Source organism: Anarhichas minor, unplaced genomic scaffold, assembly GCF_050575085.1.
Source record: "Anarhichas minor isolate MPS153535 unplaced genomic scaffold, ASM5057508v1 ptg000030l, whole genome shotgun sequence".
Classification (NCBI taxonomy): Eukaryota; Metazoa; Chordata; class Actinopteri; order Perciformes; family Anarhichadidae; genus Anarhichas; species Anarhichas minor.
The window spans coordinates 4,357,394-4,499,175 of NW_027466476.1; the positions used below are offsets into that span (position 1 = coordinate 4,357,394).

General features: G+C 42.1%; 9 protein-coding genes across 12 annotated transcripts; 3 read left to right on the forward strand and 6 right to left on the reverse strand.

The window, feature by feature from the left end:
* Positions 1-5,459: 5,459 nt before the first annotated feature.
* Positions 5,460-6,578, reverse strand: npy8br (neuropeptide Y receptor Y8b). Its single transcript, XM_076104853.1, has one exon. It carries the CDS (start codon positions 6,561-6,563, stop codon positions 5,460-5,462), a length of 1,104 nt encoding a protein of 367 aa, XP_075960968.1. The 5' UTR covers positions 6,564-6,578.
* Positions 6,579-18,768: 12,190 nt separating this feature from the next.
* Positions 18,769-24,413, forward strand: klhl22 (kelch-like family member 22). Of its 2 annotated transcripts, none has more exons than XM_076104403.1 (7): positions 18,769-19,565; positions 20,012-20,177; positions 20,266-20,589; positions 20,823-21,229; positions 21,552-21,744; positions 21,910-22,143; positions 22,476-24,413. In XM_076104403.1, exons 1-7 carry the CDS (start codon positions 19,318-19,320, stop codon positions 22,809-22,811), a joined length of 1,908 nt encoding a protein of 635 aa, XP_075960518.1. In that variant the 5' UTR covers positions 18,769-19,317; the 3' UTR covers positions 22,812-24,413. The 2 variants fall into 2 exon arrangements, with proteins under 2 accessions (XP_075960518.1, XP_075960519.1); XM_076104404.1 differs by having other exon boundaries at positions 20,266-20,577.
* A 4,155-nt stretch (positions 24,414-28,568) lies between these two features.
* On the reverse strand, positions 28,569-31,459 carry tbx16 (T-box transcription factor 16). The gene is made up of 8 exons (XM_076104632.1): positions 31,311-31,459; positions 31,097-31,199; positions 30,517-30,681; positions 30,148-30,294; positions 29,996-30,066; positions 29,749-29,837; positions 29,445-29,658; positions 28,569-29,362 (listed from the first exon to the last, which is right to left on the reverse strand). The coding sequence occupies exons 1-8, from the start codon at positions 31,427-31,429 to the stop codon at positions 28,933-28,935; spliced, it is 1,338 nt and encodes a 445-aa protein (XP_075960747.1). The 5' UTR covers positions 31,430-31,459; the 3' UTR covers positions 28,569-28,932.
* Positions 31,460-36,513: 5,054 nt separating this feature from the next.
* cabin1 (calcineurin binding protein 1) lies at positions 36,514-71,191 on the reverse strand. 2 transcript variants are annotated; one of them, XM_076104393.1, is made up of 40 exons: positions 71,003-71,191; positions 70,296-70,354; positions 70,104-70,196; positions 69,874-69,987; positions 69,422-69,556; positions 69,124-69,304; positions 68,888-69,017; positions 68,631-68,780; positions 68,000-68,307; positions 67,720-67,897; positions 67,500-67,627; positions 66,993-67,210; positions 66,708-66,780; positions 66,206-66,396; positions 65,952-66,089; positions 65,617-65,805; positions 65,252-65,494; positions 64,985-65,138; positions 64,774-64,889; positions 64,450-64,611; positions 62,784-62,990; positions 62,491-62,636; positions 62,062-62,323; positions 61,556-61,726; positions 60,398-60,487; positions 60,107-60,267; positions 59,798-60,009; positions 57,723-57,776; positions 57,544-57,609; positions 56,644-56,823; positions 56,057-56,433; positions 54,585-54,698; positions 46,519-46,682; positions 46,329-46,425; positions 45,527-46,210; positions 43,545-43,619; positions 40,477-40,726; positions 38,546-38,704; positions 38,200-38,402; positions 36,514-37,892 (listed from the first exon to the last, which is right to left on the reverse strand). In XM_076104393.1, the coding sequence occupies exons 2-40, from the start codon at positions 70,296-70,298 to the stop codon at positions 37,749-37,751; spliced, it is 6,720 nt and encodes a 2,239-aa protein (XP_075960508.1). In that variant the 5' UTR covers positions 70,299-70,354; positions 71,003-71,191; the 3' UTR covers positions 36,514-37,748. The 2 variants fall into 2 exon arrangements, with proteins under 2 accessions (XP_075960508.1, XP_075960509.1); XM_076104394.1 differs by lacking the exon at positions 57,723-57,776.
* Positions 71,192-71,196: 5 nt separating this feature from the next.
* On the forward strand, positions 71,197-75,025 carry neflb (neurofilament light chain b). Of its 2 annotated transcripts, XM_076104395.1 has the most exons (5): positions 71,197-71,380; positions 71,959-73,473; positions 73,667-73,791; positions 73,905-74,338; positions 74,426-75,025. In XM_076104395.1, exons 2-5 carry the CDS (start codon positions 72,337-72,339, stop codon positions 74,623-74,625), a joined length of 1,896 nt encoding a protein of 631 aa, XP_075960510.1. In that variant the 5' UTR covers positions 71,197-71,380; positions 71,959-72,336; the 3' UTR covers positions 74,626-75,025. The 2 variants fall into 2 exon arrangements, with proteins under 2 accessions (XP_075960510.1, XP_075960511.1); XM_076104396.1 differs by lacking the exon at positions 71,197-71,380 and having other exon boundaries at positions 71,491-73,473.
* A 6,013-nt stretch (positions 75,026-81,038) lies between these two features.
* Positions 81,039-107,283, forward strand: dock5 (dedicator of cytokinesis 5). Its single transcript, XM_076104580.1, has 51 exons — positions 81,039-81,191; positions 86,947-87,030; positions 87,269-87,309; positions 87,392-87,447; positions 87,730-87,826; positions 87,974-88,122; positions 88,243-88,378; positions 88,482-88,639; positions 89,012-89,093; positions 89,669-89,798; positions 90,451-90,523; positions 91,772-91,914; positions 92,078-92,203; positions 92,321-92,445; positions 92,930-93,028; positions 93,232-93,304; positions 93,427-93,530; positions 93,757-93,937; positions 94,276-94,373; positions 94,480-94,569; positions 94,826-94,926; positions 95,067-95,201; positions 95,295-95,406; positions 95,768-95,838; positions 96,077-96,183; positions 96,349-96,485; positions 96,925-97,020; positions 97,190-97,288; positions 97,580-97,750; positions 97,874-97,974; positions 98,059-98,117; positions 98,371-98,525; positions 98,903-98,988; positions 99,709-99,865; positions 100,004-100,044; positions 100,126-100,216; positions 100,355-100,474; positions 100,731-100,820; positions 101,313-101,417; positions 101,661-101,802; positions 102,368-102,449; positions 102,535-102,619; positions 102,798-102,884; positions 102,980-103,156; positions 103,615-103,698; positions 103,786-103,923; positions 104,157-104,329; positions 104,512-104,656; positions 104,858-105,017; positions 105,265-105,383; positions 105,512-107,283. The coding sequence occupies exons 1-51, from the start codon at positions 81,149-81,151 to the stop codon at positions 105,611-105,613; spliced, it is 5,616 nt and encodes a 1,871-aa protein (XP_075960695.1). The 5' UTR covers positions 81,039-81,148; the 3' UTR covers positions 105,614-107,283.
* A 2,520-nt stretch (positions 107,284-109,803) lies between these two features.
* tas2r202 (taste receptor, type 2, member 202) lies at positions 109,804-111,759 on the reverse strand. Its single transcript, XM_076104863.1, has 2 exons — positions 111,593-111,759; positions 109,804-111,388 (listed from the first exon to the last, which is right to left on the reverse strand). Exon 2 carries the CDS (start codon positions 111,195-111,197, stop codon positions 110,220-110,222), a length of 978 nt encoding a protein of 325 aa, XP_075960978.1. The 5' UTR covers positions 111,198-111,388; positions 111,593-111,759; the 3' UTR covers positions 109,804-110,219.
* A 2,963-nt stretch (positions 111,760-114,722) lies between these two features.
* Positions 114,723-118,076, reverse strand: vsig8b (V-set and immunoglobulin domain containing 8b). The gene is made up of 7 exons (XM_076104239.1): positions 118,004-118,076; positions 116,427-116,596; positions 116,040-116,241; positions 115,644-115,796; positions 115,419-115,541; positions 115,081-115,219; positions 114,723-114,978 (listed from the first exon to the last, which is right to left on the reverse strand). The coding sequence occupies exons 1-7, from the start codon at positions 118,074-118,076 to the stop codon at positions 114,723-114,725; spliced, it is 1,116 nt and encodes a 371-aa protein (XP_075960354.1).
* A 13,013-nt stretch (positions 118,077-131,089) lies between these two features.
* Positions 131,090-133,151, reverse strand: lrrtm4l2 (leucine rich repeat transmembrane neuronal 4 like 2). The gene is made up of 3 exons (XM_076104989.1): positions 133,148-133,151; positions 131,632-132,699; positions 131,090-131,568 (listed from the first exon to the last, which is right to left on the reverse strand). The coding sequence occupies exons 1-3, from the start codon at positions 133,149-133,151 to the stop codon at positions 131,090-131,092; spliced, it is 1,551 nt and encodes a 516-aa protein (XP_075961104.1).
* Between the last annotated feature and the right edge of the window lie 8,631 nt (positions 133,152-141,782).

Genomic DNA, 141,782 nt, shown 5'->3' on the forward strand with positions numbered 1-141,782 from the left:
AAGTGAAAGTCAATAGCACAGCAGGACACACAATATTTAATTAAGATCAACTGATCTCGATGGTCTTGATGATTGGTACTTGTACCATTGTGGACAATAACTCTCAGTGCTCAGCTACCCTCCATGTTTAAATCAAACACATCATATCAGAAGCATTACTTGCAGGGAAAGTTATTTACCGGTACATCTTTTTTAAAGTGGAACATCAAAGTAGCCCTAACTTGGGTTATTAAAAATGATATTCAGACAGGAGCAGTGGGGCATTTGATTTTTTCAAACTAAATTAAGAAAACACCTGTTGGAGACATGCACGCCTACAGACCCTGCTGAGCTTCTAGGCTACTTTCACAGCTGTGAGGTCCACCAGGTTACTTCTAATTAGTCCTACTGAGACCAGTCTGCAACAGATTGAACTAATAGAAGAGAACATCGGCCATAATCTCAGGGCTGAAGCAGGTCAGCAGTGGAGTCTAAATAAATGTTATGTGTTTAATTCTTGCAGAGCCTCTGGTCCCTAAACTTGTGGATGAAACAACAATAAGGATTTTTAACAGCAGATATTTTGACTTGTCATAGCAGGAAACGCTAATCACGACAAAGGAATAGCTCAGCGTTTTGGGAAATATGCTTATTTGCTTTTTTATGTTAAGCTAAGAGCGAGAGTGTTATAGGCCTATCGATCCTATCTTCCCTTTACTCCCTTGTCTGCATGTTAATTATGAGAAAACAAAATCGTCCACGGCCTAGCACCTCTAAAGCTCACACTTTTACACCTACGTTTTTTGTATCTTAAACAAATGAGAAAGAGGCCGCTGTGCTTGTTAATAAGTGAGCTTTCGAGGTGCTGGTAGGGGGATTTGTTTTAACCTCCACACAGCTGTTTCCTACTGTTTCCAGTGTTTATGATTACCATTGAATCAGCATGCAAAGTAAAAATGCCCTGTCACACCTAAATGGAATACAGTCAGGTCATAAATTACACCTACAGCAGGTAGCAACTCATAGTAACTGTGCATAATGTAAGAATTTTAATGTAATAAAAGCTCAGAATGTAATAATCAGCACATAATGTGAGAAAACCACGAGTGCATAACGTAATAACAGTTTTGTGCATTATGCTAAAAGTTATAACATTATGATAAAATCATTACATTTTAAATCATGTAAAAAAGTTGAATAATGTAATACATTTTTCACTTAATTAGCCCTATGTCCTAAAAGTTTTAAAATGCACTTATTGCCAAATCTAGACTTATTTTTCTTTCTTCCTTTATGTGAATGAGCTGGAGACCAAGCGTCTGGGAGACAGGGTTCAAATAATTGCTAGTGCGCTAGCTCTATTGCCCAGTTCTATGCTCTATTTAATAAATGGCATATATGAATAAATAGGACCCCACCACCAACGTGCACACTTCTCTTTATAAAGCCACGGCTGCAGTTATTCCACTATTCAACAATTGTTTTGGTCAGTTCATAATGTAATGATTTTCTCATAATGCATTAACTTATTATACTATGCGCAAAACCATTATTACGTTTTGCGCTCGTGGTTTTTATACATTATACACTAATTATTACAATATGAGCTTTTATTACATTTAAGTTATTACATGAGTTGTTACATGGCAAGTCATAATGTCTGCTGTATAGTAAAACACTGTTACTTTACAGTGACTGCTCACAATTCTACCACCTTGATGAACCACTGCAAGTCAAAAAGACAGGTACTGTATGTGCATTACCCTGCAAAACATGTTATGTCTCACTTTCTTTATCATCCTTCTTTTCAAGTGAGAGAAATATCAAACTGAGGTGGTTCCGCAAGAACCGCCTCAGCCTGGCGTAGCCCTCTGTAGGTGTTTAATAAAATGCCCTTAATAGCTTAGTGCTGTGTGTCAGCTTGAAGGAAACCCATCGAAACCCCTTAGGAAGCTGTAACCAGGCAACTAAAGCAGGCTGTGGTCTACCTCTTTTCTTCTGGTCAAAGAAAATGGAAGGTCAGACGCAGAGGCCAGATCCTAAATTGTCACGGCAAGATTATAGACATGAAAGAATGTATTTGTTTGTCTATTGTAAAAATCTACCTATCTATCTACATATCTATCTATCTGCTTATTTTTGAGTCCTATTTTCGTTATGTGACTACAGATGCATGCAACCCCAAAACCGATTCTCAGGAAAAACTGGCTGACACCAATTAGGGGGTTTCTATTCCTGGCTGTCAAGTCGGCTTGTGTTATGCAAGACAAAATTGTGTGTGTTGGTGTGTGTGTTACTAATACTACAGAAGAAAGAGACTAAATTGAGCCCTAGAAATGCCTTCCAGTATACAATCAAGATTTCTAGATTTATTCCAAAAACGCAGACCCGCAGGACCGTGTTACCTTGAATTAATCTCGGAGTATTACGTGTGTTTACCTCAGGTCTGACATTACAGTAATGTTGTTATAACAGAACATACAGTAATAAAAAGGTAAAAACAGGAAAGGCTCCCTGATATAAACCCTCCCATATCTGATGAATGAGGAAGTCCCGGATCCAAGCCTTGAGGGCAATTAAATATAAGAGAACAAGGAAGTATCGACTGAGCTGATCTAAAGGTTTGACCCTTAGATGAGCTACCTGTCAGTTTCACTGCGCCCTACAGATGTTAGCATGAATACCATGATTATGATTCCCGAGGCAGCAGCCCAACTTCCTGTGACCTTTTCATCTGCCAGAACAAAAAGATTAGTTCCTTCTCACAAGGTGATTGAAGGTGCACAAAGCCAGGGATTTTGTCTGACATCATCGCTTACAAGATTTTCAACGGGAAAAAAAACATTTTGTAGTGTATCTGTGACGCATTATACACCTTATATCAGAATTTCTTAGCTCAGCATGGAGCCTGCAGATTCACACTACACTGTAGATCATGTGAACACTCTCTACATCTAGAACATTTTGATCTTCGCCAGAGCGAGACAGACACACACATCAGGGAAGGGCTTTCTTTTCGATGAAGCAACAGAAGAAATTGCAAGAAATTATTATAACTATTAATATGGGAACGAGGCAGAACAGGAATAATTATGCCCTCTTATTACGGTATCAAGGCCGGCAAAAAAAAATTTGACAGAGGAAATTGAAATGCTCAAAACAACAGCTTGAGGAAATCTCTCGCCAGCTATGTAGTTCATGTTGTTCCTGTGATCTAGAGAGATTTCTTATGAGAATCTCTCTAAATGAAAACGCAGAGAGCCAAGATTCTAATCTTTCTGGAACTGCTCCACTGACAAGGAGAATCTGGCCCCGTGGACTCATTAAGAGTCTGTCTCCAACTGAGCTTCATTTCATAGCGCCGCAACGGGCCCATAGCCCTCTGGAAGTTACTGAGGTAACAATGTAAAAAGGCACCTTTTAAGTTCCACTCATTGTCAAGTGTCGCTGGAGTACATCCGCACCTCCGGCATCTTGGGTCCTTTCATCCAAACAAAATGAACACTGCTACTTCAGTCTGTGGTGTTTTCAAAGGAAAGACAGGTGAGAGGAAGAAAATATAGGGAAGGAGAGAGGATTGACAGTCTTTAAAGGTCAGCACTAGCAAAGGCAGTTGAGGAAGCACACTGTCCAATGATGCCGACAAGGACCTCTGAGAGCTCTCTCATGGGCTACATTGCCCTTGTATAACAGTTTAGAACGTTGTGTGAAACGCTGTCAAGAGTCAAAAACAGGTTCGGCTTTCTGTAAGGTGAAAGAACATGCTACACTTGACCTCCTGACGTTATTATGAAACAGTCTTACCCTCTCCTTTCCTCTCAGTGGATATTCTTCTTCTTTGAGAAAGATTAAAGTAGCTATTAACATGCGTTCCCCACCGCATGAATATTTAGCACAATCCCCACTGATCTCTCCTAGTTTTTTACCCTCACTGTATAAAATCGAAGGCACCAAACACAACACTGATTTATTCAACACTACAAGCACATCTAAAATGTGTTGTGATCTCAGACGTCTCCCTGAATAATGCACACAGAGGCAGCACACTGAATTTGACCTCGGAGAGAAACAAACATTTTGCTAAATTGACTGTATATATCTTTCCCTGTACACCACATATCACAGCATTGACACAAGTTGATCGACTCACTTGTATGCACATGGTCTCTGGGACATTAGGATCCCACCCTCCACACTGTTTCCTACAGTGGAAACGCCTGGTCTCAGTGAACCATTGGACTGATCAATAATCTGGTAAAAGCTGAGAATGGGAAAAATCGATTCTGTGTTTAACAAGAACATGCCGTTCAAACAGTCAAAATTGTGACTCATCAAAACAAAATATTACAAAATAGACATTATCATTAAAGACGATAGTAAATGTTTTAATTCAGTTCAATACCACAAACTTACAACAGGTTTCCAAGGAGATATCTGCTATGCTACACAGTGCTCTTTATTCCCCACCACACTATAAACTATAACTGTCACATCGTTTACAGGCCATACATGTATTTAGCAATGTTATATACAGCGGAAGAACCCAGCGGAAGTAAAGTCCTTTACTGCCTCTTTTATTTTGTTTTATGGCACTTGATATATGGTTGTTGAGTGGCACATTTTATGAGAGAAAAACATCCCAGGCTCACAATACACTAGAGCGCAGACTTTGGCGGACAGCATGGAATGTTTATGGCTCTAGCCAAGGTTCTCTGTAAAAGATCATTTCATCGTTTGTGGTGATTTTAGGTAATAATAAATGCGTTAAGATGATGCTAGTAAATCGTCTCAGTGAACGCCTTGAGACACACATTTAATGCGCTAATGTTCTCTCTTTCAGTTATGTCATAAGCTACTCAGGCGATAATCATTAACACGTCACAGTTTACTAAATATTTTCATCAATACTGATAATATAAAACAGCAAAATTGAAAAGAATGTTTTGCAACCCTATTGTCCTTATAATTCTCAGAATTGTCCTTCCATTGCTCACATTTAAAGCAGGTAAAAGTGTGAAAAGCGAAGCCGAAACAGCTGATATTCATTGAAACGTGACAATCTGAGTAGATATCAGTGCTTAAGAAATAAAAACATGACAGATGTATACCAAATAAAATGCTGTCTCTTCATTCGCATGTGCCCACAGCATGAACTATACAGACTACAGTTGCAACGGTGCTCATCTAAAGTGCTTTCAGTCGCCCTACAATACTTAAACTTGTCCAACCTTTGCACCATTACATTGTTGTTATCTATTTCCTCTTACATGTGGGCTCATACTGATTCGAGGGCATCGTGCCATGCTGGTTAAGTGTCTTCAGTCATCTCTCTATGGACTGCCGTTGTCAGGTTTATAACTTCATAAATGTCAACCTTGCTTTTGGATGCAGCGAAGCAAGAAAAGCTCCAAAGGATGACACAATGAGGGCTGAAGAGGCCCAAGTAGTCTCTTTGTGTTTCACCGAAAAAAAGCTTGGATTTAGGTATTGTTGCTGATAGATCCATTGCTCAAGATAGACCCCTTGGTGACCTCTGTGCTGACAGTGGAGAGCGGGACGCTCTCGTACCGCTCGGTCACCCCCCAGCAGCGACAGCGCAACAGGGTGGACTTGAGCTGTTTCTGGAAGTTGCTGTTGAGGAAACCATAGATGATGGGGTTGACGCAGGTGGAGGCCATGGCCGTGAGGTGGCAGAATGAGAAGATGACGTCGTGGCCACAGGTAGGGATGGCCTCGTGGTTCCAGTCAAACACTGTGTTGAAGACATTGAGAGGGAGCCAGGAGAGGGCGAATGCCACCACTATGGAGATTAACATGGCGTTGATCCTCGTGGCGCCTTTGTTTTTCTTCTGAGTGGTGTTCCTGCCGCGCTCCACCATGTCCTTCCTCCTCCTGAGGCGCAGGTAGATGTGCAGGTAGCAGAGCATGATGAGGGCGAGAGGAAGGAAGTACTGGAAGACGAGCAGGAAGGTGGTGTAAGCTCGTCGTTCTTGAACCGATGGCCACCGCTCCATACAAAAGAGGTGGTCATTGAGTGGGAAGGGCATGCTGAGGTTCTGGAAGGGCAAGGTGAGCACGCTGTACGAGAGGAAAGGCACCGAGATTAGGCAGGCCACGATCCAGGTGACAACCACGGCCAAGTAAGCCTGGCCCACCATGGGCTTCCATCCAGTCGGGTGGACAATGAGCTGGTAGCGCTCCATGGCGATGAGGACGAGGGAGAAGATGGAGACAGTGACTGATATACACTGGATGAAGGGCGTGAGCTTACAGAGGACTTCTCCTAGGATCCAGCGGTCCATCAGTGTGTAGATAATAGTGACCGGCAGGCATACGATGCACATGAGGATGTCAGAACAGGACAGGTTGGCGATGAAGATGTTGGTGACGTTGCGCATCTCCTTGTGCCGTGTGATGACAAACACCAGGCAAGAGTTCCCGATGAGACCCACTGCCATAACTGTACTGTACGCAATGATGAGAAAGGTGGTGCCACTTACAGAGAGCGAGCAGTCCTCGGTGAAATCCCACGGTATCTCTTTCCACAAGGCGTGGTTGTGATTGGTGTTGTGCTGCTGCTCCATGATGGTTTTCCTGGGCTCGCTTCAAAGGCCAGGGACTAATTATACTAATTTGATGTGTTACACCTGGTGTAATTACTTCATGAATAACATTTGCATTCTCTTACAGCTTTGCCTCACTCTTAATCTTTGGCGTTCTTAACAACAGTCTTCATTTGCTGCCTGAAAAAAAAGAGAGAAGATTAAATGATTAACCAAAGTTAATTATATGAACTCTTGATACATTAAGAGGTTTTTTTTATCACTGAAATATAATGTAGTTCCAATAGAAATGCAGCATGAAAAGAAATGAACCCTAACTTGGTTCTTTTAAAATAATACATGTGGCAGAAACAGGACAGGTTTTATAATCAGTGCACAAAAGAGTCTTTTTGGTGTGTTTAGTGGTGCAGTTGAACCTTTATAGCAGATTCAGTATAACAAAAATAGAGATATATGAAGGAAATAATTAACATTGGTATGGAGATATCATGAGGCTGATTTACTATCTCCTCAAGGACTGGCTACAAGAAGAAATGATGCGCTAATGGCAGAAAACAGCACAGATCGAGACTCCGTGGCATCGCTATAATAGCTTTGCTGATTTAAATTTCCTTCACAATAACGTGATGATGACTGCTCCTTCAGAGACAATCACTCCCTCTCACTGTTTTCTCCCCTTTTGTCAGCGGGAATTTATTCTGTTTCTATCCATAAAGGAACAGACACCTCTCATTGTCACTGAGCATTCACACAATAGCTTCTCAGATTCTAAAGCACATGCGGCCCTTAAGATCGTCTCCAAACTAATGTACTGGAAACAGAAAAGAAATGCAATCTTGTTACACCAAGACTAAGAACATCTGACTAGTGCGTCTGGATGTGTACGTACATGCATATTTATGTGCACGCAGCACAGTGAAAAACTGTACTGATTACCCAAGATGTTTTGCCCGTGGCTTTATTCCTCAAAAATTCGTTTTGCAACACAGCTATGCAAACAGAATGAAATCTACAGGATTTAAAGGATTTATCATTTTTAATTGAGCACTCCTTAATGATGACAAATGTTGACAGGTAGGACATTAATTGTCTGTGGCTGTCTCTATGATAAGCAGAAATGTCCTATTGTAATGTGCTGCTGCATCTGTGGTGGTTACAAACAAAGCCAGAGTATTTTTAACAAAAGTACGGCAATACCACTGTAATTCATTTGCACATATCATATCCATGCTGCAGCCTTGATGCTGGTTATTTACGGCAGAATTTGGACACTTACAGTGATGCATCGCTTTATGTTGTGTCTGCTGGTAAAGGATAGTCCAAAGTAAGGACATTTACTAAAGGCATTAATAATATTTGACATGAAACTCACTGTGAATTATACAGAATATTTTCAGGTTACGCACCAAAAAAATGGACTGCAGAAAAACCAAAACAGACATTTGAGGTCATGGGATTTGTCTCAAAATAGAGATGTTTGTAGATTATACATAAAATCAATCCGTCATTCACATCATTCAGTCACTTCACTAAAGTCTGGATTGTTCATGCAAAAATGATCACATCATCATCACCCACCGGCGGATGACAAACGCATGAAGGGATGAAAAGTGTGAGAGAGGTTTACTGTATGTGCACCCTACCCTCTGTCTCTGCAGCTCTCCTGGATCCAGCTCTGTCTGCAGCTGCGTGTCTGCAGTGTGGCGGACGCTCTCGGCTCCGGACAGGTGTCCTCCAGTGTACCACCTAGCGCGCTCCCTGCTGTCCTGTCCAGGGGGGGGGGGGACGTATCACTAATTTCCACCTGAATGTCCACTAAACAGCGTTGATTTTAACCTTTTGTCCAGTAAGTAAGGAGAAAACTAAAGATCCCATCAGAATTGGTACTATAGCACCGACAGCACAGGGAATTCAAAACAGCAGCGCGTGCGATAAGGTTAATACAACTCACAATACCACACCTTTAAGAAGCTATAAAGAAACAGACTGAAACACTAGAGCCATTAGAGCTTTGTCGTAGCATATCATGAAAAAAACGAGCCTATAGTGAAATGTAATTTGTACTTTTAGGTATAATCTTACACCCTAATAGAGTTGTAGGCTAGCACGGAATTCCAATTAGCCATTGTTTCTTACCGAGGTGTTTCTTTCTTCTTGGACTTGCAGCGTCGCTTTGCATCAGGTGAGACACAACAAGAGTTTTTGGTCGAGGAAAAGGTAGGAGGTGTCCTGGCAGGATCCCTGATAGGAGCCGAGATATCTCTTAAAGCGACCTTATGCCTCCGACTCTCAGGCAGGGAGAGATGTGATTGGGAACATGTTACATAATAAAATCTCCGTGGCTCGCACGCGCGTACGCACGCATGTACACGCGCGATCAGGCACGCGCCCTCACAGGGGCCAATGGGGAAATTGAGTTATTTGAAATTTGTACTCATGGTGTGCTTCATCCAAATGTATTAGTGAGCGACATTAGATGAATCATTTAGTCTGCTGTGAAGGAGCATCGTGCCGTGCCCTCTCACATTGAGGCAAGTTTCATATATCCCAAATGAGAAATAGTCTGTAATATGTCCGTGATGTTGAAATGTGATATTATCTTTGTGCAATGTTTAAAATCCCTATAGGGCTTAACTGTCATTGCTATACAATGTCTATATACAGTATCATGCCTGTGAAATATATTATATTGTATTCTTCTTTCCACATCAGGAACGTTTTCAAATCAAGACTGTACAGAGTTTAATGTGGACGTAGTTAGCTGTGGATAAACAGAAGGCTGTTTAGAGACATTTTTAAAAACACATTTTATTATGTTTTTAAACCCTGAGAAGGTCTGTGGGTAAAACGATCTTATGAATAGTGTTTTTGTTGAAGAAGATAAATGTAAATTATAGAGGACACATCACAATGTGTTTCCATTTCAAGTAAGTTTATTTTGTCACCCAAAACACTATGATGCATACCCTACGTCTAAAAATAATTCTAAGCCAGAATTTAAAGCTACTACAAGAAACGTTTTGTGTTGATTTTGGCAGTCCCTGTGGACGAAAGTGGTTGTGTTTCCGAGCACCAGAGTCCCTTTAGAAAACCACTCATTGTACTGCGGCAGGTTCTGACAGTCTTCCCCGTTCAGTCTTGGTTCTGGTTCTCCCGTGTCTCCCTTCCGATTAGTGGGCCCAGCAATACGGCTTGGGTCTCCAGCAGTGTCCAATAGAGGCAACAGTGATAAATTGAGACTGTTTCATAACCAGTTAAAAGTTCCTCACAGTAACTTTAAACTGATGCACATCAATTGATATGTGCATGTATTCTAGCAAAGCCATGAACTGACCTCTCTGTGTGTGATAAAGATCATTAACCATGCCGATGTGTAATCTACTGCAGGCATACTCAAAACTAACCACACAGGTTCTGTGCATCTGCTGTGTGCACCTGTTCATGATTATTTTGACATCCATACAAACTAAAACATCATCACGATTAGTATCTCTGTCCTGATCCCTCCGCAGATAACACCTAGAGCTATTTTAAACTCATTCTTTGCACCTCTTTTGCTTGTGCAACAGATTGTTAACGGCTTCTTCACACTTGTCCCCACACACTCCTGTTTCAAGTGGAGGCTGTATATGAGAGAACAGTAATAGCTGTTTGTCTGAGACGCAGAACGGTGAAATGACTTGCCACCAACAACAACGGCTCTGTGGGTGTTTACTTGACACAGAGACATGGGTGTGAAGTCACTCAAGACGATTAATCTATGCACATCTTTTTCAGAGAAAAGCAGGAATGCTGAAAAAGAACTGGATGAACATTACTGCAGGACTGGATGTTTTGCCTCAAATGAATAACTATTCAATATATTGAGCGAGGAATGGCTGTTGTACCTCTTCCCTTGTGCAATCTCTCCTACTGTCAGTCACATCGCTGATTTTCTTTCAGCTGGTGTTGTTTTGACGGAAGGAAAGAGGAAAACATTTCTTAGAATAAGTCTCAAATGTCTATAGACAATCGAGCACTACGGTGACATGAAATTGGTTGTTTTTTTTGAAAGTGTGTCCACCAGTTCTATCTGTGATTGATAAGTGACAAGTTGCTGGGCTCGAGAGTGTTCAGCACAACCAAGTGTGACCCTTGTGCCATCTGGGGAGGAAAGAAAATCTCTAATAGAAAAAGGGAACATAGTTTCTAAAATGAACACTTCTTTCACAGAGCACCTGTCTATAGACAAACAGAAAGCAGATGAATTGTGTTCCGTCTTTGCTGATAAGGTAGAACAGGAAGAGATAACATGTTCCAAACATTTTTGAAACATTATCTCGCTGTCACTTGAAATATTTGATTGCTCTTTGATCATTTATTTTATTCGGTACACTCTATCAACTGTTTAGACTCCCATCCTGTGTCCATTTACACAATTCATAATGTAACTCGATTCAAGTACGTGTCCATATTTGGATTCAGAGAGAGACCAATCTTACAAAAGACATTTGTGAGTGGTTCTTGTGGGAACATTTTGAATAGTTTTTCGTGTCACTGCCAGTGTCAATTAATATATGCCCTATTGTGAAGGATGGTCCCCCTCCCAAGTTTAATAGTATTTGGGGAACAGTTGTTCCGCTGTATTTTTAAGCCCATTGCAATTTTATGGGTAATTTATTTTGTGTTGACAAAAAACTTTCACTTTAACAGACCTTTAATATCCTCTGCTGTGTGCAGTGAGGCTTGAAAATAGATTTCAACAGCAGCCAGCCAAAACAAAGAAATAGATGGTGGCTCTCTATGACTTCATTTTGCTCAGTCGTGAAAGGAGGTACAGAAAGAAAGAAAGAGCGAGGAAACTGTTAAAATAAACACTATGACACCTTTGTGAAATGTTTTGTGATTGCAAGAGGTCCCTTAATACTGTAAAACTAATGTATATTATTAAACCTGGTTCAAGAAACACTTCATACTGCTGTGAGAGGGGCCTTTATGCTTATTAAGTTTAGTCATAGGTCCTTGTTCGAGCTCAGGTTGTACCAGGAGGTTATTGTTCATGGCGTATGGAAAGAGTCATGACGTAAATAAAAGTTATCTAAAATGTATCAGTTATGGCAGAAGCATTGGTATAATGTGTTTAATTGTGTGCATATAAGGGTTTATTGTTCATTAATGGGATCATATTGTTAAATATAAAATATAAAAGAATATCACATGTAAATTAAAACTTGTGACGCTCTTCTTGACACTTGTTGTAGTTCTGAACAAATTGTAAAGCCCCCTGAGGCTAATCTGTTGACTTTGGGCTATACAAATAAATTTAACTGAATTAAATTGCAGTTGGTATTCTATATGAGCTGAGGGCTGAAAGTTCCTGTTATAAAAGATAAAAGATGTCTTTCCGTAATAGCATTGATAAATATCAGCATGTAAGGCCATTAGAGTTGTAACAATGTTAACAACAAGGATAAAAAATGACTACTTCCTGAGTTCTTACAGTGAGTAATACGCTCAAACATTTTCCTGATTAAGTCATGGATAATAGAGATACAGTATACATAATGGTAGTCAATTGATAGTGACAATGTTTTAAATATTGACACAGGGTACCACATATAAATTTCATGTTACTGTAGAATTGCGTCACGGTATGTCAGAGATTACTGGATGGTCCTCTTTATATCTCATGGTGTAAGTATAAAGAGACGAGAATGAAAAGATTTACAGTCACTAACACTAACTCCATGGGAATGTTATTCAGGGCCAGCCCTTTATAGTGCCGTGCATACGTTAGATGTATAAACATATGTCAGGCAGTGATGAGGATCATAATGCAAACAATGTGTAACACATTATCAAAAGCTACACGTTATACTAGTTTCTGCAGTATACTATCTATTTGTTCTTTTTGAGAATGAGAGATACTGACAGATTGAGCTTTTGTAATCTCAATATTTTATTAATATATATATTTGATGGTGTGAAAAGCCAACAGCTAACCATACACAATCTGAACATGGCTGAGGTTTAAATTAAATTTTAATTCATCATCCAAAATATAACAATGAAACGCAGAAACTGTATTGATCATGTCGCTTAAATTTCCCCTCAACCCCTCTCTCATTGCAACCCTAAATCCATAGGCATTGTGTACAGGGAGCTACTCATTGAGCGGAGGACAATTTCCCCTGCAGTACTCCTTACAAGAACCAAGTGGAAGTGATCCTTGACACCATCACTGCAACACAGTTCTATAAAACCCCCGAGGCTTTAAATAACTGTAGCCAAGAACAAATGCCACAATGCCACAGGTACTCGAGGACAAACAATCCCCATCGGTTGCACAGATCACTTCTGACACAGGAGCTCACCCTGATGCTCCTCTATGCGACGTTTGAGAGCAGCTGGTAATACTGTTGGGTTTTAAAGAAAATCATAATTGATATACTGTAAAATTTAGGAAGTTGCTCTTTGTGACAACCCCACAGAGAATTATCACCCAACTCTGCAGTTCCCCTCAACTCTACTTCAACCCTACTAGCTATACCATGTTTTTGTATTTCTGGCCAGCAGCTGTTTTTGTTCAGTCTCACCACTCTCGTCAACAATCTGTTTTCTGCCCGCAGTAGACAGTTGTTGTCATCTCGAAACCAAGGTCTTGGGCAGACTACACTACATAATGGAGCATTTAGCAGCTAAACAGCCAGATATTTCCCTCGGGATTAAGTGAAAAACAATCATGTAGCTAAAACAAGGGTTGATATTGGACCTACAGGTGGACATTTTAAATGAATGCTAATGTTGCTCCACATCTGCTGGATGTGTAGCTCAATAGGCACCAGTTTGCTATCACATTCACCATATCAACTAAAAAGCTGATAACATGTCAGGGTTTTGTTCACAGCTTATTTCTGCTGCCCCCAAATAGTCAAACATCAAGAAGACTATCGCAGGTTTAAACATATGAATAATTCGTCATTTGGGGAAATATGCTTTTGTATTAATTCCCTTTAGTTATTAACACTTTCTTGTGGAGTGTTTGAAGAGTGATACCACTCTCAATTCATATTCTTTAAATATACAACAAGAAGACTGTTAGCTAATCTTAACATAAAGACAAGGTCACAAAAGTTTCTATCCAGAACAGTTGTTCTGGTTAAACAAATGAGATACAAAGTGTTAAAGTGCATACAACAAGGTCTGTGGATTATCTTGAGTAACTGGGTCATGGTTTCTGGAAAGAGACATTGTTGTTGAGTTTTTCAAATGTATTTTTTGCGCTTTGTGCACCACAGGCCATATGGTCCTATTATATTGGAGAGAAGGCAGCCGATATCTCCAGGCAACTCAGACCAAAACAGATTTAGATGTGCTTGGTAGGTGGATTTTGTTACTTTTGTCCAGAACCAGTTGTTTTCCCCCCTGTCTTAATACTAAGCTAGCTGCTAGCTTCATATTACCATACAGGCATGAAAGTGGTATAAATCTTTTCATCTATATCTCTGCAAGAAAGCCAATGAGTGTATTTCCCAAACTGTATTAGTACTATAAACACAGTTCTGACACCAAATTTATCCACATTAATATGTTTTCAAGTCACTACCAAAATGTAAACGTATAGTGTTCTAATTTCACACCATAAAGTAAAGACCAAGTATGAAATGAAGCAAAGCTAGATAAAACTGATTTTGATTTTTGGTATGTGCTTCTTCAAAAAACACATTTGGTATGGTGGAATAAATTGATTTGGGGAAAGGAGAAAAGAGCAATCGAGGGAGATAGAGAACTGGAGAGGAGCCTGAGATTGGGGTTCATTAAAACACAACTGCTTTAGCGAACCGAAAGGTAAAAATCAATCCTGTGAGGATTAGACCTGCTGACCCTCCTCCTTTAATTCATATAAATGTTCTGCATGGCTGCCCTGTTTTCTAAAGCCACATAAGTATTCTACTCAGCTCCAGTCACTTGAGTTTTGCAGCACAGACAACTCCTTTTTCCGCCTCGCTTTGCCACTGTTCCTCTGTGTCGGCATATGATTCAGGATTTACACTAACGTTGTCACAGCGAATAGGACGGTGGAAGTCACACCCCAAAATAGCCCTCAATAGCAAGAGGTAAGAACTGCCTTCAGAGGCAGCATAACGGGATAGAGTTATAAAGCAGATTGCTATCGATCCACAGAAGCCTTGTTCAATTCAAGTCCAGATCCATTCCACTGACACATGGTACATATGACCAACTACCCACTCAGGTTATTGGCCACAGTTCAGCTTTATCCCAATTAAAAAAGTCCCATCCTTTTTGGCCTCGTTGCAAGTGTTGGAGAAGATGACAGTTACCAGGGTTACTGTATGGCTATGTTTCTAAAGCGCTTATGAGATTTCGCAGAAAGTGCACACTGATCATGCTTCGATGACCATAATAATAATAATAGTAAAGTAATTGTTTCATGTCAGGGTAAAAGCAGAGACATTTTCCATCGCTTCAGATATTCCATTAGCAGTGGAGGCAAACTGTTCGTGATGCACACCCAACCTCTCCTTTGAGAGCAGCTGTCAAAGCAGTCCAGCCGAGCAAGTCTCTGCTTGCAGTCTTGTATAATACTCTCACTGGGAATGGTTTCCTGCCACATGTGGTCCACGTGAATAAGTGAGGGTCCAGCCCCTGTCTTTCTCTACAAGAAGCCATGGAGTTATTGTCCGAGCACATGGAACAACTGGACAAAACTGCTTTTTATTTTACTCCATGTTTTCTTCTTTATATTAATACGAACTGACATCCTTGCATCCTGTAGAGCAGCACATACTGTTAGGTTGCTTAAATATTTCAGTAACATTGGTTTGTTTTCTCTAAGCCCCCGGTGAGGCAGGGAAATAATCTCCCAGCCTCTTACAAGACCAATGACTCTCTGACCTCAGACAGAAACAAACCCAAGGAAGGAAATTAAATGTCAACATTTTTAGTTACATCATCCAGATTCTTTATTGAATACAGACAAAAAAATTGCTTTTTTTTTTCAAACAATCCCACTGTGCCTTTGCAATTTGTCACAAAATGATTAATCTTTACAACAGAATTTACTGTAGCTCTGTCCAAATCCTGTGGCAGTGTAAATGACCCCCCACTGTTCATCATTTCAGGAGAACGTATGGATCACCCAGTGGCTGCCATACTCAGACGGTTGGCAGGCTTCATCAAACAGCAGTGATGGAAGTTGTTGCGTTACAGAATTTTGGTGCAGAGGAAAATTGATTGCTCGCCTCACAATCACAGAGCAGCCCCAACGAAATTGCACCTGCCAGGCCTGCACCTCAGTCACTTTACAACCCTCCATTCAACGTATGAACCACAGAGCGGGGACTACTGTCACATGTTTTATTTTGACGGGCACTCTTAGTTACTAACTCTACAGTAGAACTTACAAACTAATTGAAGAAACTATTAAATGTAGAAAGGCTTAAGATTTCAGCTCTTACATGCAAAGCAGTCTGGATTCAAGTCAAGTGTGCAACAATAATGGTACAGTTTGTTTGTATTTTGTGGCATACTTTGCCTGCCAAATTTCCTGTGCCACACTAAAGATGGAAGGTAGTTGGCAATCTTAGACGGGATGCAGGCAGAATGAATGGCACCACAGGAACTGTACTGTCCCAAAGTAATTAGTTGTATTGTCCTCGTATTGCTTTTTTACAGCAACCTGCTGCACTGGATGATTCCTTGTTAGAGCCGATTATGCTACTCACTAACTCTCCTCACCATAGGATGGCAAAAAAGGCACAGAAGGATGGTCTCCTTCAGTAAATACTTTAATGCAGGTTAAACGTCAGGACAGTGCAGGATTTGTGTAACGGGGATGCTCAAAACAGCTCAATGTCATGGACTATTTCAAGTCTTGATAACTGCTTTAGCCAATCTGTTCATAGTATAGATTGACAGTTAATTCTGTAAATAGCGCCCACTTTGTTTTCATTTCTTTATCATTTCTTCCTCCAGCCTGCGGAGCGCATGCTGCACAACCTTTTTCCCTGATGAGAGGAGACAATCCACTGCTAATGTACTGGAATGCTCTTCTCAATATGGACAAAACAAGGCTCTCTTTGACCTCCAAGAAGGTCCAACAAAAACTAAAACCATGTTTTTATTCTTTGTCAGTGATTATGTCACCGTAATTAGCAAGTGAAAATGATTCCTAATCCATGTTGGGCTATTGAAAAGTGAAGAGTGCATCTGTGTGTGATATCAACTGCTAAGAAGGGTTGACACCTAATGTTAGAAAATAAAAGCACATAATATAATCATTTGAAAACTTCACAATAATAGTCAGTAATCAAGATTAGTAAACCTGGGCTCCATTGGCAAATTGAAATCAAACAATGGCCAAATGAAAATGTAGCTTCACTCTCAACATTAGCTTTATTTTCTGTGACTGATGACTGATATATTTTTATTCTGTTGCTACTGTGAATCATTTGCAAAAAAGGTTGTGAGGCTACAACTAATCAAATAATTTTTCTCTAATACAAAATTTATCATTTGTTCTATAAAATGTCAGAAAATAGTAAAATCGTATTTCACCTTGTTTTCAAATAATCAAATTGCTCGTTTTATCTAACCAACTTCCTGAAAGCAAAATATATTCTGTTTACTATGGCATGAGAAAAGGAAATGGGAACAGGAAATATCTGGAGTTTTCGATTTAAAAAAGAATTAATTCAACAATTAATTGATCTGCCGGTTGACTAATCAAGAAACTAACTTTGGTGGAGTAGGTATGCAGTGCATCAGTGGTGGGAGAGTTTGCCGTTCAGGGAGCTGCACCAGAGTCCATTACTGGTAGGAACTATGATAGGGCATTTCTTCAGCCACATGACAGATGTGTCAGGGGAAAAAGTTATGATTTGCTATTTGAAATGGGCATTTTTGCACCCTCGACGAAAAAACAGGGAGCTTTCCCCTGTGCACTCTACTGCAATGTATATTAGACTGGAAAATAAATCAAGTGATGGATTATTCCAACAGTGTTATTGCGAGTGGAAAACTCTCTTCTCTTCGTGTCAGGAAATGATATATGCAAATTGAAACCTCGGCAGAAGATGAATGAGATTGTAAAACCTAATCTGGAAGCCTCAATTTTTATAAAAGAGCATCATGACTGGCTGCCTAAGAAAATCTATCTGGCAGCTCATGCAGTTATCAAACAGTGGAAAATCCATCTAGAAAGCGTTTAGAGACCAAATATTGGAGGGGCGAAAATAATAAAATTAACAAAAAGTTGGCAAGAATAATAAAAAATTATTTTAGTCTTGGCACAGTTTAAAAGTTTTTCCTTATCTGATTTTTTTGTGTCACACAAATGTATTATTTAAAGACAAAGATATATTGTATATTTCTTGTTTAAATAAACTTGTGATAGATGTGTTTACACTGCCATTTTGTATTTCAAATGGTGAGCTGTGCCAGCAAATGGAGGAAGAAAGCAATTCCATATTGAACTCCATAAAAGTAAAGTAAAGAAAACTTACATAAGTATTCTCTATCATATAGATTTAAGTATCTGAAATGTACAAATGACAAAGAAAGGCCCCTTCAGGATGTTTAATTATTTATGCAACGATATGTATGCGTTATGTATCTGGTTCAGGTGGTCCTTAGCCTTCAACCGTTGTGTTGTTGAACAGGCTGTGTAATGACAAGTAATTGAAGTCACTAAAAAATGCAAAATTATTTAAATTAAATTCTATAAATAATTTACCCCAGAAAAGGTATGAGGTGTAAAGTTATAGGGAAATGAAAATAGCCTACTACGATCCAGTACTTTAGAACTGTATTTTGACCGTAAAGAGTAAATGTAATTGGTAGTAATTTCGAGCTCTGATGCTGGTGTATTTGTATGACATGCAGTGTGACAGCAGAACCGGTTAGAAATGGCCTTCGATACATTAGAGCAGGAAACAGCATCCTCTTGTGTACAGAAAAAGTCACAGACTCTAAACATTTGTTTAACTAAATTCTTATTCCATCAATATGAACAATCAGACACTAAAACAGAGATTAAACAAATATAATGGATAATTCTACACGCGTTATAACACCTTATCATGTTAAAAGACTAATTGAAAATGTCATATTATTGCCTGCAGTGTGACAGACGTCTGTGATTGGCTCTTTCTTTGAAAGTGGGCGGGACAAAAACAACAGCAACGACCAATAATCTGTGAGCTCACCGTCTGACGCCAAAAAAGTAAACAGACTTGTTTTGATCTGTCAAGAAATCAGACGACAGTGCTAGTCATACCACAACGCAGTAGTTAGTGTCACTGTGACCAAACTGTCCATGTAAATCGGTTGGTTTTGGACGAACACGAAGGTATCTTCGTGCCGTCGTTTTGTTCCATTTAAGTGTCTTATCTTGTTGTTTTATAGTGCGTTACCTGAGCTAGCAGGCTAACCCGCTGATAGCTGACTAGCATGTTCTTCACCGTGTAAACAAACTTAACATTAGCCGACAGCGTAGTGGCAGCTAGCAGTATAGGTCGACGGAAGGGCGTATGCATGTAGCTATTGTACTTCCACGTCTTTTTATGTGCTCCGTAGATTAAGCAATGTCGTAAAACCCGTGTATAACGTGTTAATAGATCAGGAACGTTACACTGACAAGCAGTGACATCTCAAGCAACCGTAACGTCAACCACCCGTCTTAAGCCCTTTCGTTTCTCTACATGCCGACAGAGGTTGTGACTTAAATTCAGCGATGTGGAGGAACACTTAGAATGGCGTTAGCACTGGACAGATAATGAAGCCTGAGCAGCAGTACTCTGGCATGGCTGAGAAAGGAAAGCTGAGTCCAATGGGAGGACGCGCAGGCTCATCGGGCCGCCCGAGCCGACAGACCTACAACAGTTCAGCCCACTTCCGCAGCCTGCTGGACGGCCTGCTGGACCTCAGACAGAGTGGCATCCTGTTCGATGTGGTGCTGCTGGTGGAGGGTCAACCCATCCAAGCCCACCGTATACTTCTGGCAGCCTCTTGTGATTATTTTAGGTAAAGCTCACAGCTGGTTGATTTTCCATTAGTGTCTTTATTTGTGTCCTTGTGTCAGCAAGAAGATGCAACCCTCACTTGTGTTTCCACCCATGCAGATATCATCTCTTTGCAGACATGCTTTTATTGGTGTGCTTTTGTACCAGCTGTTAAAGGGAATTACAACTGAGGCTCAGTATATTCAACAATATTTAGTTGAAAGTTTTGTGATGGGTACAGAAATAATTTTTCAGGTAATTTCTTGGCTTAACATATGCCTTTTCTTTTGTAATCTGTCTTGTGAAAATGACGTGTAAGAGAAAGATCGGTGGATATCATGCAGCAAAAGTAAATGGCAGAATTGAAACAGGTGTTATTGTGGCCATGTGGTATGCATGCCATCTTCACTGGGCCACCAGGTTACCCAACCATAAGCCATTTAACAACATGTCACTGTACTCCACTAGGGGGATGTTTGCTGGAGGCCTTCGCGAGACACAGCAGAAGGAGATCCCGATTCATGGAGTGTCTCACATGGCCATGAAGAAAATACTTGACTACATTTACACGTCAGAGATTGAGTTAGACCTGGAGTGTGTGCAGGAAGTCCTGACCGCTGCCACGCTAGTACAGGTAAACTCGTTTGTTCAGTTGCTAGATCACATTTTTTCATTGTTGTGTTTTCTTCAGCTGATCTGTGTCCTTTTGTGTTTTTAAAAAGCTCGAGATCATCATCAGCTTTTGCTGCGATTTCCTTTTCTCCTGGCTGGACGAGAGCAACATTTTAGAGGTCCATCATCTAGCTGATCTTTACGGACTGCAGCAACTCGATGCCAGGATCCACTCTTACATCCTCGAGAACATCCAGACTTTGTCTCGCACTGATGTGTACCGACAACTCCCCCAGGACGAAGTCTTCAGCGCGCTGAGCAGCGAAGAGCTTCAGGTGAACAGTGAGAACGAGGTGTACGAGGCGGCTCTTCACTACCACTACAGTCCTGAGCAGGTGGAAACTGACCAGGTGTACTTGCAGGTCAGTCCCAAGGTGTGTCTACATTTTGTACTCATCTCTTCATCTCCATCAGATACACACTATATAGCAGGTATATATATATATATATATATATATATATATATATATATATATATATATATATATATATATATATATATATATATAAATGCCTGCTTAGTTTTACTTTAGTTGTATTCTTTAGCAAAGCTTTATCACCCCTGAATTGCAATCAACTCATTTTTAAAAATCTTTTTGACTCAAAGGACAATCTCAAGATGCTTGATGCCGTGCGTTTCTGCCTGATTGAGAAACAAGTGTTGCAGAGGCTGTATGGCAGACTGCACCAGTGTCCACTGAAGGACTCGGTTTCAGCCGCCCTGCGGTACCACGAGCAGGAGATCTGGCAGCCCGTCCTGCAAAGTCCTCTCACCCAGCCACGGTCCACCTTCCACTGCATATTGGGCTTTGGGGGGATGTTTACCTCCTCCCTGACAGACAACAAGCATTTGTTTCAGGTGTTCCACCCGAGCTGGGGGGAGTGGAGGACCCTCGCTGCAGCTAACACCCCCCGCATGTCCAACCAGGGCATCGCTGTGCTCAACAACTTTGTTTATCTAATTGGAGGAGACAAGAACACCAGTGGGTTTCGTGCAGAGACGCGCTGCTGGAGGTGAGATCCCCATCTAGTTTAAAATGTTCTCAGGTTGCTTGCTTTGATTAGCTGTTCAAAATCCAAAGAAAGTCAGTTTACACAGATATAAAAGAGAGAAAAGAAGATTTAATAAACTGTAACCAGTGAATGTGAGGCATTCTAGCTTGATAAATTATTTAATCGATTAGCAAAATAAAAATAACTCAGTTTCTCAGATCCACTAAATGTACTGTTGTTTTGGTGGTGCAAAAACATACTCTTGTTTGTTTATGGTGAATTCCATTTGATCCGTACTGTGAGCACTCACCCATCACTGTTCCCCCCCCCCCCCCCCCCCCAGATACGACCCTCGTCACAACAGCTGGTGCTCCATCCAGCCCCTGCAGCAGCAGCATGCTGACCACTGTGTTTGTGTGATGGGCGGCCATATTTATGCCATTGGTGGACGGGACTACAGCAATGAACTGGAGTCGGTGGAGCGCTACGACCCAAACACCAACAAGTGGGAATTTGTATCACCCCTGAAGAGAGAGGTATGAGAATAGATAAAAGATGAAAACAATGCATGTAATACTGCTACCATCCACATGATGGCGCTACACACCCACCTAAGTAGTGATACTGATGCTTTACTGTGATATACCAGGTGTTCACCTTACCTAGAACTTCCTTTAATGCTGGTCTAACTTTCCTTCCAGGTTTACGCCCACGCTGGAGCAGAGTTGGATGGGAAAATGTATATAACATGCGGACGAAGAGGAATGGCGTACCTCAGAGAGACCTACTGTTTTGACCCTGCGGCCAATCATTGGACAGCTTGTGCTGAGGGGCCGGTGGAGCGAGCGTGGCACGGCATGACTGGCGTTAACGGACGCGTTTATGTTATTGGAGGAAGCAATGATGAGCGTGGGTATCGGCGTGACGTCCTGAAGGTACAATGCTACGAGTTACCAGTGTTTATTGTTGCACAATGAAGACGGTGTTTACACGAGTAAACAATAGTCTCAAAGTCCGTCATTCAGTTTAACATTTTAATTTACATTTTTACACATTGAGATGTTCTTGTATGCAAAATGTAAGCACAAAGTTGTTGTCTCAGAGCGCCCCGTCTCTCACTCCTCTCTGTCTTACAAATTTAAATGAATAAATATTCTATAGTCTATTGAGTCCAACCTGAAGACAGGTGTGAGCCTTCTGACAGGTTAATATTGTTTGGACAGCACTTAAACTGAGAGTAAGTTGTTTCCTGTTTTTCTTTCCTCAGGTGTCATGCTTTAACCCTGAAGCCAACTCTTGGTCCTTACTGACCCCCCTCCCTCTTGGACATGGAGAACCCGGCATCGCTGTGCTGGACAGTCGCATCTACGTCCTGGGAGGACGCTCTCATGACAAAGGCAACAGGATGAAATACATTCACGTGTACAACACCGACGCAGACGAGTGGGAGAGTGAGACGGAGTTTAAGGAGCGTGTCTCTGGCCTGGCAGCCTGCGTGGTGCTCATGTCCCCTGCTGTGATCGCCCAGGCCAGGAGCTGGGAGCAGCGCACAAAGGCTTCATGGGAAGATGTGGACATCTCGGAGGACTCCAGCGAGGACTGAAGCAGCTGTGTTAAACTTAATGTCTGAACTTAATGTCTGTCTGATCACTGGAGACTGTCGTGCACTTTTCTAACACGGCATGATGAAGTACCTGGAGGATATCTTTTGGCAGCATCGTGTCCTCCTTGCACATTGATCACTTTGAGTGCCTCCGAACCAAAGTGTCGTTCAGGACCGTTGCACCCTTTTTTGTTACTTTTCAAATATCTTCTTAGATAATCATATCCCTGCTGAAATGTTACTGTTATTGCTGAAATGATTGCTGATCCATCATTATTACATGTCACTGCAACTGCATTGTTTATCATAGAGATAACCTCTTTATCTTTAAGTGACATAAAGCAGTGAAGACTACTGGCTATGCAATAGCACTCTGAGTGACCAACGTTAGACGGAGGATCTTCTAAAATTGGATTAAGACTTTTGAGGTATACATTACAGTCATTTAGCGCTTGTGTCCAAAGCGACTTACAATTCAGATTCTATCAGATTCATACACGTAGGCACAGCTACGGGAGCAATTTTGGGGTTTAGTGTCTTGCTCAAAGACACATCGACACGCGGAGCCGGGGATCGAACCGCTGATCCTCTGATTGAAGGACGGCCCTGCTCTCCACTGAGCCACAGTTGCTTAGCCACTGTTACCCTTTAGCTTAATTGTTGGAACATGAGTTATTCCCCCCTCAGCCCCTCACAGCTCTTGCACACTTTTGTTGCATTCTTTTTCAAAATGATGAAGTGGGCGGAGTCAGGGTCAGACCTGAAGGGGAAGTCAAACTTTTAATTACATTTTAACATTGTGCCTTGTTTTTGTGGTCACATGCTAAACTTGTGCTGTGAAGTGTGTGTTGTATGTTTCAGTGTGTTCTGCAGATACATACAGTATGAACTTTTAGTATTATACCTCTGACATCATAACTTGTTTTAAAAGCAATTGAAATGATTCGTGTTCGTACCTGAATGATGAGGCGTTGGTGCTGCAGGTTGTAGAGCTCACCAGCTCACGTCTGTATATGATTTATGAATGTCAAGTCTTGATTTTTTTTGTGAGGAAAACCAAATCACCATTGTCATATTTGTTGTGTCCTTTCACTGATCTTCCATACTGTGTAAATGATTGCATCACTGAAGTCAAAGATCACGATGAGGAGTGGGTTTTAAATATTTCTATCCGATAAATGTAGCTTTGCTCCACGCTGCTGCTGGAGGCCTCAGTTCATTGTTACGCTGTTTATTATAAACATTTAAGAAGCTTAATGACACACACACTCCACTGTGAATCCTCTGCTCTTCTGTCATTGAAAAACTCCAGGGAGTCTGTTTTAAAGTGTGATTTTCTTTTTCCTATAATGAGAATTACGTCTATGAAAAAGCTATGTACTAGAACACACAACAGACATGCAAACATAGTATCCTATTCATGACTTACATTTTGCGATCTAATAAAGATAGTAATATATTGTTTTTGTCATGTGTGTGCACGTTAGTTTGGCAGATATTTTAAAACTCTGACTCCTTTTAGTTCAACAAAATAATGAAAAGATTCTGTATATGTCCAGAAGATATTTGTACCTTGAAATTAAAAACACCATTTAGGCCTCATGTTGGGAAGTGAAATGGCAATGCTTCATTTTGCAGACGCATAATTCAGAAAAGACTCAGATTTCAGTTTGTTGTGTTGAATTCATACGTTTCCTTGAAAGACCTTCCATTTAAACGTCTCATCTGGAGAGTTCAGCAGTGTGTAGTTGTACTCACCTGTCTGAACGGCAGGTCCTCCACAATCCCAATATAACCGGTCCACTCGGCCTCTGTGTCCCAATATAACCGGTCCACTCAGCCTCTGTGTCCCAGTATAACCGGTCCACTCGGCCTCTGTGTCCCAATATAGCCGGTCCACTCGGCCTCTGTGTCCCAGTATAACCGGTCCACTCGGCCTCTGTGTCCCAGTATAACCGGTCCACTCGGCCTCTGTGGTCCCGCTGCACATTTGAGCTGAATGATGATCTACCGTAACATCAGAGGTTGACAGTCTTACACACATCACTGAAGGTAAAACGTTCCTCAACGCACAGTTGAAGTTGTCCACATGAGGATGTTAGCATTTAGCATGTTAGCTAGACTCAGCGTGCCCATTCTGTAGCCCTGCAGGTCATGTGGGTGTGTTGCTCAGGTGCAAGCCAGGTGATGCATTAAATCAGTCCATGGACAGATGGACCTCACCAGCAGCTTTGTTTCTGCTGCACCATTGATTTATATTTACTTTGTAACGCGCAACTTGACATGTAGCGAAGTACGATCGGGGAGAACTGGGTTGGTTGGCACACTTTTCCCTCTGCTGTATTTTCTCTGACAGAATTAATGTTAGAATATTACAACCAGCACCAAATGAAATGTTAAGGTCTGAGCTATAAATCATTTTTTAATGTTTACTAAATTTCGGTGATTCGTGATCGAAGTCATGTTGAGCCCTTGTTATGGGGTTTGTTGGCACAACAATCAAAGGTCCTGATAAGCCTGCCACATTTGGTGGGTTTTCGAGTATGATAAAGCCCTCAAAAATGTGATTACACACGTGACATAATAAGCGATTTCAATAGGGCCTTCGCGGCCCGACGTTATCGGTGCTCGGACCCTAATAAGGCAACCTATAGACAATAACCAGAAAATATGAACATTTAACAGTATATCTGCCCTTTTTTAAAAACAAAACGAGATTCTTAAGCAATCCATCAATAGGACTGTCCAATTACTTTTGCCATGGACCATTCAAAAATAGTAATAGTTAATGAACAATATAAATTCTGTTTTTAATCTTACAAAACACCCCCAACAAAATACAAAGCAACAGTCACACTAATGGACAAGTGCCAAAAAATCCCAAAGTTAGTGTGCCAACCAACCTCAAATCTGATCCAACTTTCTGATGATATTATGTTCGCCAGCTACCATCACTCATCCAAGACTTTAAAATCTTGTGTCGAAACGTAGCTGAACCCTATATGTCTAAGTAGTAACACACTTCCAATATCTCTAACACAGTTTTATAATGTGTTTAGCCCACAGACCACTTTTTTAAAATATAAAATGTTAAATGTTATCTATTACTTCCACCCCTGCTATGGCACTAGTTGGGTTTATAACTTGTGTCTTATGAAAGTTCATGTCGCTGTAATAGAAAATCTCCACTGATGACTGCCTTTCTTGTTTGACCGGTCAGTGGTGGTTGCTGCCTCGTGTCCTTTATTCCGCCCAGTCTCTACTAGTTCCTCTCCATTTGGCCCTCCACTCCATCAGCTTTATGAAGGCTGACTTTCCTCTCTGAGGCTGTTTCCTCTACATCTGTTACCCCCCCCCCCCCCCCCCCCCCCCCCCGCCAGCCCTAAGTGAGTGCCCTCCCCCCCTCTCTATTTCACACTGTTGTGCCAGCCCCCACCAAGTTGTCTGGTGGGATGTGCTGACACCAGCACTGGACATCCAGCATCAACAATCTGCTGCGTTTATGCGTCTTTTCTTTCTAAAGCTGCAGTACCACCTGGGGGATACTTTAGACATATGTCATGCACTTAACCACGTCAGCGGCCTTTACTGGCATCTGAGTGCAGGTCGATCTGGTGCTCTTTGCTGGACCATTATCAGAGCAATTAAAAGGCCCAAATTACCCATTGATGTGGAGCTATGCAGATTAAACCCAGTGGAGTTGTTGATGCGTGTGTCAAGGGAATCGTACAAAGTGCTTGCTTTGATTCTTGATTCTCCTGCTGTGTGGGGCAGGAGGTCCTCAGCCAGCTTGTCTGACAAAAACTCAACTGAGAACAAAGAAAGTCACCTGATGGAAATCTGGACTCAAAAAGGCTCCTTTTTCCATTTCTGGACATCTATGAAGCAGACGCACTTTTGTTTTTAACTTGCAACACGTTTTAGACATTTACCAAAGGCCCTGATCAACATGACATGTTCAGTGAATGCAACAAGTTTGACATCAATACATCACGTGATATACAGAATATACCGTTTTACTGCGATGTGAATGATCAAATAGCATCAGCAAAACATGATCTGAAAGTTGCATTTATTCAAAAAGCACAGGATGTCCATTCTAACCTGTTGACCTCCAGAAAAGGTTCAGTTATCCAAGATATACAGTTTTTGTGAAAGATCTCTTAAAATATACTACTGTTATTATAATTCATTACTAACACAACGCACATTATTACAAAGGTTGTGAATAAAAGCATAGTTTGCATTGCGTTACATATTTGGAAAACGTAATCATATCACGATGCTTCTTATAACATTTTTGATGTGAGAGAGAGCGGTCTACTGGTACTACATTTCAATTCATGAAATTAAGAATAATTACGAAATATTCGCTACATGTTATAATAAAGAATATCAAAGAAAACATATTTAAAGGGAAAGCAAAAATTAAGAATCACACTGAGGTAAGACAAAAACAGTCAGTATTGATATCCTTCTTGTGTTTAAGAAACATACAGAATGTATTTAAAGGGCAAGATCCAAACTTTTTGAGGTTTATTTTCAGCTGCCCAACTAGGACATTACATTAGGTAAAGTGACAATAACTTGTCGAAAGATGTCACATTCATGGTTTAAGCTTTAACATCTGAATATCTAAATATTTAATTGTTCATTCACAAATATTCTGTAAACAGATTATATGCATACACGATGTGGGGACCAATCCCTCTGATTTATTATTATGTATGATTCAAAACAATAACTTGTGGCAAACAACTCTTCAAAGCTTTGTCTTTGATGATTTTATTTTCCCAGTTCCTTGAAATACAATTTATAATAATTTAATTATTGGGTTTAATCAAAGAGCTGGCCTCAGGGAGATATGATCTCAGTGACCTCCTCATCCAGCAGTACAGGTTCCTGTATAGATCTCTCTTTTCTTATCCTCATTAAAAACTGGTTCAAGAAGCCTCCAAGATAATGAATTGAGTAAAATCCACACCACACCAGAGATGTTCCTAAAGAATGCACCACCCCCTCCCTCCTCTCCCCCGGAGTTTACAACAGTCATTAGCAGCTCACATCCACTCAGGGTGGAGGCGATGGGCCCAGCTTGTGTTTTTCAGCTGTGAAAAGGAGCCAAACAGCCCCCCAATTTTCATGCTTTCTAAGGCTCATTGAGATGGAGAACAAGAGTCGTGCAATGCTTTATGATGCCGGTGGGTAAACCTCAGCAGGTGAGCCGGAGTCACAGTAATACAATGTCTTTAATGCATGCTGGGCCTGTTGAAACTACAGAGTGGCCGTCGTTAGATCAACAAAGAGGCAATACAAACAAACGCCACCAGAAAATGTGATGCGTATAAGAGCTGGCCAGGTATGCAGATGTGCACCCGCAAACAAAGACACCTTCACAATACACTAATTCATTCCTGCTGCATGCAGAACACGGCTTGGATGAGAACCAGCATTACAGGCAGGACATTTGAAACTTAAAGGCCAGAACAACCGGTGGAAGCTATGAAGGCCTGGGCTCTGGTCACAACCAATCAGAGGGTTCGTAGTGATTACTGAGTATCACAGTTTGTTATACTGTAAGCATAATGAGTAAGGAAGTATTATTCATCAACCTCTGGCATCAAATGTAAACGAGGTGTCCTCTTAAAGGATGTTCTATCTTTGTTTAGACAATAGATGGAAAAGATTAAATATATGTATTTTCACATAAACAAGGCATCAAATCACTTTAACGCTTTTATTTTCAGATCACATCACAGTTTGAAGACAGACATACATTGCACACTTATGTTATTATTTATTTTTTCTTACAAAAATAATATTTAAACTTGGAGATGAGATGAAATACAAAATAAATAGACAATTCAACAATAAACAATAATACAGCATGGCGTAGCACACTTTTGAGTCCTGCCAGCCTGAACAGAAGGCAGCGACAGGCGTCTCCTTCTCCTTCTTCTCATCTTTCAGTTTTTCTAATGTCGTCGCAGGCCTCTGGCCCTCAGCCTCGTCTCGGCATGCAATCTCATAGCTGTGAGCACTGGATCAGCATTCTGGCAGGGATGGCGTAGCAGCAGCATCGGTTAAAGTCACTCTCAGTCCGTTACCGTTGAAGATCTCTTCACCAGCAGGAGTAAGAGAACAGCGGGTACTGGCTCCACTCGGCCACGTTGCCATGGTGATAGCCATGGTGCACAGCTTGCGTGGTGTAGTCAGCGGTCAGGTGATGAGGAGGGGGGTACTGGGCCGGACCGGGGCCGCTCCACTGGCCAAGGGGCTGCTCGGCGCCGTACGGGCTGTAGATGTGGTGGCTGATCTTGCCGGCCTGGGACATGGTCATGTTGAGGACCCCGGTGTAGTCCTGGGGGGCAGGGAGGGGCTGGGGGCCGCAAGGCGACGGGCCAACCTCATGTGTGCGGGGCTTTGAAGGGTCGTGATCGGGGACGGTGGTGACCTCAGGGACTCTTGACTCAAAGCTGCTGCGTCCTGATCCACTGTTGCTGCTGCCGACGCTGGAGGAGGGAGAGGGAGACTTTCCATACTCGTGGAACCTGAAGAGCAAAAAGGAGGGGGGTCATTGTCTGTTCATCATGACAACATTGTGCTCTTATTTGTTGCATAACTTGTATTTACTTGTACGGCTGGTAGGAAGCTGGAGCAGGAACAAGCTGCTCTGTGTTGTACATGTCCCTGGGGTCGGCCCCAGCGGGAGATTCAGTCCTCACACTGTGCTCCCTGTCAGCAGCCCAAGGGGAGTAACGCTCCTCTTTGACGCCATCAGACTCTTTCCTTTTGGGGAGGTCTCCTTCATCGCCGTTGTAACCCTCATACGATGACCGGCAGAAATCTGAGAAGACCCAAATTTGTTAGGTCAGTTTTGGAGTACAGGACAAGGAAGTGCAAACATCAACAGCAGGAAGAGAGTCTTAAACTGTACCTGCTGGACTGTCCTCCTCAGAGTCTCTGTTCAACATGTCTGACATCTTGGATCGTTTCTCCAGGCAGTTTGGATTCTTGTTTGAACGCCTGCAGAGCATTAGGTTTATAAAAACAATGCATTGTACTCGATACAAACTACTGCAAAGGAAATCTGTAGACGAGCGTCCAACTGGAATTGTTGTAGGGCTCCTCCAGCTGTGGAGTCATTATCATCAGTACCTCCATGTGACTAGTGTGACACCCACCTTTTCTTACTAGTGCCTTCATCCCGGAAGCCTTTTGCAAATGGGTTGTGATCGATCTTCAGCTTTGTAATCTGTAGGTGGGGAAATCAAATCAGGAAAAAACCCAATAATGTGTGACGCCCTGCCAGCGGTTTGAAGGGAGAGAAACTGACCTTGGTGTTCTGGTACGCTGTGACCGCCGTGAAGGAAGTCTCGGGGAAGGTGAAGGTCTGGAAAACACTCCAGCGGACACTGAACAGGTCGTCCGCCTGGACGATGTGGAAGCGCGGGTGGTAGCGATGCATGGAGTGCAAAATGATCTGCAGAGAGGAAGAAGGTGATTAATTCAGACCACTTTTTTCTGTGCTTTGAGCTCCATTTTTACAAGTATCAACTTTTCCGCTGCCAAAGCATCCAGACTGTAAGTGTTACAAGTCCACCAAGTACTTCAATTATTATTTTTTCAAGATAGCAGTGTGGATATCATTTGTATGAAATACAGAGTTCCTTTTGAGGCCCTTATTTTAAGTGCTCTTACTTACATGGCCGTGCTGGTCGAGTGTATTGTTGGTGAGCTTGAGCTTGAGGAAGGCGATGGACTGCTTCATCCAGTGGCTCCCCGGGGCTGGAGATTCGGGGTGGAGGTAGGTCCTGCAGGGAGGCTGGGGCTCCGCTTTCCCTGCCACCTCCCATTTCTCTTTATTCCACTGTAAGATGGAGACAGATAGTCAGTCAGTCTGTCACAGAGAAAGGTGATTTACAGAAGGAGCTTCATCTTCTTCCCTTCCCACTGTGAGAGGGGGACGAGAGTGAGTGCAGGGTGACTGCTGGCCGGTACCACCCACAGAGATAGGGGGTAGTACAGTGGGCTCTCAGCAGGCGATAGAAAAACAGGAAGAGATAGCACCCTTTGATGTACAATGTCAGGAGAGGGGGAGGGTTGGGGGTTGATAAACAGGGGAGATGTCTGGAGATACTGGTAACCACTGAGGGATATCTACAACCAAAGCCATGGCTGTGATAAGTCAAGGCTACTTATTATTGTTGGAAAGTAACAGGAATTTTCTCAACTGAAAATGGCTGACTCATTCATAAGTGAGGGGAAAGTAACGACTGTCTTACCTTGTATCTGCAACCATCCTCGGGGACCATGTCAACCAGTAAGATGTATTTGGCACATGGAATAAGGCCCGACAGATTAATCTTACAGTGTGGAAACATCCTCCTGGAAAACATAGAGAGGGACGCATGAGGAAAAGAAACCGAGCAAACGCAGCAACAGAAGACCTTACTTTTCAAACATTTTGCATTGAATGTTATTCTTCTGTCGTCTCACCTGCCCGGTTTAGTGATAATCATCTCTGTTCCTATTTCGCAAAAGGTCTTCCAGAGTTCAGGGTCCTCCAGAGTCAATCTGATGTTGCCCTGGAGATAGGCATCGGGGCCAGCAGCCATGGAGGAGTGAGGAGGGACGCTGAAGTTTGACTTCAAATCTAAAAGTGAATGAGAATCATCATAGCCACACGCTTCAGTAAATGTGATAGACGTCAGGATTCAGAAAAGAATGCCCCAGGTAAGACAAAACCACCGAAGACAACACTGGTTGGGAAATAGGAGTTTACCAATTGAGAGGCTCGGTTTTCGTCCAACGAACATCGGTCAACACTCACCTCTGATGGACTGCATTGTTCAGGTTCAGCAGTAGCGCAGGGATTGCTTGAAAGAGCTTCATGCACTGAGGGCCAATTAGCAATCCAAGTATCTGTGATATCCAAGTGATTCTTCAGCTCTGCTCCCACTCCTTGATCTCCTTCCTCATGTGACAAAGTAAAAAGAGAAATCCAGCAGCTCAGGGTTAGTCAGTCTTGTTGCAGCAGATAATTCAGAGATCACGAGTCCTGCTGGGAGTGGTGACCATGACTTTTAAGGAGAGCCCGGGAGTGGGTTGGGTTAAGAGAGCCATTCCCAGGCTTTGAAGTGGCACAATGATGAGTCAGAGCCCCGCTGTGATTGGAGGGTGCTGGAAATCAAAGAGACTTAACAGAGCCTTGATACCGTCCCCACAGGAAGGGGGACCAAGGAATTGCATCTTTATTAACTGCTAAGAGACTTTAAAACCAATATGGACGGACTTCCCTGCTGCAGATCGGTGGTTCGCAGCGGCATCAGAATCTGTATAAATATCATTCACGCGGACATAACTGCACACCAAAATGGCATTTAGAGTGTTTGTGCAATGTTGTAAATACCCAATTTATTAGATTCACCAAACCTGATGAAACTGCAATCTAATGGAGGGTGCATTTAATTTGGTTTTGTGTCATTATTTTCTTTAAAAAATATTTTTCTCAAAGTATAACCTTTATTCAAACACTAGTTATTATTACACTCATCCTTTGTATTGATCTGAAATTAGATACAAATATAAAAAAAAACAATCACAATTTTCTGACATCAAATATGCGTTTTACTTTAACACAACTTTATTCTCAGCTTTCGCCATAATAGAAAATTACGCAGTGGGTGTAAACCCATAATGGTGTAATGATTACGTGCACTCTTTCGGCAGGTAACTTTTACCTGGGGGGCGTTCTCTGAAGCCTCTGCAGGCAGAGCTGGTGCTGGGTTGTGTATTGGTGTGTCTAGACAGGCCCATGCTCTGATAGATAATCTCATTAGGCTAGTTTCCCTGGCTAGTTTCTGCATGTGGAGAAAGCCTTGTGTATAGGCAGGCAATTAACAACCAGTTAGCACCACAAGCCCAAGTCAGCCTTGAATGGGACAGGAGGGGTCTGAGAATAAAGACTTGCCACAACAACTCCACCATCCTCCCACCATCCACATCCAGGCTAAATCCACACGTGTCATGCATAGGCCTGCCTCGTGCCATGCTACTGCATGCAAAACAAATGCTAAACTGCAGGCATTAGCATAGAGGAACAAAATTAGACCGCAGTCCCCCCCCCCTCGTTTCCACTGACAGGAAAATTTGAATTGAGGGTGACTTTCACATCTCATTCAGCCTCTTTTTCTAGCACAGACACACCACTTCCACTTCCATTTCTTATTGTATTCTCATGCCTGCATGGTGCATACAATGCCTTCTGTAAGCTCAGCTCTCTGACACCCATTCACGAAAGGATTTGTGTAACTGTATGGATAACAGTTTGAATAATAAAACCAAATGTAACGTATGATCTAGAGTTTTAAAAGCAACGTGTGCAGCATGCATTGGTCCCGGAGCTTTGAAGGTAGCACAGCACTCTGTTGAATCAGCAGTTAAGTGAGCACAAAGACAGATATTCACTGCTAGAAAGACTTCCCTGTGAAAATATTGACTCGCCTCTTTAAGGCTTCTGTGCGTGGTCGATGCAGAATAAAAAGGATAACAACGTTCAGCTTGTAATGATGCACTTAAAGATGCAGAGATCTCCGTACGATCATTTACTCATGTTAAATGTCTTGACGCAGGACCCTCCCAGCACCCCCCTTCTTCTTTGGCCTTGAGGAAGTGCGATGTGTTTTTATCCTCTTTATGTGAAACCAACTGTTGTCGAGGAGTTATTAATCACAGGTTCGGTGTTGCTCTCCTCACTTAGCCAGCTCTTCTCTGGGTCCTGCATGGGGACACCCTTCCACTGTTTCACGGGGCAGAGAGGTCACACACATCTGTGAGTGTTTAGGAGGAAGACGCTATATGAGGATTACAGAGATTATGATGAGACGTTCTCCGCACTGCAGCTCTAGCAGCGGAGTGTGTCTGAGCTGAGGTGTACATTTCAGCAGCGGCAGTGTCAATCCCATTACGCACCGGGTCTGGAGGTGACAGGTGTGACTGGTTAATGCCTCGCTGCATGGCCTGGGGACAAAAGTCAGGCACAAAGAGGCATGACAGGGAGCACTGTCTTATGTAACAGCAAGCCTGGGGGGCGATTTGGATTGGATGACACATCAGGGAGGTCACCTGGAGAAGACTAATAAGGACTGCAAACCAAAAACATTGTGGGATTTGTTTAAGGCCCTAAATATACTGTATGGAATGTAGCTACTTCATATCATTTTGGAGTAAATAATGAGGGATGACAGGAGGAAACGTTCAGGACTGATCGTAGATATCTTCTGTTATGATAAACAGCTGATTCCTCCTGTTCAACTGAAGCCCCGTGTCTCGTACATGACTCCACTGTGGCTTTCCTTCCTGAGTCTACTCCTGGTTCACCTTTGGCAGCGATGTTCCACCTCCCAGGTGTCAGTCTTTGGCCATTTGCTTTAACTGCACAGATCCCCTTGTGCTCGACAGTTAACAGCTGCCAATATACAGCCAGGGCCCGGGGATCAGACGGCTCTCCAGCAGCCCAATAAAGAGCCCCCGGAGTGGACCGACGAGAAATCTCACACCTTTCGCTCACATTAGCCATGCAGCATGCCCTTTTGATGCTTAATTGGCCACTTTGAGGGGTTTGTAGAGATAGCAGCCCCATGGCTGGAGACAACATGATGTCACAGGAGACCGAACAATATTACATGGCAGGGGAAATACCTGACAACAGGTCGATTGTGATTTAGCTGTATCTGCTAAGAGATGCTGTGTTGTGATTCGAGAGGATTCATAATATCATGTTGAGTTTACGGCACTGCAGAGAACTTTAATCTATAAGTCTGCATACAAATAGCACCAAAGCTCAACAGGAAAGCAGAACTGATACGTCTGTTGAAGGTAAATTCATCAATTTGCCTGCTTGCAAATAGTACACAAAAAAACAAAGCTGTCAACATGATCTGTTACAATATCATCTCTGGCATCCCTGACTTAACTGCAGAGTGACCGTGGTGTCACATGCACCAACTAGGGGCCGGGCGAGCTCACATTTGGTCCACCAGATAAGAAAACAAACCTCAAATCTAGCTTGTCTGGCAAAGGGGGCAAATGACAACTTCACAGCACTTCATAAGAAACTCCTGGAAGTTGCTAATGAAGACTAATGACTTCCCTCGCGTCGCAGACTTCACACCAGAGTGTACAAGCCCTTTGACCACAAAGTCAGTGTGGTCAGCAGGGTGGTCCGCCAGCAGCTACAAGAGTCAGAGAGCCCACAGCTCCACTGGAAGAGGATGCTTTACAAATCATTTAAAAGCTAGACTTCACAAATGCCTTTCCTTTATTTTTTCCTCTCCGTTTAAGGGTTTATAGGAGAGTTTATCCTCGTCTAAATCAAGGACAGATTACACAGCCCTTCAAGGCAAATTTTGTGAAATTTTGGGCTGAATAAATTGACTTAACTATCCTGCAATAACGCATTAGTCAGGCGGTTTCCTAATTTTATTATGTTAGTTTGTGGGGTTGTATAGTTGGCAGTTTTAAAAGAAAACTAATTATATTTGTTTCATTATCAGCCAGAGGAAATCAGGATCAAGCACTGAGAGTGTTACTGATCAACTTGTAATAACTCTTCAGTCTCGTAGGCCACACACGCAGCCAGAAAATGAATTGATTGTTAAGAAATGAACTGTCACGGTCATTTTAAAAATGTTGTGTGCCCATGTGGTGTTAGTGAGTGAGTGACCATCACCTTCGTCTGTACTGAGAACTGGATGAACGTCTTCTGACTGGTGCCAGTCCCACAACAAGCGTTGTCCCAGCATGTCCGACATTCACCTGATGATTTCATAGAAATTAATAAAATATGAAAAACAAAATGAAAAACAAAATGAAAGTGATAACCAAAGCACATTAGGTGGGTTTTAGCCTAGTCATTAGTCAGTTGACAGGAAGAAAATTCATGCATCTTAACTATTCTATGTTCTTAATACTTAATCCTACTGTCAAAATATAAGTAAAAGTGTATTTTTCAGTCTCATATTATCAACCTAAATCACGCTGTTTGGGTTCTTGTTCCACTACTTAGTTATAAGTTAGTTTATTATAAGTTGTGAATTTTGATAAGAGGTAGACAAACTGGTAGGAACACTTTCATATTCATAATGCATTATAACAATATTAACACGTGAAATAGAACACATGTAACAACTTCCTGTTAGCATCCTGTCATGTTTGATCAGTAACTGGTCATATCTGTCTTAATTATAAACCTGTATTTATATCGGGCACTTTATGCTCCAAACTTACAACAAAGCATCATGAATGCTCAAAGTATATGAAAAACATAATTGAGGTCGCTGCACTATTGCTGTACTCTGTGATATGAAGTGATATGTTGAGTAACAGGAAAAGAAAAATGAAATATTAGAAACTCTTAGGCGTCGTCAACTGTTCCAGTACTCCATGTTGTACGATGCTTTTACTTTTGTTAGTCTTACTGTATATCTTTAGAGAGTTGTTGAGGGGGTTGATTTCAAGCCTCAGTAAGCAACGGGTGCCCACTGGTCTCATATTAAATCATAGTTATTATGGCCGTCACAGTATTAAACTGCCCCCTCAGACACAGAACTGGTTTTCTCAGAAAGCCCAAGAGGGCTGCGCTCATACCGACTAAAACCAGCGTTTTACCTGATGTTTGAAGTAGCACACAGAACAAACATGTGTTTCTCAAATATATTTTTGGTTTGACATCTATAATGCATTCATTCCAGACAGTTCCCCTCCAGCGGCTTGAGCCGGGGGGGGGGGTTACATTGTGGTACACTCCCAGAACAATAGAAAACTATCTTACACAAAAAAATTAACAAAACCAACAATAGAAAATCCCAATTCTTCTTTCTAAGAGCGATAGTTTACAATTATTCATTTGTGTCTTTTTCAAAAATTATTTTTAGACCGCTTTCAAGAAACACAATCAGTAAATATCTCTCTCTCTCTCTCTTTTATAGAAAACAATCTGTAAAAAACATTCTGTTGTCTTCCTCTGAGTTAAGCTAGAATTGTGACAAATTTAGTAAAATGGTTTGAATGGAAAGGCATCTATATTAGAAAGTCCTCCTCCGCAAGTGTTTCAATTCCACTGAAATCAGGAAGGATCGTGTGAAGCGTCCGTTTCAAGGCAAGCCGCTTCCTGAGTTGACTGAAAATAAAGCTCAACGCTCATTAAAGTCAAACACATTAGAGGGTATTTGGATTGTGATATGTACAAAAGCTAATTCATAATAACTCGGTCCACATCATTCAGATCAGTGCTGGTGACAGGATGTCTTCCTGGTAAGAACTGTTCATCTTAGCTACAAATGCACACCGAAGAAAAGAAAAATATATATCAGACAAAATATTACAAGAATACAAAAATAGCACAACGTTAAGTGTCAACTGAAAAACATCCCAAACGTTCAGTGTAAACATTTCTCATCTGCTACAGGTTGTGAGGCTCCACAGGTTGAACCTCGAATGCAGCCGATTGTCCTCATGTAACCCTTGTGTTCATCGAAATATGTTGTGCACCAATGCAACCTCTCACACGGGGGATGTTAGCTGCAGCTTGGAGATGTAGTCGGCGCGCAACGTAAAAAAAATAAACACGGAACTGGTCGGCTGTGCCGGATCCAGTGTACGGTGGAGTGCAGGATACACTGATGTGCGATATGCATAAATGGCACATTGCAGACATGCTGCGAGACGAAAGCCACCGTCATCCGTCTTTATCTGCTGACGAGCAGGGCAGCACGGTGACATGACAGGCGATGAGAATACTGCATTTCTTCTGTAGTGCACATGAGAGAGCAATGGCATCAACACAGACAGCTGCAGTGACATGTACCATTCCTTTTTAAGACGGGGGGGGGGGGTTGTGTTCAGTTCCAGCGTGCACACAAGGCCTTCAGCCGGTCAGATGTCCATGTAATCGTCCTCTTCGTCCGACTCGCTCTCAAGAGACGACTCCTGGCTGGATGTCTCCTGCACCTCCAGCGCCGGCTGGCTCAGAGTGTCCTTTTTGACTGTGGCTGCAGACTGAGACGACAAGATGACGTTCTGGAGAGGAGGAGAAGGCGGGGAACACTGTTGAGTGGTAGACTAGACTACAGTCATATTTTTTTTTTTTTTTTTTTAAATCAAAATTTGACTAAATAGACAAATGCATGAATATTTTCAATGTGAAAGACAGAAGCTGTAGCTTCCTGTTGCAAAAAGAACGACTGCTTTATTTATTTGCTGTTATGGTTTTATTTTGATATTGATTTAAACAGAATCATGTAAACGATAATGGGGTTAAACAGCTGCACGCAACGGTTATGAGCCCTCACACAGAAACACACAGACGTAGAGGCAAACTGCATACCTTCAGTCTTTGTTTGGTTTCCTCGGAGATGCTGCCTTTAGGGGACAGAAGTGTGGGTGTCGGAGGCGTTACTGTGATTTCTGGTGGGAACTTGGTAACGGAGGACGGGATGAAAAGCTTTGGCATGTTGTGCGGGACACGGGAGCGGATTCGGTTGGGGTCTGGAAGTTTAGACTGATCATCGCTGGCATACTGCTGCTGGTCTGAGAGAGACAAATAAGAGGACATGTCTTAACATTTTTTAAGGAATATGAAGGAACTGAGAGTCCCGTTAGGTGGAGTTCATATCAGAATATCATCCATTCAACCCATCTGTGGCTGTTGTCCCTGTCACACAGGTTCTGACCTGGGCATGGCTGTGCACTACTACATGTGGCGGTTTCCTCCTGGAACCAGGCTGCTGCTGACTCATGGCCTTGGGATACAGTGGCGAGTTTCATCTGCTGACAAAGGTGCGACTCCTGCTGTCGGTACGCAAGTCCCTCTGAGGGATCCTCCCGCTCATCTGTGGGCACAAAAGCTGTTAAAGCTATATCATCACAGGTTTACAATATTTATTATTGTTGAGTGAGCCGGAGACTGGACAGGCGATATACAAATGATCGTCCATTTACCATCCCCTGCCAACAAAGACAATAGAAGCAGTCATCAAATACACAGGGACAAAAGACATGATGAAGGATTAACAGCTTCTAGGAGATAGTGAGTAAAAACTACAGTATTTTGATGTAGAAATAGAATAAAATCATTCTGAACATTTGGCATTTCTGTGTGTGTACGTGTATCTGTATGTGTCTGCAAGATCAGCCAACTTTAATAACATGAGGAACTCTAAATGGATCCACACAAAGTGCTCATATGCAGCTACTGGTTACACACACGTTCAGTATACTGATTTATGATGAAAACGGTTCATGCACTAGCTCGTCACATGACCACTGTGTAGATGCAACGGGTGATAACATGGAGTGCCATGAAGTTAGCCGTGAAGCAGCGTTGTGGGTTTCTTAATGAAGGACAGAAACCAGACGACCACGGCCGTGTCGCAGAGCGCTCTGCCCGACAGCTCATTTATAAAAGATTTGCACTTGAGGGGATTTGTTAATCACAAAAACATAAAAATAGAATTTGCTCTAAATGTCATGTTGAAATTGAACAAGAGCCCAAAAACGCTGTTCTAGAGAGCAGCCTTACAGGAACCCATTGTCAGTTCCTCATCAGTAGAGTTTGCCTCCGTATGAGGAGGAAATACACAACACGTTTACTCATTGTAGGATTTATTTTTACTGTAGTTTTTTTACGTGTAATATGTCTTAAACGTATTCTGTCTGTGTTCTTCGTTTTTTAAAATAAGTGGCCAATCATTTTAACACAGCACCAATGTCATGGTTCATGTGTAAAAAAAAACCAATGCTGGTTGTCATCAGGTTAGACGTTTCTGCTCGAGTTAAAGTGGATTTTGAATTAAGTCCATGTCATATATTACTACTTAGGCTCATGCATCTCAAAAGCAACAACTGTGTCAAGTTTGTTGCCTGCAAGATGTCTACAGATATCAAAGAGATAGTAACATTAAGCTTTGGTTTCAGAGGGTGCAGTAAAAAGCCAATCACGGAAAATGGGCCCAAAACAGGAAGAGAGCCAAATGCAGTCGCTCCATTTGCTGAGCACTTATCTGAAAGAACAGAAATGAAAGCTGCTTCAACAACAAGAGGATTGACGTTAGTGTCTCCAAATGCTTTTTACTGCCCTCCAATGACCTCGTACAAAAATCAAATGAGTGTTAAAATATTCTAAATAGTAATCAAGTCTAATGACTACAAAGGGAAACACACTTCCAAATAATACATATTGATGATTCAAGCTCACAGGTTGAGTTGGTATGTTATCAGGGGAAATTAGGCTGAAGACACCGGCAGCAGGAATTGCATCTTTAGATATTAAAAATGTGACAAACAGCAAACCTGACTATTAATTATGAGGATCAGCAAATTATGCCAAAACCGCTCCAGAAGCTCAGAGAGCAACAGTCCGTAGGACACAGATCCCCAAAACTCTAAAATATAAGCAGACCAGAGTCTGCTGTTATGTAACCGATGTGTGGAAGTCCACAGGCGCCCCCTGCTGGTCACATGGACTACAGCACTTAAGGATCTTAAAGTGACTTCTCACTAAAATCCTCAATGCATCAGAGAGGACGATACCTCGTATTAACACTGCGTTGTGGCGAGAGCAAAGAGCCACCACATAGTGGTGCTGGAGAGGCGGCCACCGTACCTGTGTGTGGTAGGAAGGCCATGGCCGCAGCAGGGTGGCCGGCCGCTCTCCTGTGCTGTGGCTGATCGTGGAAGCCCGAGGCGTGAGCTCTGGACAGCTTGCTCAGCGGCTCGTACACCACTTTGGCTTGACCCTCCGGGGTGGACAGCGGGTGGCAGGCGGTGTGGCCGAGCAGGACGGGCGTCGACAGGGAGGCGGGGAAGAAGATGTCCTTGGTGTACTTGGGCGTGGTCGGGGTGTCGCCTGCAGACTGTTGGGAGACAGAAGGAGAGCAGTGGTCGTGAGAAGGTGAGACTGCGTTAAACCCTCCCCTGCTCAGGTAGATTTCTGAGAACTGCACATCCGCTTCCCTGGAGACAGAATGTGGTCAGAGACTCAGTCGATACCACTGCACCTTTTCAAACAACACATCAGCGATATTAGTCTCATCTCTTCCACATAAGCGGTAGTTCAGAGGCTTACTTGTGTGCTGGACTCAGCACACAAGTAACAGGACACACATCCCTGTGTCCTTTTGAGGACCACTTACAAGCAACAAGAGCTGCACAAACAACCTGCGACAACAGCCGCCGCGCTCCCACAGCCGCTGCCATGGCAACACCAAGGAGCAGAGTTAAAAAAAAAAAAAAAAAAGATGAATACACCTTCTCTAGTTTTTAATTTAAAAAGGATGAAAAGTTGGGACGACAACGAGCCTTTATAAACCTTTAATCCCAGCTCTTCACTCTTCTGTATGAACTGTGGCAAAACGTACCAAACTGAAGAAATCCTGTTATTGTGTTGCAATAATTATGCAGACGAGTAAAAAGTAAATACAACGTTTTGTTTTCTGCAACAGAGAATGAGAATGCTTCTATGTCAGAGGTACATGTATCAAGATGTCAAAGCCACGACACACGTCTGTCACGACAAGCCTGCTTTGACAGATACATTATGTTTGCACTAGATGATTTGGCAATAACACACCAAAGCATTATTGTGCTCTGAATATCACAGCTGTGTGTGAGATGGAGCTCCCCCCACGGGAGTCACACAGCGGCGCACAGGCAAATCAAACAAACAAGAGTAGCCTTCCCCAAAGCTTCCACGGATCCTTCAGCTCAACACACGAGCGGCACGCAGCAGCTTCAAGCATGCAGCAGCTCTGATGATTCATACCTCATGAATTAAACACTACGACGAGAACACCAACAAGTCAGCTGGACCCGTGTGCATTAGAAGAACACTGCGCCTGAGAAGATTGCAGCACATTAGCATGCGGGCCTGTCTGTAGGTTCCTCTAGGCGTCTGCTGTGTGCTGAGAGGGAGCTCCCACAACGTGAACTGAAAAGATGGTTCTGTGCAATTATCGAGATCGGGCATTAAATCAGATTAGAACAGCTGCAGGTGTCGTGTTCAGGTTTGGTCAACTTTACAACACAATTGAATGACCGGCCAACCGAACATTTTAATTAAATTGCCTGGCCAACTGTGGGGGGGGGGGGCTGACACTGGAGGTCCTTTGTGAAGCAAATGCCCACATTCTTCTTTGATGAATTAAACCTTCACATTCTTCAAAGCCTGCTGACTTACAGCAGGTGAGACTGGAGCGCTTTAATGAAGTCTCGAGTCTCTAAAAGAGCAAAAAGATCAGTGACAGTAACTAGGCGCTCAGGTCACGCAGCCTCGTCCTTTTTCTCCTACTGATACGGCATCAAACCGAGGGAGTAAACAACACACAGAGCACGACGCAGACAATCTTTCTCGCTCAGCACTATGCTCGTGCACTTGTGGGGGCTGGAAGGAATGTGTGAACCTGTAAGAAGCAGGCAAGAATGTTTCATGCCCTCGAGCGGAGAACTTGGAGGTGCCTACTCACATTTCCCCACTACATACAAGTGTAGTCGAATGCAAACCACGACATGAGCTGGTGGCACAATAGTTACACGTAAACAAACAGCACAAACCACCACATGCAAGGTCACCGTCATAACAACAAGTCAGCATGTATACCTGACACGTTAAATATAATCTAATTTTAAATAAATACGGTACATATTAAAACATGCGGCGCGGACATGAAGTGCATGAATATATTATGGAGATTTCTACAGGTAAAATAACAGCTTGAGACTGGTTTTAAAAGTGCTCATACAGATGTTTCAGTAAAAGAAAAGATTATTTTGAGAAATGAGGCTTCTGAGCTTCGTCTGCATCATCTCTGTGTTGTGTGTTTAGGCGTGAAATTTAGACAAAACTCACACGAACAACAAAAAGATTCATGCAGAAAATAAGATGACGCGATCAGTGAACTAGGAAAACACATTTATTTTGCCCACAGCTACTTCTTGTAAGCCCGAGATTCGGGGAACATCACCGTGACAACAGCACGTGGGCAGAGAGACCCTTGTCGATCGTGTGGGCAGGAAGGAGGGATGTTAGGAAGGAGGAGGGATGTTAGGAAGGAGGAGTCACCGCCACAGGATGGAAGCAGAGCCACTAACAAACCGATGAAGAATACGAGCACTGAAGACAAAGCTGAGCTAATAGTCGTTTTAATACCAACGGAACCAATTAGACACATATTCAATGTCCCCATTGCAACAGGCAACAAGCACACCGATGCTCAGTTGAAACCAATGACATGTGTAGCTTGGTGAGTGAGGCTAAAAAGGGACAACAGGGAGCATTCACACCACGCGTTAAGCTATATTTAGCACTGGCAGGCTGAAGCAGTTACTTATCAGTTTAGCACATTTTACTACAGATGCTGCACTTGCTATTATAACCTAAATAGCAGACAAGTAAAATTAGATTCAGTCGACTTGGGGTGTATAACATGGGGACAACTCAGAGATAGATGGTTGCTGTTGCTCACTAGAATACTGCTAATGCACCATAAACTTGTCTCGAGTGAAGCCTTAAATCATCGCAACCTTATGTGAGACTATTCCCACAACATGGGAGGAAAAACTAGTATTTTGCATCAACTTGGATAACACAGGAATAGATAGAATGTGCATTTAGCTTTTTATATAAATGTAAACTACAGTATGAGCTATGATGCACATTGTAGAGCTGTGTTTTACCTGTCGTTGGGCAGAAGTGGCCAACTGTATCTGGCAGAACTTCACAGCTTGGTCCAGAGCGACATCCTCATCAACCTGAGACGGGAAGAAAAGGCAGAACAAGGACATTAGGCCACAGCAACAAGTCGAAGCAACATATGCTTGTGGTTATATTCCTCAAATCTTGTCCTTGGAGCAGTGCGTGTATTCTGCAAATTCCCCATATATTTCTGTGGTGACCAGTCCCGTGTACACACCATGTTAACTACTTACTGTGTCTCCACACTAATGCCAAACCAACAACATATTATTCTGATTTTATATCAGAGCCAGTAGGATGTCTTCCTTCTCTGATCGTAGCACCAGTAAAAGAAAGGCTCACATTAAGGCCCAGTACAGCAAGTGGGTGTGTGGGAGTCAGTGAGCTTGGCCACAGCCCCACATCGTACACTGAGCAGTAATCTTGTTCACACAGCTGTTATGTTCCTTCCAGCAGCCTGCTGCATGCAGAGGTTCAGGGACCCCCAAAGGGAGGGATTTTTTTTTTTTTAACAGCGGCCTCGTTCTAGTTCTCAAATTATGCCAATTGTTAAATGGACTGAGTCAACCCTCAGTGCATCACAGAGGACAGCCCTCTGCTCTCAAGCCATGTCTCTGCAAACCTTCCTTGTCAAACCGCATACAGTTTGCAGCGATGACTTATCAATATCACATAATACTATGAGAATGGAGCGAACAAACATCCCGAGCACATCAACTTAATGCGACATGATGTGTTCTGATGGCGATTGGTTGAAATGTACCACCTTAAGAGTGAGCTGAAAGAAAGTTTAATATCCGACTGCAATATGCAGAAGTAATAACACACAAACATGGATGCAAACGATGCAAGCTACAGATCAAAACAACTAGAACCACATGCAGCTGTGCAATGCAGCCGACCACAAAACCACTGCAGTTTGTTCAAGTAGGAGCAGAAACAGGAGATGCTTCTGGAAAATGTCCAGGCATATTAATTGGACAACTCACTCTGTGAGGGGAAACATGTCGTGGCTGGTTCTGGCTACTCTCTCTTATGGGTGTGTCTAGGAAAATATTCTCTTTGCCGTCTCTTAAAGAGCACAGGAACCCCCCCCCCCCCCCCCTGTAAACAACAAGAGCTGCTGAAGCTAAGCCATCTCCTCTGATTTCTTCTTTCTCCTCTCCAGCTGTCGCTCCTCTACTACCCTCACACTCCAGATACAGCTCTCTGGCATAACACAGCTAACAACATGGCAACTTCTGTAGGGCAAGCATTGATCTTCAGCTCAATATGCTATATGCTGATGTGGGCGGTTCTGTAACTACAGCATCAATGCCATAGACAGCACTACAAGATGGACTAACTTTCAACAACTGAGGAACATTTGCTCTCGAGATCGAGAGAGAGATCCAAAGAAACTTCTCGCTTCTTTGACACTTCCTACGCAGGAGAAGGTTAACATAATGATTTCATAATAATAATACATAATAAGCATAGTTATACATATAGCAGCCCTCGCCCATTACAAACATGTCTTCGACCGTTATATTATACGACAACTGGTGGACATAGACACTAGAAAATGTATTCAGCACTTTCAAGATGTAGTTGGGAATGCAATGAGATGCTTACATTTCACAACTTTAATTGAAAAAAAACAAGAAAAATCAACCTATCTTAAAAATACCCTGTGGTTACTTTCAGAGTCAGCAACTTGTTTCAGGAGTGAAAGTAAAACTAGAGGTTGAATTTCGATTACTGCAAGTAAAAAAATAGCTGAAAGAGGGAAAGTACCTCACCTACAGTGGGTGTTGTGCTACTAGTTTAGTTAGAAGAGGGGTTTTCCAAAGACAAAAATATTTTAGAAGGGAAAATATCAAGCTTGCATGACTTTGCAAAACAACAAAAAAATGATTGCAGCGCATATACTCAAAACAATAATGCCATCTGTGTATCTTTGTACATGTTGGAGAGGCTTTACCTGTTTCATGAGCATATAAGTCTCCGACATGATCTTTTCAATGCGGGCCAGGTCGTAGGTCATGACTTTCTGGCCCTGCTGCCACACCCGGTAGGCATCAAGCAGCAAAGTTTTTCCGGACTCGGCATCGTCAAGAAGCTTTCTTTTCCTGTTTGGCCGTCGGAGTAGCCCCTGATCGGTCCCGCTGGCTGCCACGGTCACCTTGGTTGCTGAGGCTTGGAGCTGCTGCTGCCTGGAACTGATACTCAGCTCCTCTAGAGACAGCTCTGGTGTCCGGCTGCTGTCGGTCACCTTCTGCTGGGGCTCCACGACACTCAGGGAGGTCTCGGCCTCCGTTTGGTTGCCCTGAGGATCTGTGGTAATAGAGGGCCTCCTCCAGTGGCCAGAGTCAAGCTCCATGGGCTCCTCTGGCCCTGCTTTGTGTCCCTCACTCCCAGCAGTCTCTACCTTCCCCAGGTAGAGTTCCTGAACCTTACTCCCTTTATCCACAGCTAGCGGTAGTGGGGTGAGTTGTGCCTGGGAGGCTTCCTTGGGCCCTGTATCAGTGGCACAGGCTCCCTCTGTGATCCCAGGCTTCTTAGGTGGAGCATGTTTGCCGTCCTCCGAACTGGGCCTGTTGGATGCGTCCGTCGTGGTCATCTCCCCCATTGAAGGCACGGGCGCTTTGTGAAGCTGCTCAGACACCTGAAAGAAAACAGAACCATTTAAAATACGAAGTGGGTGCATGCCAGACGTCTGAAACGCTGAGCGGCCCTCGGCTCTTAGGGAGTGTGTAAGTGAGTAGTGATTTGTGCTCCCTCACCCCTTTGAGACTGTTCAGATTGTCCTCCAAGACTTTTACAGTTAGGAAGAATGCTCTCTTGGCCAAAACCTGGCGATCAACATCCCGTAAATACTTCCTTGGTAGCAGAGAAAGAAGCAAGAGAGATGTCATGGAACAATTACATAATACATAACAGAAATAACAAGTGTCACACAAAGTGGGTCCTTACTTTCCCTGGTCAGGGGTTCTCTGCAGCATAAAAGAGACTTTCACCAGAGTATCGTGATCCTTAAGCTGAGACAACACCTCCAGCAAGAGGACAATGGATCGGTTCATATGAGAAGCAAAGCTTCCCGGGCGATCAATCTCATCCACTGGAATACGCCAGATGCCCTGAAGGAGGAGAAAAGAGAAAGAAGAAGTTAAGTTCGACTGTGCTGCAAACTATAAACACAAATATTATCTTTTCCACAAACGCACAGCTTTTAGTTGAGCAGGAATTTGATTTGAAAACATGGACCAGTTACAAATATTCCAAATTTGGTCATGGAGGCAAAACGGTGTCGAGGAGGAGCTGCCTGCATTTCACTAGTTTCGCATTTGACAACAAGCCAAAAGGCTAATGTGTGACATTCTGGAAGTTATGTTTCTATGACTGCTCTCTGCTGCTACTCCAGGTTTTCAAAAGCCTAAAAAGTGTATGAGACAAGGAAACAATCAACAGGGAGACACGGAAAAACTGAAAGAAAAGTAGAGGAAAACGCAAGAGGAATTAATGGGAGTTAAAAACCGGGCATTCAAAGAAGAAAGTCCAAATGAGGGGCTGGGAAGGCTGCAGGAGAGATCTTGCGGACAGACTGGCCATGTCGGAGGTGGGGAGGAAGGGATGGGGGGGGGGGGGGGGGGCCTTCTCTTTGGGAACACATGATAGGCAGCCTCATTAGTGCTCAGCTCTGTCCAAGCAAAGCAACAGACCAGCAGACTGGCTGCCAACAAACCCAGTTCTCCTTGATGAGGTGTTTTTTTTTTTTTGATGGACAAGTCCACCTTTTTCTGTGAGCACATGTCCTCTCAGCAGGTGAAGCCAGGCGAGGTTCTGCACTCCGCAGCGACTGATGCGAGTGCAGATGGTGGCCTAGGCTGTGTACAGTCATACAGCACATGGCGCTGAATACAGCGTCTGGCCTCAGAAAACATGTGCGAGACAAAACAAAAGAAGACCATATCAGGATAGAACAAAACAAATGAGACGGCTCCATCAGCTGCTGAAGGTGCTGGGGAGCACGGTCCTCCCTCACAGACGGCCCCAGATTGTCAGATGACATTTCCAAAGCCACCGGAGTGGAACAAAGCAGCGGTGAGAGGTAAACAAAAGCATTCCAAAGGACGGATTCAAACAATCGTTTATGTTAAAATTGCACAAAAAGGCGTTCATGCTCAACGCACTGTTCGTTGCACTATTATCCAAAACGCCAGAGGGCCAACAAACAAATTGTACTGAGAAGAAGCAAGAAAACAGTGGATGTTACCAGCAAAACGCCATAAAGTAACCTCCACAAAGCCGAGGAGGAATTGTAATCAACTCTAATCTGATATCTCAGGCCTTTATACAAGCCCCGTCAAGAAGAATGTCAAGAATGAAATGCATTATAATGAAAATGGAAGGTTGAATATCCTGTTGATTTGAAATGTAGGTTTCTTTGTTCTTTGTAAAATCCTCAGACCTTTAATAGCTAAACTATTTGTGACAGTCATGACTGAGAAGCTGAGTGCGCACACAGCGAGCGCCTGATTACAAAAATTCAGACGTGCACGACCAAGCGACACAAGCTGTGAAGTCGTTTTCTGGCGCCGGTTTCAGTGCGCAGAGTAGATACTAAGCTTTGTAGCACATGCTCACGAGATGGATCTCACACTGACAAAGTGTCAGATTGGTCATCTAAAAACGTAATGTATAGAAAGTCATCCCAGAGAGCCAAACCTTCTTGTGTTTACATTTAAGACTTCCTTTGAAAAACCCTGAGTCAAGGATGCATTTTTCACTTTTAGTTCATGAGGGCTACTGACTTTCTGCTTGCAGGCATCTGTTGAAATTACTTTTCAAAATAAATGTCTTCTACTCTGATGATACAGGCGCCAATTCATTCTGATGAAATGCCAACTCAGATCTAGTGGTCAACAAAAAGCTCTGAAGAACAAGCGTATGGCTCCAACGGCTGCATGAAAATGAGAAGATTTGTTAGCATATGATGCAATCTGGAAGGGCTTGGGAAGGTTTTAACCTTTCAATGCACAGATTAGCAAACGCCTCCAACAGGAAAAGTATGACGGGGGGGGGGGCACACTTAGAAAAACATCTCTAATGGAGGAGAGTTGTTCTTCATCAGAGACCCATCCAACTGCAGCAAATCTGTTTAGGGAAAGCAGAGCCATGGCTTTACACAGATTACGCTGGAGCACAACAGCTAAAGCAGATTTGTAAGACTAACTGCAATGATTTTAAGCATCTTTTTTTTTGTGAGAGAAAATATGACCATAGCTTAATATCTGGAGCAGCTTTGGCAGATGTGACCAATACATAACGCAAAAATCAGACAAGAGATTAAGATGCATCGCAAACGAGGGACGGACGAGGAATAAATACACGAGGAGAAAAGCCTTTGGTACAAATGGTTCTAAAGGGTTCCTCTGTTTAGGTTGTAGAGGGCAAGGAGAACAATTAGATAGAAGACACGTCACACCACTAACAAATCCTAATTAGTCACTTATTCATGTATTACAAAGAAGCACGTCAAGCATGACAAAAAAAAAAAGGCAAAAAAAAAAAAAAAGGATGAAGAGCTTATGGTCCTTCCTTGTGTGGAAGCCTGGGCTACAACTAAATGCTGGCTGCCTGCTGAACAAGATTTGGAGGAAATCCTCAACCTGTTGTCTTATCAACTTCACATACTCGTGTCTTAACATGCCGTCAGTGGCAGGAAAGGCACAGGCCCAACATATGACCACGGTACAACTTATTAACTGCAGTCACTAATGCAGCTTACTCAAGCTTACTATCAACCAACTACAACTTTAGACTGGAGGATTCACAAGAACAATCAAAGATGGATGGTTACCTGCATTTGGCAGGTGGGGAGGTGTCAATTTCATCATTCTGCATTTTTATATCTTACATGCAGCAATCTAAACATTTAAGACCCTCTGTAACATTTAACAAGAGCATCACTAAAGTAAGAAGACTTCTCCAAGTATAAACACAAACTCTCAGAAAGCGACACGGGAACTCTGCTCACACAAAAATCAACACAAACTTGTGCTCGATCTTGTAAAAAGTCAAGAGGGATAAAGAGAGGAAGCGACTCACCATCACCAAAGAAAGCTACTCTACTGCGCCCGTGTTAGTATTCTTTTGGACAGTTTCTTGCTGGCGGTAGCAGCACCAGCACCAGCAGCCCTGGCAGCGCCTCCACCCTGAAAGAGGCTCACGCTGAGAGAGCAAAGGGTGGGCTACATTTGGGTGCTAGGGCAGCGAGAAGAAGAGGGAAGCACAGCTGCACACGGCAGAAGAAGAACAGAAGAAGAGGAGGAGAATGGCAGCTGCCTTGGCAGAAGGAGAACCGGCGCTGTAGTTGGGGCCTGTAAGCTCAGTATGCCACCGACTCGTTCCTCTCCTGCCTTCAAACCCTGCCATCTCAAAACAAAAACACCCACGCACTCTATCTCCGCTCTCCCCTGACCCCCAGCCTGCTGGAGTTCTCTCTCTCTCTCTCTCTCTCTCTCTCTCTCTCTCTCTCTCTCTCTCTCTCTCTCTCTCTCTCTCTCTCTCTCTCTCTCTCTCTCTCTCTCTCTCTCTCTCTCTCTCTCTCTCTCTCTCTCTCTCTCTCTCTCTCTCTCTCTCTCTCTCTCTCTCTCTCTCTCTCTCTCTCTCTCTCTCTCTCTCTCTCTCTCCCCCCCCCTCCTCCCTCTGGCACTATACACACACACAGCGTACAGCCAATCCTCGCAGGCCTCTGCCAGCCAATCGGATGCAAGTCGAGAAACTCCCGCCCCATAAGTACACACCCACACAATACACCCACAAACAGAGGAGTGAGTGTGAGAGAGAGAGAGAGTAATGAGGAAGCAGAACGAGTGCAACAGAGAGATGAGATGAGTAGAGAGAATAAGGGGGAGGGGTAGAGCGTGATCAACCTGAAGACGGAGCGAAAAGAACAAGAGAACAGAAAGCCAATGCTACCACGTCCATGTAGTGGGAGGATGGCACACTAATAGCGGAAAAAGAAACAACAAAACTCGAGTGAGAAAGGACAGGTTTGTAGAAGTAAAAACCCTGATTAACCACAGAAACACCGGCTGAAGAACAGTGCTGTCTGAACAGTGTGTTACACACACACACACACACACACACACACACACACACACACACACACACACACACACACACACACACACACACACACACACACACACACACACACACACACACACACACACACACACAGTATTTCCTCTGCCAGCAGTATACTGACAACAGCCCTCACCTTCTTCCTTTCCTCTTTTCTTTTATTTTTTAAACTGGTCGTGTCTCTTCAGCTGGCCACCATAATCATACTTAGCAAACACACCTTGTTTTTCCTGCTTCCTGTGGTGCGAGTGAGGGGGAAAAAAACTGCTGAAAAATGTCAAGCGCAAGTGAACAAAGAGCAGAAGAAGGCGATGGAAAACTCACTGGCAGCCAGATTCAACCCAGTTCAACCACAACATAAACTTCTACAGCATGTATTCATTGGGCCAACACTCCTCCCCTAAGAAAAAAAAAAGAATAACAAGGTTCTCCTAAGTGAAGCTCCACCTACTGCACATTGCACAGCTGAGCACACAAACGTTTGAGTCATACATCCAACCGAAGCAATAACTGTTCCCCAGAAGACTCTCCTAACTGAATAGAACAAGACACCGAGGCCTACCTACAAGCAAAGTGACATTCAAGCAGACAAATCAAACATGAATGCTGGTTCTGAAAAGACAGGATCCGCTCAAAACATGTTCTCACCGCTAAGTTGCAAGACCAGGATGGATTTATGTTTTTCAGAAATGTAGCAAGAAGAACATCTACTCTCTCTGGAGCTTCGTAGAGAGAGAGAACATGCGAGTGGGTGGAAGAATATGTAAGCAAGAGTATGTGTATGTCTGGTCGAGGGGAGGGAGGGAGGAGGGAACATCGTGCCAGAGTGAACACACAGGAGTCCTGAGCAGCCAGAGGGCCTGTTATTACGGCACCATTAAAACCAATATCATTAGATTCAGCCCTGACATTCTGTAACGGGGACAGGGAATAATTGCATTACTATATTCCTTTATAATAACTTACCCACAATGATGACATTGTTACAACACAAGATGATTTTGCAATAGTCTACCAGGGTCTGTGTTACTTAACAGTATCTGTGCAATTCAAGAGGAAGATGTACCCTTAGAATCCAAGCTTCCTCAAAAAGCAGGTTTATTGACTGCATTATAAAGAGCTTTAATACAAGCGGCTGAAATGAAGCAGTAAGTAGAGTAGTGAGTCTGAGCAATAATTAAATATGATAATGAATCGTCTTTCAGTGGAATAATATGGTGATGATACCAAAATACTCACTTTTCCTTTGTCATGCATTTAAGAGAAAAACCATGTGGTTTATTGAATTACCAAAAAACATCACACTATTATGATATATATTGTTATAGAGATATGAAATGACCTATATCGCCATGTAATATTTCGCCCATATTGCACCGCCTTAGTCTGAGCCTTCTGAACTGGTCAATAAAAATACAGGTCAACAAGGAAGTGGCAAAAAAACACGAGACCAAATGCCCCAGTACCACAACGCAAATGTCAATGTATCAATAATGTATCATGGTAGTATACCATGACATATTACGCTATTAATTATACATCTCTGACTCCAGAACTTAATTCAATAACAACTACATACAGAATTATGAGTTTATCATTGGTTTCAAAGTGAGCTGGCCCTCCTAGAGAGCACTCATCCCGACAACCACACCAATAAATTATGCAACACAACCTCGTCTGGATCATTTCTGAACAGCAATATATAGGCTACCAGTTAGTGCAGTCCAGCCAAAGCAAGAGGGAGAAGTAGGGCATCATGACCTACATTAGGGATCTACAACAGGCTCAGTGAGGTACGCACTCAGCAGAGTCAACTTTTCTCGACATCAAGATGTTTGATATGTGATCAACACCCTTTGTCCATTTGTGGCAGCTCTCACGCTGGTCATTACAACACTGGAGAAATAACTCCAACACTTACAATACATCTTTCAAACACGGCAATGAGTGATGAGTCCGGCTGAACGCAGCGGTCAGCTGAGATCGACTTGCCTAAAAGTACACAGTTTAGAAAAGCTGACTTTAAGAGTTCTGCCTCAAAATCCGCTTCTACCTGGTAAAAGGTGTAATGAACAATGATTTTCTCGCAATTAAGCGCCGTCACTCATGAGGCTCACAAGACAACAGGCTGCGTTTCCACAACTTTTTGTTAATTTACTAACAACCCAGAACTCATAGACTCAATGAAAACCAGCATGTTTGATGAACATTTAGAAAGGTCTGTATTGTCCTGTGGTAGTGAAGAGCGAGGGAACAGTTAAGCTCCAACAGTTGGTCTGCCAGGGTGGCAGGTTTGCCTCCAGAAGGGGCTCTGTGAGAACCCAGTGGGAGCCAGAGCGCTGCAGAGCTCTCCTCCAGCTCAGACCTGGCCCACATCGCTTCTACCGTCTGCTACCAGAAGCCTTCATTTGACTCTCGAGCCTACGCAATCAAACGTCCAAAATATTCCCCCGAACACGGACAATGCCGACAGGATGTGACGTTCTGCTTGTGTTATCTGCTCGGTAACAAAGGTGAGTGCATTTGGGCTTTGACAAGGAACAAATGGAAGAAAAAAAAAAAAAAAAAAGAAAAAAAAAAAATAAAGGCAAATTTCTGCACTTGTTAAAAAGACATAATATCTGCTTCAAGTGAAGAGAGTTAAATGAACTGACATGCAGAACAGATGACAGATTCAGTCAGTAATCGCCTTCACTGGAACCCAGCAGAGGCCTTGTAATTCTGAGAGGCAGATAATTCAACAATCCCCCCACTGCGTGTGTGCGACTGTCTTCATAGCGGCGCATGTATCTCGTGATTCATATTTAGAGCTGATCTTTTGTGCATCCAACTGAATTACGTGAATAATGTGTGAAAAGGGTAAACCTAACAGTAGTACGCCAATCATTGGCTCATTCGTCACAAACGTGAGGACACACTCTAGTGCTTCACTGCTTCTTCCTCTGGGAGTCACCATCAGCTGCTACTGTGCAAGTATGTTTTATGATGACGCTTAACTTTAGAGTAAGACAACAACACATTCAGGAGTATTTTAGAGTCCAGCACAATACAGTGTGAGCAGTGCTTCTTCTGCACTTTGTATACGTTTGCAAAATGTATAGGATTTGTTTTGAATGTGTGAAATGATTCTACACGTGTAAATCGATTCTCAGCCAGAGGTGATAGTTGAAAAAAGAGTGAATGATCTTAGTGTTCGTTCACCCAGAAACCTTGGCTTAATTCTGGAATAATACTTTTTCAAGTACCCTGAATGTGCTGTTATACCAATTTTGAGTGAAAATAATGCATAAATGTATTAGATTTTAAGAAGAGATTTCCATGTCCAAGTCAAATCTTTTATGAAACACTTTCCCTGAAACTCACATTAAGAAACCTCGTTTGTGCCACAAGTCAGTCACGTGAAATGTTTTCCGTTACTTCTGCCGCACATTCAAAAAATGTTAATGACATCGTAAATATTTTTGGGGTTACTATAATGGATTCCCAATACATGGAGTGATTACATGCGTCTTCAAAATGTGTGAAGCAATTAAGGATTATGAAGATGTGGTCTGTAGACATGCTGCTGCTTCCACTCCTAAACCTTTAGATTCTGTATATCACTCGCCATTGCACTCTGTGATATGCAACGGCATCTCTAAATAATAGAATAAATTGTTGGCGATCTGCCACCTTTATTATTGGTCTGGACCTATGGACCTTATCAGACTTGCTCCGATGACATTTCACCCCCGTCTGCGGGTGCTTTTTAACCGTTTAATAGATTTACTTTTGTTATTATCTATTATGTGCTGCATACGCTCGACATAGCTCGCTCTCGATGATCTATCGAGATTAAATAAAGTTTGCATAACGATGTGTAGAGGAGGACCCGAGTTGAACAGACTTACATTAAACAGGTTCGTCTTGTTTCTCTCACAGAAGAGTCCTTGTGCTGGCATGTGCTTCAGCTGTTGCCATGGGACACTGCTTCCTAGCAACACATCTCGGGCCCACTGTAGGTTCTGTGGCGGGAAATAAATAAATAAATGAAAAAAACACATCAATTTGAGAACACACACACACACACACACACACACACACACACACACACACACACACACACACACACACACACACACACACACACACACACACACACACACACACACACACACACACACACACACACACACACACACACACACACACACACACACACACACACACACACACACACACACACACACACATTAGATAACCAAGGGGAGACGCCTCCTTCATCAGAAATGATTTATAGAAGTGATGAACAAACTAAGTAATTCATATATTGTAAAAAAAGGACAAAATATGCTCATTCGCAAATCAGGAAATTGCAGACCCCGTATTGCAGAGTGATGACTCACAATTCAGTGTGTACACCAGAGACCTGGTTGAGAAGATAGCAAGCTAACGCCACCTCATGTTATCTTTCACTAACCCAGTGGGCTATAGCAGGAAAGTACAGGCTCCCTCTCCTTCCATCTTTGGAGTGAGGATAAAGCTGGCCAGTGGATGTGAGAGGAGCAGTCGTCCTGAGAACAAAAGGCAGCTCAGACGCTGTTAACACTGGATGTGTCTGGGTGTGAGGGCAGCTAAGCAACCTGTGTCAACAGCACCACATAAAACTGACTGTGACATCGAGTCACTGCCAGTGAAGCAACACCTGTGTAAGCCTCCGTCAAAAGTTATTCTACATTTAACTGAGCCTCGAGGAAATTATCTTTAAATACTTTAAATACTAGGTTAATAAAAAAAAACTAAGGTTTCTTCAGTATTGAAGCAAATTAGGGAGACATAAAACACATGATGCTGCACACTGAGGTCAAATGAGCATATTACAAAACTTAAAATTTAAAAGAGCCATTCCCAATTCAACCTTATAGTGGGGACACAGGCTGTATTAAAAAAAAGTTGGACAAATGGAGCGCTGACAGAAGGATGCCACCAGAGGAAAGCTCAACCTCACTGTGCCAAACTGGCTGAGAGAGCACTGCGCTACCACCCACGCACACCTCTGCCCACAGAGCCTCATAGCCAACACAGGCTGTTTCAGCAACTCATGTAATACTGCAGAGCTGCACAGACCCGAAGGAAAGATCCAAGGAGAAACAAAACCCGACAGCCATACTTGTCATTAAAATAATGAAAGTAAAAGTTCATTTGTATTTTGAGGAAATTGTAGGGATTCTTAGCAAGCCCCATCTTCTGTAAATGTCCCCATTAATGACAGGGGATACTGATTATAGGCGTATCGCTTAGGTTTAATGTATGACTTGGCCTTTGAAATGCGATGACAATGGACTAGTGCCATCAATTAACAGGGGGGGGGGGGGGGACTGACCTGATGGGTCTTGCTGTTGGTGTAGAAGAAGGCCAGGCGGTAGAGACTCTTGTAGTGCTGAGGGAAGCGGCCGAGGCAGAGGAAGAGAGCACGGACACACATATCCACCAGCATTCGTCTCTGGTCTCCGAGCTCTGCGGGCAGGGCCTTGGGCACCTCGATCACCTCGGCGGGAGGCTCTGGCTTCCTTTTCCCCTCACTGGCTGGGGTTTGAGGAGCAGCCTGTTGAGAGTGGGATGGCTTTGGAGGAGTGGCTGGGACAGGTTCCACGGAGACCTTGGGGTCTGAAGCCTCAGGGAGCGTCACCACCACAGCTTCTACTACTTCCTGGATAACTTTTTCTTCCGTCTCGATGCCAGAATGGTCTACATGTGACACTGAAGCAGGATTTAAATGAAAGACTTTAGGACTTGAGTTTTGCACGTTAGATCAGTGTTCTGCTTGCTTAATATGGAGCATGTAAACATCAAGACGCCACATCTGACTATAGGTTTTTCTGCACATTTAAATATGGTACTTTTGTGCAAATTGTTATATAAATTGATTCCATTCAGCTAAGACAATGTAATGGTACAGTCCGAGTGTACCTGTGTCCTCGGATGCGAACTGTCCGTCCTTCACAGGAGTCGTACTTTCTGATGAGGATGAACTGGCTTTTCCAGAAGCAGGTTTGTGGCTGCTGTCTTGTGAGCTGGTGGGATCTGTGAAGGCATCCTGGGTGGAGTTGGAGTCAGAGAGCATCACCACCTCGCTGTCCTGACTGCGCTCTGCCAAAACAGAAAAACACATCATGGGTCACCAGTTGTCTGGACCCAGATCAAGACAAATCATATCATAGATAAATACACAATACACTGTCCGAAAAGTGTGGGGGGGGGGGGGGGTAAAAAAATGACTATACTGTAATTTCAGGAGGGACAATCTTTCATTGGTCAATAAATTAAGATTACAGTATTGCATAAATTTCAACCAATTATCCAAAATGTGTCATGGCATACATTAACCGCATGCCGTGGAGGCCTTTTCAAGCTCTTGTTTTTTAATGCCAAACATTGCCTGTTATAATGTGGGAGAAAAAAATATATATAATTATGAAACAAGAATAGGTCATGAGCCACAAATCCTTATTAGGGCATCCCTAATGACAACTTGTTTTAAAAAGGATAAAAGTGGTCCAAAACCAAAATACCAGCATTTCTCTTAATTGCCATGTTGTGCAGCCTCAGCAAAAATACAGTCCTTGGCAGGGAGCTGTCTGTAGCTAACAGAAACAGAAGGGCAATACACTTTTGCTATTTCAGTGACTAATGCCCACAGGGGACTTTTTAAAAACAGATTCACAGTCATTATTTAACAGCATAGTTATAATGATACTGTAAGCTTTGTGTAAACTGACAGCTGTGTGCTCCCACAAGAACGCACTTCATTGTGGATCTAAAACATCTTAAAGGCCTCTTAAAGAGTTTGGTGGGTTTGAAAAACAGTACCATTCAGGGAAGCCAGCCACATTGGAGACCTGGGCAGGCAGTAATCATGGTCAAACTCTGGTGAGGCTGTTGAAGATATGGGGAGCTGGTTTTAAAATATAATCCAAAAGAAATCTGCATCTCTGAATTTATATTTAAAAATCTGCAATTTCCCCTAAAAAAATAACAAAATAAATTACCTTTCTTGACAACTGAATACAGATTCGATGCCACTCTCCTTGAAAATGTTGAACCTGATTCAGACAAAAATATCTATAAGTGCAGTGCCAGTGTCTCTAAAGATCAATATTTCTCACCTAAACTTAAAAGAATAAGACCTGTGATATGATCAGTGGATACAACCTAGAGCTGCCTCTTTAGCAAAGCTGTAAAGACCCTCATAGCCCTGGAAGACCCTCTGGCTGGCATTTATTGTCATTTTGCCAAAAAAGTCAGAAAGAATACTTAAAAGAGACTATAAAAAGGAGCATTTTTCCAGATAATTATTAGATAAAGGCATGTCTGAATCAGGCCCCACTCTCTCGCCACCTTGCTGTCCTTTAAGCAGGACTACAAGCAAACATGTGCATGGAGGGGTATTTTCACCTGCCAATAATAGGCCAGCCACAATCTTCTTGGCTTGACATTTTCACACTAATTGGAAATTATATCCAATTAGTGGAACACAGCAACATACATGATTCACGTCAGATTTTGAAATATCTTAAGAGAGTTTGACTTTTTGTCAAATTAGCCCCACACCACACTTAAATAAGATGTAACCACATGATACACCAGACAGTTAAGTGAAGTGTGATAAAAGGACTGACTTGGTCCAGTCGTGGAGACATTCACCCCATTAGAACCACATGCATATAAAATGGCAAAGCAGGTGGTAAAAGCAAGCAGGCACAGAGGTAGCAGGCAGGTAGGTAGGTAGGAAGGAATCTGGAAAGGGTGACAAAACCGGCAACATGGGCAATATGGCTGCGTTATTTGCACATTCAAGCTAAACATGACACATGGGGAGGGTGAACAGACATCACGGTTTTTGTCATATGGAAAAAATGGTCAGGACTGCTTTCTCCAAACAGCATTTAGGCTTACGTTTCACAATACTCAGCAAGTAATAGCAAATGTAAATCTAAATCCAGGCCGCTTTAACTGAATGTGTAAATATACAACTATATGTAAATTCTGACATAAAACAACACCACTAAAACTCTCTCAGAGAAACAAAGACAATTCCCATTTCAACACTGCAAGTACAAGAGTACACATGAAAGATGGTCGATGTGCATGACTCAAAAGGTCAGTAATGTTCATCGTACACACACACTGTACTACACGTACATTACTGAAAGCACAACGTACATCTAACACCTTACTCATGCCACTATCAAGTCTGTTTTTCAAAAACAGTCATTTTCAACTTTTTTTACACCCAGCTTCATGAGAAAAGTAAATATTTCTATGAGAGTACACTGAAAACTTCCCTGTTTATCAGAACTACCGTGTAGAGTACCTCAACTGAACACAACATCCAATTGGATGAACTTAAACGGTTAAGTTGGCTTGCTGGTTTGTTGTGCGTCTCATCTCTGTTCTCATTTCTGCTGCTGTACACGAAGGCTTCTTGCAAAACAGATCTTAACCTCAATACATTACCTGATTAAATGAAGGCTATAATAATAAGGCAGGATAGGAAGGCTTGCTGATAAATATATAATCAGTGTAATCAGGCCTTGGTTACTATTAGTAAAGTGCTCTGGATTAGCATCAGGGATCTCCACTCTGTTTAACCAACACACAGTGAAGCAACAATCAGGATCATTAAGAATGTGCTGCGATGTTATCGGCTTAAGGAAGTTATAACAAAGCAACAATTAATACATTAGAGTCAAGATGATTGGTAAGGAAAGAAAATAAGACCAGCCATCAAGCAATTACTAGACATTGATGTTATTTCTCCACACACACACGCGCACACACACACGCGCACACACACACGCGCACACACACACACACACACACACACTTCAAATATATTTGTTTTTGCTTTGTCAGGCATAGCAAATCAGTCAAATAATCAGAAGCCATATTGCCCATTTCACCACATCCCAATCACCCGGTGCATGGGGATCATTGTAACTGAAACCAAAGCCATTAAGCATGGTGATTAGCAATCTGCGCACTCCCCAGTGGGCTTCCTGTCCCAGTGCAGAAAGGGCAAAGAGCCCAACCCCAGAGACAGTGTCTAGGACTGGGACTGTACCATCAGCCTGCTGCTCCTCATTCCGCTGCTGCTGCCACTGCTGCCGTCGGAGAGTTTTGCGTTTGGCGTAATCATGGTCAAACGGCGTGGCCACGTAAGGCGGGGATGTCAGACCTGGGTTGGCAGCCGACAGATGGGAGGAGCCGAGGACGTTTCCTATGCAAACTGACGAGCAATTAAAGTCTTCATCCGTCATGGAGGGGGGTTTCTCCCTGCAATGAATCAAGAACAACGTTGAGGATGAATGTTCAGCCGTGAGATTGAATGCGTTTTTCGTAATTCCTGCTGGATTATATCTCTGTAGCTTACTTTTCAAGGGACCTAGGCATGCTCGGCATGCTCTTCTCTTCCCCCCTGGCAAATGGCCCGATAGCGGCTTCGACCAGCATACCGAACAAGAGCTCGTGTTCCAGATCCGGCACGTTCCCCTCTAATAGTTTTAGAGTGGTGGCGCAGAGACGGAAATGCAACTAGAAGAAAGAAGTCAGAAAACAAATGTCTTGTGCACAATGTGTTTAAATGTGAATGCCTTCAGACAGTTATCCAACGTAACACAATCAATGTGACACAACTAGAAACTACAGGCAACATGTAGTTTACCTCAAGGGCCTCCATGGCCAGGTCAGGAGGATTATGGTAATGGATTTTCCGGGGGTACCTAGCAGCTTCTTCATGCAGATAGTGGGCTGCCTATAAATATAAAGAGGAGAGAGAGTCGCCAACACAATCCTCTGGCTTTACAAATGAACGGGTCAAATGGAGGGAAGGAGCGCAATAAGAAGTAGAGGACCGCCATGTGTGCGGACATCAGGGTTCACGTTGTTCAAACTGCCCCACTCATCCTCTGCTGACCTCCAGGACATTAATATCATACAGGTTCATCTGCCTCCAATGATCTAATAAGAACAACAGAGCGATGACTAACTCCATACATTGTTCTCTCAGAAAAAAAACATCTTGCGAGGGCGGAAGGGCAGCGATCTTTGTTTCTGTAGGCGGGTTATGAAACAACTCCTGGGAGAGCAAGAGAACTGTCTGCAATCAACCGAAGGATTATTCTTTCTTTTATTCCTTTCTAGTACGGTTATTATTTCTGCTGGTTTTTACCATCATGTTCCCTACTTACCTCACTGACTTCTATAAATTATTGTGCATTAAACTGAAGTACTTAGAAATATGTTTCTCATTATGGAAAAAAAGTACAGGTTGTTAAATCAAGACTTCAACCTCAAGGAAAGTCATTCATTTGAAAATCACAGACACTGTATGCTGGTGTATGCAGAGTGTATTTTGGTGTTAGAAGAAGTGTTGGAAATCACCTTTTAAGCTTAAAGAACCCGAGATTTCTTTATTTGCCCAGTGAGAGAGCAGCATCCTACTACAATTCTAAAATCAGTTATCAGGATCCTTTAAAATGTTCTCTATCCGATATGCAGAGCATTCATATACTGTATATAGTATATTAGTGCTTGCAAAGCTGCCCCACTGGCTATCTTATGGCAGCATCTCTGCACTGCGCTCATACGGCAGTCACTGCTGATAAGGTTGCTGTTGGAGTCGTTTGCACTGTTAGCGTTGTTAGCATCGTGGGCTGCAAACTGCCAGCTCAGCCACGGGGGTCTTAAAATACTTAATTTAAATACTTCACTTTATTTTTTTTGACACATTTTATCTCATACCAGAGTAAATAAACATCTCAATAATTAAGTTCATTATTAAACATAAATTAGAGATTCAGGTAAAACTGAAATCGTTTACCTTTTTGTAAAGCTGCAGATATTCCACAGGAGGCTGTTTGCGTTTCTCCGAGATCTTCCCGAGCATGTAGTGAATGAGCCACTCCTCTTCATCACTGTCACCCTCACAACGGGAAGCTCCCTGGAAACACTGGAACGCTGTCTCCAACATGGAGTCTCTCCTTTCTACCATCTGAGAACACACACACACACACACACACACACACACACACACACACACACACACACACACACACACACACACACACACACACACACACACACACACACACACACACACACACACACACACACACACACACACACACACACACAGGAACCTTCATGAGTAATTTAGCTCAAGGCGATCGATCAATTTACAACAACAAGTGGAACAAGCAAAAGTGACAGGATGGATGCGACATCCGTTTAGCTCACACGTGGAAAGTTTGACACAAAGTGGACGTAACATGAACTGACAGGGAATACAGATTAGCACCAAGATAACTTTGTTACCATGGACCTCACCTGTTTCACCACCTCTGGGGGGAGCTCGTTGCGCCACTGCTTGAGCTGCCTTGAAGCAAATGTGTGCAGCGCGTATGAAATGGTACCGTACTCGATCCACAGAGACAGGTTGGAGCTGTCTATTACCAGGGCCCTCTTAAAGCAGTTAAGCACAGCCTGGGAGTGCTTCCAGATAGGAACGTCACTTTTCAGCTCATTGGAGTTGAGCTTTTCCTGAATACGACTGGCCCTCGCTAAAGCCATACCTGCCCAGGAGTCAAACCTGAGGAAAGATTCATGTTCCGAGTAAAGTCACTGCACTTGATGTATCACGGCAAAATGCAACATGACAAACCCTACACATTCACATGTATTTGCTAATATTCATAACATAAATAGACGTTTTGTAATGTGAATAATCATTGACACTAGTGCAGAGCAATGAGCTACCTGTCGGGACACACGCATATGTCATGCATATAGAACTTGATGGCTTTAGACTGCTCCTTGTTCTTGAAATGGTAATCAGCCAGCAGGTAGTAGATCTCATTGATGATCGGAGGTGCAGGAGCACTACCCTCAGGAAGGCATGGGGCCTTAAAGGGATCAAAATGAAATCATTCTTTAATACATCACGATTCTCTGTGACAAACCTGCAAATGAAGTTAAGAGAGTGACAAAAACTATTTAGGAAGTCTGAGTCACTGCTCTTCCTCACATTCAGTGTGGGCCTAACAACTGACCTTTTCTGTCATGCCCTCAATGTAGGCTGCCACTTCATCCATGGTGAGAGTGGGGGTGTCACTTGTGGGGGCGATGCCAGCAAACCTCCTCAGCAGATTGGCCAATTCTGCAGACACTGTGCTCGTCTTGTAGCTGTCAAACTCCGGCAGTGACTTTGGTTTGAAATACTGGAAGATGAAGAGGGCATCACACCACAGCAGCTCAACCTGCAAAACACAATGATTCCACAGGAAACATTGGTGTCACAGTCCACTGTACAGCACACAGCACCAGAGCAAATGAGTGGTATCAAGATCTCCTGGGGACTGTCCTCTTGCACTGTGTTTGCATAATTACAGTCAGTCCTCTACATGCACTGATACTCAACTGTTGAAATGACACCCACCTGGTGGCTGGACACATGCACTACAAAAATACAAGAGACCAGGGGCTCAACCAAGATTCACAGTGTCATGAGTCACTCCAGTGGTTACAATCTCAGGATATCATCAGAGTTATGATATCTTTTAAATTTAGATAGAATTTAGCTATTCACAAGGCTAGATTAGCTAAACATGTTTGTATCTTAAAATCAGCTTGAATAGGTGGAGACAGCAGTGGACACCAGTAGGTGAAGTGCAGCAGATGCGATTGTGCCTGTATGTTGTTTGCGGTTGATCTAAGCGCGTTCACATTCCTTACTCAGTGAATTTATGGCATTACGCCGTTAATGCCATTTCACCGCCTCAATTTTAATTTGATGACACCAGACGTGCGTACCTTACGAGCCCACATAACAGCACTAATGGATGAAGCAGAGCTCTCTGTTGTGTGCGGGTCAATGAGGGCACATGTTTGCGTCATTGGCAGTCAAACACATGTGAGAAATCAGACCAATTAGTCAAAGCCTTGAGCCATTTTCACCACCTCCTCACTATTTCACCGCCTCTTTAACACCCTTTTGGCTATTATCTAAATAGCAGCTCTGCCACACTGGAGTGTTCTTGTTTGTTTCACATTTTAGATTACATAATATATATTGGTTAAAAAAAAAAAATAAAAAAAAAAAGGGGTCACGCAAGCATAGCTGAGATTGACTTTTGCGGTATGTAACTAAATTGATTAACTTCCGAGCAGCAGTCACCTCAAGTTCATGAAACCAATTACTCGGGCTGCACAATTATGGCCAAAAAGATAATCATGATTATTGTTTATCAACATTGAGATCGTGATTATTTATTGATTTTAGGGACAAATTACTTTCATTGCACTTTCACAGTTAAATCAATAGAGCACTGCTTTCACTTCCTTGTTGTGCTACATTCCTGCTAATGGACAAATATTTTAAAATACGGTTAAAAAACAATATACAGTGTATTACTCTTCTACTCTGGACTGCCGGCTCACATTCACGTTAGTTTTTTTAAAGGCTGATGCTGTAAGGTACGTCGCATGACCGCTTCCCAAAAGTGAAGCTGAAACGTCTCGATTGCACCCTGCTGGCTATTAGTTAAGGAAGCGCTTGATTTGATACAGCAGCAGAGATTTCTGTGAGCGTAGCACGCGTTCACAGTCGATCGCGTGCTACGCGATTAATATTTGATTAATTGAGCAGCCATCCTAATTACAATATACAAATTCAAAGACATGAACAGAGAGACGTTTAGAATCATGCGAGTGAGTGACCTGTGGAGACGAGTGGTCCTCAAGGTAGCGGGACTTGCTCTTCTTACTGGGGTAGCCATAGAGGCAGAAAAAGCACTGTTCCAAGGCCATCTCCAACTCCTCTTTGTAGGGATGAGAGTCACTGTTGGAAGAGGCTGCGACCTCCTTTTTCAAAACTTGAACCTGTACCGAACATAAGAATAAAGCTCCGTCAAACTGCTCAAATTGTTAACACAAATGCATTAAGTTACAGTAACACAAATAAAAAAGGCAAATATGCAATCTGCTTATTTATATTCAGTCAGAATAGAGTACAGGCAGAGAAGAATCTACAAACAGACTTACATAGAACTTGAGGAGTGCGCCGTCCGAGTTGCAGCACAAGGAGCGACGGCCGAGATACTCATGGGCTGTGTTCAGAAGCATCAGGGAGGAGGGCAGCATGGGAGTGTCTGAGTCATCTGAAAAAGACTCGAAAGAGTCATTCGGTGTGACAACTGCCATGGCATAAACACCAAGGGAAACCCAGAGGCATGAAAACAAGAAGTCAACAAACCTTCATCATCCCCTATAGATATATGCTGTCGAAGCATACAGTTAAAAGCAGCCTCCTCGTGTTTGATAACGCGATACAGGACGATCCAAGGCAGAACCGAGAAGAAATAAGGCTCCTTGGGATCGTCCGAAATGTTCATGCTCAGATCAATCAGCTGATAATACGAAAAACAGCAACACAATGAATGAATCAGATCAGTTTCTGATCAAAGTGTCACATTAACAAATGTATTAGGAAACTGAATGTTTTCTTCGGCTCCCTTCTTACCTGAATTAGATTGTTTGCTAGTCGAGCCATACTAGAGAAGTGGGGGACATTGCTTAGAAGCTCAGAGTTTTTGATGAAGCAGATCTCGGTGCCATCCAGCAGCTTTCCAATAGTACTGACCCACTCCTCCTTACTAGGAGGAGAGTTGTTTGGAGCAGAGTTGAGCTGCTGCAGGGCTTCATTCAGAGCCAACTCGCTGCACTCAAAACATTGCTGGTAGTCCTGCAGCTTCAACAGCGCGTTCTAGGCCAGAGAGAGAGAGAGAGAGAGAGAGAGAGAGAGACCAAATTCAATGAAGAAGTGTCAGTATTAACACATTTCAAGAGATCCATAGGTTCAGTCAATATTGTTGCAGCACATCCAACCTGCAGTAGCATCAGCTGAGCAGGCCGCTCTGGCGCTGAGCTCACAAACTCCAAAGGTTTACTCCGGTTGCCGTAATTAAGAGTGGGCTGCAGCAGGCGCACAACAGAGTCAAAGTCAGCAGACTCGAAGAGACGCTGGATCTCCTCCAAAGACTGACAACGCTCCAGAGACTTCAGCCTCTTGTCAATCTGTCCATGGGGAGAAAAACAGAGACAAACAAAAGAAACACTCAAAACAATTGGAAGTATCTTAACTACTGACTGGCAAGATTTTCATTTTTTTATAACTCGTTCAATTGACTAACTAAAAACATTTCATCAGCCAGCACACTGACCTCCTCCACAGAGATTGCTGCATCTACACGAAGGTTAGGCAGGCTGATGGTGTAATGTTTGCCTTCAGAGGTCTTTGGTTTGCTCTGCAACAGGCCAACACAGACATCGTAGCTCTCCAGGGCCAACTCCATGTCTCCCTGACAAAAGACAAGAAAAACAGTCTTACAAGTCACATCTGGCTGAGCTGAGGGGGGAAAAGGACTCATGTGATCAAAAGTTAAAGCAAAAATAAACAACAAACAATAGACTTTACCTGCAGGGCCAAGAACCGGGCCTTGAGCCAGTAGACGCGCACCATAACATCCAGCCAGTCATCCTCAAACAGGTCTCTTTGGGATGAACCTAAGGCCAAAAGTAACAAATCACTCTGGAAGTGCTGGCCAGGGAATTCGGAGTCAGCTGCATCACTGCTGGGACAAATGCTGCTGCTTCTTCTTGGAGACACTAGACAAGGAAATATATAGAACAAGCCAAGAGTAAGCATGTTGTTCCCCCCCCATACGACTTTCCAATACTTAGCAAATCATGTTTAAAACTGACATCGCAGTGCCCCCTTTAGGCCAGTCAGTTCATTTTTGTAATGCAAAACGCTGTCATAACATTCATTTTTGTTAAAACTTTAGTCAGTAGTGCTTGAGATATGACATGAAAAAATGACAGACATTGTAGCCCGGCTGAATACGGTTACTTCAACACACTGCAGTCCAGCACCGTAATGCATCAGAGAGGATGAGGGTTAGCTAACTGGTTCTTACCAGTCTTCCCTTTGTTGTGTATCCATTGCTCCAACTGCAACTCCATACACGCCAAGCTCATTGCCAACATTTCCTGTACATGTAGCAGATATAGATTATCAGAAGTTATTGTGGGTGCAAAATATATAGCCAATTTTGACTTAAAAAAAACAAAACTGTAGTTATGTCTCTGGTTCCAATTCAAGAAGATTTAAACCTCTATAATGGTCTCACCCATTTAAAACGATCTTTATTTAACTAATAAAGTTGAAGTTGAAGTATTTAACCGGTTTTCTTGTCATTTACCCGGATATGTTGGTTGCTGCAGTCCCGAAGCAGAGGGTTAGGAAGACCACTGCTGTGCTTCCTCCAGGTCTGATGGACCTCCAGCACCACAGCAGTCAGCCCCCGAGGCCACTCCCCCGTGAACTTCTGACCCACGGCTTTCAGATAGCGCATCATCACGTCCAGTAAACCACCATTGGTCATATTATTGAGCAGGAAGCTGTGGACATCCTGTTGCTCTATAGAAGGGAAAGCACAGCTTGTTAATAGGGCAATAATTCAATAAGATGATTTATTGTTTTTGTCAATGGAAACTTATCGTGATGAAATCATATATCCAGATATATCTTGGTACACAATTATTGTCTAAATTGAGTACAACAAGCACATAAACTATTCATTGAATTACCAGAAAACATGCTATATAGGGATATTGTCACTGAGATATGAAATGACCTATATCATGATAAATACAGTAATATGGCACAACAGTGCATTTTAAATACATATCCAAAATGCACCACATACCAGATTCCATGTATTCAACCGAGTCAGCAGGGAGGCAACTCCCATGTAGAGGCTGCATGTCCTCCTTCCTATCACACGGAGCGTCGAGATTACTCAGACTCTCATCATCAGGATCAAACTTCTTCAGCCTAAGGAAAACAAGCAAAAATTGTTTTTAACCAACAAAACTATAAGGAGTTATGTATTTATGCATATTATATTTGGTTTAGGGTTACGATACCTGGAAGGCAGGTATTTAAAAAGCAGCTCCTGAAAATCAATCTTCTCTTCCTTCTTGCATTTTGTGTTTCGAACACGAGCGGAGCGCCGCTTGGCTGTCTCCCCACTGTCTTCTACAACTCGTTTCCTTTTCGGAGCTTTCTTCACTTTATCCGTCAGTGAAACTTCTATTGCTGTCACTGTGAACATACAGTAGGATAAAAAAACAAAACACATAGAATCTTACAGAATATTAGCTATACAGTGGCTCAAAACGAGATTCCTCTTTATAAACAACTTACCGACAGGTGGAGCAGAAGTGGTGACCTCCACAGTGGTCTGGGCTGGGGCAATCTGAGGCTGAGTGCTGGGTTGGGGCAGCACTACTGGCTCAGGGAGGGCCATTGGTGGCAGGGATGAGCTGGGGCTGCTGCTCAGCACGGTGGTCTGAACCATACTGACGGGGCTGCTGGGTTGGGGGAGGTTCTGGAGAAAGTTTGGGTCACGGTACTCCGACAAATCAATTCTGCGGCCGAGACTCGGGCGAGGTGGCTCACATGTGGTCTGATGTCTGTACATTGCCAGAATGCTCTCACCCATGTGCTTCCATCTGAGATACAACAACAGTTGATTAAAATGAGCTCAACTCGTCTTGGAAAAAGGAGGTCACAGCTTCACAGGAGACAAATATTGGGCAAAACTAGATATTAGGACCCTCAAAACGGTTAACAAAAAGGTTCACAAAATTGCTTACTTTGATGTCAGTGGAGCTCAACCAAGAATTTAAGTTAAGTATACCCTGTTTCTGCATTCTCTAGCTTTATTATTATTATTATTATTATTATTATTATTATTATAAGAAATAATTGGTCTATCCTAGGAAAGACAAATAACATAAGCTCAAATGTGACAAGAACATTTAAAATAACTCACGAGAGGCAGCGGATGGGCTGAACCAGGACAAGGTCAGGTTTGGGCTCAGAGGGAGAGAGAGCCTGTCTGCGCTTCCGTAACTCCAGTGCCTCCTCCACAATGGATTTGCTTTCCTCCATCTCCACTTCCACATAGTGAATAGACACATCACTGCAAATGACCCACACCACAGAAGTTTGTCAGTGATGTGAAAGTATAGCGCTGCAGCTAGAGCATATTAACAAATGGAGGAATAAAAAAAAGTGAGCTGGCTTCACCATTTCATGAACATCTGCATCGTGTCCCTCTTTAGACAGGGCTGCTCCTTAAAGATTTTCTCCTTCAACACCAGGCCTTTAGTGTAACAATGATCCCTCTCTAATGCTTTAGCGATGAAGTACAAACAGCCTGGAAAACATATGCAGATGATAGTTAGTGATCTATTTATACTTGAGCTTCTACGTTGGTAATGAGAGGATATAGAGCGAAGAGCTTATGATGATGGATTACATACAGGTGTAGTCACTGAGTGTGTAGAGAATAGTTATGAGGTTGTCCAGGCAGGGCCAGTGGTCTGGGTTACAGTGCAATCCCTCCTCGAAGGCATGTCGGGCCAGAGGAACGCGCACCAGTCGCACAGCCACCAGACCAATTTTGTACCACATGTTCACATCAGTGGAATCCAACATCACTGCCTGCGAAAAGAACAGAGCAGATATGTGGTGTGAACACACTCACCAGAGTCAAAATGAAGCATTGAGTAGCACAAAGCAGTGAAATGTCAACAATGATTAAACTTAAACTTGTTTTACCTCCAAATAAAACTCCATAGCAGTCTCCAGATCGTCCCGCAATGCAGCCATAGTGGCCAAGTTTTTAAAAGTAGAATATTTCAACATCAGTCCGGGATGCTTGAGACCCACTTTCTGATCGTCCGAGGGCATGGCCTAAATATTAAGAGGATACATTTAAATTTGGCACCAAACACAGTGTTCACCTTAAGACCTCAAGTAATATGAAGGAAAGCTTATCAAGAGCAGAAAACTGATAACAAATGAACATATCCAACAGTGTCACCAAGAACCAAACAAGTTACTCATCAAGCTTTAATTAGTGTCTTTCACATCATAATTCCATGCAATTTCTGGATATCATGCAGAATTCCGTCTACACCAAAACAAGCGGCAGTCCTCGATGACTAAACGGGGTGTGTTAATGCGATTGTGTGAGAGCATTACCAGGACAGTACACTGAGATATTTTACCTCTTTGAGTAGTGGAGTCTTGAGAAGCTCATGATAGGCCTGGGCAGATTCCACAAACTTGTCATGTTTTTGCAGATCTAAAGCTTTGTGATACAAAGCAAACGCCTCAGCTTCCTGCAGACGGAAATAGAAGAAAAATGAGACAACTTATTTACATCTATAGAGACAAAACAACGTCTGCATCAGCAGATAGGCCTAATCTTGCCGATTCATCTGCATACTGTCAGTACCTGAGCCTCTTTTGTCCGACTCTTGCTACTTCTCAAGGGGTCTTGAGACTCATCTGCAGCTGTCGAAGCAGCGTTCAGTGCTGCTATGCGAATCTGTAAAGAACACAGAACAAGAGGCAGATATATAACTTGTGAGGGGGAGTTTGTAACAAAACAGCTACAGAGGATACACTCAATGATTTACAGCCTTACCATTTTAATACTTGGCAAGCAGAGCTTCCACCTTCACGGTTTGTAGCTTTTGATTGGATCTATAGAAATGTATGGAAACCAAACAAAAAGGAGGAAGATAGAAGCAGGCAAGACAACAATTCAGCAAAAAAATAAAGCAACGTTACGTGAATAAAGCATTTAGTTGCATGTCCCGTCACCGGACAATCACCCACAAAGACTTGCTCCACATAGTCTTTTATTTACCAATTCTAGTCGAAGGCCACTATAATATTCATTCATTCATTTTGAGTAGTGTTCAGTGTGTGTGTGACAGCTTCTGACTAAATAAACCCCAACTCGACAAAGACAAGATCAATGCAACCTGCTGTAGTCAACTGATATCGCTCGACACAATTGCTGATCGAGAAGGGCTTGGGACCGACTAACTTAGCTAACCTCACCAAAATGCTCAAAACTTAGCATGGTTAGCTTAGCTCTGCTGTATGGAATTGCTGCAGTTTGTCCCGAGCAAGCGACGTTAACATTGTAAAGCTTCACTGGTGAACACAACGCCACAGACCAGCTGGCAAATATAATCTCCTCTCTGGCTAACGTTAGCGAACTCAACTGCTAACAGCTCACATTAGTCTAGGCTAACCGCTAGAGATGGCTGACATTAGCAGACACATTATGTGAGCTAACGTTATTGTTTTACCCGGGTGTCCATCACTTGCAAAGCGACTTACCGTTCATTCCCGTTTTAACCGCATTTGTATCGTTGCTACTTCTACAACAAGGCAGCGAAATCTAAAAAAAACACTGCTGTCACATGTGGACATGTGTCACAAACGAGCACAAAGCAAGTTTGTAACTTCATTTATTCTTCATCCTTTGTTGTTGTTAACGTTACGAATGTTTGCGTCACAGCATGCGATTTGCTACCCGCCGATTAGTAAGGTCGCCCCTCATTGGTCAATACGCTGTGGGTGTATGCATGTGACCAATCATATGTTATGTTATTGGATGAAACCACAGTCCCAATACTGATAGCACTAAAATGACATTTACCACAAAGGTAAATGCTTTGAAATTGCTAATTGAAATAAAGAAAAAAGAACACCAAGGTAATTATCAAACTTATATAGATCTGTACATTTTGATAATTTTAAAAACATGTTTTCAAACCTGTCAAAATCGTTAAAACGTATCTTAAAGTACATATATTAGCCTGTAGTCATTTGTGGAGATACCAAAAAAGACACCTTGCAGCATAATGTCAAGGCTATTTTGTTTTTTTTAATTTTCAATTATGCAACAACATATTCAATAGCCTGCACTATTGCTACAGCAGGGCACAACCTATAGTCTCTGATATATTGGGTTTATTAAACGTGCAATTCATATGAGCTGAATCAAGGAATAACCAGGTAGCTGGGAATGATTTCCTATACATCAGAAATGATACATTCTGCTTTATACATTTATAGTCAGCATGTGTAATGTGTAACCTGTATGGTAAAATAATAACCACTAGAGGGCAAACCTTTAATTTATAATCCAGTGAAAATATTTCTCTGATTGAGGTGGTATTTATTTAATCACAGGATTTACCAAGTTTGGTATTTAGCTGATTTGCTTGCATTGGCTTGCTGTGACATTTAATCATAGTTATATTGTTATTAATATTCTTTCTAACACACAGCAGACATTTGGTGCAAAACGAAGCAGGCGTTTCCTCCTCTCTTCCATCTGGCAGTATTTCAAGAGTTTGTACAGTGTCATAACAGATACATTATATCTTTGTCAGGATTTATTGTGGCAAATTGTGAGAACTTCTGCAGTTTTTAGGAGTAACAGTGTATACTGTTTTGTCCTCAGTGACCCTGTCTGTTGCAGTCCCTTGTTGCTCCACAGCTTATCCCCGCCTCCGCCATCCCCCACACTCATCCTCAGTCACCCCACCCCATCTCTCTCTTGGCTGAGACTGGCTAGCTGGCACCATTATCAATTCCTTCTGTCAGCATGCTTGCAAAAAATAGCTTACGTCACAGTCATTACTGGATCTATAAAAGCCAGTGTAATGCAGATTCACTGTGCAGTCAACCCAGCTACATTCCTAGGCATAGAGCAGGCCGTTTCTCAAGTCATGACTTCCACCGGCATTGGTCCTTACTTCCCTTCTACTAACAAGAGGAGGGTAGTTGTGCGCAGTGCAGGATATGGAGCTGGAGGAGGAATAGGATCTAGGTCTGCCTACTCCAGCCACGCTGCCCCAATAACTTCCTATGCATCTTTACGCAGAAGTTATCCAACACACAACCGAGCCTTTTCCAGCTACTCCTCTGTGCTTTCTGCTCCAGTGTCTGCAGCTGTCACTGAGCTTCGCCTTGACCAAGCAGCCCAGGTTAGCTCTGAGTTCAAAGTACTTAGGACCCAGGAGAAGGCTGAGCTGCAGGACCTGAATGACCGTTTTGTGAGCTTCATTGAGAGGGTCCATGAACTGGAACAGCAAAACAAGTTGTTGGAGACTCAACTTCTGTTGCTCAGGCAGAGGCACACGGAGCCATCCAACCTTCGGGCCCTGTATGAGCATGAGATCCGCCAGCTCCGTGCTGCTGTAGATGAGGCCCACCATGAGAAGCAAGCAGCCCAGGACCACAGGGATGAGATGGAAGAGGTGTTTAGTAATCTGCAAAAACGCTACGAGGACGAAGTGCTTGGCAGAGAGGAATCAGAGGGCAGGCTCATGGATGCTAGAAAGGGAACAGATGAGGCTACACTGGGCCAGGCTGAGCTAGAGAAAAGAGTTGGGACCCTGCTGGATGAGCTGGCCTTCCGAAAGCGCCTTTGCGAGAGTGAGATTGCAGAGCTGCAGGCCCAAATACAGTACAGCGCAGAGGTGTCAGTGGAGATGGAGGTCGCCAAACCTGACCTATCTGCTGCTCTCCGTGACATCCGTGTTCAGTATGAGAAGGTGGCACATCACAACCTTCAGTCCGCTGAGGAATGGTTCTGCAACAAGGTGAATGTGATGACAGTGGGCACTTCTCGCAACACAGAGAGTGCACGTAATGCCAAAGATGAGGCTGGAGAATACCGCCGGCTTCTCAAAGCTAGGATGATGGAGATCGATGCCGGTCGTGAGATGAATCAAGCTCTTGAAAATCAACTGCAGGATGTGGAGGAGAAACAGAGTGCTGAGATCTCTGCATTGCAGGTGAGTAACAGAAAAAGCCCAGAAGACACTATTTCCATAATGAAATGATTTCAGTGAATTTATTTTTGCAATAGAGATGAGTCTTACTGCCAGTGTGACCACTTATAGAGCACACAGTGATACCCCGAAGATTAAGAGACGCAATATGCTTCCAGCCCATAGTGTTCCACTCACATGTCACTTTTCTGTACAGGATACAATAAGTCAACTGGAGGAAGAGTCGCGAGGAAACAAGAATGACATGGCTCGCTACATGAAAGATTATCAGGACCTCTTGAACGTGAAGATGGCCTTGGATATTGAGATTGCAGCCTACAGGTACAAGTCTTATACACTTTACAGTTTTTTAAAATTGTGTTGTAATTCAAATTAATACCATCAATATTTCTGCCTCTCATTTATATGATGTCATATTTTCCCTATTCTGTTAGGAACCTCCTTGAGGGAGAGGAGAACCGTCTAAATGTGACTGGACCAGGGTCCTTCAATGTTTACTCCCAAGCCATGTACGCTGCTCCATCCTACGGAAGAACAAAGTTCTCCATGCAGTCTCAGCTGAGCTCTGCAGCTCCGTACCTGATGAGCTCCCGCTTCTATACTTCATCACTCTCCACAGAGGAGACAATATCCGCAAGCCAAGCACAGCAGGCTGAGGCCAGCCCTCCTCACGAGGAGGAGGAAGAGGAGGAGGAGGTAGAGCAGGTGGAAGAGGAGGAGAAGGAGGAGGAAGCAGAGGAAGAGCAGAAAGAAGAGAAGGAGGAGGAAGCAGAGGAAGATCAGGGAGAAGAGGGGGATGAAGAGAAAGAGGAGGTGGAAGTAGAGGAGGAGGAAAAACAAGAAGAGGGAGAAGAAGCAGATGGAGAAGGTTAGTGTGTTTAATTTATTTGCGCATATGTGTAGTAGCAAATTCATTTTAACTTTTTTCTCCCCTCACATGGTTTTTTAAATAAAGAAGGTGAGGCAGCGGATGGAGAAGAAGATGAGGAGGAAGGAGGAGAAGAGATCCAACCTCAAGAAGAGGAGGATGCTGAGCAGAAAGAGGAAGAGGGTGATGAAGAGGGTGAGAAGGAGGAGGAGGAAACAAAGAAACAAGAAGACGTGGAGGCCGAAGAGAAAAATGGGAAAACAACAGATGAAAAAGTTAAAATTTAAATGCTTTAAAAATACGTGCTGGAATTGTAGCTGCAGGATGTATTTGCTGGTGCTCTATATGTACAAAGATATCTCTAATTCAAACCAAAAAAAAACATGTTGGTGAACAAATTCTCCGTATGAACAACTTGAATGACCAACAGCATGTGTGCAAACTGCAGCAAATAAATGTAACATTATAAAAACTAATCAGATAGTATGTGAGATGTGAGTGTCTGAGTTAGAAATTCTGCTTTGAGGAGATTTGTTTGCAACCCTAACACCTGTGTGCTTTACAGTCACCAATACATGCCTGCAGACTCTCTGTGCAATACCCAGTTTGAAATGCCTTAAGTCCTCACTTACTGCTTTAAATCCATGATGTGCTGCATTGAACTCTAATAAAGCCTTGAAGCCTTGTCAACCCAGAACAAGCTTTTCATTTGTAATCCTTAACAGAAACCGTTGCAATGAAGTGTCACAAATGAACATATTAGCAGAAAATTATATTTAATGTCCAAGCTCTGTGACTATCTTTCACAAGCATGGATACATAGTTTTACGTGCTAATTTCTTTCAGAATGTTCCTTTCTCACCAGAATCTTAATGGAGGTTAATGGAAAAAGCCCATAGATGGCTGCCAAAGAGCCCTTGGTTCTATCCATATTGATGAATCAGTCCTAAATGCACTGGAAAGGAGTGCTGCTGCAAACCAGTAAAGTCAGCAAGTCTGGATTATTTAAGGTTCTTTCAGCAAAAATACACCAAGCCAACATTTGAAATCCAAATGCATGAAAAAAAAACAAGAAACACAGTATCAGACAGTATTACGCTTCACATTTTCAACATGACCTGTCAATAAAACCTCATTAAATTTCTCTTGACTTTGCAAAACCACAGTTTAGGTAAGAAATGAGTCACAGTGGCGTTTTTGTCTTTATCTTAAGTCAGCAGGTCGTGTCTGGCCTGATGTGCCTGTAGTCTCTTTGTGATCAGTGAGCTGACACTGGCGCTTTTCCTGCTGCCTCACCCACATCCACATCACTGTCCATAAATCAGGGCGCACTGAAACCTTTATGACTCAGCTAGTCTACTGCACCAAAGAATCTGGCCAAGTGTCAACTCACGCAGGACAGCAGGAGAGAGAGGAGGAGAGAGAGGAGGAGAGTGAGCAATTTCATTATTTCATTAGGGAGAGAGAGGCTGAGGAGGAATCGGGGGGGGGGGGAGAAAAATATCTTGCTGCACTAAACCTTGACAGAGGACAGACTGTTTTTTACCCAGCAAAGAGGTGGAGAGACCAGGGGTTTCCTTGAGCCATCTGCAGAGATGCAATCCCTATCACACAAATGAACCCTAACCACTCACACACATGTAAACAAACACAGCGGGTTCTGTTTGGTGTAACTGCAGCACACTTTGAAATATTGCATCATCTTATAACTGTAACATATGCACATAACTTCACTTTCTCTACATGTGGTACGTGTTCTGGACAATCTTTCATGTGTCAAAGCAAGGCCCCAAACTGTATTCAATCTCCTATCCATTCTCCTGTCCTCAGATTACCCCACTCTGAGCTAAATGATCCTCCTCCGTGAGTTACTATAAGACCAGCCCCAGTCCAAAGGAGCACTCAATTTAATCTCTAGAAATTCTACTGTGCATTGAATTTGGCTGCACTTACTCACACCATTCACCACTCAAAGAGATAGCAATACTGTAAATGTTTTCTTATTAATTTAAAAGTACACCAGTGATGCACTGAAGGCAGGTTTTAATACACAAACCACCCTGCAGACAGAATGCTGAAGTAGTGATAGAGCTCTTTACAATAGACACAGTACACCACCAGCAGGATATATAGATACTCCCTCAGGTGCTCTGATGTATTACTCATGTCACATACAACTATGGCTTGCAAGTGTGTGTGTGTGTGTGCAGTGTGTTGGTGTGTGTCAGGGCATGGTGGGACACAGATCCACGGTAAATGCAGCACATCAAAGCAAAGCTGTATTATTTTTTATCACATTTCATCTCTCAGATATTGAGTTTCCCCCCCTCTTTCATCTGTCATATTTGGGCTGTAAACGGACTGGTATATAAATCTTATAACTCCCTCTTCCTCTTGTGGGCTAACAGTATGTCAGACGGAAGGAGGCCCATCATTGAAGCCCACTGAGACCTCCCAGACGTAAGAGGCTTTGATGAAAAACAAAGAGCCGAAGGGGCAGCAGGAGACATCAGCAGCAGCTCCTGTAAAAACTATTAGTATTGTTTTCAACATAAACCTTTCTGCGTTTGACTCCTACAGGAAACGTCTAAAGCCATAACACATTCTGGATAGTCTCATTGTACTTTGTGGCTTCACAAAATTAAATCACCGCACCTAAATAAAACAAATGTAAAAAAGCCTTTTGGAAAACGACTTCTTGACACGTATATTCCTAGAATTTAGCAACAGGTTGTCTAAAAACTGTCTGGTCCCTGAGTCATAAAAAAAAAAAAAAAAAAGAATATCAGCTTTCCATTACAAGAAATGCATATTGTATTTCAGGAGGATGCACAATACAACGATTGACTGGTTGGACTTGATGTCAGAAATCTAATCTGCAGACCAGGTTAGCATCATCACTGGTTGTTACTTTTCTACTCACATGAGAACATTTAAGTTTACAACCAAATTGATGCAGAGGTGAAACTCTACTGCTTCAGTGTACTCAGACGTATGTGCCTGAACATAAAAAATATATTTACGTTCAATCTTTTAATGTATATACGAGGGGAATATAGTCACATAGAGTTAGTGCTTTTCACGTCTTTGGAAAGATGATACTTTTACCTTGAGAGAAGCACTTGTCTTCCTGAATATGTCTTTCTTTTTTTTTTAATATGTGGGTGTGCGCACTCCTCTCAGACTGTTAAGGCCCCGATCCAGAGAGTGAGGGTGGTCATGCTGCAGCCTGCCTTTTTGGTTGTCAGACAGCCACGCTTTGTCTCCACAAAGAAAAGGGAGTCTTAGATAAGAGTTGTGGCTCCCTCTGCTGATCTCGGAGACTCACCTAATTAAAAGGCTTTCACATTGGCCTGGAAGACAGCAGACTGAGACTATTTCATTAAAAAATGTGACTCTCTCACTCTAAAAATAGATACTTGCTTCTTCTGGTGTGCACATAGCTACAGTTTACAGATGGCCATATGTGCCCACTACAGCAGTACAAGGATGCTTCACTGACTCAGATGGAGACAAATATGGGAGCCTCGGGGCACATCCTTTCTCATGCATCACAACCTGGAAATGAGATGCTAGACTTATGGATATAAATGTGCTAATCCTAACATCCCAGCGTTAACATATGTCCTGCTGTCGTGTCTGTATTTCTTTAGGCTGGAAGTGAGCTCTTTCTGTGCAAAACAACACGTTATCTTCCACGCCTGTACCTTTCTCACATCGAAAGATGTATCGCACACTGAGTAAATGCACAGGAATTCATAAAGGTGTGAATATAAGTACAGACAAATATGGACAGCTTGCACCATTACACAGTGACGCACATATAGGATCTGATGTCATTCAGCAAGCACTTTAGAAACATAAATGTTTGTAACATTCTGTCAAAAAGCTTGGATATTGCTGCACCAAAAGTCAAGAGCAAATGTGTCCAGATGCCCAATGTGCATTGACCTTTCTGCACAACATTGCGGGACCAGGCTATTACCTGAATCTGCTGCCAGACAGCCAGGTGGGTGCTGAGGTCCACTTTGCCTCTGGCGTCATGCGGTTCTGGCAGCAGACCCATAAATCCATTAGGTCTTTTGTCTCCTTTTGTCTCAGGAATTGAACACCTCAGTGGGTCTACGATCAGTGTTTAGAGCCCTACCACTCAGCAGTCTCTAAAGGATTGTAGTTCATCGTCATAGAAATCACGGTTCCCTGAGTTTAGTAGTGTCTACCACTGAAGTCAGCCATTGAATAACATTGGAGTCAAGTCAGGTCAAGCTTTGTTCAAATGGTTAATTTCATACATATTGGATGCTTGATGTGCTTCATCTTTTTGCATCCCATAAAAATGAAACACACAGGCACGTGCACTCAAGCATGTACGCTCACAAGCTAATCAAAGTGTAGGAAGGTGGATGTGAGTAGGAAGCATATTTATTAATACTGTCATGCTGAATGTTCATTCATAATGTATCTGTTTGGTAACACACTGAGAGACCGACCCTTAGGCGAAATAAACAGTAGCTTCACCTTACAGCCCACTCTCACCACAACACTTCTTCACTTTCATGCAGAGAGTGAGAGCAATCAGTCTTTACATTCAGCTGTTCTGGCTCTGTATCCACATGTGCACCTGTTTCCATTTACCATTATACATCTGCACATGGTCAGAGGATTTTTTTTTTTTTTACCAACTATACTAACATGCTGCAGCTTGTCAGGGGGTTTTAATAGAAGGAAGTCTAAGTCATAACACATTCTGATCTTGGTTGGAAGATGAAAGGAGTGAAGATCTCCTGTGAAGATTTAGCCTGTCTATATTGCTTAAGGGGCATTCAACTATAAAGTGCAACTCTGCTTGCCAAGCTGTCACACACATTAATGCGAGGCATGCACGCACCAACACACACACAAACCAGCACCTCATCTGAATTTAATGATCTCCCTTTAAAGACTCTGCAGGGGAAGAGTTAAAGGTCATCAGTTAAGTTTCATAGAAGCAGATACATCAGATGTTGTGCCATGTAATGCCATGGCACAACAGAATGTAACCCATTCTTGAGGTCTTACCAGTGACAGTCTATTGTATGCAATAGCACAAAGCAGTCAGGTGATGGCAATATTGTATTCCTTTTTGCAGATTTGATTGTTTTTAACTTTTACACCAATAGTCCAACATTTGATGAGAAGTATGAGAGAATTTGCCAAGGGAATAAAAAGAATCAGAGGTGAAAAGGGCATGAGCAGTTTTAAAGCCCCCTCACAACGAATTATAATAGAGCCCAGCCAGAAATAGGTCACAATAATCACGTGGAACAGTCAAAGCTATAACCTTGGAAATTCTACATATAGCTGCAAAATACACGATTTTCAGGGTTGAGCTTGTCAATGTGTTGGAATCCTCGAGCTTTGTGAGGTTTGTCAAACAAACAGCAGACATTAAATACACTGGGTTTGAAAAAAAATTAAAAAGTGTCACATATTTATGCTTCTGTGTAACTTCACTATTGTGTGGTGAAAAAGGCATCAATTAAAAAATGTTATTACCTAAAGGCATAATCTTTTAAAAAATGTATTTTTGCGTGATTATAGTTTGGCCAGTAAAACGGCTCAATGCTATTTTGGAGTTGCCATATGTTCAATAGCTCTGTCCTTTGTAAAATAATAAGAGTAAATAATATGTCAATCAGACTATGTGTTATAATCCACTACAAGCTGTGTTTTAATGCACCCACATCACAATAGATGGAGGAAAGATGGACATCACCCTGCCAAACAACAAAAGCATTGGATGGTTGAACATTTTTGACAGCACCATTTGGCTGACAGCAACAGCAGAAAACACACACACACACACACACACACACACACACACACACACACACACACACACACACACGCAGACAAACACACACGCAAGCATGTTGGGCGAACAAAAGGCTAAGTGGGCTACCAGATTTCAGCCAGCAGCTGTAAATTACTTCACTGTGCAGGGACTTAGGGTGGTGGGCGTTATTTGTGATGTACTGGCCTTGTTGAAATGACATTTAAATTAAAGTCAATATCCTCATTGATGGACAAGTTTAATTCCATTGTGTTGGTCATACTTCCATTTGCTTTTATGAACAGTTATAGTATGCACAGTAACTACAAATCCAGCTTGATATGAGTATGACTAGATTAAGTCCCAGCAGGTTTAGTACATTTATGCTCACTGTCTCATTTAAACCAGTCAATGTGAGGAGCAGTATGGAGTTTGCGATTCAATCTCATTTCAAATTAAAACAATAACCTGCTAATCATTTATTTGTGACACATCGGTGATTCATAACTCTGGTTTCAATTCATTATTCTCTTCTAGATTGTGAAATTGTGTGCCAGTGGTTCTAAAACCACATAAGGAGTCCTTGAAGCAAAGCCAGGGACAGGTCAGTCTCATTATAATTTCCCTGAATCCAATTTATGTTCATTTGAGGATTTATGAGGAATGGCTACAGTTATCGATTGACTGGTGTCTAGGGCAAATTAAACAGCCTCGCGGACGAGGTTCCTGGAGGCGAACCCTGTAATGAAACGAGTGTCTGCGGTGCAACGTCAGTGTGCGGGACTCGTGTTGTTGTTGTGGGGGTAGTTAAGTTTGGGATAGTTCACGCCTATCCTCTCCTCTCGTCTCCCAGCCGTGTGCGCCCTCCTCTCCCCTCCCCGTTTACAAGTCATGATGGCGGAACTGTAGACCTCGAGACGAGCAGGAGTGCGCCGCCCGTCCTCGTTTGACAATTGTATATAGTTATTTATTCCTTCAGCTTTACATCTTCCCCCGAAATGACCCGCTGGATCCCTACTAAAAAAGAGAAGTACGGAGTCGGTAAGTTCTCATATGTAGCTCTCCGTGTGTTTTGCTCGCCGAGTGAAACTCCCAAATAAACTTCAAGGGAATGGACACTCTGAAGTCGTGAAACACAAGTTATTGGAGACTTTTGCTGTTGTTGATACATGGCGGGCATCGGAACTGAAGCCCTTCTGGTTTTTTTTGCAGACTTTTTGTTGTTTTTAATATGACAGATAACTCGATATTCACCGTCCTTGCTGTCCCGGGGACTCTAGATGTTTGGTTGGAGTGCAGTAAGAAATTACTTGTGTAACTGTCCATAATAGGTGGTGAGGAAAAATGGAAAAGAGCCAAGAGTTCAATGAGCATTCCAGTCATTCTTGTGCTTAACCTCGCTGAGCTGACTCGTGGAAGTTGCAGTGAACTTAAATGAATCCTCATTTTGCTGCTGGCAGGTCCCCCCACATGGGAGCCACTGCTGTGACTGAATGCATGTCAGATAAGAGAGCAGCATTTACATAGACACTGTCAGTGTTGCTTAGTTACACTCACCCTTAACTGTCTGTCTTTTGAGGCTATAAAGCACCTTTTTTGTGTGTTCCACAACTTGAAATAAGGTGTGGCCCCGTCACATTTATGAGTGTGTGTTTGTGGGCTCACTGTGCATGCATGTTCATGCTATCAGGTAGTCCTCCACGCCCTGAAGGCAAATCCGCACGACTTGTAGGCTCTATGAGAAATTCCTTTCAGGTTTACTGGAATGACTGAAATCGTCAGCACAGGTTGGCTGGTCACCGGCACTGACTCACCGCTAAATCTCTGCTAAAGACTCTTTTACAGACAGTGTTTCCTGGTGTGCAGTAGATGCACTAGACAAGAGGAAAACCCTGCATGTGTGGATAGTGAATGCACCTTTTGTATGTAGTCTGTCTGGAGTATGTGTGAATCGTGCCTCGCTCTAACCTGAATCCTCTCCCGGCTTTATCTTTAAAGAAAGTGTTGTGTGCTCTGTTGTGGCCAAAACATTTTTAAGCCACAAAATGCAGGTGGGCATGGATTGCTGTGCTGCATAAACACTTCCCACTTGGGTATGACCTTGTTATAGCAGCTGACGTTGAGGATTTCTTTTTTTTTTGTGCATTAATCTTTTTAGTTCCCAGTGTGGCGTTCAAAAGTGTTGCTCTGTGTGATTGTGTACACTTTGCCATTCTGCTGCCATTCGCCTCAGAAACGGGGCAGGAGTCACTAACACTGTAATCCTTAAAATGCCATCGGACCCTGTACAAGGTCTTACATTTGTTAATCCGATTAGTCAACCCAGGCCGTGCTCAAATACAGGCAACTACATTTTGAGATGAAAGAAGAGTTGCAAGGCTTCTGATAATATCAATTATATCTCGCTAGCTAATGGGGAAATGCGGATAAAATGGGGCTTAAGATATCAACACAATCTTTAATGGTGAATTTGTGACACCATTATAGATGGCTTGCTAATTTTTACATCCTTAAGAGAAGCACTAAACTAGAGTCTCAAAGGAAGAGTTGAAACCAGCAGGCGAATAACTTATTTTTTACATTATTTGCATCCATAATGACGTCCCGTGGCTTCATTAGATTTGAGGGATTTAAGCTATTTTTATTGATCGTGTACATGAACAACGATACACATTTGTGGTCAACTGATGCCCTTGTCGAATAACAGTAATCCAGGAAGTTAAAGTGGAAGTCCACTGATTTTACTCATCAAGTGTGTTAACAGGTGTTGTAGAACACTGTTGAGGTACTCTGCAACAAGACACGTTATAAAGCCTTTAGGGTCTCTACAGGGGGTCACTGAAGGTCACTGAAGTCTGCCGCTGACGACTACAAATTTGAAAATGAAAACAAAGCTAGGGAGTTGGAGAGAAGTACTGTGTAGTACTCTTCTCTTTGAAGCATGAGCTCTGCTTGAACCTAGCGGCTTGAGGCTACATTATCTGTTGCTAGAACTACACACCCAGATCTCCGATTGAACTGACGGCGCTTGAGTTGCATTGTGGGTAATGTAGAAACTAGATTTTGACAAGGAAGAAGAATACGTGGAATAAAAAAAGACGATATCTCTGGTTCTGCTGCATCGATTTTAATCCTTTTGTTTTGTTTTAATAAACCAGAACATCGTGAATGTCGTAGGAGTACAGTGGTCCTTTAACATTTTATACACACATGTTAAAATGCTTTGTTTTGAATAATATACCGGCCAAAATAATCAATAAACTAGTTGACAAGTCCATATCTTGAATTTGCCAATATGTTTCAACTTAAAAGGTAAATAGCTGGATGCAAGATGTCAATGACAAGCACACTCTCAGTTTATGTGCACTGGAGGCATCAGGCGTCCACGTCACACTACACCGGTAGGTTAAACATTGGGCCATGATTGGCTCCCAAACAAGTTGTGATGCCCTAAATCCTGCTTGTATGTACACTTTGTCAACTCAGTGCCAAACTCTGCATCCAATAAGCAAAACACATTTTCGATTTGTGGGGGACTTAAATATTTAAATTGGTTGTATTGACCACATTTGATCCATTGCAGCAAAGCTGTGGAGTGTACATGTTGTGTGCTTATGTTGTACAATAATGTACTCATAATGACACTAGCAGCACTACTACCTTCTATAATTAACTTAAAGTTTTCTTCAGGGAACTGCCATTCAAGCCACCGAAGCCATAAAGACCGACTTGTGCTTGCACTCACTGTGGTTGTGTGAAAAGGGTTTTCAAGTACCACAACTTCAACGTTGTAATATTATGCAATAAATAACAAAAAGGTTTCCTTAAAATTATCAAGAGCTTAGAGTTGTTTGCTCTGCAGGTGTTTCGTGCTGTGTGGGCGTCTTATTACCAAAACAAATCTATGGCCTTAAAGCTGTTGAGATTTGCAGCCTCCATACATCGCGATCAAAACATCCCTGTTTGGTGGTCTTGTCATATCTGATTGCTGGCAGTAAGATAAGTGTTGACAGTGTTCTGAGTTCTGATGGACTGACCAGATGGTTGGATGGTCAGTCATGACTTTTTAAACTCGGACACATCATTTCAGAGTAGTTCTTTAGGAACCTGGAGGAAGACATTGGTGCTTTTCTCCTTCAGATAAGGCAATTGTAATTCTCTTTGCAGCAGGGTTTTAACCAGAATTAAAAGATGATGGTCTACTTCTATCCCTTTTGCACTATTAGCTTTGAACTCGAGAATTAGCTTTCTGATTTATGGATAACCTATAAGGAGTTATTAGCTGGAGCACACTTTTAAGAGCTACAGATCGTCTCAGGCTGTCTAGACAGCAGACGGGAGGCAAAAGGATTTTCTACTGAAGCCTTAATGTTTGGAAACGTCCTGCCTGAGGGGAACCGGTTCAAAAACAAACTTTAATAGACTTTCTTTTATTTCATGACCAGTTTTACAAGAGATGTATGAAAATCACTGAATGGTAGCTGAACTTACTGAAGACAATTAGGAATTCATAACAAATATGCTTTCTGCCTTTCATTGATTTGAAACTAAAATACTGCCCGTTCTTGTTGTGATGATTTCTCTGTTTAGTAGGTCACATGTCTTGCTTACAAGCTGCACTGTACAGGTAAAATGATGGCTTGTTAAATCGGAGCTTGTCTAGCGTGTTTCTGGCTCTACGATTTTATTCCCTTCATGATTGAAGGTTTTTCCTTTAAATCCGAATCAATGTACATGTTCAAAGACTGGTTGCTAGGCTCTATCTCGCATCATATTGTTTGTGTGTGTGTCTTATCGTGTCCATAACTTGGAATAGTTATTTATGTTTTGCTTTCACATCCAGCCAGTGATGACAACAAAGGATTCTCATTGAAACGTGTTGACTTTGATGAGCTGCCAGCAGCTGCTCAAACTCTTCAGCCGTGGTGTTCTTTAATTGTAGGCTAATCCACTTCCATGATAAATCGTTTAGAGTGAATCAGGCTGACTTTGATTTAACATTAGTATGCACATTAGCTTGCACCTATACACAGATTGAGTCTTTTTTCTGAAATTGGCCACAGCGGCTTCAGGCTGAGCGTTTTGAGAGGAAGCTGCTGTGTCTCGGAGTTGCACAGATGAGCGGTGAACTGTTGCTCTTAGTTAAGACAGTGGGGCATCACAATGCGCTCAGCCCGGTGCCTGCCATTGGCATGTTGCCACGCTTCAAGTTGGTGAAGGGACCATTGTCACCCCCGGGCATGACGAGACGCAGACGTCATTTCTCCAGTGCGCGTTTCATTCAATATTCCTCCGGCTTCACAAATAATTTCTTGGTGAAAACAAATTCGCAGCGTGCGTCAGTAGCTTGTTTTTAAACCACACAGTATGCTTCTGTTGGCTCTCAAGGCCTGGGCTTTCTGTTCATAATATCGTGGTTTGTTTGGTCAGAAGAGATACGAAAACTGTGATGTGCGGAAATCAACATTTTTATTCAAGGAGGGAAAAAAAGAAAGTAAGAAAAGAGTCTTTGGTGTTATTTATGAACCCATCTCTCAGCTCTCACAGAAAGGCGTCATTCATGTGAAAACTGTGCAGGCGATATCCTAACATAGCCGGCCTGGGTCTAGCCTAATATTCTAAGAGCTCCATGAGCTATAGTTACACAAACGCATTCTTAACCTAAAAATGCAGGATTCCCTGTGGAGAATTCCACTGGATTTCTGCCCGGGCAACTGTGTGTTATGGAAAGCTGTAAAAATCTGTCCGTGAGGAGGTCGTCATGGAGAGAGAAAGGTTGAGCTACATTCAGTGTTTTCTCAAGTTTTGGTATTCAGACTGAGGTGCGATAAGCCGAGCCAGTTGAAGCGTGCTGTGAAATCTAGCCTCCAGCAACAAGCATGATCACCATGCAAGTCAGGGCAGAGCTCAGCTCATAGTTCCTCTATCTGACTCTAAGAGCGGCTGCTTGCTATTGCGGCTCTCTCAAGTCAAGGCAAAGACCTTTGCTACAGCATTGTTTGCCAAGGTTTCTCTTTTGCAATTTCTGTGGTTTTGTGTGTGTGTGTGTGTGTGTGTGTACGTACATAGGTGTGTGTGTTTGTGTCTGTGTGCATGCACAGAAGTATTCTTGTTTGATACCTCCCATGTGTGACCTGGTAAGAGAGTTAAAAAAGGAGCGTCTCTAGGAAAGCTGTTTGGTTAATAAAAGTGAAGGGAAGGGCTCGCAGGTGAGCCAGTTGGCAGAAACACAACCTGCAGATTGTAACTATTGACCAAAGGCCACAGATGATATCAGCTATATAGAGGATGTGATGCCATCGCCTTTTTTTTTTAGCTCTGCTCCTCTTCGTTCTTTGACTCTGAAGTTATCTGCTCCAGCACTGTCCATTTACTGTTAAACACTGCCTCGGGGCATCTGTTTTAATTAAGAATCATCAAAAGGCTTTAAAGGTTTGAGTCACGCAGGCCGTTTGCACACTTATTCAGCCTGCTGTTTCAAATGGCAGTAAGATGAGGAATAAATCAAAGATCAAGAGCCTCTTTGCTTGCGAGTCCAGGTTCTGTGACGAGGCTGAATTGGTTTCTTCAGAAACTGAAAACCTCTGATCCAGAACCTTTTTTAAAAACAGACTTGCTCCTCTGTGCAGTGAGTGATTGAATAGGGATTTCATGGTTGTTCTTAATCCACTGGACCTTGAGTATAGGAACAAACTCATAATTCAAACTGTCTGCCTAAGTCTTTTCTTTTGTTAACAGTATTCATTGAATGTTTTGTGTTTTTGTCATAATGAGACGGTCCTACTTTGTCCCTCAGCAATCTACAATTATGAGCCCAGTGGGGAGCAGGAGCTGTGTCTTCAGGTGGGGGACACGGTGCACATACTTGAGAAATTGGAAGGTGAGCGAGCCTGAACACACAACAGGCCCCGACACATCCCTCTTTTACTTCTCCAAAGCAAGCTGCCACAGGAAATGAAATGAAATGTCGAACTAACCTGCGCTCGACGTGCTATGCATAATAATGTAAATGAGTCTACAGCACTGTCCTCCTGACAGGATGGACTGACGTCACTCCTGTCTGGTCCCCTGCCTCTCCCTCACTGTCACATGTTTCTCTGTTAATAATATTTCCTCAGGCTGGTATAGGGGCTACAGGCTACGCAAGAAATCCCAGAAGGTAGGAACATCATTAGCTCTCTATTATCCTATGACCAGTGCTGTTATGTATGTATACTGATTTTGCCTCATTGTTTCCTCAGGGCATTTTCCCGTCTTCCTACATCCAGTTAAAGGAGGCTACGGTTGAGGGAACAGGGTGAGATCACATATCAGTAAACATATGATCATGATGATAATCCACTTTGCTTTTGGTTTGCCGCCCCGCCTTGTCATTTGCCAATAACATAGCAGTGCACTTGCAATTACCATAAGTGAAGATTCAGTAATGCTCTTCTTGGCTGTGTAGGGAAACCATCCAACTATTTATCATGTATTAGAAATGCACTTGAGTCCGTCCAAATGTCCGTCCATGTGACATGATCTGTGAGTGATGAGCCACTTTTCCAGTATCTTATTATTCTCTCCTTGTGGCTGGTAGCCAACAGGAAATAATTATTCCAGTGGACTTGCCCCTGGTGCAGGAGCTCGGTGCTACTCTGAGGGAATGGGCACAGATATGGCAGAACCTGTACGTGGTATGTGTGGTTTGCCTCTCTCCTATCAGCCTCTCAGTTTCTAGCACACTCAATCCTAATCTAATTCACATTACTTTAACTCGGTTTTTGTTTTGTTCCACACCTCTGAAGGATATATATATAAGTGTGTTCATCTTTATTTGACAGGCGAACAAGACAATCCTGTTCAGGGGTGTTCAGCAGATGGCCTACAGCCTCATCGAATATCGATCTCAGATAGTGTCGGGAACGCTGCCTAAGGATGACCTTGTGGAGCTCAGAAAGAAAGTCACAGCAAAGATTGATTACGGAAACCGGTATGAATCCTGCTGCCTTCTTGTACTGCAGTAAATTTCCTTGTGACGTAGACACCATTGTAAAGTTTTATTGTGTCCATAAACTCAATGGACACATGTTTGATCCTCTGTGCTGCTCAGGATTCTGGGATTGGACCTGGTGGTGCGAGATGAAGCAGGAAACACGCTGGATCCTGATTTGACCAGTACGGTCAGTCTGTTCCGGGCACACGAGACCGCTTCACGCAGTGTCGATGACAGGATACAAGAAGAGAAGGCAGGATATTTTGATTTAGTCATACTATCAGTCACCATTTTCCCCAAAAGTAGCGATTCATTTCAAATAATATCTGTGTGCCTGGGGCCTTGCTTTTCTGCAGACGCGGCAACAAAACCTGGAAATGAGGCGTCAGACCCTGTTCAGCACGGTACACACCTACAGTCTACTCATGAACCTGAAGAACTTTGTATGCAACATCGGAGAAGATGCTGAGCTCCTCATGTCTCTGTATGACCCCGACCAGTCTGAATTCATCAGGTTTGCTCCTCACTTTTCTCCTAATTCCACAATTGACCCCATTGCTAAGTCCCGCCCCTTGAACGCAGACTGGCTAATCATAGCTTTGACTTTTCATGCAGGAACATAACACCATTAATGATGGCTGCATTTCTTTTAGTAATTGCCAAGCATTACCTGTCTGCTTTGAGAAAGGTCTATAGGGATCAATGGATTCTCACATTATTGCTATTCAACATATGCACTCATCTTTGAATTTTCTTGACACTTTGGATTTAACCTGGTAAGACAGATAAAATAATGCAACGTTTTTACATGAGCTATTTTTGTATTTCTCCTGATGCCTTTAGATAATATGATATCTAACTGTGATTCTTATTTAAATTCATGCAGTGAGAACTTCCTGGTGCGCTGGGACAGTATGGGGATGCCTAAAGAAATTGAAAAACTCAACAACCTGCCGGCTCTATTCACGGTAACTGAATCCCGGGCCGCTGACTGTATTCCCCCTGCTTCGGATTTGAACAATCCAAATGTTGCCTGGATTCTGTGACAAAGAAGACAATTTGCTCCTGAATCGTTCTTAATTTGCTGAATGTTTTTACTGAATAGCTCATATTCACGGCACATCTTTGAAAACTTGAATACGATTGCCTCCATTGTGTTGCTGCTGTTTATGTTGACGGGTTACGTTGACACAGTCAGTAGTTCCATCCAAACACGGCATTGTGTTAATCTGCATTATGTACGACCAGGAATAGTGGTTCAGAATGTGATCAAACCACATTCATCAGCGCAAAGAGCTGAAATTTAATCATTATATTAACTTCCTCAAAGCACACAAGTCAAGACTCCTTTGACTGGAAAAACATCCAGATAAATGAACACATAAAGATGCTGGAAAGTGATATGTTTAAAGGTTTATTACATGCTTTCATCCTGTATTTGCACATAATAACAGGCTATTAGTACACTGGCTTCTGCATGTAATGCACCTTATCACTTAATATGCCATAATAAATCATCTTTATGGTTGTCCTTTGCGTCCAGGACCTGAGCAGCAGTGACTTGATGAGGCAGCGGGTCTTCTTGGTGTGCCAGATCATCAGAGTGGGCAGCATGGAGCTCAAAGAGGGCAAGAAACACACTGGAGGACTGAGGAGACCATTTGGTGTGGCTGGTGAGCTGCTTTTCAAATGGCCTTATATTTGTTACAAAAGTCGACAACAAAATGAACGCCACTCCTTTATGGTGCTATAGTTGCATGAATAGTTCTGTGGAGGTGTGAAAATGAAGGATCCATGTGCTGAATCAAATGAGAACACCTGCTTCCTGACCCAGAAAATGCCTCCACTCTGCCTTGGCAAAGGAGTCGGTGGAAATTGGTTTAGCGCCTGTCTTTTTGTTTTTGGCCAGATCATTAGTGGATTTGATGAGGAATGGTTTCCTCTGGTGTTCCAGCAAATGGACTGAAACCAGAGTACGCTTCACTCAGAAGTCCCATTCTTCATAGCCAGGAAAAAAATAATTTCAAAATCACTTTCGGAAAAAGAGCTGGGTGGAATAAACAATTCAAAGGCATTTGCCAGATGGAGATCAAGAACCCTCAATATGTTGTGCTATGCTGGCTGACTGTCTTGCCAGGCAACAGGTGAGGGAGAGCCAACGCCTTGCTCAGCTTCTGTTTTACAGGTAGAGGAACTATCAAAACTAGTACATTCCTGTTTTGCTGTTGCTTTTGAAATAACAAAAAAAAGGCATTGCATCAGGTGAATTAGCTTATCTTTGACAACAGTCTGCTGCCTTACTGTGACGCTCTCTTGTCATTGCAGTGATGGACGTTACAGATATCGCTCATGGCAAAACAGACGATGAGGACAAACAGCATTTCATCCCCTTTCAGCAGTGAGTCTTTTTGACGGTGTCACACTTCTTATACTGCTAACAGACCCGACCTTGTTTTCTAATGTCAAACAAAAATGATAGGAAAAAAACTTGAGCAAGACTTGAGTTATGTTTGCTTACTGTGTTGCATCTTTTTCAAGGACAAATATGAAAAAAATTGAGCTCTTCTCAAAGACATTTTCATAGCACCTGCACAATGGGGGTAGAAGAGCCCCAAAAATATCTTGACTGATACTTGTCATCTAAACCACATTTTTACCTCTATTTGTCTCTTCTCACTGTGTCACAGTGTCTTCTTGACGAGGTAGAGACCAAAAAGTTTTTGTTGGATAGAATAGTTATCAGTTTGTTTTCTAACCTGAAATACAAAGGCCTCATTTTGTATCTTGAGAGCTAACACACTAATCCAGACTAAAGCATAGTTTCTGTTTGCACACATTTGATGTTTCCTGAGTAAACGTGACGTTTCCTGGACATGCAATTCTCTGCTCTTTAATAAATGCTAATTCTACAAGTGTGTTCCCTACAAAGGACAAATTGTATCACAGAACAACCTGTTAAGCCCTCTAGCCATGACAAATCAATTTATTTACTCATTAGCACTGAGTGACTTATTTGCCACTGCTAATCATGTACGGGACGATCACAAAAAAAAAAAAAAAAAGAAATGTCATGCTAAATTAATTTCCCAATGAACAATAGAAAAGTGTATCTTTCTAAGATGAAAAGAACAACAGAACACTTTATTTGACAGCTTTTCTCAGTTGCTAAAGCACATTTTTTTGAAACACTGCTACCACATCAATCCATTCAGTTCAGTACAACAATCGGGATTCAAATCTTTATCGACAGTGTTAACATCTATTCACATAAAACCTCCTTACAGTAACAGTAATGTAAAATATAATAATATGATATAATTGTACAGCAAAGAGGTTATATAAATACAACAGGTTACTGCCGATCAGGAACAAATGCTCATGCCTGTCCACAGCATTTAATCTGCTAAAACCTTTTGTCATGGTGAAACTTAACCGTCCACACCGGCAACATGTAGACTCTGTGTCCACTTCTCTTCTGACCAAACCACTACAGTATGCTGAGACATATACCCTTACGTACGAGCGACATATTGTCCCTGTATGATGATTATCATATTGCAGCTCCCCTGACCATTTGTTTGTCACCTGTCAGACACGCCGGCAGCTGATTTGTTTCCTAAACTTGTCCTGATGCTTTTTCTCTCAGGATAGCTATGGAAACCTACATCCGTCAGAGGCAGCTCATCATGTCTCCGCTCATCCCGTCTCGAGTCATAGGAGAGAACGAGCCAGTCACTGCTGTCTTCAACAAAGTCATCGCGACGCGGGAGGTCAATCACAAAGGCCAGGGTAAAATGAAGTGCTCAAAGACAGAGTGTTCCCCTGTGATATCAGAGGGTCGCTCTAAATTGACCTTTCTGTTTTGAGGGAAATAAAATGATGTGTGAGAGGTCTACAGGGTGGGTCCGTTTGGTGTCTGCCTCATTGAATTTCTTTACATGTTTGCGGATAGGGCTGTTTGTGACCCTGAAGCTCCTCCCAGGAGACCTTGCCCAAGTCAGGAAGGACTACCCCCACTTTGTTGACCGCAGCACTGCTATCGTGAGGAAAATGGGCTTTCCGGAAATCATCCTCCCAGGTGGGCATTGCTCTAAAAACACCGTGGTCATGGTTCATTTTAATTGCTCACAAAGCCATGACATGGGTTTATGAATTTTCAGCACATCCGCCTGATCATCTGTTGTCCTTTCTCCAGGAATCGTGAGGAATGATATTTACGTAACATTGCTGCAGGGAGAGTTTGACCGTGGTAAAAAGAAGACCCCGAAAAATGTAGAGGTCATACTGACTGTGCACGACGATGAAGGCAATTCCATAGAGGTAAAATAGACTTGTGAATGCTTCGTTTCATCTTCATTTGTTTCTAATTAAGCCTTATGTGACCAACTCTGCAACCATCACCTTATAACAACTCTTGTAATTCCACTTTGAATGCTGTACTTTTTAGCCGGGCTAGCGATATTGTTGGTCCACCACTTTGGTCCCATGACGTTTTGTACAGACACTCATGGCCTCGAGATTATGAATCCTCCTGACTTTGGGGATCCCTGACTTTTCCCCTGGCTTTTTCAGGAGGTTGACATTTGTGGTTTTAGGTGAAATATCTAACATTCATGTATCTCTTTGACTTGTGATTGCCTGATATTTCCTTCAGCGCCATCATCAGATCAAAATTCCCACTTGTCTTATGTTTATGACTAAATACCTGCAAAGCTAATGGCATGACACCAGCTTAAACTGTACGTTGTATTTAGTGCTTCAGTTCCTATCATGCAAACTAATCTCTTTTCCTCTGTTTCTGTAGAAAGTGATATTTCCTGGGGCCGGTTATGATGGAATCACAGAGTACAAATCTGTCATTTACTATCAGGTGAAGCAGCCTTGTTGGAATGAAACGGTGAAGGTAAGCTTATATCAAGGACCCACGTGTGCAGCCCAGTGCTTCCATGATATCTCATGTTCTCTAATTAGTTCTTCAATGAATTAATCTCGCAGGAAAGATATTGACACAGGGTGTGCTACTCATACAAATCAGACAGCATGGCTTCTGTATGTATAATCCTGTATTCACATTAATTCCCCTGACTTTTCTTTCCTTCCTGCAAGGTGACAATTCCAATTGAAGACGTCTGCCGCTGTCACCTGAGGGTGACGTTTCGACACCGATCCTCCCAGGACTGTGAGTGACTGTGTCTTATTTGTATGACAAACACCCACGTGTAATCCTGCCACCATGTTAAATACAGCTACAGTGACTGTCAGTGGGTCTATTCCAATCTTATGGTTCTGTGTATCCTTCAGCTAGGGACAAATCGGAGAAGCCTTTCGGTATGGCCTTCGACCGGCTCATGAGAAGAGATGGGACCACGCTAAAAGACGGCAGGCATGAACTCATCGTCTATAAGGTACCGCTGCAGGGTTGTGGTTTTGCATGAAATTTGATTCACTGCACCTGTCTTTAAAATAAGCATGATATTGTTTTCATCTAATTACACAAAAATGGGTGTCTTGAATAGCTGACAGTGGGTAGATGGATTATGCACAAATCTCTCCTCAATCAATAAATATGAGATTAGATCTCCACCGATCAATAGGCTTCATGATTCATTCTCCATTTTATGAATTTCTTAGGTTGATGCGAAAAAGACAGAGGATGCAAAGGTTTACCTCACCTTGCCAGCGACTTGGGCTGAAGTGGCGGAAAAGGAGAAGCAAACAGGGAAGCAGTTCCACCATTCAGGAGTGATTCCTGTGACTAAAGACAGCTTCCAGATCGCCACGCTCACCTGCTCCACTAAACTCACTCAGAACGGTACCGTAGGGAGCCGTTTCTACTTGTCCCAATCTTCCAGGCTCTGTCTTTGTGATAATTTAAAGATGTCCTGTCACAAGTCATCTCTATGAAATGAAACAGATTCTACAGATAAAGGGGTGCAGTGCCACCTTCATTTCCTCCCCCTAGATTGCCTTGAAATTAATTAAGATGATCTTTGTTCCTAATATATTGCTGATATGTGTGGATGATGATTGATGTAGATCTAATTAGGTTCATATTGACACTAGGCTTAACCACAATATTGTTAACTGATGTTGTATCAGAGGAAGTGTTGCTGCTGCTGAATGTGTTCTGGTGTGTTCATGTTTTTCCAGTGGATTTACTCGGCTTGTTGAACTGGCGGTCTAACCCTGAAGATCTGGACCAGATTCTGCAGAGGCTGATGGAGGTCGAGGGGGGGGAGATTGTCAAAGTGGGTTCTGCTGCACTGAACATGCAATATGCTGCAATATTTTCTATATGTTGTACGATGTCCTTTTTAATGGCACTTTTGTAACAGCTTTCTGTTCTATGCACAGTTTCTCCAGGACACTCTTGATGCCTTGTTCAACATCATGATGGAGACCTCAGAGAAGGACACCTATGATACGCTGGTGTTTGATGCCTTGGTTAGTTTTATTTTTCAGGCCACAGGGTCAGTGAGTGATGTGATGTGAGTGGCGTAAACCGGCTATTGCTGAACAAAAACAGACCATAGATAGCATCAAAAATGGGGTTTGATATTATAATGGATTTTGCATATGGATTATAACTTTAATGGGTCACAAGTAAGATGTGGTTGGGATTCACTGATATTCAGTATATGTATACTCTTTTAACTTGGACTTTGCTCTAATTTTGTTTCCTCCTCTTGTCTATGACCAGGTATTTATAATCACACTTATTGGCGATATCAAATTCCAGCACTTCAATCCGGTCCTGGAAACCTACATCAACAAGCACTTCAGTGCCACTTTGGCTTACATGTGAGTCTGCATTCTGTATTTCCCACCTTTGATCGCTTACGCCCCTTCACACTGTTTATTTTTAGTAGGCCTTTTGCTCTTCTTCTCCACCCACACCCAAATGACTTTGACTTTGACGCCTGACTCATTAATTTTCTCAGGAAGCTAACGAAGGTGCTTAACTACTACGTGGGCCACGCTGAGGAGCCCGCCTTATCCGAGAGGCTCTACGCAGCCCTCAAAGCTCTCAAGTACCTGTTCAGGTTTATTGTACAGTCCCGGGTCCTTTACCTCAGGTATCAGAGGCGCTCCACGCAAAATAATCCACTTTTCCCTCTCATGTTATAAGGATGACTTCCTTTGATGCAATGCCTGGCCTTGATTCTCAGATTCTATGGGAACAGTGAGGATGGGGACGCTTTCTTCAACTCCATTCGCAACCTTTTCCTGTCTTTCAACACTCTCATGGACAGACCGCTGGACGAGGGAGTGAAGATCAAGGTAAGTTGAAGTGTGTGCCCAGAAGCTGTGTTTATTTAAGTTTTTTTTGTATTTTACAACTGAAATGCATGCGGGAACATTCCAAAAAAATTCACCAATTTATAATTTTGTAGCTTGAAAATAAAAGTAAAATGGAGCAGGTCAGTTTTAGCATTGTGAATGACTGCAGTAGTGCAGCTGTGATAATGTGTTATGGAGAGGTTATTGAAAGGTTTTTACAAATTACCTGTAAAATAAGTGTGGGCTCCCTGTTGGCAGTCTCTAAGGTGAAGAAAAGCTCTGGTGAAAAGCTTGTTTTACTAGAGAATAAAAAACATCCCTGTGCTTCAGTCTGATGAGACTTGATTCTTTGCTTTTTCAGGGAGCAATATTGAAATACCTCCCCAGCATCATTAATGACATCCAGACTGTGTTTGATCCCGTGGAGCTCAGGTAACTCTCCAGAGGCTTTTCACAGCAGGAAATGATAATTGCCTGACTCAGTGCAAATTATCATATTTACTTCTGAGTAAAGGAGGCGTTATTCTCAATTCTTGCTGCTGTAACATCAACCTGTCATATATGCTGCTCATTAGTCCTTCCTGACAATAATTACTAGATGTGAATTGTGAATACCCTTCAAATTGTCACAGCTGCTCTTTTGCCTGTTTTCTTTTCGTTCTCTTCTCAGCGTTCTCCTAGCGAAGTTCATTGAGAGCATTCCTGACTCTCAGCTTGTGCGTCAGAAGCTGGGCTGCATGTGTAAAATGGTGGAGAGTGACCTTTTCAGGCAGTCAGGTAGGAGTCCTCGAGGCTTGAAAACCACATAATGACATTTCACACAAGATGAAGGGGAAAAAAACGCTCTGCATCACACCTACATACAAGTTTGTTCAGCTCTATTAAAAGGAAATGTGCTGTGTGATCCAATTAGGACAGTTTTTCTCTGCTCTGTTGCTGCAGATTGTCGAGATGTGCTTCTGCCACTTGTTACTGACCAGTTGAGTGGGCAGCTGGACGACCACTCTTGTAAACCAGACCACGAGGCCTGTGCCCAACTGCTCAGCACAGTGCTGGACAACTTGGACCGCAAGGACGTGGTGAGGAGTCAGACTTCACCTTTAAACACACAGAGTGTATTAGTTTAAAGGGTCGGTACACAGGAAAACACATCTAGTCAGCTTGGTATTGTGAGTATAAGCAGCCAAAATGAGTTTCCTCCACAGGGTGGCTGCGCTCACTCTGATTGACTGAGGTAGAGAGCTCAGACCTCTGTGGGGACCTCAGAGTAAGATTGCTGCTGTTGTGCATGAAAAAGAACCAGTTGAGGTGATTCAGGCCTGTTTTTAGAGGTTTTCTGGGGCAGTCCAACTGGAAGGAAGCCCCGGGGCAGACCCAGAGCGTGCTGGAGGAATTACATATCCCATCCCATCCCATCCCATTAGAGGCTGGTAGCATGACATGTTTGATACTTTATAGCAGGTCTGTGTCGCTGTTTTTCAGCTGAAAATTGTACCTGAGGCTGTTCTGTCTGTGCAGGGTCCAACCAGAGGGCACGTTCAGCTGATAATGGAGCGGCTACTCCGCAGGGTTAATCGCACTGTCATCAGCATGGAGAGATCCTCCCCTCTCATTGTAAGACACAACTTTGGTGTTGCAGCTGAAATATGTCCTTGACGACTACGTCCTCAGCATTCATTTCATCGACCAATCTTTTAAGAGTCATAGCAAAACACATCAATAACACAAATGCAACAAGGAGCGTGTGATATCATGTGAGTGATAGTTGACTCCTCTGCTGCAGGGCCACTATCTTGCTTGCATGACGGCCATCCTGAAGCAAATGGATGACATGCATTACACCCACTACATCAGCACTTTCAAGACAAGACAGGATATCATGGTAAGTGTCCTGGTTCCTCCCCTGTTGGCTACATCTTGTCCTGAAACATCCCATCAATAACAGACATTAAACCACCCAGGCCACTTACTGCTCCTAAAGGGAATATTGATTATAAGCATTTCATGAATGGACTGGATTGACATGATGGGGATGTCAGTTGGTCCCCACTATGCCAGTGGAGCATTATGCATGCCTGACATGTGGCAGCGCTGATTTAGATTTGCTCAGTTTGGATAAAGCGACAGTGTGCATACACTTGCAGTACAGATTTTATTCCTGTGCGTCCCTCAGGACTTCCTCATGGAGACATTCATCATGTTTAAGGACCTCATGGGAGACGTCTTCCCCGCTGACTGGATGATCATGAACCTTGTGCAGATGCAGGTCTTCCTGAGGGCCATTAACCAGTACTCGGATGTCCTCAACATGTATTTTTTGGACCAGGCACATTTTGAACTCCAGGTGTGTCTTCGTCCTCCCCCGCCTGGGTAGAGGTTACATTTCTTATTTAACACAAAATCAAAAGCTAGTGTTATGAGAAGGTAATTATGGTATTAATATTTGAAAACCCTGCTCCCCTCGCAGCTGTGGAATAACTACTTTCATTTGACTGTGGCGTTCCTTACCCACAAGACACTGCAGCTGGAATCCTTCTCTCAAGAGAAACGAAATAAGATACTGAACAAGTGAGATCATTTACAATTCATCAAAAAGATTATTTAAATAGAGAAAACTTAATTTAACAGTCCTTTAATTTAAATTTGTCACAGATATGGAGACATGAGGAAGACTATTGGGTTTAAGATCAGAGATATGTGGTACAATCTCGGTGAGTATTTCGCACCATCTGATAATGCTGCTATTATCATAGAGTTTGTGGCATTGTTTATTCAGTGGCTGCCAGTAATGCAAGGGGAATGACAAGACAATATTTTTTATTGTCCGGTTTCACAGTGTGTTGTTGTTTTGTTTACCACATTATTAGATTTGTCCTCTGTTTGTTGAGAAATGACGATGCAGCTTATTGCCTTCTCCAATCACACTATGACATTTCTGTGTGATAATGTTTCGTTGTCCCTCAGGCCCCCAGAAAATGAAGTTCATCCCAGCCATGGTCGGGCCCATTCTGGAGGTCACACTAGTGCCGGAGCCAGAACTGAGGAAAGCCACCATCCCCATCTTCTTTGATATGATGCAGTGTGAGCACAACTTCAGCCCCGGACGCACGTTTGAAACGGTAAAAAGCTACCTCAGAATTTCAGTTTGGTTTGAATTCATTACATTACAGTCATTTAGCAGACGCTTTTATCCAAAGCGACTTACAATAAGTGTATTCAACACGAAGTGGTCGGGCGGGGGTGTAGGGCGTGACCATGGCCTGGAAATAGGAAGGAGCTGTTCCTTTCACTCCCCTGTAGGCTAGCACCAGAGTCTTAAACTGGATGCGAGCTCTTACAGGGAGCCAGTGTAGAGAACGGAGAAGGGAAGTTGTGTGGGAGAACTTGGGGCAACTCTGGGGCAACAATTCAACTGAAGCCGCTCTCAGGCCGAGTATGACCACATGCAATGTGTATGATGATGTGTTTTTTTTTTATTCCCCTCTTATCTTTGCAGTTTGAGAACGAACTGATAACAAAGTTGGACCAAGAGGTGGAAGGAGGCCGAGGGGATGAGCAGTACAAAGTCCTGCTGGAGAAAACGTGACGCAGAATATAATGTTTTTTCTAACTCTTAAAGTTGTTTAAAGGGATATTTCAGATGTTTTGAAGTGGGGTTGTATGAGATACTTATCCATAGGCGGTATATCAATTACAGTAGATGACGACCAGCACAACCTTAGTTTGGATAGGCTGACAGGAGTACTGGCAAGGAAACAATGCATTGCTGTGGACAGGCGCAGCAGCAAAATGTACTTTAGACACCCAGAAAAATATTGTTTATGGTTAAATATTTTTGCTGGTGCCCCCGTCCACAGCTGTACTTTTCTTTGCATTTGTGCTGGTACTCCTGTCTGTTTCTCCAAACTCCATCTACTGTAGGTAACACACTGACTATGGATAAGTACTTCACACAACCCTACTTCAAGCAAATCAAGCTATCCATTTATGTCGTACAAATTTGTCTATTCTGTGTGATGAGGAATTCACATCGGAGTGCTTCTAAAATACAACAAAGGCATTTGTGATTGTGTTTTTCAAAAAGTCCTCAAGGAGGCATAAAGGACAAGACAGTATGTTAGAATAGTAAGCAACCTCTAATCAATAGATAACCCTCTGGGACAGATTGTACTATCTCAAAAAATTGCAGAAAACATATTTGAATGTGTTCATCAGAAGGAAAGACAGGCTTTGGAATACTGATAAACTAGAAATGGCCCTCTACAGCTACACTGTAACTAAATGGTTTGTTTGTATGTGCAGGTTGCTGGAGCACTGCAGACGGCACAGATACCTGTCACAGTCAGGAGAGGAGCTGGCTCTGCTGCTGAGCAGCCTGCTGGAGAATCTCCTGGCGTACCGCACCATAACACATGACGAAAGCCCCGAGCACCGCATGAGCTGCACTGTCAATGTGCTGGTATGCCCTGTGCCTATATTTACAAAAGGCTTAACACTGTTTGTGCATATACACAAATCAATGACCTGTGCTGTTCTGAAAATTGCTTCAGAGTAAATGTTTTCAAGAATATGCAATTCAGATGTTTTTCTCTTGTAGAATTTCTACAAAGAAAAAAAGAGGGAAGACATTTACATCCGGTGAGTCGGAAAGAGACACGGAACATCTGATCCCTGGACCAAAGGGGTCACTGTTTCTCACTAATGTGCTCTTGTAACCAGGTACTTGTACAAGCTGCGAGATTTGCACCTGGACTGTGAGAACTACACGGAGGCCTCCTACACTCTGCTACTACATGCTGATTTACTGGAGGTCTCTGACACATTCATGTCTTTTTTTCACCTTTATAAAGATCAGATTCTTTTTATGTTTGAGCTATTTAACCCTTGCTTGTACTACCTGCTCCTAAATGTTCATCTGCATGTTGAATTTGGTCATTTGTTTCCCCAGTGGTCTGACAAACCCTGCGCGCCTCATCTGATACCTGGAGATGGGAAGCATGTATGGACCCAACAGGAGCTGAAAGAGAGGCTCATCCAGGAGATGATATGTTATTTGGACAAGGGCAAGGTCAGTATGAACTGCACCGCACGTGAACTGGTGACAAAAGGCCAGATTGCCATAGAAGTCAGCATTGTGAAACTGGTGGGGAAGTTACTTAAGCTCTATGTTGTGTCAGTATTCAAATCTCTCACTGGCTCCCCCGAAGTGGCGAGGTGGGCGTTTCGCAGAGGAGCCAGATGGCAAAGTGTAGCCTGTGCTCCTGTGTTGTTGTGTTTTTGTTTTATGTCCCCTTTTTAAGTGAGCAATGCACATGTCTTTTCAGATGTGGGAGAAGGCCATTGAGCTGGGCAAGCAGTTGGCCAAGATGCATGAGAGCCACATGTTTGACTTCATGGAGCTGAGCCAGCTGCTGGTAAGAGGACGTGTGAATTGTAATTCAGCCTCACAAACAAATGCTCCTAAAACCTCTGAAAAAGGGATGCTGTATACACTGCTATGAAAACAACCTAAATTATTTTATTTTTAATACCTCATTAAGATTATTGAAATTAGTCTGATGGGTAATAGTGGACAAGAATTGTGTTCCAGCTTGTACAAGGCTGAGTGCCCTTGGTTGGGATGGAGAAGAGATATGTTTACCCATGGGTAAACCAAAATTGTGTCTCCTAATTCTATGGAGTTTTGATCTATTATGAAGAATCGACTTATAAAGTATCTCAGTATTCAGTCTGATCCAGTAATCTTTTCTCATAATTACTGAAAAAAAGATCGTAACCACACACGTTTTTTGAAGGTGTTATTGGAATCCATATATTATGAATGTCTTTTTTAACCACTAACAGACTATTTACAACACACTGTGTATGGATTTCAGTCTTACCATCTTCTTTGTCCTCTCTCACAGAAAAAGCAAGCCGGGTTCTATGAAAATATAATGCATGCAATGCGGCCACAGCCAGAGTACTTTGCTGTGGGATATTATGGCCTTGGATTCCCTTCTTTCCTCAGGGTGAGGAAATGATTTCCTATTTCAATAAATAAAGACTTGCACGGTGCTCATGTAATGATCTGGCTTTTTGTGCAATAATGTCGATGAAGCCGATTGGCTTTTTGATGACACAAGAAAACATACAGTCTTGTCACGGCGCTGCATAAGCACACCTCTCGCGTATTAATGGAAAATAAGCTTGATTGTAATTTTGGCTATTTTTTGTGTCATTGCTTGTGTTTTCACTGAAATGTTGTGCTACAGAACAAGATGTTCATCTACCGAGGCAAGGAGTACGAGTGGCTTGAAGACTTCAGCTTAAAGCTGCTCTCTCAGTTCCCCAATGCAGCGAGGGTGACCAGCACAGCGCCCCCTGGAGATGACATCAGCAACTCCTCGGGACAGCGTATCCTTATCTCATTATAATAAGCCACACAAAAGCTATTTGTTTCTTAAGCAAGCATAGCTCAAGGGAATCCAGTGAGGTTAACATTTTTGGTTTCATGTGCACTATCTTGACTACTACTAGATGAATTGTTATGACATTTTATACACACATTCGTGTCCCAAAACCCGACCTGGAACTTTTCATCTAGTGCCATCATCAGAAAAATATGAGAAATCTTGCAAAAATAATGACACTCACATCATCGTTTAGCAGTTTTTTGTTGCTAATCGGAAAATGTTAGCATGCTACAATGCTACATTAAAATGTTTTATTAATGTTAAACATGGAAAACATTAAACCTGCTAAATATCGGCACGTTAGCATTTACATGTAAGCATGTTTGCATGCTGAAGTCAGCATTATTCACCGCTGTGTACTAAGTAAAGAGTGTGACAGAGCTGCTGGAATGGCAGTCGACTTGTTGGACAATTACAAATTCAGAAATATAATCCTAATCAATGCAACTTTGCTTTGTCTGCTTCTCCACACTATTCCTGGTCTTATCCTTAGCTGAACTTCACAGACATCCAGTGCTTTACTGTCAAGCCTGTTCTCACCGTGCCGCTCCAGTTTAAAGACAAGGGGGTTCCAGAGCAGATATTAAAGTGCGTAACTGAACACTTAAAGGCTGATTTATAGTTCTCTAGTCAAACTGCTATATCACCGCTGTCCTTCCCTGTTCTTTTGCAGTTATTACAGAACCAATGAAGTGGACCAGTTCAAGTATTCCAGGCCCTTCAGGAAAGGTGAAAAGGATCCAGACAATGAATTTGCAGTGAGCAATTTTTAAATTTACTTCAAAGTACTAAGCTGATATGTGTAAGCACACCATCATAAATAATAATTAAAAAGAATAAACAACCCAGTGTCTGCACATACCTCATTCTGAAGATTAATAAAGGCATTAAAACGTCACCCTTTCATACTTTATTGGTATTTATTCTGCCCTACAGACCATGTGGATCGACAGAACAACGTACATTACAGCCTATCGCTTCCCAGGGATTCTGAAATGGTTTGAAGTCAAATCTGTCTCAGTGGTAAGAAGCCAACTTGATGCTGAAACATTGTTGTTTCTTGTTGTAAAAAAATGTAAATTATTGTTTTTATAATTGATTACGATCCTGATGTGCAGGAGGAGATCAGTCCTTTGGCGAACGCCATAGAGACCATGGAGATGGCCAATGAAAAGCTGAGTAACCTCGTGCAACAGCAGGCCTGCGATCGCTCATTGTCCATCAACCCACTATCCATGATGCTCAGCGGCATTGTTGACCCTGCTGTCATGGGCGGCTTCTCCAACTATGAGAAGGTTTGACTTTATTTTGTTTAACTAGACAATTTTTCAGCAGTGTACACAAATAGACAGATAAATACAGACAAGTAAGACAGATGCTATGTAAGAGCACAGAGCCCCCAAAGATGTGCCACTGTCTGACTACTGTTAGATTTGAGCCGTTTGCTAAGTCATGTTCAGATTGTGTGCACAGTTGGCTCGAAAGTAATTTATTCAGAAAAGAATGTACTGCTTTCAAACATTTCCAAAATAAACAAATAACCGATAAATCATACAACTCTACAATGTGTAAATCATGTTTTCTTTAACAGGCGTTCTGGCTGGCCTCAAGCCTGTTTTGATTTACAAAGTTGTATTCATACGGGACCCCGCAGTGGCCTCTTTGTCATGCTGTGGAAACCTGTTCATTGCTGCTTGCAGCAGAGTTTGTTTCAAAAGCTGCCCAATTTTCATCCTGTTTTCATCCTCTTCAGGCATTCTTCACAGACACCTACATCCAAGAGCACCCAGAGGACCAAGAGAGCATTGACGTCCTTAAACAGCTCATCGCCCTGCAGGTAAATCCTTCCACCATCATTGTCATTGACACCTCCCTCAAAGTAGAACATGTTTTGCAATACTTAAGTGCCCGTCTTCCCCTCTAGGTCCCTCTCTTGGCAGATGGGATTCGCCTCCACGGGGAGAAGACGACTGAGCAGCTGAAGCCCTTGCACAACCGTCTGGTTACTTGCTTTCAAGACCTTCGGGAGAAAGTGGAGAAGCATTACGGCGTCATAACCTTGGTGCGTTGCCAGCCGCAAACTCAATTTAATGTAAGAGGGTGCCAACTCAAGCTATTGGCCCTCTTGCCTTCCTATCAAACGCTTCTCATTCAAAGCTGAGTGTATGTAATATTAGCGCAGGACCATAAATCTTCCTTTAGCCAGTCCATTGCGACCCAGGTTTTGCCTGTCATTGTGCTCCTCCTCTGCCAAGATTCCCTGTTGATGCTTAATCCCATTTGTGTGTGTCCCAGCCCTGCTCTCTCACTGAGAGGAAGAAGAGTCGCGTGGGCTCTGCAGTGATGCCCTACATCCTGTCCTCCACCCTGCGTCGCATGTCTACTGTCTCAACCCTCTCCAATGCCTCCTCAGGCCTCTCCAGTGGCTCTGCATCCTCCGATGGACCCTCCTGCATTTCCTTCCAAGAGTCAGTCCCCCGCATCCTCTCCTTGCTTCTTTTTGTCTACCTTTCCCCTTGTCATTGTGTTGCCATCACAACAGAGACTGGTTGCTTCAAATGCATATTTTTGCCTTTGCTCAAATCAAAATGACTTTATGATTGTACTTCTCTCTGCATCTCTTTCTCCGCCCCTGATTATTCACAAGCAGTTCCTTGTTGTCCCGTCCCAGCGATCGCAGGGCCTCGGTTTTGTCCCGCTCGGAGGAGGACAACAGGATTGCTAGAAAAAACAGGAAGGAATGGAGCGTCAGCAAATCCCAGGTCCTACTGGAGAGGCAGTCAGATGCAGATGAGGTAAGGCCTCATGTCCAGGTGTTTATATATATATAAAATGTTCTGCTATTTTCATTTCCGTGACAACACACTTCCCCTCAGGTAATTGTATAATCTGTTTACAAGACCATAGTTTCTGTTACTCAGTTGTGAATTGGGAGTAGCTCCATTATACTATTTTATAAGGAAGTCTATATCTTTGCTTTCCTGTGTTCATTCCAGACTCCTCCAGAGAAGCAGCAGAGACCCAAGAGTTTACAATTAGGGGACCGACGGCTTACCCTCTCCTTGTTCCATGGCGTTTCATCCCAGCTCAGCTTGTCTAACCCTCTCGGCCCGCTACCGGCCTCTCCACACACACCTCGCACACCACGCAGCTTCAGTATGTAGCAAAAACACCACTGCACTGACAAACACTGCACTGCATGCCATCATTTTGGTTTCACTTAAAAATATGCCTTGCACACAGAAAAGGAAGAATACCTTGCAGACTAACTTTGTGTAAGCACAGTTTGGTCTAGCGCCCTAATCAGGTCACACACACACACACACACACATACACACATACATGCGCATATTCACAGATGCATGCGGTCTGAAATGCTTTTCTTTCTTCTCTCCTGCGGTAGGTTATTCATCGCTTCTCAGTGACAATGATGTCAATACCATAGACACCCCAGGGACCCCCCCACCCATGCCTCCGAAGAAACACCCGCACGAGATTGACAACCCCGGGTTCCCTTCAGAGGTACATCTGCTTAGAGAGAAAAAACACCCCCTTCCTAATGCATATTTAATGGCGTGTAAACGTTCAAATATTCTGTTTTTATTATTTTTATTTGAAGTCCTAACATGAACTTCTCTCTTTCCCCACAGTTTACTCCTCCGCTACCAATGAAAATTGAGAGCAAGCCTCCCCCTCCGCCTCCGAAAACTCGGAAGTCGATGTTCCCCACGTACGATCACACCCCCCACTAAGGCTACACATACACGCAGGCTTTAAAGTTTCACTAATTCTCTGATATTGCTGTGATGAAAGCATTGTTTGGCATTGTGGAAACGCCACAGTAGGGCACAGATGCAGGACCATCCAAATGGAATGTATGCAAGAAAAAAAAACTTTCTGATGCAAGTCACTAATAATTCAAAGCAGTCCTTTGTTCTCAAGCTTTAGCTGATGTTTTGTTTTTAAGCCACAAGGAAGATTATATTGTATGTGGGGTTATTGTCATAAGAGGGTACTACTGTGCAACAATGGATATATGATTTTGGGTACATAAGGCCAGCACATCCTTGGATTCAGTGTGCTGTCTAAGAGTTAATGAAACACAAGATGCTTTTTTTCTTTTTTTCTTGAAGAAAAGTCAGTATGCTGTACAGACGTTATCAGTCGCAGGGGAAACAAATGACCAATGCTGCAATGTAATATTTAGCTTTTATGTGCTGGAGTAACACTGGATGACTTATTTTCCCCCAAGCTGTTTACCGTCGTTCCATATTTTAACAAGCGAAAGCTGCATTAGATACATATCGAACTTGATCAAGCGCAGGGAATACAATGTACAGAATGTAACTGTTAAGTTTGAAGTGTCGTTATTTTGTGTGTAAGATTATGATCAAACCAATTTTCCCAAACCACAATGTTTTAGAGACACTGGATGGCATTAATGAATGTGTTGAAGATTATGCATTTGTTTTGATGTTTATTATGAACTGAATACTGTAACTGATGCTTCCAAACTGCATCACATTGATGTTGGTGTTCAGTGGAAGTAGATTTTTCCTGACAGGGATAGTTTGACATTTTGGGAAATACGCTACCTCGCCGAGAGTTAGATGAGAAGATCGATAGCACTCTTACGTCTTTATGGTAAATATGTAGCTGGCCAGCTTAGCATAGCATAGCATAATGACTGGAAACAGTAGGGAACAGCTAGCCTTGCTTTGCCTAAAGGTAACACAATCTGCCTACCAGCACTGAAGCTCACTAATTAACATGCAATATCTTATTGTGTATTGCAAGACGTTTCCAGCCTTTATGCTAAGCTAAGCGGCAGCAGGCTCCAGCTATTTACTCTTCTCATCTTATTCCCGACAAGAAAGTAAATAAGTGTGCTTCACAAAATTTCAAACCGGTCCTTAATAGAACCCTAAACGCTGTATGGTGCAAGCATGAATGCCTTTGAAGTTCACTTTAGTTTTGTATTTCAGGTCTTGATCTGCAGATTTTTTTTTTGGATCAATTCATTATTGAAATTTAAATTATTGCTTTTCATTATTTTTTTAATATTCCCATTGTTCTACACACGCTGTGTGTACAAAGATGTTTTTGTGCAGCATAAATTCAGTCTAATTTCAACATACTGCATTACTGTGCGCTGCTTAGATTTTTTATAAAAAGACGCAATACAATTTATGTGCCTTCAGAGTGCTAAAACTATGCATGTAAACTCGTTCAAATGTCAGTATTTTATTTTTAGATCTTAAATTGTTTCACAAGGGATTCACTTTTTTGTACGGTACACATTTCTTGACGAGCATCAAATTAATTTTGTACAAACAATGCCTCAAGAGATATACTATATAATGATCTTTTTTATGAACAAGCTGTTGTTGACTGAACAAAAATAAAGAATTATTAAAAGACCAGCAAATTCTTAGTGACATTGATTGTTTTAGAAAGGCATCTCCTCCGTCTCTTCTCCAGTCCCGTCAACACAGTGAATACAGATTGCTCTCTGTGCCCTCACTGGAACTTGGCGCTCACATAAACAGTCATTTGGACACTGCTGATAGCGTGAAAAATAATGTAAATGAAGTCTCTTTTAAGCACACGCTGATGCAGGAGATAAAAAGGCATCATCTGGGGAGGCCTTCTGAAGGGAGGAGTTCATGAGATGTTTTTGGGAGTTAAGTGATGGGTGCTGGTTTTGCTAATCTCGATTGCTAATGGCCTGTTCCTTCCTGTCAGATTTTAAAGTATGGGATATCACTCTCCCCGCGAGTCTCAGGAGCAACAAACATTTGAAGTGACGTTCACCCATGCAAGGAGAGCAGCGTTGCAACTGCCAGGTTTGGCTGGATGCACAGGAACATCTCCATGGAAACAATCTCAATACTGTAGACATGTTTACAGCTTCATGCTGCACAGAATCCAAGGACATCAGCACAACAGTCTCGTTCTTTTCATGTTCATTGCAGGCGCCTTTCCAGCTTCCTGTCAATTGACAATACGCCAATGAGACATGAGTTTTATGGAGTCTGAGGTCACACACACACACACAACAGACACACACACACACACACACACTTTCCATTACCTTGAGACAAAACTCAAAGTAAAGCAGTTGGAAAGGTTTTTTTCCCCCAGGAGAAAGGTACACAGATGGTTAAAAATTCATAAAAATAATTTTAGAATTTTGAGGTTCATGTACTTCAATTCTGTGCTGTTGTATCTATACTCCACTGCAAGTCAGGGGGAAATATACTTACTATATGTATCAGCTATAACAACAGCTATAGTGACTTTTTAGATTTTACATTAAAAAACCTAATGCTATCAAATTAAATACACTGTTAGATATTAACTCAGTGGTTCCCAACCTTATAATCAGTCAGATGTGTTTGAGTAGTTAGCAGTTCCACCAAAGAGACATTTCCCCTCCAAAATCCTCACATGGTTTCATTTGAATAATTGTTTGCGGCCCAAAGAGGTCAGATTTATTTCATGACGCTTTGAACTCCACTACCTTACTGTGTAGTTAGCTACTGTGTAGGTGGAGCTAGTTAAACTTGCAAATTGCACCTCGGCCCGCTACAACAGTAAAATGATGCTTATACATGAATGCAACAGTATTGACAATCCAATAATGTCATGTACTGCACAATTATATGTCAGTCATAGGGAAGGCATTTTCTGCAGAATGAGTACCTGATACTGTAAGCTCATTCAGCTGATAATATCTCTGTGCTTTTTAAGATTTTGAATGCAGGACTTTTTACAGTTTTATTTGTACTTTTACATAAAGGAAAAGTGCTTGTGTAGACATATTTGGATATCTGGAGTGCCTACTAACCAACATACTGAAAAATACGAAACCCAGTCAGTTTTTGTGGGCTGCCTATAGATCAAACTTGTGATTCAACAAGCCATTCAGATGTGACACATTTTCTTAAGTCACATGCAGGCTCATTAGAATATAACTCCCGCCAATTGAGTATTTCCCCCCCACCCTACCTTCTCAAAGGTGCACCATATTTTTCTCACATGCTAATCAGAGCAGACTGCACTTTTCAGGAGGGCTTAAAGAGACAGGCACTAGACAGAGAGTATGAGAAAATGTGCTTTTCAAAAATTCTAGTAGAAAACAAAAGTACAGGTCTGAACCTGAATACAAGCGTAATATGTCCCCTTTAAAAAAAGGATGTAAATACTTTTTCCACTGCCATTTCCTGAGCAAGTATACAGATAGAGAATAATATGATTGTATTGTGTTACATTATTGCATCATATTGGCTAGTATGTTATCATACTGTACTATTTATGCCCCTGTCATGCCAACCCAAGTGCCTCCAACAGAGAGAGCTTGAAGCCAAGGCCTTGGTACAACTCCCCCGCATCAAAGGAAGATGTGCACTTTCTTATTTTGGCATTCAACTGTTGGAGGCATCCCAATCTTCTGTGTGGAGTGGGATTAGCTGCACTATCGTATCTCTGCTTTGAACCTCAATTGGTGATGCCAGGGGGCGTGAACCAATGGAGCATTGCGAAGAGGTCTGCTGCCTTTTTTTAAACCCTATTTACAAAGGGTAGGTTTGCTGGGCATGAGTGTACTTTTCAGGAACGCCCAGCTTCACACCCACACACACACACACAGTTGCAGTTAGACACAATCACACCTGGGAGCTGTCGAGGACAGACGTGCACACTTCTGTTGAGGACCAATGAACAGATACACAAGAGAAGTTGACGATCATAAGTGCTTTTCCCTGTCAAGTTTATTTTTTTCTCTCGAAACTGTTGCAGGAGTTTGGACTGGCAACCTTCCAGTCATAAGCAGGCTCCTGTTGTCCCTGTGCGCAGTTTAAATGATCTGCAACCTGGCACAGGAAAAACTCTAAAAACCTCTGTGATGAAAAAAAAGAAAGAACTCAGGCTGTGTATGCTTTCTTGTTTTATTAATATGCTCTGTACTCATATTTTTTAACATATTTAGATGGGTGCAGAGTTACATCATGTTCAGGCAACCACGCTTGGGGATCTAGTTTACAGGCCCGACCATTATTTGTTCTACTGAAATATTAATATTCACAGATACAGTCTGATGAGCGTGTGATTTGGATGGAAAGCATGGTTACCTGGCCGCTGTGATCTGTGCTTCACTTGAACTGCTCTAACCTGCTTCTCTAACAAGGCTAACACAGCTAAAATACCTTATTGATGTAAGACATTGTAATTGATAGTGATTAAGCAGGACATTAGTCAATTCTGTAAGTGCTACCACAAAAGACAAAAGAATAAGTTACTTCAAAGCTTTAAATAAGTTCAGACAATGGCCAATTGATTTCAGCACAAATTGGCTTCTCAGGTTTTACCTTTTGCAGTAGAGCTGCGTTCGGCCTTTTGTTCAGGCACCTTCAGACAAGACAAACACGGATATTCATCCAGGCCGATGTTAAAGTCGTGTATCAGAGCTTTCCAGAAAGTATTTTTTCCGTAGATCAGCACCATGGCGGTGACTGTCGTGTAGATGGACGTGAAGAAGAACGTGAGCGTGATGATGTTCTCGTGGTTCACCGATATCTGGTAGTTGACGTACAGGTCTATCACGAGGAAGAGGATGAAGACGGCCACTAGAGATAAAGCCATCTTGATCACCCTCATCTGAGAGCCCAGCTTTGGGCCGTGGGCTCCGTTGGTGGTGGCTTTCATGTGGCGGAGATGGATTGCCAGGTGGACGGAGATGGAGATGCAGCATTTCATCATGAGCAGCCCTGGCAGCACATCAGCGAGGAGCAGATACACAACTTCGTAGGCCTTGCCAGAGGGGGTGTTGGGCATTAAAACCCCACAGTCTTTGTTTGCGATGGTGAAGTTTTCAGGCTGAAAGACCACTAGCATCGGCATGCAGGTGCCCAAGCCAAACAGAGGGATGAGAAACACAGCTAAGCTCACGTGTCTGAGGATGGCAGCCTGGATCTGTGTGTAGCAGTGATTGGGTGTGTTCACCAGCTTAGTGCTGTAGTAAAACGTGAGAAAGCTAGTGTCCCACATGATGGTGAACTTGAGGCTGTAGATGAACAGCAGCATGACAGTGTAGGGCATCTCGGCCATGCGGCACTTACTGTCCACCTCATCCATGGTCATCCAGAAGTAACAGACCAGCTGGTGAGCCACGCTGGACAACGACAGAGCCAGGATGATGGTTTCACTGGAACTCCATTTCTTTTTCTGCCTGTAGTTCCACAGACTCTTCAAGAAGATGTAGACATTAAAGAAGACGGTTGTGATGGCCAACAGACCTGTCATTACCCAGAGGGACGATTTATTCACCCCATACATAGTGATGATCTTTAAGCAAAACACATCTGGAATCTTTATGAGAATAACTTATTCCACAGTGTGGCACTCAGCAGTGTGTGTGGGGCTCTGAAGTCTTTTTGCTTTGTTCAAACAGATGACAAGAAGACAAATAATTACACACACACACACTCCAAACCAGAGGATTCTTCATTTCACATTGGTGGTGTGGCCTGGGGAAAAGAGTTACACATTTAGCTTCTGAAATACATACAAAATATCCAAATATGCTCAATTAAAATCTTGATTCTTAATCTCTATTATGGTTGAGAACATATGTAAAATATACAATTTGGACGGCCATATGCAAATCGAAGTAAAGTGCAGCTGAGGTAAGAAGGTTAGAGCAATTAGGGTTTAAGAAACATCCATTTTACCTCAAACGAAGCTCCCATGGGTTGGACGAGGCTTTTCATCGCTCTGAATCCTACTCAAGTTTTCTGCGTACACTCTCTGTACCTGCTAGTCATCACAATATATTGTCTGACTCAATATCTTTGGCTGCAGTAGAAGAATCCTTTGTTTTGTTTTGTTTATCCCTAGCCTGAAGTTGTCTGCACGATGCTCTCAGCAAGGTGAAATCTTTGGATTTACGTGTTCCTTGACTGGGATTTATATATAAGCATATGATTTGCATCAGTTACGACCACAGATAGTGGTGGCGGTGTATTTGCATTGACACGGGGTGTTCAGGATATGTGCTCATTATGAATATCCGGGGAGTTTACTGTATATCAATCAGCGCAGCATGACAGCTCAGCCAATCCACAGACCACACTCTACCGGACTCCGCATGCAAATGGTTAATCCTGCGGCTCTGCCACTTATTTACAAACACCAAACCACACACACACACACACACACACACACACACACACACACACACACACCTATTTACCTGATAAGAAAAGCAAATCACTTGTGAATCACCTTCAGGCGTCTTTCTAATGCGCCACCATATCAACGTAGTTTGTTGTCGAGGAAACTGACTTTGTAGAAAGACTTTAACAAGACATTGACTTAAATAATAATGTTTATATTTCATTTATATTTTTGTTTGCTTGTTTTAACGTAATTGCATTAGTATTTAAAACTGACCAAGGTCCTCTGCCATGTTTTTCTTTCTGAATAACACCTTAACTTAGCTACATTTATATTATAATAAATAGTTATTTTCATACCAAACAATCCAAGACGATCCAAAGACAAATTTCAAAGACACACGTTGCCTTTTTGTACAAAAGCATAAAAAGCTCATTTTCATGCATAAACTCGTTGAATAAGTAAAAGAACACTCTGCTGTGGGAGTCTTTGCTTTCAAAAAAAGAATTACTCTGCCAACACTGAGAAGCCCTCTAAGAAACCTATAACTAAAAGAAGAGATTATCTGGTTTCTAAGTGAGGTTGCCAGACAAGTATTTGAAATAAATTATTGTATCTATTTCCCCAGTTCATGCATGGATCAAAGCACACACCTGTGTACGCACATAAAAAAAGAGAACTGATTCTTCTCATGGATATGCATTTCTTTAATTTAAATGATGTAATCAGAAAGATGAAGACATGGACATGTGCATACAAAAGTCAACAGTTTTCAATTTGTCTCCATGTGAAGCAAACAAGGGACAAAGTCAAACACTGCAAAGGCTCATATGTAAACACGTTTTGAGTGTTTGTGTATGTGTGTGTGTGTTTGCTGTGGGAGCTGCTAGTCAACTTCTCAAGAAAAGTTAATCTAAAAGAGAGGGAAGCTTGTCTGAAAATGAGAGTGCTGACTCCGGATTCTCCGGAGTGTGGCTGCAGCTTAGCGCTCCAACTACTATCTGTTTGAGTAACAACTAGTTTACTGACTGCTGAGCCAAACATGGGGGAGAAACTTACAACACATCAAATGCAATTTTGCTGCGCTTTGTTCTGCAAATGAAAACAATTCCAGGAGGCAAATGCACATAAGAGGATCGGAGGCTAAATTAACTTCACAGTCTGATTCATGAGCAGCTCATAGTTTGAATCTATATTTATAACAGCCCATGGCCCTGTTCTTTAAATGTAGTTTAAATAAGTCAGGCTAACAAGCACATATCAGGCTAAATTAATCCTGTTTATTCTCATCCAGTTACTTTGGTTCCTTGAAAGCAGTTTGAGGATTGATTTGAAAAATCCTGGATGAAGTTATCTGGGGCAGCAGTGCACTCTTATTTTGAAAAGTTGAAACCGTGAGCAGCATTATTATGATTGGCTGAGTGCTGATCATGTGATTGTGGTTACATGTGGTAGGTGTGTTAGCAATCGTCCCAGCATGCACCGAGGCAATAGCTGCATTCATAATCTTACTGTGTTCCTGGTGAAATGTTGTTCTACTTTGTGCTCCACAATGTTTCCACACTTTCATCATTGTTAAACAGTCTGCGAGTGATGTTGGTGCATAGTCCCCACTGTCTACCAAGGTATTCATAAGCTTGTGTTGAAAAGTAAACCTCAAGAGTATTTTTTTAAAGTAGCTTTAATTGCACAATCTTTAGCAAAGTGAGTCCCGCAGTTAATAATTTAATACATTGTGGTGTTTAAACGAAAAAAAATCCTATTTTTAATATAAAATGAAATGCCATATATTCTGTCTCCATGTAAGTTAGAACCTAACCATGAGAGGCCCTTGAGCGGACATAAGTTACGCATACAAACAAGCAATCATATTATTCTTCTGGCTAAGAAAGGCAGCTTTGATAAACCAAAAGATCCAGACTCATGTAAAATTGTCAACATGGTATTCTGGATGATTTTTGTTATCCACAACCAAAGAAAGGACCCTGAAAATAATCGGTCTCTAATCTGTGAAAACACACAATGTTTGTCTGACCATGTTCATACACCAATGATTTTAACTCCTAGTTCTTCATTTTCAATGCACTCCCAATTAAGTCGTTAATTAAACTGTATTTGAACCTCCGGACATATAGATCATTTGATTTGACATAATCACATCACATTTTTTTTTTTCAAGAGATGGTTACATTCTGGGAGTGGAACATGTGTTTCAAATGTTCCATTATGCTGTGCCAGCCCAGATATCATAAAGCAATAAAAGATGAGCTTTAGATGATACTCTCCTCATCAACGTCTCAGTTAAACATGTTTTATTATCCATATATTTAAAAAAAGTAATACATTGTTTGAAAAAAGTAAAAATAGTCTTTTGATATTGATATAGATATATACATTTTATATACAGTTTTAGCTAAATCAGTGTAACAATAATAGTGCAGCTAGTCCATTTTGAAAGTCAACCAGTTGGACATTTTTGTTTGTACAAGAGCTCACCCCTAAGATTCAATTATACCCGCATCATTCTCCAGTTAAATATATTGAATTGCACTTTTTGTCATATACATACTATACATTGAGTTCTTTACAATTTCATATTTTTTTACTTAAAGTAAAACGTCCCTCTTCAGAATGCATTGTTTTTTTACTAAAAATAAAAAAGTCTATCAGGCTTTTGGTTTATAGTTACACAGGGTATCCAAATTTTTGGTCGTATTTGAGGGAACCAAGGCCTTGCCCTGCAGCAGTTGGCTGTGATCTGCCGTTACTCTCGCCATTGAAGATGGGACTGGGGCCTGATTCACTGACACTGGGCAGGTTTTTCCTCACAGAGCTGTAGTGCACCCCGGGGTGGGTGCGGTACGCCAACACTGAGCGCAAACTGGAGGCTCTGCTGGTGGGTCTGCTGGTGGGTCTGCTCTCCGGGGCCTGGGCATCCTCCCTGAGGAAACAAGTCACCAGTTCACAGGTCTCCCTCAGATGAACCTCATATTTCAGACTAATTCACGGATGTTTCAAATTGTTTCCAGCTCTGGTACAGTACCTTAATTCGTTTTGGACCTCTTTCTCATAGCGACGCTTATGGCAGCAGCAGATCAGGAGCCAGATGAGAAACAGGAGGAGGAGCAGCAGCAAGAGAGCACCTATCACTGCCCCAGCTATGACACCCGCCTTATTGGTAGCTGCAAAAGAGGACATGGTGCTTTCAGAACACGCTCTCCGCCTTTGTTATTCCAGCTTCAACAAGAGGCTGTCATGTCCTGTTACGACTTGCAGGAAAGACAGCAGCAAATACTGGAAAGCATGCAGTAGGAAAAAGGCGGCCTTCAGGATGGAAGAGTAAGTAGGCCTAATTAGGAGTAAAGTTAGACGATGACTTACGGTTGTATGCATGCAGTGCATATTTACACTGTCCTTTGCCTACGGCATTTTTCGCCTCACACACGTAACTTCCAATGTTGTTGTCTGTATGGTTCTTTATCAAAAGCTCCCCAGTATGTGGGTCTTAATGAAAGAAGAGAGCATTCAGTACAATTATATTATACAAAGACAGCATCATGACTGCAATACAGAACAGCATTTTCGTCTGATAACATGTTTCCTTACCTTGGGTGGCAGTGGATGGTAGTGCACCTCCGCTCTCTCTCGACCATGTGTAACTGAGAGGAGTGGATCCCACAGAGGATTCGCAGCGGAGGGACACTGGGCCACCTTTCTCCTCTCCGCCTTCAACCCAACACTTTGGCATTGACGGGGGAACTAGTGAAAGACAAAATAAATGAACACATCAATGCTTTAGTTTATCGTGGGAGGATTAGAGGTGAGAAAGAGGAGAAAAATCTGAAGTATGGCTGCAGAGGTGAGGTGTGATCACTGACTGAGACATGAAGAGAACCTAGAGAGAGCCTCCACATTCCATATGAATGAACATTTGAAAAGAAGAATGGGAAGGCAGAGAAAACGAAAACAGGTCAAACAGGTCAAGAAAAAAATCCTCCTCACCCATCACCACCAGAGTGACTTTTCTCATGTCGACACCCGGCACCTTCTTGACTTTACACTGGTAGGTGTCTGTGTCTGCGAGCCTCACATTAGAGAGAAAGATGGAAGCATCTCCCTGCTTGGGGTCCGCTACGAAGTTGAGCCTTTTGGAGACCCCGGGGTCGCCGTAGTGGTGCATCTCGCCCCCTCTATAGGATAAGATCTGAGATGCAAAGATGGGTTTGAGTGATGACACATCTTCAAAAGCAGGTTTTCCCACTAACAGAGCTCAAAGGTAAAGAGATAACACCCACTCTTGCATGTTTAATGAATTCTCTACTGTAGTATTTTGTCCAACCTCCCAGACAGGTTTTACAACAACATCCCTCTCTGTCTTCAAATACACACCAGTTGGTCTTTCTGCGTCATGTCTGGTCTGACGTTGGACCACTCAACGTCCAGCTCTCCCGTGTCATGGGGGCCGGGGGTGAAGGTGCATCCCAGGGTTACTGTCTCCCCCTGGGCCTTTTGAATCGTCTGTGGCCCTGAGGACGTCACCTCCATTGCCTCCGTCACATCTGATGGATCAGAAAACGTCACGTCAGATTTGTCTCCCTCCAATTTTCATAGTGTTCTACCCAAGCCAAGAGACAACGTTCTCCGTCTCAACTGCATATATATTTTTCCAACTAAATGGTCTCAAGCTCTGGGCTTGTGCTTGTAAACAGTCTCAGAGTGGAGTAGGTGCTGATCTGAGACAAATTGGCCTCTTAAGTCAAACTTAATTGGATTTGGAGCCGGAATAAAAAGAAAAAGTGGTACTTTTGTGAAAATTAGTTGTGTATTAATTTAAACTCCTGAGGCTCATTAGTTGTCAGAAATATATGGGTAAATGACGTACTAAACGTACTTGACAAGTGGCAGTTAAAAGCGGTTTCTGGGTTGAAACACACCCTGCTTCTCACCGTTTACGGCCATCGTAGATTTGAATTATTGCTGATAGCTTGGTGTTAATAGAAGGAACTCAAAGCTAATTGTTATTACGTGGCGGCATGTTTCAACAGATCCAAGCGATTTATCTTGATAATGCTGTCATTCAACTTCTCAGACATCTGGAGCAAATTTCTTTTTACCATTTCCCCATCTAGGTAATTAACCTTCACTAAATGTCTTAATGGACCACGTTGATAAATCAAACCAGCCTCTCTTTTGAGACCAATAAAATCCAACTCTCTGAAAACACTTCAATGCCACAAAGCAAAGTACGTCAGAGGTATTTATAAAAGCATGTAAATGGAAAATGTCACGAAGGGATTCTGAAAAAAGCTCAAATTAGTCAGTGAAATCTTTATACTGCCAAAGCCCTCTTGGGCAAAATGATGGGATCTATGGAAGATGTGTTTTCCATGTGGAGAGGCAGTCACTAAACTTGACACAAAGAGCTTCAAATATCCAAATAGACACCTTCTCTTGGGCCTATACGTGGTAGGAGTATTGCATGTATATGTACATTTTCACTCTGCTGCATGCATTTCATTTAACTTCTGCTTTTATGTTGTTTGTGTATCAAAATAAAATGAAGCCCAAGAGTAATTCCTTCACTGGGGACGATGACGTCTCTGTCTTTCTTTACAAACACCAGTTTGACAGGAGTACATATAAGAAAGAGCTATGAATGTAATGCAGGGTACCCGTCAGCCACCCACATTATATGTACACAGTTCATTGATTGTCTGCAATGCAATTCACTCAGTGGTATTACTGCCGTACCATCAGCTGAGAGAAGCTGAGAGCCTGCCAGACTGGCCAGTGTATAGTCACAGCCCAGACACTAAAAACACCAGTTCTGTAAGTGATCCTATAAATTCTGCTCTCTATGATCAGAATACCTAAGCTTTCTCATAAAAGGGGCCTTCAGTGTATTTGCTTTGGCCTTACTTATCTGAAACCTCACACACATTCCTGAGATGTAAAATTAGACTCACCTGTCGTCAGCCGAATAGTGAGCAAAAACAGCACAGCCGCCTTTAGCCTCACGCTTGTGAATACAGGCTCCATTATGAACCTGAAAGCAAGTGCAACATGAAGTGAAGAATTTCGAGAATGTATTTGCAGTGATTGTCCACTACCGTTGAGTGTTTTTATTTTGACTTTCAATTTATTCCATGGAGGGGAAAAGATCTCTACGGTCATCTACCCCTCGAACACAGCTGTTTGTCTGAAATCTAACATGCACGTTGGAGTGGAAGTCTTACTTAGTGGAAGTCTTAATTAGTTTCCCTTTCTTAGAGCAGGTGCGGTCTAGAACACTTGTGAATACCAATGTAAAACAAGCAGAGATAAGAACTGTTTCTTTCTGAAGTACACACTACCAAGAAAACCAAATAGAGACAAATAAATAAGCTCTGACATACCTTAAAGTTTGGGAATAATCCAAATGTCCTTGGAAACCTGGCAGTGCTTCAGTACTGGTTGAGCTGGCTTATTTTGTTCTCAGGTGAAACTCAGTAGCAGTAACTATGGCCACACCCTCTCTGTCCATAGTACAGCTGTTGGCCACTCCCAGAGTTTGGAACATTTAGGACCTCCTCCAAGTATGTTTTCTTTTAGGAAACTGTTTTTTTGTAAATTGGAAATGTTTAACATCATTTAAAACAAAAAGTAAATAGAACATCTGTTTTGGATTTGTCTTCTAATCACAGGCTCATGTGCAGTAGTTTATGACAGAGGTTAATTATTACCTGCCAGTGTAGAGCTGTTCAACAACTATTTTGCTGCGCTGCATTTTTTGATGGTAAACATATCTGTCATCTGTCATTACATAATGATGCATATCATGACTTCCTGTGTGTCAATATAATTAGATTTCTGTATGCTGTAATGTAGTTTGGATGTTGTGAAATTGATTTTGCCAAAAAAATATTTGGTATGTAGTTCTGCTTTGGTGGTTGAACAACAATGTAACTTCTTTAATGGGCTGCTCTATTTCTTCTTACCCTTCCCTGACACACCCTCCTCACACACCTGTGAAACCACACTCACTGACAGGCAGTACACAATGACCCGTGTGCTGATTTGTACGTCATTGCCGAGATGGTGACTGAGCTGCAAACTGCAGTGCAACTGCGTCACTAATCAGCCAGTAAACAAAATCTTTATTCGATGATTAAGCTCGTCACAGAAATCACAAATAGTTTGAGCCATACAAACCAGCCTAAAGTGTCACAATTTCTTTCAGCTATGAATGATTTGGTGAAATTGAGAGTTTGTAATTGGAGTTCCAGATATCATCTGTTTTACAGTACAAAACCTCACTGTGGCAGGTGACCCAAGGTGACTGCCAGGGAAGTTGGATGGAGCAGTGAAATGATTCGGTATTGATTACGTGAGAGTGTACAGTAGGTGATGTGAGCATGGAGCATGCCATTTGCCGTTAGGAAACCTAACTGCTGGGTTAATGCAATCCTGCCAATAATTAATTAGTGTTCATTAAAGAGATGAACAAATTAGTAATGCTCTGGATGAAACGTGATCAGAGAGTCAATTTGAAATCAGCACCCTGTGTGTTTGCAAGCTGGATATGGGCTTCATGCAGCGTGAATGAGTGACATTACATCTATGAATCTGGACAAAATGTGTTCATGAGTGATCCTGCAAATGTCAGGGTGTGTGTGAAGCTATGCGGTTAGCTGCTTTACCAGCAGGTGGTTAATTGCCCCACTTGTTCCCCCCGTGGTTTAAGACAAGGTTCTGGCACCGGAGCACTGCGCTGAACAGACTGTGTGACAGGACAAGGCAAGACCAAAGAGACAGTACTGGGACACAGGACCACCATGAAGACCGCAGGAGCATGATGAATATGCTTGTGACCCCCGTGCCAGAGCAGCCTTTTTGACATCCAATGCTTTCTTAATTATCCCACAAAACTTGCTTGATGAGAGGTAGCCAAACTCCTGCCTTGTCTTTGCAGCCAAGATTCGAATCTAACCCCATCCATCTTCCCAGATTTGGCAAAGGTACCCCAATCACACCACAGGGTAGCAAACAAACCACATTGACAGATGTCCAAATTACAAGTAAACAGCCGAGCAGAGGAGGCACACAAATGACCAAAGCAGGGAGGGGTTGAGGCTACAGCCAGCAGCCGTACTGAAATAGCACGGCAGCGTGAGTCACGGTGTGTCAATGTCAGGCAGCCGGTTGGGCACATATATTCATCTTTTTAAGGTGGAACACCACTGGGACAAGGATGGTGCTTCTGGCAGAGGGAGGCAGTCACTCAGCCCCTCAAAGAGCTACGTGAGTGAAATTTAGCCAGCACCTTCTGGGCCGCACACTATATTCACGACCCCCTGAATCTCTGCAATTAAATGTCCACTCTGACAGTGAAATTGATTTTTTGTCTCCTTAACAACAATCAGTTGTTATTCACAGATGTCCTGCCCATCATGAACATGCTCTGCAGCCTGGATGGTTACACCCTACAATAGAGTACAGTAGCACCGCCTTGCCTGTCATCATCCAGTTAGAGGTGTTGTGTTGGTTTACTGTGAAACTGGTGTAATTACTTCCTCTCTCCAGTCAGAGTGCATTTTCAGCTGCTCCCACTGTGTATGTTTTCAATGTGCCATGCCAGGGGGAATAAATAATAAAGAGGCAAATGCAAGGATTCCTCCCAGTCTCTTTGATTATTTTCTCCGTAAGTAACCCACTAAGGAAAGGGCACAGTTACCATAAAAGCCTGTTTGAATGATGCTGGACAGAATCCCAGTGGTTGCCTACTACAGTATGCTTTCATTCTCTAGTGTTAATGATTGTGAAACTATTGCAGCAAGAAACAATATTATCATGATTTAGTTTTTTGCATCTACAGCATTGAAAGACGATATAAAATAATACCTATGAGGGCAAATGAGCCTGAAAACACAACATCCCACTCAACCTAGGCTGAAATCTGAGAAGAGTGAGCTGCATCAAATAGGCACTAAGGACATAAATAGTGTTTTTGTTCCCGTAAATGAATTACTGTGAATCTCTGTCCGCATATGGACAATTATGATCAGCAGAGAGTCCATCTAAACAAGTATGCGTGCCAAAACCTTATCCTGCCCATGCAGACAAAACACTCCCTGTGGTAAACCCACATGAAACAAGAAAAAGCCCTGACGGTCCTGCTTCATTTACAGTAGGCCGCTCCGCGGGCCTGTTTCAACTTCTAACCTCTAAACATGAAAAGGCAGGGCTCTATGAGAAATTCTGCATATAAAATAGGAAAGTAAATGGGAATTTATCGTGTATTTACTACTCCATCCCACCCTCGGTTCACAAGCTGCCCACCCACTTATACCCCCGCACATACACAGCCTCCAGCAGTAGGAGCATAGACGGTGGACCCCGTAATCCAATAAATTGTGCTTCTTGTGCTAAACCCAGTGAAGTCTGGCACACAGAGAGAGTCCATGGAGACTAACGGTCCCTTAAGCCTTGCTTGCAGGAGTGGGATAGAAAACTGTATTCTCTGAAAAAGAACTTCAGATCTCTCTCCCCTCTCTGCTTCCACGATAGCTCATATTTCCCCACACACATTGAGGGAATTATGATATAATGATGTAAATCAATGCTGACTTTTCTATTAAAAAAAAAAACAAATTAGGAGAAATATTCTTGGAAAAACAGCCTTGTTCGCCAACTGTGTTATGGAAAAAGACTGGTGATGAAAATGAGCACAATGTTATGCTTTATTATCTGTATCGTCAGTCAATAAAAAAAAACACACACACACACACACACACACAAGACAGTCATTTGGAGAAAATTATTCCTGCAGATTGAAACTCAGTTGAATGCATTTGCGTACATGCTTGGTCATGCTTAAAGGCAACATAATAATTCATAGAGTGACGGCAATTATCATCAAAACACTAACAATAGTTTGTGGAATAGAATTTGCATTCTTTTGATGCTGTTCGTCCTTGTTGTCTGTCACAGCCACATATTAGTGAACTTGACTTTGTCGTAGTCAGGCAGTAATGAATAATTCTGGGCAGTAATAAAAACATGACACTCTTGCAAAAGCACTCTCACACAGCTTTTACATAAGCACTCCTGCTATTATACAACATGGGAGTTCGCTCCATCCACTGTTGTCATTTACAAACTGCTGCTAATCCTTGCTCTGACCTCAAATGTATCCCAGATCTTAAAGGAATAGTCAAACAGCTTGAAAGTTGATTAGTTATCAAAGTATAAAAAGAACAAGTAACTTGGTCACTTGGTAGAAGCACATGAAGCTCTTGTAGGAGCACAAAGTGATCACAGGCAGCAGATGTCAATCTTGATAACGGGACACATTCTGGTGGGCAGAAAGGTAAAAGACAACGTAACAGACACTTTTTTATTGCTTAAACGCATAAGGTCAATAAAGTTGAAATGGCTAACATGTTAGCAAATAAATGTGTACTACACATCCAGCATGTACAGAACAACATTCCTTTCAAGGTTTGTTTCAACTTGGCGAATTTTCCAATTTTCTTGTCTGCTGTTTGGTGCTGAGCAGGTAACATAGAGTTGGCTTTAGATGGATGCAGCTGGAAACAGGTTAAGTGGTGAGACGATACCAAATTTGTGGGCCATAAAACCAAAACAATGAGCTGAAAGATGCTCCGTAAAGCAGCAGAATCGAGGGATATTCCTCTGTGGGTTTATCATTACGAGCAACCTTTCACATTACACAGTCGTTTGAGCCATTGTTAATATAAAAATATTGATTAGAACCAATTCAACTTATTATTAACCCGAGCCTGATCCTGACTTTGACTTTATATCAAACTGCAAACCATAAACTAGCCTGTTAAGAAGCAAGGGCAAGCCAGAAGACATCACGTATTGACCTCACATAATACTCTGAAGGTCTAAAACTTCTCTCTCCCCCTCAATCACTCACTCTCTCTCTCACACACACACACACACACACACACACACACACACACACACACACACACGCACGCACGCACGCACTCTCACCATCTACACAGATAAATGGATGGTGTGGGTGGCTTGAGGCTCTGAATAGAGCATTCGGACTGGAAGGAGAAAAAAAGAGTTTTGACACAAGTCAGATAGAGAGAAAGAAGTCGGACAGGAATGCTCAATGCTTTTCATTTGTGATTGTGCACTGAACTGTGACTCGACCCAGAGAAGCACTTGCTTTGCTCCACTTAAGACACACAGATGCCTGTTAAAAGTCCTCATACCTGTAACTAAATTAATAAGCATGCCATCTTAGGTAGTGTCATGCTCATAGATGTTTACTGCTTCATATCTTTCTTGTCATTTACATTAGGCTATAAATTCTCATCCACATCAGAGCTCAAATTTTCCCCGGCCAGATAAAAAGAAAAGAAGCTTTGTGTGTTTTTCGATTCGGTCACGAGTCAAGATAAATAGACCAGGCTTTGAGAGGAACATTTGGTCTCATTTGTTATGTTGAAGTTGAGACACTGTTGTATCCAGAGTGTTTATGTGTGATAAGGTGCTTTATGCTCGAGCAGCTGCATGGGTCAATCCTCATCAAGATGTTTAATGAGTGTTTTAATGACTCACTGCGCAAATGAGCTGAGAGGATAAGGTTATAGACTTATAGAGATGACCAGATGTTTGAATCTGCATAGTGTTCTTACATCTTATTGATACATCTTTGATTTTTCAAGTTTCTTTACAGTAATATAGACGTGATGCATTGTTATGATTAAACATTTATCCTGTTGAGGGAGAGAGACATGTTGTGCATTGATTACAACAACAGTCTCTGTCATCTGTCATGCACAATTTCATGATTGTGCAAATAATATGCCACTCACAGTATTTAAATGATTTACGTGAATAAATGTAATGTAAGGAAACAGGTTTTTTAATCAAGACTTTATTAACAAAAGAGTTCTCAAACGTGCTATATTTTTTTGTTAAAATACCGGCAGCTCTGCCTACTAAATGCAAGGTTTAAAGGAGGAGTCATTTTATTCTATTATGATAAACCTGGGCACTGTCGTTTATTTTAAGGGGATCTCACATTAACAGTCCTGCAGTGGGAAATTGTAAGGGATTTATTTTCATTTTTTAAATGAAAGTGTACATTTGTGACCTTTTTGTTAAGATTTATAAGTAGGAAACTATATGCTTGGGGCTGAGAACCCCAGACAAGCTAGGGAGGTTATAAAGTATTAAGGGATGCATGAACACATTGGTCGTTGTTGTGTATTAATGGGAATTGTTGACAATAACATAAATATTGAGTATTTAAGAAACAACTTTATACTGCTGTAAATATGCACATCAGTGCAGCTACTAATATATGAATGTATTACATGAGCATGTTTTATTTATCTGTATGCTGGATTTGTAGTTCAAATGCACATTCTGTCATGTACAGACCATAGCGAGCTAAAATATGACTGTAATAATTTATACAACTTGACTCCATTACTTGTCCTTTAGAGATTAGTGCCACAGAAATGTCAAACACAAAAATAAAATAAAAACACTGTCGCTTAGTCTTTCCAACTTTCTTGCTGCTCTGGTATGCATGTATTGAATATAAATTTATAAGCATATAAATAAATAAAATCAGTTTAAAATGTTAAAATGTCTTTCTAGTCTAACCAAGCAAAGCAATTTGCTGTGACAATACTCATTGCACATGACTACACAAGTTATCATAACATTCTAGAGATGACTAGAGATGAATATTACAGTGATGTATTTTCATATAAAAATGCATATTGCATAAGATATGAAAATTGAAATCATGCTAATTGTGCCAAAATAAATTATTTAATAGATACCCGTGGTGAATGGTATTATCAATGGTATTATTTCAAGAGCAATCAGGACACTAAAGGCAACAATGAAATGAGTCATCAGCTAACCGCTTATTAATTAGTTCACTATTTCTAGCCGCAGTAATCATACGCTCATGGTGATCCACAGACGCTCACTTCTGTCACTGTAAAGCACATTGACAAATGTGTTAGAGTCAAAGCCCTCTTCATAAATGTCATGAGTAGATTAGACCGGGTAGTTAAGGAGCAATCATTACCTCAGCCCATTGGTGTGTTATTGAACTGAGTGTAAATGCAGCATTGAGTTGTGGAGAAATGCATTCTATAGAAGTAGCTTTTCTCACTCTGGATCGTTGTTTTGAAACAAAAAGCAGGGTGATCACTGTTGCCAAACCGCCGCAGGCTCTCTCATATGTAACTTTTAAAAAGATTATCATTCGAAGCTTGTTCTGCTCTTAGATAAAAGGACTAAAAACAACAAGAACTGGCAATTTAAATCAGCTGTGAGGAGGCATGTCTGTACCAGCAATAGTGATGAATGATTGGGTGATTGGGAGTCACACAGACGACCTCAATCATATATCATTACAAGACAACTGAAATGATTTGTCAACAAGTGAGAGTTCTACTGCCCCGTTGGAAAAATTGAGAAATGCATTGCTTTCAGTGGGCTGAAGCTATGACCGAGAGATTTGATTCTTTAGGGCAAAGAAATGTCAAATGATAAAAAAAGCGTTGTTCCTACTACTTTCAAATGTGATATACATCCACTTCTGCTGATGGAGCTTTGCTCTAATTAGCAAACAAGCTCTGCTGAAAATGCGGTTCTATTATTTATGCCAAAGTGTCAACTGTGTCCGGCTGATGCTCTTTGGGTTGCCATTGAGGTACATGGATACACAGATTACTCAACGCCACTTTACAAACAAAGAAATCAGAGAGGACCCTGTAGGGGAAATCCCCGCTGCTATAAGGTTCAGTCAAACCTCAGTGATCCGGCATCCATCAGCTGCCCATTCATTTCTGTGTAACTTGTTTTTTCCCCTGCCCTTTAACAACGTTCACTGTGGAGTCTCTGTGGTAATAAAGATGGTTTCGGTACTTTTTATCTTTATTAAGGTGTTTCAGAACACTGTGGCACTGTATGCCCCTGCTGCTCTAATGCTGCGATCATTCATGCAGTTGCAGAGAAGCCCACAGCATTGAGCCTGAGGGACTTCTGTCAGAAGGACTCCCTACTCATAACAAAATTTAATAAGAGCCATATTTTACAGCCGTTTATGACGGCAGTGTTTGTGCTTCTGCTGTTACATGCAGTATGTTGGAATCAAAACATTTACATGTTGGGATTTTGAATGTGTTGTTTCAGAAGTTTAAAACCCAATCTGCCTCCAAATGAAATACAGATTTTACTGTATTTCAGCTCCTCAGGATTTAAAAGAACAGCAACAACAATGGAAAGAATCTGGCCAGGATGTGTACCTGATTCACATCATTTTTTTGTATTATTGTTAGTTTGTGCTCCGGTTTTGTCAAGTCAGCTTGCTGTCAGTCACATAGGCAGCTGTCAAATCACAAGACTGTCTTTGAAGGGATAGTTTGAGTTGTGTGTGTGTGTGTGTGTGTGTGTGTGTGTGAGGTTACCAAACACAGGACATTTCTTTTCACAGAACTGAATGACTTTCCTTTTTACCTCTAAAGTGGATCCTCCATGGACACTGCCACACTGTCTTTATCATAGAGACCATGATGTTTTATTACTAAGGAAACAACAATATGACTAGTTGCACTGCTTATAAATCTTATACATTTAATTGTTGTTGGCTTTTGGTTGATTTCCCTTGTGTGGGAAGCAGAGCAGATGAAGAATCAGGGGAAATAAATCAGAGAAACAATGAAAGCTCTCCAAAGAAAGCACTATATTACTGTTACATCATACAGTGGTGCATGCACAGCAGTGTGAGATCCAAGATCACTTTATCTAAGTTCTAAATCTGTGGCCACAAGATATACAACTGGGATTTAAGGCTCTAAATATAGCAGACATTTTGTCAAGTGGAAGTAGAAATGCAGCTATAAAGGTCACGCTGTTAACTGCTTTTATGCTCCAAATGATTTTCTGATGTTAAGTAAACGAAAGCTGCTCTGGGATCACTTAATATGGATGAGAAAGTAAGTCATAAAATGTAATATATCACACTACATGTTTGGAACAATCTTTTCACTTCTGGTTCTTATAATGTCGTACAATATCGCTGAAAGCATTCTACTGTAATGAAAAACTATATTACTGTGAAAAAACCTGACTACCGGAATCATTACAGGGACACAAATCACAACTGTAATGAAGATATTGACCAGACACGACCACACAATGAACAACTGTGTTGACTGATTGAAGTTCCTACTTCCCACTGCTTTGACAAACGCAGAGCAATTTTCTCATTAGCATCCTGTGTATGTCCCCGTTTCAACTGAGTAATGGATTGTGAAGTGAGAAAATAAAAACTTCTACGGTCTTTCTCATCACCACCAACACTTTGACACGGACAAAGAAGCAGCAAGGCCATTTTCTCTTCCTCTGAGGGTCCACTGGGACATGTAACAAAAGCATTAGCATTCAAATTAATTTTACAGGTGACATGCGTTGCACAAAAGGTGGGGTGACGTAGAAATCCTGTTTTGGAGTGCAGGAGACTGATCAACTTTTCTCCTAAACTGTGCCAACTGTCTCTGAATACTTTCACACTTCAATGACTCTATTTTCAGCTGACGTTAATCATTTAAATTTGACTGCCGCAACTCATTATTTTTGACTAGCTTGCTTAAACGTACATGTTGGATACTTCCATTCATATTAGAGTAGATATGATGCTACTAGTTGTTAAGGAAGAAAGAAAGACACAAAAAATGAAAGAAACAGAAAGAAAGAATGAAAGAGTTTTCTGTCTAGTGAGCTTTTTTTTGTCCAAATTAAGACCTCTCTGGTTCGGTCATCCTTGAAAAAATCCCTTTCAGTGGATGGTAGTGCGAACGCAGAGAATAACAATGAAAGGAAAGGAGCTAAGAGCATTTTTAGAAAATTAGCACAATTGATTTGCTGATAGCTTTTTCTCAAAATATATCTTTGCTTCAAGGAATTCTTCTGTCTGTTCGCTAAATATGAAGCTACAGCCTTGGAAGAGTAAAAAGCTTTCATGTCTCTGTCCAAAGGTAACACTCCGTCACTTATTACTATCTGGTTTGTTTAGTCCGAACAAGAAAGAGTCCCGCAGTGTTGTCCTCACATTGAGGTTGCCAGGCAACCAACAGAGACTCCAGCAAGTTATTGTTCCTGGCAACAAAATAGTCCAGTACATAAACTTCAACTTCTTGCTTTTACACTTTGGTTTTTGCACGGGCAAGGCAGATTTAAAAGATTTTGTAGTATTTGCAGAGGGCCATGCTAGCTGTTTCCTCCTGTTTCCAGTCTTTATGCTAAGCTAACCAGCTAACTGGACAGACAAGAGAGTGATGTTAATCTTCTCATCTCTTTACCTGCAAGAAAGCAAATAAGCTTATTTACCAAAATGGTGAACAAATACTTTAAAGTACTTCCCTCATAAATGGAAATCAGGCAACCGGATAAAAAGAAAATATGTATTTGGGGGTATATTGATAATATTTGTATGCCTACCTTTTAAATCTCTGGCAAAACCTTTGGCAATGATGAGCAGAATATCACACATGTTACCTGAGAAAGATCCCCAATAAGAGATGTAAATCAAAATGTCATGCCTGCCAGTGAGGGCTGAGCAGGTTGCCCCTCACAGTGAGTGTTTACAGGAAGCACTCACTGTATTTCTGGATGTTTCCAGGCAAGATTTGACTGATTCTGTTTTTTTGGCCTTGCTCATCCGCTTGAAGTACCTCGTGGTTTTATACATTGATTAACTCAAAAAGACATTTTGAATTCTTGGAACATACAGTAGTTTTTCAGATTTTGCCAGTGGAGTGTGGTTCTATTTGTGCATTGTTATACTAAGTCAATAGTGTGCACTCCACAATTCTTCATTCAAACAAATATCCTCAATAATGTTCTACAAGGTGCAGATCACAGCTCTCTAATAAGCATTCTCCTCTCAGCTACACAACACCAAACGATTTCAAAACACGGGGAATTGCTTTTCATCAGTCATAATATGACAAATCAAACACTAATTACAATATCTGCCAACGCTGAATCAACAAATCATTTGTTCTGTTCATATTACATTTTTCGTATGCCTTCACAGATTTTCCCATTGGCCCTCGAGAGAAATTCATCATATATGCAAGTACGAGAAACTAAATATGGATATAAATTCTGTTGGCAGCGAACCTCCATGCCTGCCTGGGAGCAAAAGAAAGCCTGAGTCATGTTTAGAAAGTAAACTGTGGGAGATCATAAATCCTTATCTGAACAACCTTTGACCAGTCAAACTTTACTCCACACGAGATGCGTGAACCAGCTAAAGGAAGAGGAATCAGATGTCTTCACTTCAAAACAGGTCTGAGAGGACAACTGACAGCTGTGGGGGAAGGACTGCGGTGAGCAATAGATGATTGTTTTTCTCACACAGGAATAAAAACACCTTGTTGATAGCTCTTACATACTCACAACACCACTGCCTAATCCTTCATGCACATATGTCCCCTGGTGCAGGTTAAATTTCTCTCCTCACAGTGAGAAAGCTGCGGAAAAAGAGTAATAAGGCAGGGAGAAAAGGGAGGAGGGGACGCGGAGAAGACAGACCAAAGTGGGTGATAATAGCAAAACTGCCTTGACCCGTAACACCACCGTCCCTCAGTAGCCTTCCTCTATTCTCCCTTTCTTTTAAGAACAATAACGCAGAACTGACAGAGAATACATGGTTGTATAAAAAGAGATTCTTATATTGTGTTTGGTTTCACTGGACTGGAATTCCTTTTTGTCTCACGTATACAAGCAAAGAATGGCATCGCCTTATGTATAACACAGCTCATTTCTATTGGGGGCCCCCCTAGTTCGAGATGTGTAACCATACACACAATCAATACTGTTGTCAATACCAGGAGGGGATGGAAAAGAAGAGAGAGAAAAGAGCCAGAAAACCAGATGCGTGATGGAAAACATGTCAGCTCCCCTGCATGCAGCAGCAAATCCAATGAATTGTATAACATCAAGAGCACAATGCATGGATTTAGAGAGGGATTTTTCTTTTCTCTCCGTGTGATGCACCAGTCGACGATATTCTCATCACACACAAGTTTTTCATCAATTATCACGGGAATCTTTTAATTACACAGTCATTATCACATAGAATGGCTAGTCCCCATTTTCTTATGTCTTTACACAAACAATGCATAATCATAATGATAGGAATACAAAATTCTTTATGAAAATCAACATTGTTACTTCTGACACATCAAGGCCCTCGTTGGACCTGACACATTTTTTTTTACAGCTTGGAAAACATCAATCCTGAGGTTAGACTTGAATATAATTTGTTTGTTTAGCATGTACCACAATAAACCGAAATGCAAGTTTATCATCAATTAGAACATTAGAGCATCTTGTAGTAAGGAGATTGGTTTCATGCAAAAGATCTCAGGACAAGACGCTCTCTCTACGATTGCTCCCCCACTCATAGTGGTAGTGCTACTTCTAATTGCTGCACTAATATGCTAAAACGCAGCAGAGTTTAACTGGACAAACTGTATATTGTGAGAATAAGTTGCAACACTGTAACTCTTCCAACCAGAAGTCAGTAAACCAGGACACTATCAGATCATCCCCATAACACACAGCCACATACTTCCTAAATCCTTTACAAGCTACATAATAAAAATCTAAACTAGCAAGTAAAAAGTGGTTTGTTGGTTTGTATGTTCTATGACAACACAGTTTGACTAAGAATAAGGTCAGTCTCTCTACAGTGCTCACTTCTACTTTAGCAGTGGTCCAGGCGGTACGTTAGATCGTACACAGTACCTGGCTGACGCCGTCACTGTTCTCGTGTCAGCCAGAGTGATAATTAGCTCCAAATACATCTCTCCATTCCAGTCTTCTTCTTCTGTGCACATAATGATATTGTACTATGCCCCCAAGTATTTCATTCAGTGCTGCAGAATCTGTCATCTCACATTAGAGATAAAAGCACTTCATCTTGTGGAAAGACCATTTACCTCTGCTTAGCAATTGCACTTTTAGTCTCGTAAGGTGGAGTTGGCCGCTCAGACCTCACATTCGATGGATCCTGATATGGTGCACGTGCACGGCCTTGTCTCATTCACCAAAGAGTCCATTGTCTCCGAGTTGGAATGGTAGCTCAGATAGTACTCTTGCAGCTGAGAGTTAAGGTCCTGCTCCTGCTTACGGGCCTTTTTCCTGCGCTTATGGTTGACCGACTGCTGCTGCAGCTGCCTCATGGTGTTGGGGTAGCGCCTCCACGAGACATAAATAACCAGCAGGATCAATGCCACTGACAGGAACAGGGCTACGCTGCCTGCAATGATTTTATGGAAAGCCATATGTTCAAAGTGTAGCTCTGGGATAAACGATGTAGGGGGTTCAGGGGAGATGGGTGATGTGGAGCTCATGTTTGTGGACTCTGTTGTCTTTCTGTGTGTCGCACTAGGACGGACAGGCGAGGGGGTTAACCTCTGTACAGGTGACTCGGTACCAGGGTCAGTTGTAAGGTCAGGGTGAGTTGTGTTCCCAATTTGGGTGGAAGTCAGAACAATGAGAGAAGTGGTTGAGAAATCATTAGACACGTCCGCACACGTCGAGTGATTCTTCACCACATCCACGACTCTTTCGCCCTGCACAGACTTGGGGCTGCTGCATATCATAGTGATGTCTTTGGAGTCTCTGAAGTTTTTGAGCCATCCCATGAGAGGGCAGATGCTGGGGCTGCAGTCCCAGGCGTTACCGGCCAGGCTGACGGTAGTTAGTGAGGTCCACGCTGCCACGGCCTTCACAGGCACGCTACTGAGCTTGTTCGATTCAAGGTTGAGTATTTGTAAGTTCGGCATACACTGGAAAACCGTTGGGTCCAACATTTGGATTTCATTCCCTGACAGGTCCAATTTCTGGAGTTTGTGCCACGTCCAAGGCACGCCTTGAGTCATGGATCGTATGCGGTTCCATTGCAAATAAAGAGCCTGCAGGTTGGTAAGGCGCGGGAAAATGAAGAAATTAATCCTGGAAAATTGATTGTGCTCTAAATGAAGTTCTTTCAACTTGAACAGCCCTAAGAACGTTGTGCGGGTGAGGCTCCGCAAGCGATTGTAACCTAAGTCCAAAAACTCCAGGCTGCGGCATTCAAGAAAAGTACGAATGAGGATCTGCTTCAGGCCATTAGATCGAAAGTGGAGATTTTGTAGCTTGCGCAGACCATAAAAATGCCCTGGCTGCAGAGACTGCAGCTGATTATAGGACAGGTCCAGATTCCGCAGGTTTGGTATTGCGCTGAATGTGTTATTGTGCAGATGAGTTATTTTGTTGGAGCTGAGGATGAGTTCTTTGAGCCTGCGCACACCATGGAAGGCTAAAGCATCTATATCTTTGATGGAGTTGTGGTCCAAATAAAGCCAGATAACCTGATTGAGGTGAGCAAACTGGTACGGCAACAGAACCAGCAGGCTGTTATAGCGCAGAGACAGACCTTGGCATCCCGTGGTGATGTTTTCTGGGATGCCTTGGAAGATGCCAGACTCGCAATAAACAATCTTCCCTTCGCAGCGACAACTCGCAGGGCACATTCTCTCCCCCTTGCTGAGCAGCAGCAAAACAGCTGCCTGCAGAAGAAGACATGATAACCTCCAGTCCAACATCACAGAACCTGTTGGGGGTAGAGTGGGGCACATGCAATCAAAGGGATGACTTGATTTTCGAGAATGTGTTTGTTCAAAGACGTTTGAATAAGAACATGTGAGTAATTCATTCTTCAAACTGGAGATGGTGTAGTGAGGAGCAGCTTGAGGTCTGGTGTCTGACACACCAGAGCGATCTGCCTCATGAAGAATTAAACAGTCTGACGTTGGCTACTTTTAAGGTGAAAACGTGTTGAAATATTCAGACACAGAGAAAGAAGTGGAGTTAAACAGGTGATTTAAATGAATGCTTGAATAAATAGTAGCCCTCCTTACTCTATAAATGAAAGATATTCAGTTTTTGAACTATTACATCTGTCAGTAGGCTATACACTGATAATAGCTGTTATCTTGGCTACGAGGAGCATCAAGAAGGAGAAACTGTGTCAGTAAATTGTGAAGAACACAATGACTTACCCATAGTTAGTGAATGAAGGAGTAATCCTCTGAAATAAAGAGCACATTAAACTGCTCTCAGATGGAACAATCGCAGTTCATGCAGCCTCAGAGTCGATCCACATACCGAGCATCACTTATGTCTTCAATTAGAGGAGAAAATCAAATATACACGCAAGTTTTCCGCAGCGGTGCATGCTCCCTTTTTTCGGCGTCTCACGCGCGGTAACAGGGCGCCCTCACACTTGGGTCGTAGTTGGAGTCGCCGCTATAGTTCAGCCGGCTGTGTGCGCAATAACCCATTTGAGCGCCTGATCCTCCACTCTATGCAGTTTCTCCCTCTCTCTCTCCCCCTCTCGCTATGTCTTTCCCATCTCTCTCTGTTTCTTTCTCCCCTCTCGAAGGCGTAGGCGTCCTTAAGCACACGCGTATATTTAATACATACTATATAGGCTATTGTAGGCTGCCAACCATGTATATGCAGCTATCATTTAATCCATTCATTGAAAGTTATATATTTTATTTCATTAACTGTTTTATGTCACGTAAGCTCAATAATAGCACGTGAAATCGGAATGTAGGTGAGGCTGTATATACCTTGCTCGTGGGTGGGGGGTGGGGTTCATGAATTCTAAGAATACATATAAAATTAAGATAAATTTAGAATAAAATTGTATTTGGTGAAATCTTTTGCAGTAGCCCTTAGATTTATATATATATATATATATATATTTTTTTTTTTCTTCAAATTTCAATTCAATTGCTAATAATCCAAAGCTTGCTGAAATGTGGGGTGACCATGAGGATGCACAGAATGAAGATGTTATCATAATACTGATGACCATGGTGATGGTGATAGGATGATAATATTTCCTTGATCAAAATAAGGGAGTTGAATGACACAAAACCACCATTCATTAATACTTTCAATCATTCAGGAAATGATAGGAAGTTGTGTAATCATGATTTTTTTTTGGTCCCTATCAGCTGCTTGTTAAAATCACACTATGGGAACAGTTTGAATGTGATGTTGACGTGCAGGATCCATCCATACCATTAAGCAGCAAGGGGAGTGTATGCAGATAAACAGATAACACCTCTTGGTGTAGAGATGCTGCTAAAGAAGTGGCGACAGTGGGATTATCAGTATTCAAATGAATGGTCCTTATGAAGTGGGCAGTCAACTGGCAGCAGAGGAAAGAGGAAAGCATGCTTTAAGTAGGAGCACACAGGGAAACCTGTAATTCTGTGGTCATTTCATACAAATTTTTCATACTTTTCTCATGCTGCTTTGCACAGACACACACATTGGACACAACAGTGTGGAAAACACCATTCTTGACTGCACAGCCTTTGAGAGTTTGAGTGTGGTAACAGCAACCCCTTGTGCATGCAAAAAGAAGTGCCCTGTTTCAAGAGCTGTTGACATTAATCTACAAATACATGACTTCAGCATAGATCAGAGAGAAATCAGCACCCAGATCACTTGTGGTTGAAAGAAATGAGCTAATGAATTCATATCAATGTCTGGCGGGGAGCGTGGTAATATTCGCGGTCAAACGGGATTTCCTCTGATGCCTGTGGATTGTGTTAGGAAGAAATATATTTATGAAATCTGCTCCATGAGCACCACAGCAGGGGTGAACCTAAAATGTGTGAAAATCAGCTATTCTGTTCAGATAATACCTCCCAGACTCATAGTAGCACATTTTTTTTAAATGAACGTCAAACAAAATTGTCTCTTCAAAGCGTGCGCTGCCTCACATGTCATTCAAAAATGTACACCTGGAGTGTGGGATAAACGGGATGCTCAATGACAATGACACTCCACAGTGGGGCTGCTTTTAGGCAACATTCAGGCAGAAGAATACTGTGAGAGCTACGCAGTGTGAAAGGATCTGCTGTACTGACTTATGGACCAGATCTTATTTTGCACATGAAAATGTAGAAAATGAATGTGAATGTCTGCACAGCCGCCAGATCTTGAAATTTGACAATGTAATCATCCTCAGAATCAGATTCTATACTTGCAATTACAGAAGACACATATGAATGTGGATAACATATCCCACATTCATATGTAAACCTGTTTCAAACCCATTCAGAGATATCAAAGTGTGACTCTTAAATTATGTTAATGTAGACCTTTATAGTAGGCGCTTCTGAAAGGTTTAACTTTGAATGCATGTGTTTATTTGTTTCATACACACAACACACTGTAGTGTATCTGCAGATTATTGGCACTGCTATCAATATGAAATACAGACACATGGATATGGATTTATCTTTCACCAACCTTTTACTCTTCTCACTGAGACGTGTTCAACAATAATTTGTCAGACCAAAGGGTGCAGCCATGCCACGCATCTGCAAATTATCACCAATATTTGGCCTTTCATGATATTTGACAGAGCTAATCTGGAAGCTAATCCTTTGAGAAAGGTCAGTGGCCTTTGTCTTGAGATGGGTAGATCGCTTTACAGTTATCCACAAAAACCTTTTGAGTCTCTCATGGTACACAAATCTCAGTAAATCTGTCACGGGGTGTGGTGGAGGACTCAAAAGCAGACATAGTCAGATGCAGTGAGAAACGGGTTTTAATGAGAAATGAACAAGACAGGGAATCCAAGGACGAGACAAGAGATGAGGGGGGAAATCCAGCAGGACAGGACAGCTTATTTGCATGATTTCTTTCTAGTATTTGACAACTGTTTGAATCCTTTCTTTTAAATGTTTCTTTCATGTTTTATAGTGAGAAAAGGTGCACTGAATTGAACTAAGTACTAAAGAACCCATTATGAAACTGATACGCGTGTGGAAGGTTTTCAGAACATCCTGTCTCTCATGCAAACACAAAACTCTCTGTCACCTAACCTCAGGTGCATCATTAAAATTGTATTTGCACATGAAGAACAAACAAAGTACGAACAACCGTACGTCATTCTGACTACAATCAACAATAAGATGTAAGAGCTCAACAGAAAAACAAACATTCAAGTGCCTGAATTACTGAAAATGTATTAGGTATTTATTAAAGCAGTTTCTGCAATTATTTTGTGCATGTGTGTTGTGATAACAGTCTGTGCTCGAATTCAAACATTCACTCAGAATGAGGAATAGTACTATTGACATTCTGAGTGAACACCAATTTTGGTCCCTGATCCCAGGCTGCTGCTCCGTTATTATTATTATAAAACTATTATTATTGTACTTTTATTGATATCAATGATTTAGTTTTCATATTTGCTAATGACCAAACACACTCCTGCCAGATCCCAACAACAGAGGAGTAATAGAATCAATAAAAAATAGAAAGACAAGCCACAAACATTAATTAATGACAACTTGAAAACATTACAAACCACAAAATAGCAAAGGTTTGAATAATAGATAAACAGTAGAGCGAGAGCAGATCACCAAATACAATCAGTGGAGTGACTTTAGAAATACCTCAGTGCTGAAGCTTAATCCAAATGTGATTCAGTGTGATTCGCGTGTGTACATTTGGTTTAACTGCTGTATGTTTTTCAGACAGTAAATACATGCCCTGCAGTCCATGAACATGCACTTAAGGACTCTGAGTGTGTGTTTTGGGACACCGCCTTTAGGCATCTCCTCCACAGGCCTTGATATGATTGACAGGACACATTGACGTTTCCTCATTTGGCTGTATTTTGCTTCCTCACATTTCCTGTCTGCACACAAATAACATTGGGGCTTCTGTGCGTCATAAGTTTTTTAATTTATTTAATTGGTTCTGAATAAATGATAATTTATAAATGTTACCTGTTGCAGCCTTAACCGTGTTTATGGGGTTTTTCCCTAATGGAGAAGAACCATTATTGGCACAACAAGGCTGAACACATTTTTGCAAAAACAACTATGCCCCCTGGTCTTTTGTGCAGTGTGTGCATGATGCATTATATATAAGGAAATAATGAAAAATAAAATAAAAAGAATTGCAAAAGAAGAACCTTTACATTTGTGATGCAGGAAAATGACAATATTGCAGGGAACTATTAAGTGGTTATTTCATGCAGGATTTAAAGGCAGAAGCCCATTATCAACATCTCTATAATGCATTACCAGCTGATCCTCACGGGCGTCCTTGTACAAGTGTGTTTTCTTATGCATGAGAGCAATATTTAAAAAGGTAGACTGCCAAATCAGTTTGTTAAATGTTGCTGAAGCAAAGACTTAACATAGTGTTTTAATGGTGTTTTCAAGCACCGTTCTCTCATTAACTCTGTGAAAGGTGGAGCACCACTGTTGTTGGTGTTTCACGATGTGAATTGGTCTAAAGACATGATATGCTTATCACACATACTAAAAACTGTGTTCCTTGAAATAAAACAGAATATGAATCCAGGTCAGATGAAAAACTCTTCATTTTTTAATCATCAGAAAACTCCAGGAATCCCCTCAGCGCTCTGAGAATCATCCAGCAGAGGCACAACTTTTAGGGCTTTTATTTAAATAAGAACAATGAACAGGCACCATCAACGAAGTGGGATAAACTGAGGATCAATTTTGAGGAAACCACTTTGTAGATAACGTATAATCAGAGCAAAGTAAATATCCAATCATTGGCATATCAAAAGAGAAAAATAAGTAAGTGCATGCAGTACTTCTTCTTCCTCCTTCATTTGAATCATAGAAGCAGCAGGGGATAAAGTTCCAGATGTTCTGGGATGAGCCCTCTTCTCAGAAATATTTAACTGCTGCTTGGATATTGTGTATTATGTGTAATTTGCCGGTTAATTAACACAATTAGGAGTCCGGGTAAATAGGAGCTACTTCAACACTGTTTTAATAAGTCACTCTTCGATCTAATTATTTTACTATTCATACATTTTGACACTGTGTTTCAGTGGGATTCATAATGCTGCAACAAAGCAGGTCCACCCCTTGCTCTATTATTCAGGCCTCAGTCAGTCACAGACAGTCATTAAAGTTTCATAGGAAGCAATTTGGTTGCTGAGTTATTTGCAAAGTGAGGTGAGTGCATTTGGTACCTGTATTGTTTATAGCTTGGGTTTCCATGCTTCTCATGTCAAAAGAGCACCATTCTGTTCTCTTGAGGGGTTCATTTTTATTCAGCGATGCCTGTGGGGAAATTATTAAGAACTACAGATGATCATCAAGGAGTCAGGGGGTCACGACATTCTGAAACATAAGCCATTTTAGAGAATTTTGGAGAATGTTTTGCCAAACAGTCAAATTCCTGCGAATAAAGTTGTAAAACTTTTTCCAATGTTGAGAGTTGACTATTACTGTAAAACTTTATTGATTACTGATCCATGCATTTCTGCATTGCTCACATATATCAGTAGCAACATGACCCCGGAAAAGCCAGATAAAATGTGAAAGTGGGTCATGTCAGATTTATTCCACAAAACAAATACGAATTGATGCAGAGATCACAGGGAATTTAAACGTATTTAGCCTGAGATGATTGCACTACAGCAACATGCTGTGATTTGTAAGAGTGAGATTAAAATTGAAGACTGAGTCCCCCCCCCCCCCAATAAGAATCACTGGAATATTAATTTCCACATATCATTAACCGATTTGAAAATATTCAGACCAAGTGTAAAAATTACAACAAACGTGGTTCCAATCATAAATAGAGGCTTCCACAGATATGTGCATTTGTGTTTTTAAGTCAATAATTGTTTGATACAATAGTCCAAATTGTTATGATCAATTCATATTTTTGACTAAAAGCAGAACTCGGACAAGATCTGGTAACAGTTTAAAGTGCATTTTATGCAAACTAGTCGGAGTGGCGGTTTGAGTGAGCTGGGCAGAGAAGAGCAGGCAGAAAGAGCATGCTGTAGATCTCAGACAGCGAATGAACCTGAGGCACAGGTAGAAGCACAGTTAAACAAAGTTCAGGTAAACATGAGGATATGCAACTAGCGTTAAGTTTGGCCGAGGCATCAGTACCAGCGGTACATGTATGAATGTGATAGAACCTGAGTTGTAAGTCGCTTTGGATAAAAGCGTCTGCTAAATGACTGTAATGCCATGTTGGTAACTGAATGATCTGGCAAGGACTGGAGTGTAGATGAGCTGCTTGAGCTGATGGTCTCAGGTGTGCAGGTTGATTAGCAGCAGCAGCAGCAGCAGCAGCAGCAGCAGGAGTGAAATGAAGGGCCACACTGAAAGAGAGAACAAACAGGGGACCAGCAGGAAATACAAGTTTTTTTTTTTTTTCCAGTGTGAAGTGGGGACCTAATGGTTGACAGGTGCCATAAACCACAAACTCCTTAAGTTCATAAAATGCACCATCCCTGAACAATATGAAAGGGTGGAAATAGTCCCACATCCAAAACACATGCTTCTTGAGCTTTCAAATGCTTTTGACAAACTGACATATTATCCAGATTTGGGTTAAAACTGGAATGCTTTTTAATTGTTTGATGACTGCAAGCATACATTGTGTTATGTCACTGTTGAAACAATCCCTTCAAGGGTACCTCAAGGCTCCTTTCTTGGGCCATTCAAATTTACCCTCTAATGATCACTCAAATGCTACTGACAAAATAATAAAATAAAACGTCTTGCAGATGACACAAGTCTCATAATTTCCAAACATGGTGGTATGTTTTAGTCAATGTCTTATGTGTTTGTTAAAAATGTGTAAACCTCTTCTATCTTAATCTTGTGCACCATATTTAGTCACATGAGTTTGACAAAGACTGAATTTATTCATCCATGCTCAGTTTGGAAGCATCATCAGACCACATCCATGCAAGGAGGCATTCAAGCCTGTGCACAGTGTAAGGGCTCATGCATGTGCCATTCTTCCAGTCACCTTGGTGTGTGTGTGAGAGAGAAAGAGTGTGCATGTTTATGTCCTGTCCTTGGTTAGCTAATTGATCGAACAATAGAAATTAAATCAATGACTGCCACTGAAGTGCTAGATGCATCAGTTTTATTTTTGTTTCCACCGATTTCTCTGTCACGAACTATCTGCGGTTTTGAGTTCATTAATGTCCATCACTGGTAATTACGCTACTCATTAAGTACAAGGGCAGAGGGACCCATTAGAAGTGATGACTTCGATCCCGACTCAAAGTCCCATTATGAGGCCTTGAGAGCACATTTTGTTTACACATGACACATTTCAGTGTCAATACGCAACAATGAGCTTTGGAAAAAAATATTCTGTTCTTGGTCTGGATTCAAAAAATGACATTTAATACAAAATAATGAGATAAAAATATACACGCTCTGCAACCCATCTGTTGTTTTTCTCTGTATACTGAATCTACACTGCAGTCAAAAATAATGTTGTAGTATTACTGGTTACACTTCAAACAATGTGATTTTGGTAATTATCTCAAGTCAGAAAATATAAGAAAGCAATATGTAGATTAAATGATGTTTTACAGGAAATGGCCATCATGTGGATCCTATACCTGTAGACGACCATGTACATTGTTTTTCTCGCTTGTTACTGTGTTTTATGGGAACACTTAGGCTTAGCTGACCTTTTTCATTAAAGGCCCACCTGCTTATGCAGCACTAATTAAGAATAATATAAACACCTGATAGATTCTCAGATCCAGAGTAAAGCCACTGAAGTTAGAGGGGGTAAAACTCTTGCCGACTGTGTGGCTTTTGCAGCCAGGCAATGCAATCATAAATAGCACATGATATACCGCTGATACAGTGACAGGTACATATATGATATAACTTAGCAATTGGTGCTTTAAACTGCAGCAAACAGATGCCTAATTCGACAAATAACAGTGAAGAAAATAGCCATCTACTCAAAATAACGTAATTGAATTATTTTGTGAGGTATGTACTTGGATTTATCTATTTCATGCTACAATTCTGTTCCACTACATGTTTTAGTCATCTACATGCATTTGAGTGACATAGTTACTTTATAAACGATTGTACAAAACATAATATGTACTTCTAAAATATGATGCATGAATTAAAGATATATCAGCTGGACAACAACCGGCTGCAGCATCCAAATGCTCCTTAATTGTTAATGCATTTATAATATTACATAATCAAATATTGGGGCATGAAAGTTACAAACACTGCTCAGCAAGCTAATTTCTAATTTTGTTTTGTATTCCAGTCTTCCGTTAGCGCGTTGCATGAGATATCTAAAATGCTGAAATATAGGCTGTTCAGAAGTGTCTGACTGGCAGTAGATCTTCACAAAATATCCTAATGCGGAGCAAACAGACTCCCCATTCCTCTGCTTTAATTGATATGCAGGCTCTGCTCACGAGGACAATGGAGTCTACTTTGGTGTGGGCCGCGGAGAGTCACTCAGTGACCAGGAGAGGGCATCTCAAGTCCTGAAACGAGCATCACTGAGCTCATTTTAGTCCTACACCGACATCATTCCTGTTGCTATACAACTGATGCATTCTTGATGCCACGGTCAACGGGTCTAATCTACAGAAGACTGCGCCTTCTCCCTCCGCTGTCCACATCTGAATCTGGATACATCCAATTTATCGGGTTTGGACCTCAGTTTATTCCTGTCAAATTTCTTCACTTGGTCGGTTTCCGGTGTCTTTTCTGCCACTTAAACCTAAATTTCACAATTGGCGACTCGGTGTTTAAAATGTATTTTCCAGCTACGCGCTCAACAGTTTCATTCTCGTGAGCTTGAGTG

Bases quoted from the DNA above. Each gene is read 5' to 3' on its own strand.
- lrrtm4l2 (XM_076104989.1), bottom strand. The intron at 131,569-131,631 runs ACGTGTCTAATG...AAATTGGGAACA, and splicing joins GAATCACTCGACGTGTGCGG to CAACTCACCCTGACCTTACA.
- klhl22 (XM_076104403.1), top strand. From the start codon at position 19,318: ATGAAGCCTGAGCAGCAGTACTCTGGCATGGCTGAGAAAGGAAAGCTG. The intron at 20,178-20,265 runs GTAAACTCGTTT...GTTTTTAAAAAG, and splicing joins CCGCTGCCACGCTAGTACAG to CTCGAGATCATCATCAGCTT. The intron at 21,230-21,551 runs GTGAGATCCCCA...CCCCCCCCCCAG, and splicing joins GCAGAGACGCGCTGCTGGAG to ATACGACCCTCGTCACAACA.
- vsig8b (XM_076104239.1), bottom strand. From the start codon at position 118,076: ATGGAGCCTGTATTCACAAGCGTGAGGCTAAAGGCGGCTGTGCTGTTT. The intron at 115,542-115,643 runs GTAAGGAAACAT...TCTTTCATTAAG, and splicing joins ACCATCCACTGCCACCCAAG to ACCCACATACTGGGGAGCTT. The intron at 114,979-115,080 runs GTACTGTACCAG...TTGTTTCCTCAG, and splicing joins GAGGTCCAAAACGAATTAAG to GGAGGATGCCCAGGCCCCGG.
- tas2r202 (XM_076104863.1), bottom strand. From the start codon at position 111,197: ATGTATGGGGTGAATAAATCGTCCCTCTGGGTAATGACAGGTCTGTTG.
- npy8br (XM_076104853.1), bottom strand. From the start codon at position 6,563: ATGGAGCAGCAGCACAACACCAATCACAACCACGCCTTGTGGAAAGAG.
- tbx16 (XM_076104632.1), bottom strand. From the start codon at position 31,429: ATGGCTGCTGGCCCCGATGCCTATCTCCAGGGCAACATCAGATTGACT. The intron at 31,200-31,310 runs GTGAGACGACAG...TATGTTTTCCAG, and splicing joins ATTATCACTAAACCGGGCAG to GAGGATGTTTCCACACTGTA. The intron at 29,659-29,748 runs GTACAGTTTAAG...GGGTCTTCTCAG, and splicing joins TGAGGAGGACAGTCCAGCAG to ATTTCTGCCGGTCATCGTAT.
- dock5 (XM_076104580.1), top strand. From the start codon at position 81,149: ATGACCCGCTGGATCCCTACTAAAAAAGAGAAGTACGGAGTCG. The intron at 89,094-89,668 runs GTAACTGAATCC...CTTTGCGTCCAG, and splicing joins ACCTGCCGGCTCTATTCACG to GACCTGAGCAGCAGTGACTT. The intron at 104,657-104,857 runs GTAAGGCCTCAT...TGTTCATTCCAG, and splicing joins GGCAGTCAGATGCAGATGAG to ACTCCTCCAGAGAAGCAGCA.
- neflb (XM_076104395.1), top strand. From the start codon at position 72,337: ATGCAGATTCACTGTGCAGTCAACCCAGCTACATTCCTAGGCATAGAG. The intron at 73,474-73,666 runs GTGAGTAACAGA...TTTTCTGTACAG, and splicing joins CTGAGATCTCTGCATTGCAG to GATACAATAAGTCAACTGGA. The intron at 73,792-73,904 runs GTACAAGTCTTA...CTATTCTGTTAG, and splicing joins ATTGAGATTGCAGCCTACAG to GAACCTCCTTGAGGGAGAGG.
- cabin1 (XM_076104393.1), bottom strand. The intron at 68,781-68,887 runs GTGAAGCCAGCT...GGTCATTTGCAG, and splicing joins ATGCAGATGTTCATGAAATG to TGATGTGTCTATTCACTATG. The intron at 40,727-43,544 runs GTAAAACACAGC...GTCTCCCAACAG, and splicing joins CCACTTCTGCCCAACGACAG to TCTGCAGGCGACACCCCGAC.